The sequence below is a fragment of the Sparus aurata genome, chromosome 6 (assembly GCF_900880675.1).
Source record: "Sparus aurata chromosome 6, fSpaAur1.1, whole genome shotgun sequence".
NCBI lineage: Eukaryota > Metazoa > Chordata > Actinopteri > Spariformes > Sparidae > Sparus > Sparus aurata.
The window spans coordinates 28,988,613-29,111,235 of record NC_044192.1 but is presented as its reverse complement, the minus strand read 5'-3'; the positions used below and the strand labels follow the sequence as shown (position 1 = coordinate 29,111,235).

Sequence of the window (122,623 nt, the reverse complement as noted above, 5' to 3'; positions counted from 1 at the left end):
CACAGAGCATCAAATATTTAGTCCTCAAAAGTCTACTTGTATCTAAAGACAGGTTATTTCACAGTTTATTGTGAAATGGACGCTGGTGTGTTTAAGTGATTCACTCAGTGTCTTGAGTAGTTGATATATTATTATTTTTTTTAGCATTGTTACAAATGTATCAAGAAGAGATTGGAGTGTATTCATAAAGTATAAAGTAGTGAGATTAATATTACTCTGCATAATAAGGCCTATTACTTTTGCAAACATTTTTCATATAACACTAGTTTAATAACTACTTCATCAACTACATCATTGTTTAAAAGCAAGAAAACCATTGGAAAAAATATCTGGTGTCACATGTAGAAATAGCACACAGGATGTTCTCTTTCCTGTGTTGTTAGAGAGCCTCGCTGATGCAGTTTCCTGTCTGTCTCACTGAATTCAGTTTCCTTTCTGTTCAGGATTGAAGGTCACTATTCCAAAAATGCACCATTATCACTTAAAATAAGTGTGAAGCTGGCACAGTATAGATCATATGAAAAGCATTTACTGTAAAAGGTTTAAGCAGAGTAAAGTTACATTATAATTTGAAAAGAAAATAACTATTAAGTCGACTTTTTAAAGTGTGGCGCCAACTCTCACAATGTATCTAGGTTTTTCTCATGCTATCATCTCACCACTAGAGTTCAGTGTTGTTCCAGTAAAGGTATTTACCCATGCTTTGTGTGTGTGTGTGTGGGTGTGGGTGTGTGTGTTGTTAGTGTTGGTGTGTATGCATGATGGTAAGTGGAATTAAATCATATGAAAACAAAGAAAAGCAAACCAAAAAACGGAAGCTCTAGGATTAGAGGCTCAATAAAGTAAGTGTAATGAGATTTTTTGTCAAATTCTGGGGCAGTGATTGTATTGAATGCTGATGAGCATATATGGCCGCACTGTCCCGGTGGCACACTTAGCCACTGACCATGATAATCAAACAATAGCGTGATGATGACTGTGGGGCTCTCAGCCATCTGTACTCTACATGTGATCAACTTCGACCTACAATCATTTATCTCTTGATTTGTTTTTCAGCAGAAATCACGAACACACACATACACACACACGCAAAGGGGTAGACGAGGATGGTTAGGAGCCTGCTCATCTGCCTCCAGATAAAGAGATATTTGTTCATGTGGTTACATAATGACCACAGAGCTGTGAGCTAACACAGAGGTGAGGACAAGCAAATACAACATGGGCCTCCTCCAATCGCTGCCTTTCACACAGTTTTGAATAGAGTACTTTAATGATCTGAAAAGGATGAAACAGACTAATAATGTGCTTTGTTTTAGTTGCACGTGCAAGTTTCTGCAAAAAAGGGAAACTTCAACCTCCTCTCGATGCTTGAATTAGGGTTTGAATTGAACTGAACACTGAGTGCAATCAGTGCTTCAGTGCCAGATAATGTAAAAAATAATCTGTGGCAATGCTCCGACAAATATCTATTATCTTTTTATACAAAAGGAAAACCCACGCAAATAAAATGCTGATCCAATGTTTCCCCTCCAGTATGTCTGTTCCTGTGTGTACCTGTGGAGGACATTGTGTCTGTCTGCAACCTTCAGTTATGTAAACTCACAAATGAATCAGTATACACCTAATACATGGACCCGCAGGCCATGGAAACAGACCCAGGACCACACTATTTACATTCTGAATATGCATAGAGTATGAGGACATGTTGTGCCTCAGGTGCGGCTGCTTTAAGACAGAACTTTACTCTGAACTCATGAGTCAGCACTTTGTCCTTCAAATTGAATAAAAATAAAGTTTCCCCTTAAGCCAACTCAAAGGATTCCATTTAAATCATGCTAGAAAAATATTCTTGATATGATCACAATCATGCTGATGAGATCAATGAACATTTTTTACGGTGATTATTCAGTAAAGAAAATGCGGCATAATGTCAGTACAGAACTGACATACACAACTCAACATGTCAATTGAATTAAAGAGTAACTCCGCCACTTTACACATTAAGGGATGTTTACAGGTCTTGGGGAGTAGTACTACTGCATAGGTTAAAAAAACAAAACATTTTGTGGCTCCAGATGAAGCTGCACTTAATCTGATAAATTGCCTCCAGTGATGTCACTCGGTGCTAAATTGCATTCTGGGTAATGTAGACACCAGGTAATGAAAAGCAGCCCCCTCTTCTAGCATTGCACTCATAAAACACTTTTGGACTCATTATGGACAGTTTAAAAACAAATGATCAAAACTGGCACAGCAGAACCAGAGATATAGTTAGTTTGTTTTGTTTATTAGAAGCAAAAGTGAACTGAAGTATCTAGTTTGTTCTGTTACACACATCAAATCTTAAGGTGTCTTTATTATTATTTTTTTAATATATAGAACATGTATGTAAATCCTAGAAATAATCAGGACAAGCCTCATATTGCACAAGATCTTAAATTATGTTCAGGCCTTTTTTTTAACAACATATACAGGAAATGACAATTTAACTGATTTCATCAAATAATCTATTGATTATTTTAATATTGAATATCAAAAATATGAAAAAATGTAACAATTTCCAAATTTCTTTCAAAGATTAGGTTTTTGGAATCATTGACCAGCGGCTCAAACCAGAGACATTCAGTTTACGATCATATAAATTAAATGAAAGCAGCAAATTCTTACATTTAAGAATCTGTGAGTCACCACATTTGGCATTTTTCCTTAAAAATATAATATAATAAAATATAATATAATATAATATAATGAAATACATTTTCTGTTGAATTTGGCTTATTGTTATTTGCTCACCACTATTTGTAATTAGCTATTTATTTCTTTAGATTGTTTAAGACCAAACTGCAAAGTAATTTGTTATTTTGTAATGTAATGAAACAAACTGTTAGACTGCAGCAACTGTGTTTTTGGTGTCTTGTCAACCCCTTAGGTTTGGACACTCTATGTGCATGACATGAAAAAAAAAAAATCCAAAATCAAATCTTTAGTTACTTGGCCAAAAGATGCTAAAGTTTATAAAGAAAAGCAAAACAGTGGTTGAGATATTTGAACTACTCATCTTACTGAGACCTTTAGATGTAGAGATTTAAACAACTATGAGCCACCAAAAGATGACTGAGAAACTGGAAATATGATTGAAACATATTAAACTCAGTGACACTCCCCTTTGACACCGCTACTTTCTTTCCATTGTGGCTGACACTCAGCAGAGTATTTAAAAGGCTACCAAGTCAATAACTTCTTTCTCAATGAAAGCAAAGGCACGGCCCACTTAAATCACCCGCTACATTTGCAAAAAGAATTTAGGAAGCAGGACTCATTTGATGTGTTAATGAACTTGTGCCACTGTTATCCACAAACTGCTGCTGCGGTCATGAAACACATCACATGTCACTACATCCAGTCATATGTGTTCTGACCTCATTTTCAAAAAAACAAAAACAAAACTGACCTCCATCTACCAGACACACATGGCTCCACACAGTGATTTCTTTTGACATGCAGTCAGCCTGAGGTGTGGGAAGCTGATGTCGGTGATGTCGGTGGACTGCTAGTCGGCTAATGTGCGTCTGTTCCGGATGAGTCAGACTTCTCCTTTCTTATTTTTAGAGATGAATAAATGTTAACACTGAAATACTCCTGCGGTTTCGGAGGCATGAGGGAGTTTAAGTCAGTCAGTGGACAGGTGTATCAGCAGAATATGGTTAGATTATCATGAACAGAATCACACATCTGTGTTCTGCACCCGTTATTTTTCCTTTCTTTTACATTTTTTTTTACCTTGTTTAAAAATGGCTAATCAGTCGACACCAATCTGCTAATAGCGAGTATTTACAGATGTCTGTGTAGTGAAGATAATCATGCCACAGTCCTGCCCATCTCCAGGTTACATCAGTCCTGAGCCATTCAGCAGCTGGGGTGAGCATTAACGCACATGTAGGTTAAAACACACACACACACACACACACAATACTATCTATTTATATGAACTGCTTATGTAAACCCAATGATGATGATAGAGGCATGTCCACAAGTAGTATGGGACGGGTCAGAGTTCTCAGTTGGTGGGATGGAGGGAGCTACGGTTATTACTTGGCTGGACTATTTGGATTCATAATATATTTCTCACCATGTCTGGCGCCTGTCTATCACTGACACCATGTGTACAGCAGATGATCCGCTTGGAAGACACACAGCCAAACCTTTTCACAATGGCTTTACGTATTCACTATATTTATCTGTTTTTTCAACCCTATACCCAAACTGCTGTAATCCCAACTAATCCAATCGGGGCCGGGCAGTGTAATGTAACACCCGTGGCCCAATTCAAGAGGTCAGAAAGTCTTTCTTCATTTGAACTCCATGGCTGAGCTTGAATAAAGTGTGTATCTGGTGTTAATCTGCGCCTCTAATGGTTCATTAAAGTAATTAAGAGGTCAGTGTAAATGATTTTGACAGACTGGGTTGGCAATCCGTGGGTACGACAGAGGCCTCAGGCCAGCTTGAGGCCCAACGCATGGTCAACAGCGTCACTGCCACCCTTATGTAACATTCTAATTACATCTTGGCTCCATTTTGCTTTTCCTCTCTTGCCCTTGACGTCCATTTTTCAGCCTTTCTGTGACTGAACAAGCAGACAGAGCCTCTGTGCACTGTGTCATCATTTGCTGTTCTTATTTACAGTCAATTTGATTATATTTACTGGACGGAGGTCCAGTTAGTATTGACATGGTTTAACTGCAGAGGCTGCAGCTTCAAAGAGGGCAAGGATCAAGTGAAGGGATTTTATCAACTGGGTGATTTAGTTTGGAATCGGATAATGGCATGATTTTATCATCTGGTGATAAATAAACATTGGTTTCTGTTACATCATGTTCTAATATTTGCTTAATGATTAATTCCCAGTAGCAGTGTAAATCAAATATCATTCAGATTTTTTAAAGTGCATTTAAAAAAAATCTTTATGTAATTTTTATTAAATCTGGCCTGATGCCTCAGCTTGAGAGTCAAATCTCATCCACTGAAACTGAAAAGAGCCTTTTTTCTCAGTTTTTCCAGTCCACTGATCCACTATCCAGCTTATACACACCATATGCAGCCTCATTGTAGTCTGCACAGAATGGATTCAGTGTATTTGTCTCAGTTCTGGTTTAATATGTTATTTATATCACTGCACTGACTCTCTGTGTGTCAAAAGATAGACTTTAAAATCATATTACTCGTGTATAAAGCACTAAATGTTCTCAGGACTTAATACATTTGGTTTACATTTGGTTTACCTTTAAAAAAAACACATTTTATTAAATCAGATTATACCATTTTGTACAGTGCAGAGTGATGTGAGACTCCTGAAGTGATGTCATGCACATGGTTACAGACTGCTATATCATTCTTTATTATGAAGTGATAATCCTGTAAGAAATCCCCTTTTTGGCAGATGTGTCTGTAATCTGATTACATCTTCTTTTTTTCTGTCACGATCAGAATACACACACACACACACACGCACACACACACACATCTGAATGTAGTCATTATGTTATACTTAAGTACTTCCTCCTCTCTCCAGGTGAACTGTTCTCCATCTGTCGGCTGTTCTCACCTCCACTGTCCTGGGAGCTGCATCCTTCCTCCTCCCCCGCTGATGGAGTCACAAGTCCTGGTGATTGTTGCCATGGAGGTGTTGGAGCAAGGGTGCTGTCTTGTGATCTAGGATAAAGTCAAACGCAACTGTAAAGAAATGTCACAAAAGTGAACAATTTGTGCAGTGCCACCACCTGACACATCTTATTGTCATCACCTCAGCAGTGACTGGGAAAAAAAGACCTGATGCACAAAGTGCGACATGGTTGAAGCTTCTGGCCTGAGACTGATGAGGAGGCAACAACAGGGTTGTTGCCGGGGGTCTGGAGGTTTTACTGGGATCAGTTGATGCAGCTTCCTGAAGAAGGATCTGATAGTAACTGACCACTGTGCAACCTCCCAGGCTTGTAGCTTTGGAGAGAATCATCTGACTGGCGATAAAGTGAGGCGTGTCTTTGCTGCTGGAGCCATTCCCAACAGGCTCTCTTGGCCAAGGCCCACATTCTGTTTTCCACTTTTTTTTTTTCGAATGTCCCTTTTTTCCATAAATCCAAGGTGGCAACCCTATAGCATGTTAAGATGCTAAACTAAGGTGGCACAGTAGTTGCCAAACATCAGCATGTTAGCATCGTCACTGTGAGCATGTTAGCAAAGACATTAGCATTTAGCTCAAGGCACTGATTTGTCTAAGTAGAGCGTCACAGATTAGCATGACTGTAGCCTCTTTTCACTGTTTCATAATCATGTGTCTTTGTGAGGTGTGACATGTTGGCCTGATTAGAAGACCCTCGGTGGCAGTTTAATCAGGGCAGCAAATGAGAGCTGAACTTAAAAATAGATAATTTGTGCAAAATTAGTCTGTTTAATGTCTTTGTTAAACACTTTTCATCATACTGTATGTGTATGGGAGAGGACGGAAAAGCTCAGAGCTTACTGGGTGTCTTACGGCTGAAGATGAAGTGATAAACATTTTTTTTTACAGTTTATTTTGAGTTCTTTATTTGTATCTGATAGGTCAAACTTTTAGAAAGGCAGAAAACCTACAACACAAAATCATAGGTACACCAAAAAGGGTGATTGAAAAGCGCAGGTGAGGGGATCGATGCGAGAGAATTTATAAGACACTGACCGTTTGGCACAGCTGTGTGACATCGAGGGGGCTTTTCCTGTTGATCAGTGCCCGAGAAGCCACATTATATTCCCCTATGTTTCAGTGTTAAAAGACAGAAAGTCACCAAAACAGCAGTATTTGCACGTTTCACACAAACGCACTGCAGCGGAGTGTTGTGGATGGATCTGTCTGATCATCACATCACACCAAAGCCCAGCTGCTGATAATCTCCCACAAACTGACCTACAAACCAACTTGCCCGAGCAGGTGCACTCTGAACTCTGATCAAATCATATCCAGATTTTATAAGCAGGTCAGGAGATTGACCCACTCAGCCATCACCGTCTCAATAACATGCAAATTCTTTTTCTTCCCTCGTTTTTTCTTTTGTAATCTTTATGAGCTCGAGCTGCGTTCTCTACATTCAGTCTTTCATCTCTCCCTCATTACATTATCAACCGGTTTATGTAACTGCCTTTGTAGAGCTTGTCACCACTGTAAGATCAATTTAGCACCTGTCAAACTATGCATGGCCGTAATTCTGATTCATGCAGTTGTTGCCATCTGTCTGTTTACGTTGCCAAGTTTCCTCCTTATGACTAAATATAAACACTATGTACAACATTGTCTCTTTGCCTACAGTACGCTGCTCATTTCGCCACTCATAAATAATTCTTTTTTCTTATTCCAAGTGTAAAAACTGGAGGCACACGTGTCTTGATTGGAAGAGGCCAAATTTAATCCTCGCGGCCGATATTTAAAGGTAGACTTTCAGCAGTAATGAGACTCATAAAAAACCTTTTCTGGTTTTTTTATGTTCCAGTGAAGTGTTTTTTGTTATGCCTGCCTGGTGCTGTCTTCTATAAATAGGGAAAACTGAATAGCACCATACCTTGGCCACACTAGTGCTGACTGGTTTCAATTCCCACTTTGTCTTCAAGCCTGAGGCAGCGGCATCCACTGCATGCTTGTACGCTGGCAAGTTGTGTGATGGGACAAAGGAGCATTTCTCAGACGGCAGTGAGAGGACGCCGTGAGACTCAGCACTGTGGATCACATGTAGGAGGCACGGGGCAGTTAAAGTGCACACCGTGTAGGTTGGTTGTTTCACTTTTTCTTGCTGATCCAATACACCCTTAAAAGAGGACCTGTGTGATATTTTTGGGCTGTGTGTGAGCATATGAAAACCAGAGAGAATGTGGGCGAGTTTATGCAAGGAAGGAATTAGTCTTAAATTATGTAGCATCTATCAGGAATCATGCAAACATTCACAGTGTGTGAAAATGAAAAAAATAGATTTACACAGGGTATGAAACACAAACAAAGCGCAAACACCCAGGAATAAAAACGGAAAGCTCAGCCGTGTGTGCTGTTGTGTGTTTGAGAGGCTGTCAAGGGAAAGTCCTATAAACGTGAAATATCCAGAGGAAAGTGGAGCTGAGGCAGTGAAGCACAAATTAGGTTCTCCACATGCAGAGACAGTCATCCTCCTGTCAGCGGTGTAATAAGTGCAAGTGCTTGACAGTTATTAGATAATCCTGAGTCTGTTGATAATAAGTCAACTGCTGAGAGACGAGGAAATGAGTCGGTCGCGAACAAACAAGCAAAACTCATTCTGGGTCTCGCATGACCTTGAACCTGACGTAGGAGGACTTTTGCAATGCAAATTAATAGAATTATTGACTTGGAGGTGACAAATACATCAGTCATATAGTGCTGTGGATGAAAAAGTGCACCACTGGTATTTCCATATGTACGTAGGTGTGTGTGATGTACAGTGAGTGACTGCTGCGTTGGAGTGGATATGATGAATGAGCAGAGTAGTGACAGAGTGTATTCATATTTTGATGTACAGGGATGTGACTCCCGTCGCCCAAAAAGCTATGACACTACTTCACTCCCAGTAAAAGGCTGCTGTTGCCATAGTGATATTAACCGCTGTTATGCAACTGCTCCACTTGCAGTGGCAACCTTCACAAAGCAACGGGCGACGAGGACGCACACACACACACACACACACACACACACACATATTTCACACAGTGGTATGCGAGCACTATGGTAAAGAATAACTGAATCTACAGTGTGCATTTGGTTTAATATGTATGTACATGCACACAAGATGATGACAGAATGGGATCTTTCTGATGGTTAAAAGCAGCCTACTGACCCTGAGGCTGTTACGTAATATCAGCCGCCAAACCATCCCCCACCCCCACCCTGCTCTTCCCAGCAGAGTGGCGCTGGGTGAGCTTATCGTCTCTGTCTCACCTCCTCTCATCTATCAGTTTTTCCATCAATCACTCATAGAAACATCACACTCATGTCCTGCTTCAGGACCGACTGCAGCTCTGCAGCTGGTCACTGGCAGATTATTAAATGTGGTCTGAAAGAGGCGTGTTAATACAGTATGTGCTCATAAAGTTAACCCTGCCCTGACCCATCCTCTTAAAGATTAAAGTGTCTGGGTTAGAGTAAAGGGTTTGACCCTTGATCTTACCGCCCTAAACCACCGCAGGATTACAGAATGAGCAAGCTGAGAAGGACATACATTATATAAAGAGCATATGTTTTCACAGTCAGCCGATACGATTAGTGAGCAAACAGGAGCCAACATGTTACAGTTGAGCATCAGGACCAGTCATGGTTGGAACAGACGTATTGTAACTCAATTATTTGGAATAATCAAGCCAAATAAAAACCTTTTTTCATAATTTATGAACAGATATCATACATACCATATTCAGTATACATACAGTACACGAAACTGTTCTGATTACCCATATTTAACGGGTTGTTTCTGGGCCTTAACACTGATTCGATAAAATATGGACCAAGCTTTCGGGTCTGAAAAAGTAAAGCCAACACACAAGGGCCTCAAACCTGCACTGTTTTTAATGACCCGGAAGCGGTGACTCCACTGCTTGCAAAATGAAGTCTGATTGTATGTAAGATTATGAGAAAATGACTCTTCTTTTCATTTGAATTATTACCTCAGCCAACAGGTTCCAAATTAGTTTATGGTCTCATTTGTTATTTTCAAGTCTTCTTCAGTACAGCACGATGTTCATGGCACCATGTTGGTGACCCCTGCTTTAGGGTGTGGCTATGTTGAGATTGACAGGTCGCCACCAGGGCATTCACTCAGTTTTCAATCAGATCCAATCAGGATATCCTACCTAGCTCCAACGTCTCGTCTAAATATGGTTACGTCTGGCTCCAGAGAACAAGTATATTTATGTCCGTAATGCCAAAGTAGTCAGCAAACCACTGGGTGACGTCATGCTGGGTTTACACCTGCTTTATCAGAGTCTTTATGGCATGGCACCCACGGGACCCCACCCCCCCCAACCCCAGTTCCCAAACCACTGCTTCATGGGCAGTATGATTCTGTATATGTCAGACCACATGGGACAATCTACCCAAGAGCTCACTGGCTCCATAATATGAAGAACTCTAACCAATGTGTGAGAACAGAATCAAGATGAAAAAGCAGTGAAACGTGTTTTAACTGTGTCAGGATAAGATTTAGGCACTAATTTAACAAAATAATCAAGTTAGTAGCTGTAAATTAGAACATCAAACATTAGAACATTACTTTATTAACATATATAATATAAACTATGCTTTATATTTCAGACGCTGATTTGAATTCCATGTGTCAGATGGATTGTCTGTGCCAGTGGTTTGGTACATTCCAGAAAGAGACAGACACTGAAGTGGTAATGTCCGTGCTCTCTGTTGACACAAGGTACTCTTCACATCACCCACAGCTTGTGACTCTGAGAGCAGACTGTTCAGCCTTACTCAGTCTGCCTCAGACTAGTTTGAGTTGACCAGGACTGGCTGAGGCAGCTCAGGGTGGCGTCATCCTCCTCCTGCAAGAACATCCCCCCTGCTCCATTTTAACATCCCCGCAACTAGTATGAGCGAAACTCATCTATAGATTTGTTTGAGTAAAACTTGTGTCTTGGCTGCACTCAACGACACCAAGTGATGTGTCTTCAGCAGGACTCACATCCCAGATATTTACATGAAATTTGATTGCTGCGACATTTAAATTTCAAGTCTTTGATTTATTTCCTCAAGCATATGATTAAAAACCAAATCAGAAAGAGGACGCAGATGCTAGCACAAACCCACCTCTTTAATTTCCCCCAACAGACTGTGGACAACACAAACATACAAGATAGAGGTATCCAAACATGTCAAATAACAATATTAATCCATATCATTATTGTAACATTAATAACATGGAATGTAGTACTCTCCATTCACATTCGTTTTTGAACTTTTAGTTTATTTTATGAAACGTGTCAAATAAAGAAATAGCTCTATAACATCTGTCTCTGATAGCCTTATGAATATAGTCTCTTTGAGTGAAGATAAACAAGGAGAGAATGATGGCAGAATGAACAGTCAGAAGAAAAGAATGGAGGGTGTGAGCTCACTATCTCTCCTCCAATCGACTCTGTCCTAAGACACATGCGACGCCCTCTCTCAGTGTCAACACACGCTCAACAGAATGTGTTTCAGTGCATGTTTATGCGTGCAAAATGCTGATACTTTCTTTGGAATCGGACACAAGGAAAACATTTCTACTGTCTCAAGGCTTCAAACTGCTTTTATTTGCTGCCTACCCTTTTTGTCCTAACTGGGTTAAACGATGGCAATGGGTAAATCACTGCATCAGTCACACGAATGGCTCTTCTATGTTACATGAAGATCTGTTTCATATTCCGAAGATGGAAACACGCGACAAGAACATCGAGAAGCACCAATGGCAGAAACAGGGATGGGTCCAATGAAAGGCCAGCTACAACAAGGTCAAATTTTGAAGAGGAGAGGAAAAATATCTCTCCCCTTCTGTAGTCCAGTCCTGCTCTTTTCTTCCAATGGTTTTCAGTCTGTGCTGTGGTTCTCCAGCTCAGAGATGATGGTGATCAGGTTCTGGAGACCAAAGAGGTAGCCACTGTCCAGGCCCTCGTACACCACAGTGTCTCCTTGGAAATGTCTGCAGGTGGTGTGGGCAAAATCTATCATCCTCACATCCACCACGGGTCCGCAGGTCTCTGAGCGCGACAAGCGCGCCTGGCCGACACCCGAGCTCCCGCCACTGCTGCTGCTGCCCTCGCTAGACATGGAGGGGCTGTGAGGAAAACCAAGTGCACCTGCTACCTCACCCACCTCCTCCTCCTCCTCCTCTTCCTCTTCCATTTCTGGTTCAGCCTCCGGCTCATCATCCTCATACTCTTCCTCCTCCTCTTCATCTTCTTCAGAGTGACCGTCCTCGGTGTGTTGGCGAGCGTGTTTCCTGTGAGTCGCTCCATCATAGATGATGAGCAGGGAGCTGGAGTAGAAGCGGTACGATTCACAGCCTTCCAGGGCACTTTGCATGTCTCTGAGCCTTTGCAGCACCGGGGAGAGAAGTTCACGTCGTAGACGGCGTCCGCTGTGGAAGAACTGGAACAAAGCCTCCTTGAAGTCCGGCAGTGTCAGCCGGCGGCCATGGAACTTGCTCATGAACATCACCTGGCCCGTGTCAGACTGGTATACCTGAAGGGATGGAGAAACATGGATATATTATGTCAATTAATTACCACTTATTTCACTGCCATTTGTTACAAAGTAGATTCCTGAACAACACTTGGTTGTCAGGTATTTAAAGGGATAGTTCCAAAACAAGACAGACAAAAATTAATGTGTTAATTAAATAGCGTTAGATGTACTGGTCTGTCGATTTGTTAACTCTTGAACAGACCCAAGCGAGTTTTTTTCCCCCATTCCCAGTATTTGTGCTAAGCTACTCTAACCAGCTGCTAGTAGTGGCCTTATATTTAACAGACAGATATGTGAGTGATATAGATCTCCTTATCTAGCTCTCCCAAAAAGCAAATAACCATGTTTCCGATGCCGAACTACTCCTTTAAGACAAACCCATTAACACTGATGCGAGGCTTGGCTTGAATCTCACCTGCATGCCAGCAAGGCAGACTCCTAACGAGGATGCCGTGCTGCTCTGACACTTTCGGATCTTCACTGCCTTTTTTTCCTCTGTGGCATCGTCTCCATGCTGCTGTGTGCCCATCTTCAAGTCCAACACACATGGCATCGTATGCTGCCACGTTAGGTTCTCCAGCAAAATGAATTCTGGAAACTGAGTCAAGGAAGCCAGAGTCGAAAAACCATGACCCTAATATAGACTAACCAGCTTACAACTGACAAAGTTTCATTTAGGAAACTCTATATAGTAATAAGCTTTTTCTTCCACAAGTTCCAATGCATGCACATGAAAAGAAGGCTATTTTCATTGTAATAGGTACAAGCAAGTCACAGCGATATCGAGTAACTAATGGGAGTGCTTCTGAAGCACGACTCCACCAGACAAAGACATTGAGAACTAGACATTGTATCAGCTACATGCTGGAACCTCTGATAATCATGTATAGGTTTCAGCTGCATGTAGTTAGGCAGGTGTCCATGTGTCCCGGTGGCTCAGTTTGCTGGGACACACGCCATGTCCTCTGGCAGGGAACAACTAATCCTGCCTCTCTACACTGTGATACTGAATGTTGGCAAGAAATAAATAAAAAAAAAATAAAGGACAGTCCTCAAGCAGTGAAAGGATACTGTACTGGTTGTGATGCTTGGCGTTCTCCTTCATCTTCTGCAGGTGATGCTGTTGACACTTGAGACTCCAGGGGTTGTGTCTGAGCTGCACAGCGTTACTGTGACTGTGCTCCAGTCTGTAGTATAGCACCTCAGTCTGCCGCAGCCACTCCAGCTCCACGTCCTCCTGCAGCTTGTGAAGACTGGACGACAGAGGGAGGAAGAGACACATCAGTTGAAGGCACATAAAAACAAACTCAGTATCTGCTTGTGTACATGTTTACAGTATGTATGTGGGTAGTAGGGCAGTGATAAACTGTTACATTGGATATAAAGAGGCAGCCAATGGAGTGAAGTCTTACACTTTCTATCATCCAACAAAAACAAAAAAATCTACTTCCTCAAATTTTCATCCTTGCAGTTGTTAGCTACTCCAGGCCAGGCAACGACCAAGTTTTATGTTTGTATGTATGCACAGAACTGCATCTACTGCAGTTATGTAACCCCGAGGCTGTGACCCTCCTTCTGGCTGCCAAGGCCAATGATCAGCCTCTCACAGCATTTAGAGCCAGTTTTGCCTGAGGTTGAATGTGTAAGTCAATGCGTGCATCATCAGTTGTTTCATATCAGTCTTCAGACTACAGCTTCACCATTCATGGAAAACTAAACATCGCTTTACATACATCCTGATTCTGTAATCGTTCTGAAGCGATCAATGCATCATGTTCAATTCAATTTACACGAGCCTCGATGGAAGTGTGAAAGTGACTCACTTTGCCCCCGCCTGCTGATGCATCGACTACACCTTCTGCTTTATCATGAGTAACAGGTCCCTCAGTGTACTGCTGTCTCTTTTGGGACATTTTCCCAAATCTCACCCCTTCTCTTTGTCTTTAGTGCTGTAGCGGCTTCGTCCATCTTTGCTGTAATTCTTGCTGTCCACAAGCAGAGAGGATGACATCGTCTTCCCCCACTTGAGCATCTCGCTTTTGGCCTCGCAGTCGACCAAGGGGTCCTTGTTCTCCAGATCTGCGGCTGGGTCACTCTGGAGGGGGTAAGCGATGAGGCAAAGGTTCCCTTCCTCATCCTCCTCAAAGCTCACTGACACCACACCTGCGAGGAAGAGGGAGATAGAGAGAGACAGAAAGACATCTGTTAGACATTTGTGTCAAAGAACAGTGAAAAGAAATGTCCCAAAATAAAGCTGACAAGATAAAGCAAGTGCTCAAGTGCTAAGAATCTCTTATCCCCATCTTGCTACTTTTGCAGCAGTTAGACTTACAGTTAGACAAAACTATGACAGATGAGAGAGGATGGGGCAGAGATACTGAGCTCTCAACGCAACACAGAAAAGGACAGAATGAAAGAACAATCAATAAATAAATCAATATCAATATGCGGGCATTGTTTTCCCATTCACACAAAAACAAATCATGCAACATTGAGAAAATCTAGCAGCCCAAACACAAATGACACAAGGCTCCAAATTTAAGTCAGTTCAGTTTATTACCAAACATTTTTCGTCACACAAAATGATGATCATTATACATACGTAGCACACAAACCACTACACACATGCACAGAAAAATAGATATGATGCTAGTCGACAGGCTTCGGAACATAATAAATAATAACCTGTGGAAAATAAGGTCCAGAAGATTCCCAAAGCCTGTATTTACCATAAACAGCCTGGTGTCCCATAATATGGCTGAGGGACAAGGCCAAAATGAGGAGGAGATCAGTACTGCGCTGGTAGTAAAAATAAAACTGAAGAGGTGACAAGGGGAAAAAAAGCACTGTTGGCGGAAAATATTCATGGCACAGCGAAGGAATGGGAAGATGGAGAACCTGAGACTGATTTAACTATATCCCAAGAGGAGTTGTTGAGGCTTTGAAAAGGTGGATGTTATGAGTTAATCCCTACCACAGACGACAAAAAACCCTGAAGAGCTTACTGTGATATGTGTTAGAAGATATAGAGGTGGAATGATAAACCAGTCCAAAAGCCTCTGTTTGCTGATGTCCCTTACTGAGCTTAATTTTTCGATGATGATGATATAAAGGGTGTGCGGGTGATTTTGTCAAGTTCTGCTTGTGTTGACCTTTTCAGGTGACCTCATGGTCTCAATCCAGCAACTTGTTGGCTTTCTGGATTTGAGCAAGAAATAATCTAATTTCATAGCCTTATCACGCTGCTTGTCAGGTTTGAGAAAATCAAATTGGTGGTGGTGGTGGTGGTACAAAGAGCACATCACAACTGAGTGGCCTGCTTGTAGGAGGCTCGCTTGCAGGCTCAGCTGCAGCACCCTCCTGTGGCAGAATTTGGACATGCTGCTGGCAAACAATAACACTTGAGCAGTTTCCAAAATATCTCATAAGTCACTGTGTGCAAGAATGCAAGGCAGGTCTGCAAGAAATCAATGGTCATCTGACTTGCACACATGCACAGAAATTAAATAAAGAAAGAGAAATGCATAAGAACACACCAAAACACAACAGCCAGACACAGGTTAGAAGACGTTAGTGTGCATTACCTCTGTACTGGGGGGTGAACTTCCTCATTGCAGCAGGAAGACTCTTGTAGAACTGATGTTCTCGGGGTATGAGGGGCTTGCAGACGGTCTGCTCCCCGAAGCGCAGGACGCAGCAATGTCCCCCCACCTGGTGTACGAAGGGCTCAAGCATCACCCCTTTCTCCATGTAGCACTGCTGGTGCTGTAGCTGGTGCTTTTGCTTTTGCTCTGCATCCATGGCCTTCTGCGCCTGACCCTCCACAGCCGGACCCATCCTCCTCTGGCCCTGACCACACTGCCGTGGGCATTAGCCTCCTCACACACGCACAGACAATGTGGTGGGGGCCTGATCTGGCAAGGATGCGCACACACTGATTCGCACACTGCAGATCCACAGAGGACTAGTTGTTGTATCTCGCATTAAGTATTCCCACGATGTCTTCAGAAGGTGATGTTGTGATGATGATCTGCGTCGCTTTTGCTGTGAGGGATTCTGCTGGTTGAAAACAAAGGACAGGAAGGAGGAAATAGAAGCGAAAGAGGACAAAAAGCCAAGATTTAGTGGATATTTAATTCCCTTTAAGTCCTTGTCTGGCAGTTGTTGTGGCTGAGCAGAAACAGAGAGCCACAGAAAGTCCTTTAAATGCTGATATTTGGACAGGTGCTGCAGCGGCAGATAATGCAAACAGAGACAGATCCTGCTTGTGCCTCCACTGCAGACTGGGTGCTCTCTGACAGCTGAGAGCTGGCTCACCACTGGTAAAGCTCTCACAAGCCCGACACTCAGACCGCCCCCATCACAAGCAGCCCACCAATCAGGAGCACCAGAAGCAGGTTGTTGGGTGGTAACCCTTCGAGGGAAAGGAGCGAGCAAACAAAGACAGGGTGGGAGGGGGGAGTCTGGTGGAAGAGAGAGAGAGAGGGGAAAGAAGAATAAAAACAAGAAGGGAGACCAAAGCTGAACCTAGCGATTTTTTTCTCAGTGTGTTTCAGCAGGGTTTGAACAACCTAACAGAACAGGCAGCATAAGTTCCTCATTTAGAGAGAGGTGTAGGAACAAGTGAGGGTTAGAGACACAGAAACTGACATGCCCTGTAGTCAAATCTAAACAAACACAAAGTTGTCACTTAAGTCACTGACTGACTAAAGAGCAAATTAAAAATGGCCTCATCTTAATGTTGTCTCACAGTATGTTGAGGCACTTTTGCAATATTGAAGATCCCCTGCACACATTTGTAAAAACAAATACATAAAAATTCTCCAATGTGTGACTGACAACACCACTTTAAAGTCCTTAAAATAAAATTCCAGAAATTATGATTATGCTAATCATTTTCATTTCAAAGGTTTAACTGCTGGACTCAAGACGTCTCCTACTTCACTATTAAATCCATTCTCATTGTATGTGTGCTGGAGGCTTTAAGTTTCTACATCACAATATATGCTTAACATTGGACCAGGATTGGCTTCCAAACTATTTGTGATGTCATAAATCCTGCTTATAGGCACGCGATCCAAAATCAGATTTTCAATTAGCACAGACACAGATTGACACTATGAGCAAAAAACAGCCTTCTACTGTCTAACCCTGCTCATACATTAATCTATAGTGAAGCTGAAGCATCCAACCGAAGGAACAAGAAGAATTTTTTTTTTTGACTGGATAAGTTGTTACACATTATGCATTTTACATTGCATGACAGGGTTAGACAGGGTCAAAACTGTTCTTATATTTTTATCTGACTGGAGTAAATATGTAAAATATTATCATCTATTAAAACAGTTGACCAAACTTAAAATGTCAAACAACTGACTGAAAAAAAGACCTAAACATGTCGAGTGAGGGGGATGTCAATTGCGTGATTGTCTTTTAAGGTGGCAGGACATCTTCAAACATGACAGAAATATTGAAAGTATTGTAATAAAATCCAGAGCAAGCTGTGGTTATTAAGGAAAAAACAACCAGGAGTTCATCTTTCTTGAAAACTGGAAAATAAAACAAATCTCTCCAGTCACAACAGAGCAGCACTACAACCTGTTTGAAAAGGTTACACCACTTATAAAACACTAAAATACCAATTATAGGGACTGCATCTTTCTAAAGGAGCTCTCTTGCTGAGAGCTCGTGCTGCAGCCAGTGTGGAAACTATAATCCTCATCTTGCACCCTTCAAGCCCTTCTTGACACAGATTATCGTAGCAGCCAAAATAACATCTGATTAAGCCAGTCACTCACTGCAGGCTCCATTCATGTGAGTTTACTGTTAATGGGAAAACACACCAATGAGTGCACGCTGCGTTACAATAAAACATATGTATATGTTCATCAGTGAATGGCTGCATGTTTGTGGGTGTTAAAATATCATCACATGTTTTTTGTGAACATGCAAATGTGTGTTTGCTTGCTTGTGCGCATGTTTCTGTACATTACAGTTGGATGATGGCTGGTTGTGCAGGGAACAGAGTCAGAGAGCCAAGCACTAATCTGCCTCTAATCCTGCCTCTTGGAACACAAGTGGAAAATAGGCCATGACAACAAGTAGAAAATAGACATAGTTACACTTAAACACACGCATGTTGTGTATATAGATACAAACACCTCTGAAGCTTTCTATGTGATGGGCACCATATCAGACAGATCACTCTGACAAACAAGGTCTGCTTGGTGTCAGCAAGATAACATGGATGAGATTGTCACACTGACTTCCTGTAATACCTCATTTTGTGTTTCAAGAAAGGTCAACGCTGGAGCTGCAACAGTAAATCAATTAGTTGTCTACTACTAAATGAACCACCAACTATTTTGATTTTTATTGGGTTGTAGTCATTTTGTAAGAAATCAAATTCTATGACTCTAGCCTCTAGAACGTGAATACTTTCTGGTTTCTTTACTTTTTTATGACAGTAAATTGAAAATCTCTGAGTTGTGGACGAAACAGGATGTTTGAGGATGTCATTTTAGGCTTTTCAGCATCTGTTTTTTACATGTTGCAGACCAAACAACTAATCAGTGAATCAAGAAAATAATCAACAGATTCATCTGTTTGTGTTGTCAGAAGGCAGCAAGTATAATATTGTGATTTAACTGTGGAATATTAAAACCTATTAACCCAGGTTAAAAGTAATCCCAGATCTTAAGATCATGTGCCTGTCTTGCAGCGTAAACATACAGCTATGTCAATGTCACCACCTGTATTGCATGCTATATTCTTGTTGGAAATGACTGACAGTTAGCAATGTCAAGAGGCTTACATTGAAATCAGGATTACCTTGCAGACAGCTGAGTGATATAGCAACAACCACTGTGGGTGTCATTTACATCCACATTTAAAGCAATACCACACGTACTATTTGAAGCTCAGAAAGGTCTGACCCTGATCTGATTGACATAAACAAGCTCACAGACCAGCTGGCACAAACACAAACAATCATGAATGTATGTATATCAAACATTGAAGTGATTTACAGCGTACGCAATAAACCCTCAAATGTGTGAAAGGGTATTTAACAGGCACATGATGGAAAATGAAGCCCAAACTGGAAAGTAACTGAGAACCGTGCAGGGGAAATGACATACTGTAGTGGAGGAGAGACAGGGAAGTGAAAGCCATGACCTTGAAAGAAATGGGCTGAGAGCAGCACGGGGTAGTTAGCAGGGGTTCTTCACAGTGCTGGTGAGGAGTGTGCCAGTCATAAACAACAATGCTGGGATATAGCCTACAGGAAGTTGGAATCCAGCCCCTCATTTTCACACAGAGCAAAGCAGGCTTGCCGTTAGAACACCTCCTGACAAGATGAGAGTTTTTCCAGCCTTGACAAAAGTGTGGGGACAGATTTGACGCTGTCTAACGAGTTCAAAGCACGACTTCTCAAACGGATTTCAAAGTCCTTGGTTCATGTCCTCTCTTCTTCAGTCTGGTTATTGTAGGTGAGTCAATTACAAATTTAGTTGCTTCTGTGATACCTAGGAAGTGAGTCTGTGGTATCTGACACTAAAAAAATTAAACCACTCAATCTGAATCCCCACAAAACACACAAGATATAGTGCACGTCCATATAGTACTCATAAACATACAGTATGTAATGATATAGAGGGTCACAGATGGAAGAATTAACGGTTCACCACTGTAAAGGTCACCAAACAGTTAATAACGACAACAGACCATCACAATTTGATTAAAAGTCATTTGCAAGGCTGAGGTTCAAAGCTCAGCATCTCAGTTACCACTCTCCTATAGTGGTTGCCATGGAAATTATACAAACTATCAAAGAAACAGCAGCTATAGCTAAATGACAAACCCACAAACATGTTTACAATATCACTCATTCTTATGAATTTGCTTTGAGACACTGTTTTTTGCTGCTTACTTCCACAATATGCTTAATGCTGGGACACAAACTATAGTAGAGTTGGTTCATTGATGATGCGTGTTTGCACACAGTCTAAACTAGAAATGGTGCCTCAATTTGCAGTTATGTTGCAGTTCGGATCCGTATCTTTCCACACTCACATATGTAGTGAAGACTTTGAAGAAAAAACAAATGTATGTATGAAAGTGTATTTTTTGGCAGAATCAAAATGATCACTTTTGAAAACTTTATCATCATATTATGATTCTATTGATTTCACTGAAACATGCTGTATTCACAGTATTTTTACAGAGGAGCACAGTGAACTCAATATAGAATAGAATATACATAATAGCGTATACTATATACATTATACATATAGATGCTCAATATACGTATGCAAAACCAACAAGCTTGTAGCTACAATGCCTCAAATATGGATCTCCTATGAAGAATCTACGAATTCTAAAATATGGATGATTACACATGTTCCACCTGGCAGCACAGTGGATCTCAAGAAACACCACAGTTTTACAGTGGGTACCCAAGATTAAATACAAGATTATTAAAGTATGGTCACAATCTTCTCTTCTGTTCCTGAGTTATGATGTTGAATAATGGCCTGAAGAGTGTTTTTGTGATACATTATGATGTCATTGTGAAGTTGGCTGTTGGCCTTTTGGATATTAAATATCATCACTTCATCATTTGAAGCTCAACTGAATAAAACGGGACTGTTGGGCTGTTGCAGTTAGTGTTTGAACACTTGACAAAAACATGTTTTGTGAGGTCACAGCGACCTTGGACGATCCAAATGTAATCTGTTCATCGTTGAATCCAAGTAGATGTTTGTTTCAAGTTTGAAGAAACTCCATCCTGAGATATTGTATTCACAAGAATAGAAAGGACGAATGGACATCCCAAAAACATAATGTCGCCTATGCGGCTGTTACCGGTGTGGAGGGATAAAATTGAAAGGTCTCATGCATAGTTTACTACCCATGTATGCCCCATTGGGGACAACAGCAGTAATGCAAGATTTTATTGCAAAAAACACACAAAAAGGTCCGGAAATCAAACCTGAATCCTTCTTCCTTGCTGTAAAGGTGAAGCGACTGTGGCACATGAAGCTTCCACTGGAATATTTTACCTTAAACGTCTTTGACCTGGGCATTACCTTCTGCTCCACATTCACAGTTATTCAGAGTCATGGAGACAACTGTTCTGCCATCCTCTCCACGATCAACATGTTAATGGAGATCAAAGTGCTCACTTAGCAATCTTAATCTGGGAGCTTTCATCCATCAACAGCAAACGGGGAAGCAAAGCGGGACAGAGAGGGGAGGTATGTCACTGAGGTTATCAAGTGGGTCAATCTTTCATTGAATCAAGGCTGCAACATCTCCAGAAGGCTTTACAGCACGTTCAGGCATCCTAGAAATGTGATCGGCACTTATGACTGTATTAAGAGAACCCGTGAATGGAAGGACTGCTGGTGGGGGTGAGGGGACGGGAGTGGGTTTTGCCCTTGTGTGGCAATGCACCTTGGAGGAGGACACTTATATGGTGGTGCTAAGTGAATGTAGATAGAAAACGAATGCAGGTATAAAGGTATTAGTGGAGGACATGAAGGCACACACACAAATTTGGATAGTGCTTCAAGTCAAACACAACACAATAACTAATAATTTATACATAAATGTGTCTAAAAGATATTATGTGTATCTTTCTTTCATGTTTTTTTAGATATGTAGTAGTTTGTTGTGTGTTTTTGTACTGCTGACCTTCTCTACCTCAAGAGACTTAAAAGATTTAGGGTGAGACGAATAATCTGAATGAGGTGGCATCGGTCTGGATTTACCTCGACTTATTTACGCCGAGGGGAAACGCGCACGACACATCGACTCATATTCATGCACGCTGAACACTCAGAGGACATGATGATCACAAGTGCAGACAGGCAGAAACAGAGCAAAACAATACACACAAATCACATACAACAACACACATACAAACAGTAAACACCCCACACAAACACACACACACACTCCACCTCTGCTGTTTTTCCAAGCCTAACACCTGGCATGGGTGCAGTGGAAAAAGGCTGATCTTATTGATCTGCAGACTGATCAACTCACATGACATCAAACCAGATAAACCTGCTAACCAAATCCCCTTGGGTCACCAAACACCTAAGCCCCCCTAAAAATACCACATGCTGTCATCAATTCAGGGTGCAGGGTGGCTATTAATACACTACGGCTCTCCATGCCAGACTCAGAGACAAATAAACACAGGGATCACACAGGAGGAAAACAATTCACCGGCGGCCAAGAGGGCAGACATAGACATCATAGCTGAACACACAGGTCAAGTCTTGGTGACAGATCCTGGCTACAACTGCAACAACTCCATGACTGTCCAGACATGTTGTCTCTCTTATGCATGTGAATAAACGTCACGCAACAACGCTGAAAGAAGATGATATTACATAAAAGTAGTCACAAAGAGTACAAAAGTCTCATCTGTCAAAACAAGATTGCCTTCAAAGACTGAGCTATTCAGAGCCAGTAATTTCATAATTACTTCAAATACAGTTAGGCTAAGATTATTTTGATTATTTCCTGTCAAGTGAGTCTATTGCTGAGGACTATATGTATAATAAAGCCTAGATCAGTAACATATAAGGGAAAGACACGAACTTTGACAGCTAGAGAAGGGCATAGACTTCCTTACGGTCAACAAGAATGTGTGTGTACGTGTTTAATATGGGTGGGGGGTGTCAGTAATGAGGTCATCCCACCCTCACCCATCCTGGACCGGTTTCCTGTCTAACATCTCTAGTCTCTTCCTGAGCAGGAAGGTAGAAGATGCTAAAAAAACCAGACTGAGTGAGATTATGATGAAATGAATACCCAGGGCTTTTGCCTTGACGATTGGCCTAATTAACTCATAAATGAGAAGCACAGCACCAAAAATATCCTATTGCCCTCAATTAATCTTTCAGTCCTGTGTTCTTCTCCATAAAATATGGTGAGTGACAACTATCACTGTTAATGATTTGGTTAAAAGGTGCACTATGTAGTTTTGGGGAAGACATTTTTATCAGAAGAGAAACATCTTCATTGACTGACTTTTTATGCCTAAACAAACTAAATAAACAAACTTTGTTTTCATGTATGAATAAACAAATTGACCTTAAAAGGACAACACAATTTCACATTTCACACTCTCTTTTCAGTAAACTCTGTGTTCAATGCTCGTGTTCATGTGTAGAGACCCTGGTGATACTACGAGCAGTGGTAGTATTAATAAGTTCTATGTTGTGTCGAGCCTTTTTAGTGTTTTAAAAATAGCGATTTTGATGCTACTGCTAATTTTCCCCCAGCACTCCCACTGAAAATGAGTTTGACCCGAAAACGAAAATACGGTAAATCTTAAAAGTGCCTCTTTCGTCATAATTATGCTTTTACACGAAGGTTTGACTCATATACATTCACAAAAAAAAGCCTAGGTTGCATTTTGGCACGAGTTTCACATTAAGGAGTAAAATATTTCAATGTATATCAGCAGATATACACACATTTTTTGCAATGATCCCTCAAATGTATATCTTTCGAGCTCTAATATTAATATAGCTGATAAAGCTTGTCTTATCTTAGGAGCTGTATTCATGTATTACTCCACTTGATGTTGATGTTTTGACAAGAGATGAGAGAGGTAGTTAAATTTAATTTACAGGCTAGCCATGGGACGATTTGAAAATTTAATGACACGATAATTCTGTCCAACAAAATTGCTGACATCTGACAACTTTAAGATATCTTATTAGGAAACAAATATTGTTATAGCATCACATGTAGGACACATGTTTTTTTGTGAAAGAATCACTAGACTACTAAAAGTAGTCAGAAATCATAAGGTCTTCCTGTACAAATAAAGGACAAATAAATGGTGACAACCTCATCTCCCTGTCATTTTGTAGGTTTGGAATCTGAAGTATTAACACATATCAAATGTAACTTTTTTTTACAGGAGATACAATGTGCAAGCCTGGCCTTCAGCCATGGTGACTAAGCCAGGAGGCTTAGGCAATTCAAAATAAATCAGGAAACCAATATAGAACTGTATTTCAGTGAGCTAGACAGCCTTTTCATATCATTCATGCGAGGATATTCATGATCACGACTGCAATCTGCCATAAAATATTTTATTGTCCCATCCCAATTCAACAGAGCTGAATTGTTACATCATATCTGCTAATGATATTACACAGAACGGTCATTACTAAAGATGATGATAGTCACCTGCTCAAAGAAGTAGCATACTGAAATAAAATGGATGACTATGAACAGGTGGATGTGTTACGTGTGTATACACCACACATTTAATGGGGACATTGAGCAAAAGACAATCTTGGAGCAGACGCTGTGACTTGCCAAACACAGGTATATTTAGCTAATAGCATTAATAATGGCTGTATCCAATTTGGGTCTGCCAGCTCCATGGCCCCAGTACTGTGCATGCCAACTCACTGCTGGCATGGTTTAAAGGCACACTGAAATCAAATGGGGCCATCAATAATGGTGTTATACCTGAGCTACCCTTGCCACCACAGCTACATTTCAACACATGAACTAATATAGGTACTGAGGATGCATGGTACAGAAGAGGGAGTTTGGAATGGCAAGCCAGTTGGGACCACGATTGTTGATAAGGAAGATAGGTGTGAAATTGAGAGAAGTATAACTCGAGCAAGCACGATGTGGGAGGCAGGAAGGGTGAAAGCTGTGGAGGGCCCTGAGGAAAGGGGGACGGATATTTGTTATAGAAGCCACCAACCTGCTGACAATGGTAAGATATCTTACATAAATTATTAGTTGCACAACTCTGCAAAGGGAGCAAAGGATGTGCTAGTCTTTAGAGTGTTGCAAAGGAGATGGATGTTAGAAAACCCCTCTGTGTTTAAAACACTCTAGTCTTAATAAAAGGAAAAAAAAAGATTGACATTGCATCTCTTGTAAACCTTATAAGGAAGTTTTCCTAGTATGTGATGATTCAGTCGTACTGCCTAAGTTTGTGACTGATGGTGAGTCATTCAATTAAGGGACTGCTTATGAAGCTGTAAAGCTCAGTGACACTGGATAGAAAATAAGGATATGAATGTCACACACTTCCTGGATTCAGGCTTCAACTGTCCACGCTTCTCAGAATCATTAGACAGAGACTAAGCTGGCTTCAGTCCATTGACACAATTCAGTTGCACCAGCTCCAGTCTGGCAGACAACTGCTAACTAGCTCTTACACTATGGCTGGATTCCTCACCCACACTGTAGTTTTAATACTGGAACAAGCTTCAACATTCATTGACAGCAACGCAAGGTGCAACATGACTGATGAATTTGTCAGCAAGCAGTAATACATTTAAAAAAAAAAACGAATTCCTTAAAGATTTGCTTCTTATGTTGTTCTTCTGTGTTTAATGGCAATTGTTTTCATGTTGGGACCCTGCTCCAACAAGCCTGGACTGGACTATTTCCATGTCCTTTTGGCTGGGTTGCTCCTCTGCAGCTGAGGAAGGTCAGAGGGCATTGGCTCACCCACACTTTCTTGTTCAGTTTCTAGGAAGCTTCATAAATAGGACAGCAGAGCAGTGTTTTCTGTCCCCTAACAGCACTATAGCTTATTTGGAAGAAAACCTCTGGATGACTTCCTCTCATACCCACGCTCACACAAAAATCTGTGATTCTGTTCAGAGGAAAAACAACAACTTATTCTCATTACAACATTACAGCAAACTAATATTAGAGTGAGTGGTCCTTTCAGCGAAAACGGAGACAACAACAGATGTCTCAGTCACAACTCAGTTAAGTGAGTAAGGTGGTTTCTGTGATGTCAAGGCGAATTTGGACTAAGCAAGGCTTTGGGCAGGTAAATGTTAGGTCAACCCAAGATATCCATTATAGTCGCTCTGAGTTTGGCAGGGACCTTCGAGTTGGGTTACATCGCGTGAGCAAGTGATACCTGTCGACATATCAGTATCACAAGCACCTAGCCAAGGCCTGTGTTCAGTTAATCCTGTAGAGAGGACCATTCATAAATTTGTATCTCAACAACTCACCCACGGCCTTTACAATCAACACCATGACAGAATGAACATCTGAAGGCCTGTCAGGAACGACAAAACACAACATACAGCAGATGCTGCAGTTGCAACAACACAAGCCCAAAGTAAATCTGCTGACGTTTCGAAGGCAGTGTTTCATCCAACAGTAATTCATCGCTAAAGGTATGTATGTATGAAAGAGCTGACTTGAGTTGTCTTTAGACATGAATTCCATATCTTTACCATAAATCTCAAATGCCTAATACACACAAGGAGCACTTACTTTATCTAATTCTAATGACAAGGTCTCCGTGTTTTAAATTGTTAAATGCACAGTATCTGTTCAAAAACACAAACACATCTGCACAGATAGCTAAAATATAGAATTTTTGACTTTGACAGCACTTTTTATCATAAGTGAAAGTACTGGCCTGTTATCCATTCTCGATTTAAAAATGTGACAGACAAAAGTTTGTATTAAAATCAGAAAATATCAGTGACTAGAACTAGATGTTTTCTAGAGTTTGTCAATATGTTACAGTACCTATCAATTAAGATGTGCGTGATAGCAGATTCAGATATTGTCTTATGATATGATCACTTGTTAGTGATATTTGTAGCTATATTTAATATGTGTTTTGTCAATCTTGAATAGAGCTACAATGATTAGTGGATTAATCGATCGAAAAAAATCACTAACTATTTTGCTAATTCAAACATTGTAACCAATTTTTCAAGCAAAACAGTAAAATATTTGGAGTTCAAGCATCTTAACTGAAAGGGTGTGCTGCTTTTCTTTGTCATTTTTAATAGTAAATGAAGAGTCTTCAGGTTTTGGACTGTTGATTGGACAAAGACAGCAATTTGAAGATGTCACTTTGGGCTCTGGAACATTAGCTTTAGCTTGTCTTAGCTAGCCTTAACTTATAACTCTTGTAAAGAGTACATTAAGATGTACTACTGTGGAGGAGAAGCGGTCAAGGATGCTGAATAATCAACACAGGTGACTTCTACTTCTTTTTGAAGCGGTGACAGGAAACAGGACAAGAGAAAGGGGGAGTCATGCGCAGCAAGTTGAACCCGGGGCCTGCAGCGAGGACAAAGCCTCTGTACATGGGACGCCCGCTCTACCCACTGAGCTAAATGGCACCCCGCAAATTTCCTCAACTCCAACGTGTGTCAACTCCTACCATCCATCACCTCACGTGAGGTGACGGATGGACGACTGTATTTTTCCTCTGGCACATTGGCACATCTCTAACACTAAATATAAACACACACATCTCCCTTACCATAAATAACAGCACTTATACACCTTATCATCTACTATTAAAAGCTGGGCACTGACATAAACACAATGGCATGCCCTCAGTGCCACTCTCCAGACCAAAGCCTTTGCCAGACACTCACATTGTTGTGAGAGGCCAAATAGAAATTGGATGAGGCTATTTTTCACCCAAAAAGGGCAGGCTTTTGCAGTGGTGACAGCACACCGTCAAACCATGTGCATCTATTATGCTTTAAAAGGACGGGCTGGGTCATTGCCATACTTATAATAGCAAAGCATTTCAGATAACAAACACATACAAAGGAAAAGCAAATCGTCTGAGTCAGACTGGGTCACTGATGAAGGAACAAGGACAAACAGGACTGCAATTGTGGGAGAATGAGTGAAGCCTACTACAGCATAGACTGAAGAAAATGTGAAACCATGGCTTGAAACCTAATATCATCATATTAAAAGAAATGGGATCAATGCCGTGAGAAGACAAGCAATTGCTTCGTCCAGGACACGTAACACTTTAAATCAACTCAGCCTGCAGAAGGGACACAGTTTGAGCTCCTGCTGACTGCTACCCAGATGAATATTAATCCATGGAAAAAGCCCACACGTGCAGAAAAACATAATACGGTAATACAAGGCTCGAAGACGGAGTACAGTTACAGCAACTTACAGGCTTGGTGCAGACTGACCTCAAGTACATGTTCACACACACCACATCACTTAACTGATACACACCTGAAAGTTAATGAGTCTATTTATAATGACGGAAATTAGAGAAGCTTCGGGCTATCAGGCATGAGTCTTGTGTGCTGCTATGTTACTCTGCCGGACAGCCTAACTCTGCTATGCAGTCTGCTTGCAGTGTAGCATAGAACCACAACTTCCAAATTCAGTTTTTTCTCTTTTAACATAGGGTAACGTGAAGATATCCCAGCTCTACACAAGGTTTTCACCCATTGCTGATGCTTGACTCCCTCTCTCTCTGCTTTATGCTCTCCTGCCATTTCTTCCCATCCCTAGTTGCTACAGCAAAGATTAACAAGTCCAGTACAGTGAGCAGCAGTAAGTGATGATGCGGTTTTGGAGCTGCCTCTGAATTCTTGCCATTTCTTACAAACAACACCTTAAAACCACCAAATTATGTATGCACTTTAACACATCAGTAGTAAGATACCTAAAATATATCCATTTTTTATATTCAAAGCAAGCATTAGTGATTTTAATGATGTTATTCCACACAACTTCATTGGAACCCAAATCTGACACATTTTGTACTGAAATTGTAAGTAGGTCATGAAGAAACCATGATTCCTATCATTACTATGGTCACCCACTGCTATCGTAACGTAGGAAGAATCTCAATTTAATGTTGCCTTATGGTGGAGGTTTTCTGAGGTATCTAAAGTAGGGCAAAAGAGGGTGACTGGGAACAGCCATGAAGCTCAACTATAGCACAGGTGAGAAAACAGTAGAGTGATTTATAGTGCTGTCTGTGATGAAATGCATAGTGTGTTTACAGACTGTGTGGGCAGGGACGTTGGCTGACGATACAAAGCTGAGTGGGCTGCGTTGGCAGCAGTGCAGCAGTGTGTTTCTGTGCCATAGACAGCTCTGCACTGCAGTGCTAGTGTGTGCACGTGAGGAGGAGTGCACATGTCAGAGGATTACAGAAGAGCCCATCCATATCCCCCTCTGAAGGCACCCCCGCCCACTCTTCAGACAAAATCTACACCCTTTGCTGCACTAATGCAGACCTCATTTCAACCCCTTTGTCATGTGAACATCCATTCCTCAACCTCCCTGGAATAGCAGCATTTATCCACAATAATAAGCGTTTTATATCCTCAAACCAGCTGCCTACCCCACCATCTAACATAATGTAGACAACAATCGATTTACTACAACGGACAAAAAAAGGACACTTACTTTCCCAGACAATATTTGGTCTCCACCCTTTTGTCCCCACATCTCTCCTAATCACCTGCAGTCCACTGCACTATTCCCCAATACCATCTCATCAATCAATTATGTTAAAATTCAGAAACCTTTTTGACTCCCCCCATCACTCCATCTCCTTTCCCTTTAGCTAAAGTTCTGTACCTGGATAATGTGCAGTGCAGGTGACTCAAAAAGCAAGGTGGCGAAGAGGGCGCTGGGACTCCTGGGGTTCGGGGTGCTGGGCCTGATGATGGTTTCTGAGTGGGTGCTGATTGGAAATGCTTGGCCTTGTTCCAACAGGCTGACTGGAGAACACCTGAGCCCCACAAAGAGATAGAAACAAAAGAGAGCTAAATGATGCACAGTGGAAAAATACTGCTGACTCTTCTCCACAACACTGCTGCAAGAAAGAAAAAAGTACACACCTGCATGCAGAACACATATACACACTCCATCCACTACAGCAACAAAGACAAAAAAGTGCTTCGGAGTAGAAGGTCGCTCAAATATGTTTAACCTGTTAAGGTTACCGACTTAAATCTGCTGTGTTGAACGTTTATCTCCCCCGTCATGTAGTGAGAACAATATTTCTGGTATACTACAAAAACAGAGATGCATCTGCTGGTAAAAGGCTAAATCAGTATTGTGTGAATTTGTTCGGCTAGGACTTAAATGTCCTAGACTGCACGTTCCAGTTTGACGCATAAAAAACAATCATCATTTAGTAGTTAACTGTAGTAATTGGAGACCAGGGGTCCGTTTCACAAAGCAGGTTCAACAAACTCTGAGTCTAACCCTGAACTCTGAGTTGATCTACTCTGAGATAGGAAACTCTGAGTTTTCGGTTCCAGAACAGCAGATTTGAGTTAGTTTGATCAACTCGGAGTAGTTTAACCTGGAGTTAAGCACGTGCACCACAAGTATAAAAAGACAGCATCAATGGAGCCCTGATTCGACGAGTCACCATGGCAACGGGGAAGAGGAGGGCTACGTTTTTCACCCCACTGGAATTGGAAATATTAATGCGCTCATACGGTGAGTTTGAGCACGTTTTTAGAAGGAAGTGTAAAACTGCTGCAGCAGCAAAAGAGAGGGAGAAGGCGTGGGAGGACATTGGCGCTCGGGTCAATGCGTAAGTTTAAATGTAGTCATTTGCAATCACAATAATATTACAGGGGGAAACTGCTTGAGTGGTAGCCTATTAATTTATTTAATTTAGGTGCAAACCCGCGGGGGAGAAGCGCACTTGGCTGCAGCTTAAGTTGAAACATAAAAACATTGTTCAAACAGGTAAGACCTCGGCATAATCTCATGGGGGTAACTCATTTTGATCATGTTTTACATTGTAAATATTAAGTGGCTGTTTGACTGTACAGTTGTTTTATCCCCAACATAATGCTGTTTTCACACACATAAATGTCTTCTCATCTATATCATGTTCTGTTAAATAATTAAGCCTATTTAAACTAACACAGACTTCTACTCAGCCAACAGAAAGAAAGCAGATGCCCGTAAAACGGGTGGTGGCCCAGCACCGCCACCTCTAACGGAGGCAGAGGAGCTGAAAATGATAAAAATGGGTAGTAGCCGTTTCAGGGCGAGGCACACTTTTCTGACCGCTCTGCATACAGTTGCCTTGCTCAAGTGCTCTGCATCTCCGACGTTGTATAAAAAACTCCCATTTGCAAAAAAAACGCAGCGCAACACACAATATCTGCTGGGATGTGAGAGCATGACTTCGGTTGGTAATGTTGGAAATGTAAGGACGGATTAGGTTGTGTATGTAAATGATGGACTGTTACGTGAAACGGTACCGCTCAAAAAGATAACTGTCTGGAAATGCAAGAACATTTATGTACGGTCTGATAATCATCTCCCGACGAATATTTAATTCTCTGCGCAGTAATGCTGCACCTTCATCCACGGGATCATTATCAAAAGGACATGCCATGGTAGTGAAAATAGTCGCCACCTAATATAACTTCTAATGTAGCCCTACTGACTGATTTTTGCAATGATTTTCTCAAAAAACAGACGGCAGAACTATACTACGCCAAAACTCGCCTGCTGACTGAATGAATGAGGAAATCAAATACCGTGTGTGGCTGAAAGAGGGCGGAGACAGAGAGAAACTCGAGGTTTGTTGAGAAAAACCTGGTCCCGACCAGGTTAGGTTCAGAGAGTATGTTACCATGGTAACTGACCGAGAGCTTAAGTTACCTCTCTCTGTGAAACAGGCTAGAGTTACCCCTCTTTCTCTGGTTTGAGTTACCTCCCTTTGTGAAACGGAAAACTCAGAGTTTCCCTCATTTCAGGGTTAACAGACTCAGAGTTTTCACTAAACCTGCTTTGTGAAACGGACCCCAGGAGACAGAATTAAGCCCTGTCAGATCACCTCTGATGATATAACACATTTCTTGTAAGTAATATAATACTTATATGTATTCTATAGATAACTCATTTCTCATTTTTGGCCTGCACTATCTGGTCAATTTCCCTGTTTGTGGGACAATAAAGGAATACTGATTCTGATTCTGACTGATAAGACATGGATGCTAGTTAAAAGCTAACAGAAGGTCACATGGCTATAATTTATGACCCAGAATCTATCCTTGATAACTTCCTTGTGAGGCAAATTTACATTGGTCACAAAAGAGGGCATTCCAATTTTAGGTCCTAATCCATTCATCATGCCCAACCCTTACTTATGCCTACTCAGAGCCAGCATAATACTTGGCATCTACATGGACTTTCCCAGCGGGCTGGTGTTTAGTTACAATGTAGTCGACCATAAAGGTCCAGCTCATTCTATCCCCTGGTAAGAAGGATGTCTGCATTCCCAGCTATGTAAAGGATACAGTAGCCTATAAACCCGTTCTGGAATGTATGCTCCTCAAAGTCCAAACTTACGTAACACCAACATGACCTGGCCTAGTAACACCACACCTGAGACACACTCAGGGTCAGATGGTGAGGAGAAACCCACAGGGAGGAGATGGGGAATAAAGTAAAACACAAGTAAAGCAGAGGGAGGTTAGTTGCAGACATTTGATAGTCAAGGGAGGTCTTTGCCTACCTGAAGTCCAAATACCTTTGGCGTGGCTTGGTGCACTCGAAGGACGGCCCCTGCTTGGCTCTCTCCTCCTTCAAAACGCACAGAAACACACAAAAACCACATATGTGCATACGTTAAACTAAAGGTCAAACAGTTTTGACACACAAAGACACAACAACAACATAACCAAACCCAAATATAGAAACTGTTGTTTCCAAGCCACTGACCTCTTCTTCCCTCACAGTGTTTTCGCCATCAAGGACTTTCTTATGTGCATTTCTCCAGCAGCCAAACCCCACAACCCAACTCTTAACAAGTCGGTGACAAATCAGAATTCACTCTCCCTAACTCTCTCATGCCCAGTAGGAAGGGAACAGTATGTTCCTCAAAAACAGTGCGCACACATACACACTCAAACACTGAGTGCAGTCGAGCAAATACATTTCAGAAAAAAATGATGTCTAAGGAGTCAAATGCAGGACAATGATGGAAAGACTGAGGCGGTAATACGCTGAATGTTCAGGTCCTGCACGTGAACCACAGCTAGTGACTCCACGGGGAGAATCTAGGTCCTGTATTGACAAAAATAGCACAAAAGAGTGAATAGTAATATCAAGAGGGGGACATGTCTGTGGAACAGAGAGCTGTGAGACAGAGAGGCTGAAAATGTGGAGGGACAGTGAAGGCAGACAGATGCCAGACAGACACAGATATGGATTCTAAACTAGCTGGCAGTGCCAACAACTGCTATGACAGTCCAGTGATTGTGCAAACAGAGGTTAAAAATAAAGTCAGTAATCCCTCAACAAAAGGGCACTTAATGAGAGTCTCCCTGGATGGTAGGATGAGAGCTGGAGGGAGTGAGGTGGAGGGAGGAATGCAGCTGGCAAAAGCCCAGGATTGTGCCACGGATTCTTGGAGCAGGTCGGCCCCTCATCAAATGGACCAGCTTCATGCTTGGTGCCCTCTCAATGACACATACCACGCTCCACTTCTCTGTCCAACTGGTTTTCCCCAAACTTACAGGAGAACAATTCCGCTCCTTTCAAACTGGGCTCACAGCTACTAATCAGAAAAATTAAGCCACTGATGAGATTATCATATGCCAGTTCCAGGATTAAAACTCATCCCACTTTGCATGGTGACTAGCTGGTAAATCCCAGCCATGAAGGAGAACGATAGCCCTGAGAGTCACCCTGTTGCATTGGGGTAAGTCCCTAAATTATTCAGAAAGGTCAAAGAAGTGGTGCTGGCTCCAGGCCTCAGCCACACTTTGATACTTGGGCCTCAAATGTGGTGCCGGCACCATGTTACTTTTTCTGGACAACAACACAACCCTGATGTGGTGTCATCATTTTCCATGTCCAGTGTCCAATGTTTATTTCTCCCTAAGTTTTGATCTCAGAGGGAATCTCATCTGTACTGTGTACCAATGGACAAATTATTTATATAACAATCACCTTCCCTCAGGCAAACAGCCTGGGAGAGGCATTAGGGATCTATTTTAAGGTTTTCTGGACACAATGGTTTTGTGTTACTCAATGACTCCCTTCATCAAAGAATGTTTTTGTCATTAAGCCAATGACTGCCGGCCAATTACACATCACACAGTGTGACCTCAACAGCATGAAACTCAAGGTAAAAGTAAGTGACCATGTGTCTGTGACAACTTTAAGTGTATAGACCCACAATAGAAGCACTGACAAATGCCCTAAAAGGTAAATCAGTTCAGATACATACACATAAAAACTCAACTTGTTAAAAGAACCCTGGTTAGTTTCCCAGCTAAAGCCTCTAAATCCAAGTAAGCACAATGTCAGCCGACATGGCAGCATGTATGAGTATGTGTAATATAAGAGCTCTCAGATCAGAGGTTTTGGAGATTAGCAGGGGCTGAATGACTGCAAGAAGATACGTGCCTAAAGGGGGCAGAGAGTCGGTGATAGTATACTGTAGCTCGAGACTTAAGATTAAATGAATGAGAAGCAGCATCACAAAGACAAGACCTGCAGCAATACCTCTGACATTGCGGGGAAGGGACACTTAGATAGGTTGAGCACTGTGGTTTGTTATGCAAACACACTAGAGCCCGACCGATTTATCGGTGGGCAATTATTATGGCCAATACCGGTTTTTAATAATGGCTGATAAATTAATATCTAAAAAAATTTATAAAAACGGACAAAACACCCTTCAACCATGTTATGAGTGTTGGCGTTGCATAGTTTGTTCACCAGAGGACACTCTCCGACAGGGGTGCCCAATACATCTATCGTGATCGACCGATTGCGTGACATTCCATTTTTTTTTTTTAGATTAAGCGGTTGGAAAATTAATGAATGAATGAATCTCCGGAAGGCCAAGTCGAGTCTATGCCACCTGACTGACGTACAGGACGGCCACTCTGAGATCTTTTCATACGGGTCAAGTGTCACAGATCGTGGGTGCGCAAATGCGCTAGCTACTGCAAAACACAAGCGAGATAAGTGACTTGGTTAGTGGCTTCAATTGATAACAAAAGAAGGGATAAAAAAAAAATTTTGCATTTGTCTGATTTGTCAAACTACCATCGCTATTCCGATGCAGGGGAATGTTGAGAGGTACTTTCGAACTGTTCATAAAAAGTACAACACTAACTTCCCTCCGAAAAGCAAGCTGACAAAGAGAAAGGTGAGGGAACTAAAATCCCAGTTACAGTTGTTTTTCACACAGCAGGATTCACAAGCAAAGGCCGCCACTGATGCATTGTTATGGGTGAGTCTATCATGGTGCTGCGGTGACAACGGGGTTGTCTACACTTCTGTTTCCTATGTTTCTCCTGTCCGCCTTCTTCCCCCCTCCCTTTCTCCCTCACCTGCTCTTTCGTGTGTGTTGCTGGAGGTGTGACCTTGATCTATTCATCACCTGCTGACCACATAACCCCAGTCTCCCTACAACTCTGGCGCCATATTATTCTGTAACCAACGATGATCACATTGTGCCATAAGTCTTGTTCGTAAATTCTACTATTACACGTCCTGTGTTTTTGCCTTTCAAGCTAACGCTCATCCTGTTTGGCTCACCCTGCAGAAAACCTCAGCGCAACTCCGATCCGTTTCCTGCCTGCCTGCCGGTCTGGCTGAACCCCAGACTGCCTGCCTGCAAGTCCCTACCGATCTGGACCTCGCACCTGCCTACCACCTCAGCATCACCACGAAAATAAACCTTTTTCAACTTGCAAGCTCTGTCTCCAGTCTCTGCATTTGGGTTCACAAAGACTCAATCCCAACAGTCTATCAGTCAATCTATCATTAAGCATAAGAAGCCCTTCCAAGATGGAGAGATAATAAATGAGGCCTTTGTTGAGGCAGCTAACTACTTGTTACAGGATTTTAAAAACAAACTAGAAATATTATCATCAATCAAAGCTCTTCAGCTATCAAGCTAAAAAAGTGTGGGCATCCCTGCTCTACAACATCCCTGTTGGCCGATATATGTGTGTATATACATGTATATATATTTATATATATTAGTGGTGCAACTGATTATCATTGATCCGTGATCCGTTCAGATCAATATCTTTGGTTCGGCACACACGTGATCCGCGGATTGATTTATGGAAAAAAAAAAAGTTGTGCCCATGTTCAATCCACACACTTGTTAGGTGCAGCTTGGTCATGGCAAGCAGAGGAACGGAGAAGCTTGAACGCCCCGCGTTACTTAAATCCCCTGTATGGGAGCATTTTGGCTTCCCTGTCATATATAATGATGAGGGAAAGAGGTTAGCGGATAAAAATGTGACGGTGTGGCACTGTGGCACAAGAAAGCCATATCACAGTGGAAACACGTCAAGCATGGCCACGCATTTGAAGCGACATCACCCCGGTGTTTGACTGACAGGAGTCAAAACGAAGGCTGCTCAACAACCGCTTATCACCTAGGCGTTTACAAAGTTATGTTTATTTGTCTTTTCTTTTTTTTTTTTTTTTTTTGCTGATCCGAAAAATGATCCGATCCGTGACTCTGATCCGTGAAACGATCCGAACCGTGAGTTTTTGATCCGTTGCACCCCTAATATATACATATATATCGAAATATCGGATTTTTAAATCTCCAAATATTTGTATCGGTATCAGCCTTAAAAAGCCGGGCTCTAAAACATACATATTTGCCATTACTTTAAACATTTTAAAGTATAGCCAGTTCTGATACAAAGAAAAACATGTAACGTTACATGACTGCATCCAAGAAACAAAAGTTTAATATTTATTTGAATAAAAGAAGTATTAGTTTCAGCCATATGCAAGAGAGCAGGCAATTACTCGCACAAACCTATCTATGTTACCGTGTTACATGAGTAATTATTTTGGACAACCATGTTACCTTACTGCCTACAAACGGCTTGCTAGTTAACTCGTACTAACGTCAGTGTTACAAAGTTTATTCTTTGCTCCTCTTCCATACCATGCATACCTCACACACTTCTCATTCCCTTTGAGTAACACTGTAATCAACTAACGTCGCGTCTTTAAAAGCTCGCTGTCAGCTAACAGTTAAATACGTTGAGTTAGCTAACGTTAAATTATCTGTCATCCTCTGTCTGACTAGCGGTAACCTTGGTTACGCAGCAAGTGTTAGCTGAAAACGTGTTGCTTCTGTTGTAAGAAACGTTACTGTGCACGCACTTCCAGTTACTTTGAAACTCAGCTTCGGCAAACTATCCGAAAAGTTCATTTCAAATAGGTTAAAGACTCAAAACTCTGCGAAAATGTAAAATTACCTCTTCATCCACTCTTGCTTTACGCGGACCCCTCCTAAGAATTCAAGAGTGCATTTTCCGGTTTTGGCAGATGAATCTGATTGGCCCAGGACTCCGGAAGTAGCCGTTTGGATGGCATGGCAACAAGAGGGGGCGGGGGCTACGAGGGGGTTTGGATGCCAGTAGTAAAAAGTGCTACAAGAACAGTGAGGAGGCAAATTAGTACAACATGGCCTTCTACGCAAAATTCTTTCACATTCTTCAACATACAAGCATCATTCAAACATCATGATGGACAACATAAGGAGTGGTGTCCTTTCTTCTTTCTCTGTCATATACTTTGAGAAACATTCAACATTGTCCATAAAAACAAATCCTCAATCAAAATAATTTTAACTTTCACGGCTTTTAAAGTCATACTTTCAACTCAAACATTCAAATAATTCACATCTGTCATACATTTTTAGCATTATTCAATCTTCATATCTCACTTTCAAAAATATTCATCATTCTTTTAAGCTTAGTTACAATGGAAGGCATTTAGGAAACCCTTCCAACCCATCCATCTTCATCCTCTTCCCACTCATGCCTGCATTCACATTCACCAAACCTTTCACAGTTCTCTGGGCTTTCTCACATTCTAAATATCCAAACTTTAAATACGATGCATGTTTTTACTTAAATCTCCCCAAAGTTTTGAGCAATCAGATTCAGCACCACAGGGACCATTTCAGTTATTTAAATTCTCTTTACAATTTCACATTAATAAGTAAAGTTATAAATGCAGGCATCTCCATTGTGGTGCTATTCCTTTGTAACATTTGTGTTCACCACAGCATGAAGAAATCTTTACACAGAAAGCACTGGCAAATAAGACGTCACTCCCTCCTTTTGCAATGCGCAAAGTGGTTGATGGAGGTGATAACGGGGGTGATTACATCTTTTATAAGAAAAAGAACAAGAACATCGTTTTTTTTACGTGTAATTATGTTGTCATGTCTTGTACAATGGTTGAGGACCACAGTTACATAACCGGTCGTGAACTTGCATCTGCAGAGAGAGAGAGAGTGGGGAGGAGACAAGCTTCCAGGCTCCAGACAGATATCAATAGACAAATGCTTTAAAGGGACACTCAATCCTGCCAGGAGGGTTTGCAGTTTGTGTGTGCGCCTGTGTGTGTGCTGGTGAGAGAGAGGAGGAGACACCTTCTCTGTCTGAAAGAGTTTGCTTGCTGGACCCAACCCAATCTCAGCGCTCTCCTCGTCGCATTACTCAACTTCTATTTTAAATTTCCTCATTTAATAAGCCTTTGACAGCTTGTAGGAAACCCACAGGTGCACCACCCATGTGAGAAGAAACACACACGTGCTCAAACACACATGGACAATGATTCACACATTCGTGCCACAGAAGGAAAGAACCAGCATAGCAAACGCAGCAATGCTGTCATTGGAAAGTGTGACTGCACTGCCGACACATGTTGGCAGGGTGCATTCAGTAACTAGCATAACCTCAGTGACACTCATTAACCCTTGTGACTTCTGTGAGTCGAAAAGCATAAGAAGGCAATGTGAGAGTGAATGTGATTACGTGTTAGTTTGCAGACTGAGGAAGTTCACAGGCAGAGCTGGAACCTGGGCTGGTGCACCTGGTTGTGTCCGTCTCCAGTAGATGATGTCAGTCATCCTCATTTGGCCTGGAAAATGCAAAGCAGGGGGTCAGTAAACACGTTCATACCCCCTGTGTGCTGTTATCCTGACAGACAATAGGAAGACATACTAAATCTTGAAAATATGTCTAAAATTTGGGGAAACCTTTATTAGGTACTCCCTCATAAAATGCATGTTTCCAAATTAATTTAGCAGTACGATAAGAGTAGAAATCAGACACGAATTGATGAAGGCTTTTATTTTGCAGATTTCTAATACACAAACACTTGAAGTTCAGCCGCAGTGTTGGGGCGAAGAGAACAATGTTTATGAAACTTTCTCAAGTGAAGCTTTGATTCAGTGACGTAGATCAGCACCCAGGCATTCGCAAAGGTCAGTACAGTGCGGAGAAAGAACAACACCAATCTGACCAACAGCATCTGTGCAGATTACACAGAGAAACAAGCCTCCCCACTGTCCTTGGAGCCGGTTCAAGAAGCAGTGAGTGGGTTCGTTACTTTCTACTCAGTCGGTCTGAGAAGACAATGCGTCCTCTCTTTCTCAAGGACAAAAGCGAGGTCATACTCTGTCTCCTCAGACAACCTTCTCTTGTCACACTTGGACTGTGTGCATCATGGTGGGTTATGTCACAAGAGCTCTGCTACAAGACCTTCTTAGAAAATGTGCTGGCATACCTCTCGTCTGTCGGCCAGCTCTCTCCAGTTTAGGGACAAGTTGTTGTGTACTGACCAATAAATATCAATTACTGTGCTTTCTATCATCTTACTTTCTTTTTTTGGACTGTTATGCAACACAACGCCAAGGAATGCTCTTTGTATTTGAAAACCTATTTGGCAACACATCTGTGCCTGATTCTTATTCTAATATGCCAAAAATGTCTTGAGCCATTTAAAGGGTTACATGACACACGTAATCTTGTGTCAACAACTGAGCTCATTCATCAGTATGTTTGGCAATGTAGTGATGATGACAGTGGGTTGAGGCATCCAACAGCGGTGGATTCATGGTGACCTTTCATACTTTTGTGAGGACACTAGAATGTGTAGAGCACCAGATATTTTAGAATTGTTTGCAGGGCCAGGAAAAGTCGGGGACTTCAGTTATAAAACTATTCTTAGATTTATACTTGAATGTAGTCGTAAAATAATTTCAATAGTAACTTACACACCTAGGATCTAATCAACTAAAATTACACTATCTGTACACTACACTGTACACTATCTGCTGAGCAGCAATCAGACAGAATTAGTGATTAATTAATACCCATATTGAAACATATTTCACTGTATATATTGGACTTATATTAACAAAGTGACCAGAAACACAACTCCAAAGGAAACTGTTTACCATCATCTCCACCAACTTTTTAAATGTCAATTTTGTGTTTGCAGCTCGTAAAAAAATTGTTAATACAGCCTTAATTTGTGAGAAGTTGTGTCCGTGGCTGTGGTAATATTATTAGAGGTTTTAGCAGTATGGAAAAAACTGCACACAGCTTTCTAAACCAGTATCATCCATCACACAGCATAAATGCAGATATAAATTTAATAAAACAATAAATGTAAAGGCCTCAACTGAGTAAGACTGTCTGATATCAACAAGGAGATGCGCTCTTGTTCTGTGTTGTTGTGTTTTCTCTCCCTACTGTGGATGAACGGGATCATCCCTCTCAATCTGTGTTGACTGTGCATTTTACAAACTCCCTGTAATAATCTTTATACTTGTACTTTATATTTGTGTAAAAACGTAATAAAAATATCTTTGAGAAAAAAAAAGCCACTGAAGTGAGGCTAAGGTTGGCATAATATGGTCAAACGTTTGAGTTTTAGTCAAGATTCGAGCTGCAGCATTCTACTCTATGAAAGATAATTATATATGAGGAAAGGCTAAAAATGAACAGACGATAATAAGTCATCAACTCTACTACGTAGGGCTCAACCTGTTATGTAAGTGGGACAAAAACAGGGAGAAAGTCTGCTGGGAGGAAGTCACTGCTGCTCCAGTTATGCAAACCTTCAGCCAATGCCAAATAGACTGGGCCGTCTGTGGGAGAAGCTTGAAAGTGGAACTACACTGAATAGGGTTTTGATTAATTAGAGCAAAAACATCCTTTCCTCACAACAGCCCATCCATCCGTCAGCAGTCTGGATGGTTCTCCACCTGCTGGTTTCATTCAACCACCTCACTGAATTGGTTCAGAGCTTAACTGGCATCTTCAGGCATTCTTTGGAGCTCTCTAAGGGCAGTGGGAACAAAGCCACCAGGAAACCAAACGGCTGCAGAGGAAACACACAGCGGAGGGACACTCCAAAGGACGAGAGAGAGAGAGAGAGAGAGAGATCTTGCATAACCAACTGCACAGGACATTACATGGCAACAAATTACATAGCAACAAATGAGAAAGCAGAATGTCCATTAGGAAAAAATTACACATAATTAGTTTGTGATCTCTGCCAAACAGGGTCGAGATGAAGTTGACAAGAGATATACATTATAACCCCAGCATCTTCCCTCTCAATCAGACAAACACAATTATAGGGTCTGTTTCTGAAATACATGCAATATTGTATAACTGTATAGAAAAAAGTTTATTTCCAGGGAGAAAAAGTGTTTATGTTGATGTGGAAGGGTTTTGGAGGAAAGAGACTGAAAATCTTGAATTATAACCAACATAAAGAGCTATATATCTACCACAACCCCAAGATTCTCAAAGAGTTTGATGATGTCACAGAGTAGTGTGGGATCATGGGGGTTGAGGTCTTCCCTGTTTAACAAGTACTATTGCAAAAACCTATCTGACGCTCTCACGCAGAAATTCTCATGGACCAGGTCATGTTTTAAAGTTGTATTCACATTACATTTAGTGATTTGTGTTCTCTTGACTTCCTTTCTCACTCTCTGATAGATCGTATTTCTGATGTTTTCCCAGAAGTTACAGCAACAGGCAACCAAATGAAACGAACTGGTAGCTTGAATAAAACCACTGATTATCTTTGAAAATTGTCGGAAACATTTGTACAAATATGTTACAAAGGTCGAGTGGTTTTTAGATATTTTAATACTTAAAAATGTAACATATCTAAAGAGGCAAACCAAGTCCCCTTTGGCACCTACATTACCCACGATGCAACTTAGTCATTGTATGACATCACTGGAGGCAATCTATCAGACGCAGCTTTTTGTGGAAACAGAAGGCTTTATACTACTTTTACACATGAGCAGTAGTGCTCTGTATCACACTTTAATGTGTAAAATTGTTATGCAGCATAGTTACCCTTTCATTTTCCTCCAGAAAATCAATCAAATGTTATGTTAGGTTGTCTTGTTATGGCATCTTTTTAAAACACTCACTTGCAAAGCAAATGGTTGCAGGAACAAGTTGAACCAAGCGTCTCATTTTGCATCAGGCCCAAACTGTGTGGTCCAATTAGTACCCTTCAAATGTCTCGGTTCCGTCTATATTGTTAATTCTTTTTCTATCATTGTTTGTTTTTTAAATGCGTGTGAGTCTGCAGACATTATATACACACAGTTTCTTCACAACTTTGCAGCACCTCAGAACATTTTGGACCTTTTCTATCCCCTCCTGCGTTGTTAGTTCTCTGAACCACTTTCTGCCCGTTCATTATCAATGCACTGCTGATTAGCACATCGCCACAGAGAGCCGGTTGGCCATTCATTCAGGTTTCAATGGGAATGACGCAAATCCCTGACCTGTTCTGTGCCCCGTGGCCTGGACCTGCTCTCTTGGACTGTGGCTCTCTTGCCTCTACACGCCTCAGCTGGCACTCAGACAGGTCAGAACAGCTGAGAGACGGCCAGGACCTCCAAATGTACCATGGGAGGGCCCATAAACCTGCTGTAGTCCTGCTGAGGCTCGCCTGGCACAATCTGGTGTTGATATGACCTTAAATATGTAACAAAAGCAGTGTTTTTATTACATAATTACCTTTTTTTGCTAGTGCCTCAGCTTGACCTGACAGAAACCTACTGAAACAAACTGTGTCTATAAATGTCCTCTCTGTTACCTCCTCAGTGTTGCTGGTTAGCTGGTATTACATTTACCTACTTTATAGGCCATAAACTACAGGAAAAAACACAGTTTTATTAATTTACTGTCCAATTTTGCATTCTGGGCTTTATTGCTTCCGTAACATCCTCTTCTTTCAGGCTAATGAGAAGAAAACACACTAAAATACACATTTAGGTGTTTGTTTTAGTTTGGATTTAAGTGTCGCAATTCAGATGGAAAAGTACGCAAGTGCATTATTGTCTAGTGTAGTATCATGTGGTATACTATAGTAGATTACAGTAGTGCATCATTTGCTTATTTGAGCACAATTTCAGAAAACTCAAATGATATCATATGTATACACTCATCAACTGTGGTGCCTTACCTAAAATGTAGGTGAAACATTAAAACATTTCTGATGTTTGTATATGTATAAGTTTATATTTATTCATTTCTGTATATGCACATACTGTAAACACACACACACACACACACACACACACACACACACACACACACACACACACCACATAAATTTGTGATATCTTTCTTGTCATTATCCTTCTGTTCCAGCTACTTCTTATTGCAGTATTAACATATCTGTCTGGATATGTCATAGTAAACTAATACCTCTAAGTATTACCATTATTTTTTATTTTTTTTATTTTTACTTTCACTTTACGTCTATGTATATATTGCCTTCTATTTATGTTATGTACAAAGTGTTTTATTTGCGGACCCACTACTGCTGTAACACAATGATTTCCCTGTCTGGGATCATTACAGTAATTCTATCTATCTATCTATCTTTTGTTTCCTTGAGTTGTTATTAATTTTATTCATTAGATCAACTACCTATTTTGTAGGACATTAAAATCAGTGTCATAATTCCTGTGACTTTACACAAATCAGATCTGCACACATCAGTCTTATATATTTATCTGTTTATTTATTTATTTTTAATCCAGCGGTTTTCAAAGTGGGGACCATGGTCAGCGTTCGGATTCCTTGTGTGGGTTCCATAGGGTCCCCATCAAATAAGAGAATACTTTATGATATTATTTTCACTATTCTTCGATCCATATGTATTGCAACGGAAAAACATGTCCCATCACACTACACTGTAAATAATTTTGAGCTGTTTTAAATTAAAAGTGTTAGTTCAATTGCTGGTTTAAATATTTGAGATTAATTAATTAGGTAATTAATTTAGGTTGAATAGTTTGTTAAACATCTTCTTTTAAGTTTTCTTTTTTTGTGAAACACAATTGAAAGTTTTATGAACTTGAGAATACTTGTTCAACAAACTTAAGATATTAAGTTGAATCTACAACTGTTGACACTGAGAATCATTACAAATAAATGTGATATATTTTTACATTTGATGATTTATTTGAGGAGTCAGATCTTCATTTCACACGAAGTGTAGCGGAAGTAGCTTCTTTTTGAAGTTTACTTTCAAAGGGTCAGCATAGAGACATAAAGCAACTTGCAGTGGTTTGATCAGAAGTGCAAAAGTGTGATCATGTTTCTTCAGAAACATATTTCTATGAGTTGATTGAACTCTGTAAGTTACAGTCACCCAACTCATCATTTCAAGGCAAAAGACTTTAAGTTAAAAGGGCTCAATTTTATAAGTTTGGATATTGTCTAATATATATATATATATATATATATATATATATATATATATATATATATATATATATATATATATATATATATATATATATGTATGTATATGTATGTATGTATATACATTTTAAGTTCAACTTGAAACAATTAAAAACTAAACTAAAGGATGTTACAGCAACATAGCTACTTAGACCGCACACATTGAAGACTGTTTGGGCTTGCACAGTGTCTGCAGGTGCAATAATCCATCTGTACCTCAATACTAGTGCACCTGATGGTGTGGCTGTGGTGCTAGGAGCTCTGTAGTGAGACTTGAACTCTGCGTGAGTCCTGCCATCTACTGGCTGTTAAATGTACTACTGCTGTATGTCGTCCCCTGAAAAATAATGCCTACAGTGATACCTCAATAACCACTTTTACAGTTAAGCCTACAGTATTTTTGAATAATGCTTAATTGAATTAGTGTTTCATGCAAATCATTCAGGCTTCATTCACAAAAAATATACAGTGTTCCTTGGATGGATAATGCAAATTATGGCACACCTTGTGCTCTGTAAGTGTGAGGTTAGAGCTGCTCTGTAAGTGTGAGGTTAGAGCTGCTCTGTATGACCTACTAATAAAGAGAGTGACAAATACTTCAGTCCCATAAAACTGACAAGACGTACAAGAAACAACCGAAATTATGTCGTTTCGTCCTCAAAATGTGCACTCTCCTTAGCACCTCGTCTGCCGAAACCCGGGATCGAACCAGGGACCTTTAGATCTTCAGTCTAACGCTCTCCCAACTGAGCTATTTCGGCGTCTCTTTGGTACACTGACCACTGCCCAGCAGAGGTCGTTCTAAGACAGCATATTGTTTACTATAGGCACTACTGACATATTTAAAATGTGAATATTATATATAATAATATGTATGTGGACAGACTCCTGTTGCTCTTGTGTGATGTGTTATGCTGTAGCACAGTCCCTCAGGGAAAAATCAAGGTTTTTACAAAACACAATGACATCATTTCACACATAAGCCTTACCTTTTTGTCCTGTTTTGGCTTTCAGGAGGAGTGTTATAGCATAGTCACATGTGATGATGTTGAAATCTCTCTTTTTAAGGTTTAAGTTTATGTTACTGTCATGTCTTCCATTTAACCTTAAAGACATTCAAATCAAGACAGGCAGTAATAAAAAGTCCTCTTGAGCCCAGACTGAAGTTAATTCGAAACACTTGCGGATTTTTGGGACATTTACGGTAAATTGTCTTAAAAACAATGCATAAATAGCATGTTTCTTGCTATTAAAATGACATCATATGTCTTAAATTTAAGGAACGATTTGGGAAGATATGCTTATTTTGGCCTCCTAGCTGAGAGTTAACGTTAAAGGAGAGTATTGATAGGCCTCATGTAAGTGAGTCAGATTTAATACCAATAATGTTTTTAAGCTAGCACCAGCTGTGGGTTAGCTTAACTTGATAGCCTGAAAAAACTGGAAACAGAGAAGCAACTAGCCTGCCTTTGTTAAAAGTTTGTACTCTTAGATATTGGAATGGATTAATCAAAAAGATAGAACATGTTCATTGAGCTAATTTTGTTACCTTTGACTGTTTCCCATGTTTCCAGAATTGATTCTAAACTAAGCTAACTGGCTAACGTTACTGGCATTAGCTAACATTGATGTAGATTGATGATTACAATTCTAATGTGACACAAAAGCTAAAAGTTAGAGGAAGGGTCATCTGTCCATCATTTGTGTGATGCTCACAGACATCATGTGCTGAGATCCTGGGACACAATCCCTGCTGAAAAAGACAGCATGGACCAGCACCAAAACACAACATATGCTGGTCTTGCTAGTGACTGGTCCCCAACAAGACCAGCATATGTTGTGTTTTGTTGCTGGTTTTAGTGCTGGTCTATGCTGGTTCTTTCAGCAGGGATGACAACACTAAAAGCAACAGAGTCCAACTCGGCAAGAAACAGCAGCACTGGTTTAAAACAGACGTAAGTGTAATATAATGACAGTACTTAAATAAAAGTGAAAATGAAGGTAAACCATGTTAGTGATGACCCAGAACATCCATTAGATCTAATGTAAACATCCATCGTGTTCTGCTGGGCTTACTCATCGTTGACCTTGAGCTGTACTCTGACAAGTTAGGATGTTCAAATCTCATGGTGTAAACAGAAAGGGCACAAACTGGACAGAGTATGGCCCAGATGCTGCCATACATTTTCCCAGATGTTTACGGAGCATGCAGTCCATGATAGAGGAGGTCATGATGCAGATACAGCATGTGTGGCAGATGCTGAAGAGAGGGCTGAGAGAATCTACTTTCATTTGTAGGCATTTCCGCTACCTACCAAAAGGTCGAGCAGTCTGGCAACAAAGTTTAACATTCTAATTTGACAGTATCTGTCGCTCTAACAATATGTAATTGTTTGGAAGAGCAGTGAGAATTCGGATCAGCAGCAGGATGTGCTCAGCTAGTGCATCATCACATGAGATTCTATTGTAAGTACTTTACTCTACATTATCTTCATGCTGTTTGCGTCACAGTGGGGTTTCCCCCGGATTCCTTTCAGTACTACATGTACCCTTTTACCTTTCCACTTTAAAATGCTTTGCAGTTATATAATCAGCAACCTATTCTATACACAAGTGAGCCATGCAAAGAATGAAAACCAAATATTTGTCCCTTGCAGACATCTTCAGAGTTTATGAAGATGTTTATTGCATATTTTTATGAATGCATTTTGATTATATGAATATTTAACTTACTACTAATAGAATGTAAAATTATCTAGGTCATAGATTCATTATCAGAATGTCATGTGAATTAAATTAACCGAAAAGGTGTGTCTTCATCTTCTTCTTGAATGATTATTCAGTTTTTTTCAACCACCATTGTGGAGATGTGTCAACAACCAATTCCTTTGCAAGATTTCAGATCTGAGGTTACTTACAAGCAGACCAATGGATGTGTTTTTCTGGTGGCTGGTCTGGACTGACTTCCAGTTTAGGTCCGGTTTTATTTTATTTTTAACCAACAGCTGAGAGTCGGGAGTTGTGACTTTTTGCTGAAGTGAGTGTCAGCCTTTCAGCATTTGTGCTTAGTGCATCGGTTCTGTAAACTCGTGCAAAACCAGTTTCCCTCAGCAAATACCTCCCATGAACTCATCCAGTACATCTTGTGCTTATCTCATAATGCTTGTGACAGGATGCTGGTTCCAGACATTTGTCAGTAAGACTGACTCTGCATGTGTCCTCACAGCTTAATACTCCATTCGCTTTTGGTTAATATCACTTTATGTCAATTTCTTTTTTTTTAAAGATTTTTTCTGGCATAGACACCTTTATTAAGCAGTAGAAAGATAGGAAATATGGGAGAGAGAGAGGGGGATGTTACATGCAGCAAAGGACCCCCGGCCCAGGAGCGGTTCTAGGGGGGGGGCCAGCAGGGGCCAGTGCCCCCGTAACTCTGAGTCTGGACCCCCCTGTGGCCCCCCTGACAGGGAGTCTGCATCAATAACACCATGACAGATTTCTTGCAATGATTTTGTTCTGAAGGTAAAGGCAGAAATAAACTGCTTTGTCTGAATGAGGGATTTGTCCTTTTTTCCGGGTTGTATGTGCCCCCTAACAAAAAAGCCGGCCCCAACCTGGCCCCCCTATTAAAACTGGTCTCCACTGCCCCGGCCGGAACTGAACCGGGATCGGCTGCGTACGCGGAATGCGCTCCAACCATCCGACCACCCGCACGCCCAACTTTATGTCAATTTCAATCTGTCTGTACTCAGAAACGTTTTCATATTAATCGATTTTCACATTGTAGAGCACAAAATACATTGATGTTCTCTATTCATGCTGTGGAGAGCTCATGACAACAATTCTTTTCAGCATTAAGCGTCATCTCTGATTATCATAGTGAGCTCCCACCAGATCCATAAAGAAGCTGGAGTTAGAAGTCACGTCTTGTTTTTAAGGTTGTGTTTGCTTATACATATATGGCCATGACAGTAAGTTCTCAGACTTAAAGGTTGCCCAGAAATGTCCCAAACAAAGCAAAAATAATTAATGAGAAAATAACATAATTTTAGAATAAACATGAATACAAAATAAAACTATTTTAATGAAAAGTTAGTGGTTTCTGGATGGTTTCTGCTTCATCTTATTTAGTTGTTTTAATTCTAAACTAGTTTCTGTCCAACTTCTGAACACTTCAGTTTAGTGGCCTGCTGAGGGGAAGTTGGACAGAAACAAGTTTAAGGTAGAAGTTTCCAGGAAAATGCAAGCTATTTATTAACTGCTTATTGGAATTTTGTTGGCGTCATTTTAAATGAATGTTGCTAAATTATTTTGATAATTTGGGGTCATTTGTTACTTTGGAATGGACACCTGCTTACCATGAAATTTGCAGACATATAAAGCGTTCCTCACCTTTTTATTGTTATATATATATATTTATTCTTTCATACAAATGATTTACTCTGTATCTTTATTGCTTTTAAATTCTCTATTACCATTACATTGTGGTTCTATTCATTTCAATACATTTTATTGAATGAGACCACAACGGTATTTTACATCCTATGTTACATCTTATCGATAACGATATAAATGTAGATTTTTTTTAAAAAGTGAAACCCGTTTCTGCCGAAACCCGGGATCGAACCAGGGACCTTTAGATCTTCAGTCTAACGCTCTCCCAACTGAGCTATTTCGGCGCGTGTAAAAAGTGGCTGCAATGTGGGATTATAACGGCAGAGGTCCCCATCGAGTTGTCCTGAATTGTTTAAATTCCATTTGATCACAGCAAGAATTAACAAATAAACACTAAAAGCATTAGAAGTAGTAGAAGTTGTCTCATTGTTTTCGCTCGGTTAAAGTGATGCAGAATTACTTTTGTCCTACAGGCTTCATCCCACATAGATGACCTTCTTTTTCCCACACTGCAGAGGTCTGTAGCGCCTCCCTCCCACGCAACACGAAGCCCACGCAAAGTTTGCAAAAGGCATGCTGTTGGCAGCTTTCCGACTGGGAGGAGCGTGACATGAACACTGGCAGGTACTGTGGGTCCTCAGTGCTTACTGAGGGCACCCCAACTGGACAATGGGCGCACCCACGGACCAAACAGCAGAGGATGGTTTCTCACAGTCAAGCAGAGAAGTTTGACTCTTACCATGCCAACAGCGACAAGACAGTGCTAAAATTAACACATACAAATTGCACCACCTACTCACTATATTACTGGCTGCTTTGTGCTTGTTGTAAGTGCGCAAACAGTATATCACACGCAAAAGCTGTCGCTGTTCAACACGGACAACAATAAAGAATTTGGAAATAGATGTCCAACACCAGTGTTTATTTATTGCAACAATGTGTGGTTGTGTCAGTGAGGACTTGGTGTTCTTTAGCTCAGCAGTAGATAACGTTTGTCCCCTCAGGTACAGAGGGAATCATCATGTGAGCTATGCTGTTCATTGTGCTCTTGCTGCTCCCATCACCGCAGGCTTCCTTGTAAAAATGCATTCATCACAGCTACACTGGAGGACAGGGTTGTTGCCCGCATAAAGCCTGGTAAACCCAGGCCCCAGGCCCCAGGCGTTTTTCTCAGAAATATTTCTATTGTATAGTCTGTTGTACTCAGTAACTTCAGCAGACAGCTCACATGAACAGACCTCAGTATTTCATATTTATTGATATAATTCAACAATGCATGGTGATACATTCACATAAAAACAACACCATGGAGAAAACCTATAAAGATAGCATATTCTTGGTGTACACACAGTATAATATATCTTTGTTATGTGTTTACATTCAAGAACGCATCACTTTTGTGTGTGTGTGTGTGTGTGTGTGTGTGTGTGTGTGTGTGTATGAGAAAAATCCCTTGACCTAGTCAGTGTGAGTCCCAGTGTGAGTACAGCATTCGAGCAGTGATCACTGGTCCTTTTTGTGATCCCACCAGTGTGACAGTGCTTGAGTTGACCCTTGGGACCAGACGTCCGGCGGCTGACACCGAGACGAGCCAGCTGCAAATACGACGCTCCTCCAAAAGTCAGTCTATAATCACATAAAGACCAAGTGACTTGAACCGTAGATTCACATGTAATAAATTTAAATCGGGACAGTATTTACAGCATGTACAAAAGATAACTGCGTGCCAACAACCATAAATTGAACCACAGAGACACCTTGAATATAATGCATCCTAAAGTACAGGCCTGCAATGACTTCAATCTGTCATAAGGCTGTCAGTTTTTGTTGAGATTGGGTTGGAGGGGTGTAAATTGAACCTTTTTTGTTGGTTTGGTTTTTTAAGATTGTCGTCTTTGGTGTCACACTGGACTGCATTTTACTGAAAGGTTAACCTTCCAGCTTTTGATTCCAGCTAGCTACTTCAACAAAGCCAGCTGGCTTTACCCATAATTATGTTAACATTGAATTAATTGAATAAACCATAGAATAGATTAGAACAGTACCTACTTGTTTTCTTGGTAAGAGTTCAATCAAAACATTGAATTCTCCACTTGCACAATGTAGTTTGACTTAAACCCCTTTTACAAGCTGCATGTTCTTTTATTTTCCGAGTGTCAACTCTTCAGTACATCTATAGTTATCTCAGCACTTTGTCATCCGTTACTTAGTTAAAATACTTAACTTCTCACAATAATTTACTGTATGAAAGATAAAACATTGGCGACATAGCAAGCCACATGCTGGTTCTACTAGCATGTGTAAATGCAGAGCCAGCTAGGCTAGCTGACAAGCTAACCTCGCTGGTATAAAACATCTGTGATTATTAAAATGATCAAAATATTTAAAAACACTCCATACAAAAACGAACATTAATATACACACAGCAAGCTGTAAAAAGTGAAGCATTCTAACTAAGAGACAGACTAACTACAGACATTTACTGCAGAGTTGGCACCGGAAGTGAAAGGACATGCAGTTCCTAAAGTGGTTACTGTAAATCAAGATGAGAATAGCACTCCTATGTCTGTATGGTAGCTAAAAATGATTCTAAAGTCAGCAGCTAGATGGCTTAGCTTAGTATAAATAATTGGGGTACAGCTAGCCCTGCTCATTCTTAGGCTAACATGTTATATATTATGTTTCTTAATCTGTAAAAAAGTGTAAAAATGAGTGGTTATTTTTGGACAGGGTTTGTCTTTGTGCTTAGTTAAGCTAACCAGCTGCTCGCTGTAGCTTCATATTTACCGTACAAACAGTAGATATTATCAATCTTTTTAATCTAATTTTGTACAGGACAGCAAATTGCCTATTTCTCAAAATGTCAAACTACTGGGCTACTTTGAACAACCTGCTTACCTTCTCCCTGAAGTATATGCAAAACATTGATGGGATATTACAAGATATTATCAGAAAATCTGTTTCATTTATATGAGGGAGGTCAGCAAGATTTTGTATAAACACTGAAACATTGACCATTTAAAAACTACTCAAGCTCAAGCAAAACTGGATTTAATATTTCACATTAGCCTTTAACAGCTCTTTGACTTGTTCCTTGCCTTGTCTCTGTGGACTTCCCCTCCCCAACCCTGACACATTTACATGTCATCGCCATATTACATGCATACTCTGTGTTTAGTTCAGAATACACAACGTCCCATTCAGCTAAACATTCTGAGCAGAATGAAGGCAGAGACCAAAATTAAATACACTCAAGGAGCTTTTTGACAAAGTGTATTGACATTTCTTTAAAGCTGCCTTGGACCATTTGAGTGGGTGGGAGATCTGAAGATCTTCAGTCTGCACACATTCTTTGGAGCCATTAGGTAAACACCGCTATATAACGCCCTATCATACAACTCCACATGTAAACAGACTTCATTATTTCACAGAGTGAAGATGCAAATTATATACAACTGTGTGTTAGTTGTTGTATGATTTCCTTCAGCTGCAGAGGCTGTGCGCACCACCACCAGAGACAACAGCCCCCTGCTCCCACTGCTGCCTGAGGTGAATGTTGGCTGTGTTTCACATGGGCTTGCTGCTGGTGGTTACATTAAAACATCTCCCAGGGGTGGAAATGTGTTTTTCACATCTCTTACACTGGCTTCACGCGCCAGTGAGTTTCATAATGGAACACACCTGTGACTGTATTCTGGGTTTTAATTATACAAGGTGGGCCCTCGTGTGTCAGTCTCACAGGACCTCTGCCAGGCAGCGGTCAGTACCTTCGCTGGCTTCCAGCCGCACCTGCCGACTGGTTTTTCTGTTCTCCACCCAGGAGTTGTGTATGACAGTGCCCCCTGGAGAAGGGTCTACCTGGAGCAGGGACACTACCCTCTTCTTAACCTTGGCACGGAGGGCACGGCGCAGCTTCTGTCGGGTGAAGGCGTAGAGCAGTGGGTGGGAGACGGTGGTGCCATAGGCCAGGGCCAAGAACCATAGGCGTACGCTGACCAAGGTGTCACTGGGGCCGATGCCAAGGATTAGCACATTGGTCACAGAGAGGGGAGCCCAACATCCCAGGAAGGTGGTGATAATGATGAGGGACATCCTGAACACCCGCCTTTGTCGCTCACGTCGATCCCTGTGTCGCCGCACTGCCCGCCTCAGGGCAATGATGGCCGACACAGAGGCCTGGACACCCATGGTGGAGGGCATGTGGGTGGCAGCACCCGTGTCAGGGATGACGAGGGGTGCTGAAGAGGACAGGGCTGGGGGGGAGGTAGCTGTGGGCGTGGGGGTAGGGGAGGGGATGAGGGGAGGGTGGCTGTGCTGTTTTGTGCCATCCGTGGTGCACTGTTCCCCTCCCCCTCCTCCCTCTACACCGTCATTCATTTTGACCCCCGCCTTCTTTTTTTTCTGTTTCGAGTGGCGCCCCCCGCAAGAGGGACCCCTGAACCGCTGGCCCTTCTTCATGTGGGAGCCAATGCGGATGTTTAAAGCCCTCAGTATTCTGGAGTAGGTGAACAGCATGACAGCCACGGTGACGAAGAAGATGGGCACCTGCAGGATAAGATGGTAATACATACCCTGGCCCGTGTGGAAGCCCTGCCCACCAATACACAGCAGCGTCCGGTTGCGCCATGCTGGCACCACTGTGGCACTGATGCCACGTGAGGACAAGGACAAAGGTGTCCCCTGTCCTGTCACCTCTGCTCCATCCCCACTGGACCACTGCTCCTCCAAGAACGGGATGAAAAACACAGCCACCGAGGTGACCCAAACAGCAGCCAGGAGCAGTGCTGCTCTACGTGTCGTCAGCAACCTGTTGGCCGGCCGTACTGAAATGTCATATCGGTCCATGCTGATAACCAGGATGTTGATGGCTGTGGCTATGCTGGCAAAGGTGACGCAGGCCTCGTGGAAGCAGCAGAGCAGGGCCAGGTTTGGTCCTGGAGGCAGCAGAACAACCACCAGAGTGAGCGGCAGACACAGCACGCACACCGCCACATCCAGCACGTGCAGATTGACGGTCACCATATTGCTCACCGAGTCCACTAAATTGGATTGAGAGCAGTAGAGCACCAGTACCGTCAGGTTGCTGCTGAAACCCAGCACCAGCTCCAGCATGAGGAAGGCGGTGAGCGGCACCTGGAAGCCCAGCGAGTACGGCATTAACCATGACGCAGGGCTGCTGGACAAGCCCCCTCCTTCCTGCTCCTGAAGGACTCCCGTTCCCTCCAGGCCTGCCACCATCCCAGCCCAGTCAGTGGTGGCTGGGCCCGAGGTGTAGCTGTCAGACTCCATGACCACCTCTCAGCCCTCACATACTGTGTCTGTCACGCTGTTGAGGAGCTCCCATGATGCACCAGGCTGATCCTCCATGATGCAGGGATGAATAACAGCTTGGTGACAGCGCTGGGGAGACAAGAAGACAATCCAGACAGATGAGAAATGATGTATGGAGGAGGGAATCAAAATACATTTTCTCTCTCGCCTCATGTCAGACATCTCAACATAAGTTGTCATAATACAGTGATCATTACACAAATCTATCCATCTATCTGTCTGTCTGTCTGTCTCTCTGTATGCCTGTCTGTATGTCTGTCTGTATGCCTGTCTGTCCCTCAGTCGATCCGTCTGTTAGTCCGTCCATCTGTCTTTATAAAATATGCATATATCAAACCCCAGTGTCTGCAGATTGAACAGGTGCTGCATAATGCATCGATCCAGCGTCCAATCTGTCTCTTTTCAGTGTCTCTGATTACGATTTTGGCTCAGCCAAGGTCTGAGACCTGCACACAAGCTGTCAGAACCGCAGGCCGTCACAACAGGCAATCACTAATGTGCTCTGCAGCTCAGGGGAATGAGCAAATTGAATGGAGCAAAGTAATCAGACCTGCAGGTAATCAACTGCCCTCTCATTGGATCAGTGAAAACAACACATTCAGCAACTTACACACAATTGGTTATGATCTCTGCTCTGCCAGCTGTAGCAGACCACATGATTTATTTATAATACTTCAACTGCCAAAGGAGCATAATTGTTGGATGCTTAAAGCCAAACTGATGACGACTGAAGTTAAATCAGTTCACATCAGAAGAGTGTTTTTCATTCAAATATTCTGCGAAAGGACCTCAAGGAATATCTGCAGAATGAACCAAAAGTTAAAAAAAAAAAAACAATCTCAAAGAGGATTTGGGGGAGATTTGTATGATTAAATTGCAATGTTATCTACAGTTAAACCTACAAAACCTAAACCTTACAACATTCACTTTTAACTCCCTGTTAAGGCACAACTTGTTATTTTCATATTTCCAACTGTGTGCAGATAAAACAAACAACATAAAATGTTGTAGAGTGATGTTTAGAGGTGTTGTAGGCATATTTTTCCCTGAAAGAGCTAAGCTAACTAACAACTGCTAAGCTAATCACGTTCTTGCTTCTAGCTTTATATGTCACACGTAAACATAACCAAACATAACTTTCATCTCGGGCTTTTTTGTGTTTGCAATCACAATCAGCTTTGGCAGTGCAAAGGACAGCATGCAGCAATGATGTCCTTGCAAATTAGTGTAGGGGTGAGCGCTTGCATTAAAATGGCAAAACCTCTCTAAAGAAAAGATAAAAGCTGCTAGCTTTATCATTCTTTGTACTATTAGTAACCAGATTAAGGTAATTTGTTATTATCAACGTGTAGTAAGGGTGGGTGGTTTACCGGTTTGGTCACCATCACAGCTGTCATGCTTGGTCATAACATGTATTTTGCAACAGAGTCATCGATGCCATGAATGTTTTAGTGGGTTCAAAACAACGTGCTTTACTGTGGCTGCGAAAACATGCAGCTAGAGGTCAAAGCACATAATCATAGAACTAAAGTTACATCCAGTAACTACTGTTTTCTGTGCAAACAGCGATTCAATATCACAAACACATGGAAGATAACAAAGCACCTCCACTTTTCCGTTGTTGTCCGCAAGATCCAGTGAAGTGAAATGAAGATCCAGTGGATTAACTTCAGTTTTGTAAAACTCCCTATGTAAATGTCCCTACAACACCTAGGAAACTCGTACAGGCTATGTGTGTGCTAACCATTTTACCTTGGACTGCTCTTTCAACGTAAACAACAGGATGCGCTTCAAAACTCAGCTCAACAAAGGATCATTACCAAGTAAAAACTTAAACTTGTTAGTTTTGCCAGGGCTTCAGGTTACTTTTCATTTTGCAGATTAACCTGTTGAGCTTAGCATTAGCACATCCTTGCTCTTAAGTGACTCATGTCTATTGTAGCACGACTAGAGTATCTAGTACTCAGCTTTTGTTGAAGTGACTATAGTAGTAGGTTAGATGTGGGAAACTGTTTTGTCACATTGCTTTTTGTGTAACTTAATGCTGCAACAAATGCTCAGCTGGCTCTGTTGTTAACATTACACGAGAGCTCTGCCTGCTTCCTGATCCTCGACAGTGTGTGTGTGTCTGTCGCTGCTGTATTGTACTTGGGTTTTCTCCAATGGGTTTTCTCCACATTAACGCTGTTGAGATGCCTAATCCTACCGCTTGACTAACTGTGAGAATGAATCACATTATCTGGCAGGCTGCTCCTCCTCATACCTCATACCTCATTTTTATTCCAATTTCAAGAGACTAAATGTTTTGTTTTTGTTTTTTTCATTTGTAAAGATACACTGCCAGTAGAGTGAAAAAAAAAAGCTAGAATCATGTTTGAGTGGAGTATCCCTTTTATTTTTGTAACAGTGTGATTTGTCGCTGCAAAAATACAAAATAAACACAGTGAAATTTTAGGTCATATCGCCCACCCCTAGCGTGTAGGTTGTTGTTGTTTCTTCTTTTATGTATCCACCTGGATACTGAAAACGGTAACATGCAGATAGCTGAAGGGGAGGAGAATGTCGCCTGAAATAGGTTGCCAAGTGGCAGGCTCATACCCACAGTGTACATCCGGTGAGTCAGACTAGTTGTATTTAGAACAAATACTGACGTGCGATACTGATGATAATGTCAACAGCATCAGAAGACGATTACTTACATTAAGTCTCCGTCCAGTCTTAACCTGTGTTGTAAAAGGAATTTAGAGAGGAGGATGACGATGATGATCCAATCCATTGTTTTGAATTGCCTTTAACTCCCTCTGCAGCAACACCACGAAAGGCATTACATGGAAGACAAAAAACCCTCACTCTGTCGAATTTGCAAGTACTGACTACACTTCAACATCTGGATCCGAAACAGTGTTATCTGCTGTTATTCAACGCTGTAGCTCGCGGGTCATTGAGGACTTTTGTTGCAGTTTACTGTAGTATCAGTGAAACGCAGCGTGTGGGTACTTGTATGCACTCAGACAGTGGCTCACTGTTGTATCGACAACTGCGAGATTAAAGGCACTGTCTATTACACAGTCGCTCGTCATTGATTGGAAGATGGCTGCCTATTGCACCTGCGGGAAATCAATGGAACGATTAAAAATCACCGCTTCTCTCCTCCGAAATTCATCAAGAGGTCAAAAATCTCAGCGTCAGCGTGGCGCTGGAAACACGTGACAGTGAGCCCCCCCTCCCGAGTCAAAAGAGCACACGGAACAAACAGAGAACGGCACAACAAATCAACCTCCCAACCTCCGCACAACTCCACTCTGGCAACGAGACATCCAGTTGAGTGATGGAGTCATTTTCTCCGTGTTTCTGTTGCTACGGCAACCACGCTACAAGAGTCTAGATTAATGAGGACACAGGTGCCATAGTATTGAAGTGTGCGTCACCGGGCTCTTTGGTGACACCACGCTAGTGACAGTGAGGAGGTAGAGTAGTGGAGTTAAAACATCTCTCGACTGCAGAACGGAGAGCTTGAAACATGTCGCATTCCCACAGGAGTGGATAACAACACAACGTACTGTTGCTGGTCTGTTGAGTTGTGAGTCAAAATGTCAACAGCAAGTGCAACAATAAAACCTTCTGCTGCTGATATATTGAACATTGCCTCTAATAATTCACACCACAGTGTCTGCGTGTTTGTCTACTTGCATGCGTTCCTGCTCTCCCTGGGCATGTCGACAACAGGATGTGGGAGGAAACAGAAGTCCCTGGAGATCAACAGCACTCTTCTTTAAACTGTTCCCAGTAACATAAGCAAATGAATCAATTCTTTGTGGAATCAAGAGGCAAGTTAAGTTTCTGCAACGCTGCCTAAGTTAGAGAGGATGCAGTTGGCAGATGTAGATTGATGGTTTAGTTTAAATCTGTAGGAGCCGCCTAGTGGTGACTTAAGGAGACACCGGGGAACGTAAGGGTGTCGGAAAAAAGGCCGGTGAAGAACTGACAGCGTGCATGAGCGCAGCCCTGCAGCCACTTTGCTCTTCTCGCGTTGGAGGTTTCCAGCTGGTCCGATCGTGAGCAGACTGTCTGATTGGCATCAGAGGCTGGAAATGGGAGAGAGTGAAGATAAGGGGGCGAAGAGGGGGAGTTTGGATGGAATCTGGGAAGAAATGGAAATGTAGAGAAGTATGGATTCTTGTTTATTAAGGTGCACCTGAAAGTAGGACATGTGAAAAATGCCTGCTAGAGAGCTGAGACAGATTACAGAAATGACGTGGGAAGGAAGTAGAAAAGACAGGCGAGCCAGCGGCACTGGTAAACAAGATGTCCCAGGGAGCAGAGGTGGCAGATTTTTTTTTTTTTTTTCAGCCTTACATCAGCTTGCCCCTAACTGCCGCTGGTTTCCTGGTTTCCTCCAGTTCCCAAAAGACCTCTTCAGTCCCGAAAGACTCAGCTCATGATTGCCTGTGTGAAAAGCTGCATGATGAACACGCAGGTTAGGTGGACAGATATCGGCAATCTTGAAATCATAGCTGAATAGCAATCTGGCTTTTGCCCGGCAGCTGATGGAGAATGCAGCTCTATATGTTATATATGTTTTTTCCCGTAATATAGGCACCAATGGTTTGGCTGTGCGAACTCTGTATGCTCCACTTTAAGCGAGGTTGTGTGATTTTAACACACTAAGGGGGAGCTCTCTGTCTGAAACAATGTCGTAGCATTGGCTTTCTGCATATTAAATAAAAAGACCGAGTTGCAAAGGGCGTTCACGTGAAGCAGAAGTATGAAAAACAATCAATGTGACCCTGATTTGACTCACAGTGTGTCACCCTCAACCACTTCTTTAGCCACAGGATGGTTATTAAGAATTTTCTCGCTCTTTAAACAGCCGGAATCCAAGTGACCTCTGGGTTAGACTTTGTACAGCACTGTTCATTTCTGAATCCAGATAAAACCTTGTCAGACGGCAGCAGCCCCACTCCTGATAACTAGCTGTGCGTCAGAGGCAGGCAAGTGTAAAGCCAGGTGCATTTCTTAAAGGGGGCTTCCTAATTAAGTCGCCTGCGAGCAGAAGGCGCTCACCAGGGAGTGCTCCAAGTGACTGTGTGTGTGGCCATTTCCTAGCTTTGCTGAAGGCAATAATCTCACTTAGACCCTGACATCCAGAGGACCAGGCGAGAAGTCACATCAAGGTGATGCATTTAATCTTCGGGAACACTATCTCAGCAACACCTTCTTCTTTTAGCCTCCGACGGTGTAATGTGGTCGAATGTGAGCGCAAGAACACATTTTCAGAGAAAGCTAAGTATCAGGTGTTGATGCTGAGAACCTTGTGCACTGTACCTGTTGACACCAGGGTCTGACCTGATTTTCCTTTTCCCTGCTAGCCTGAAGCTAAGTAAATAGTTTGGCAGTTAAATACACTTATTTGATTTATTTCACAGAGTTAGATGAGAGGATCGTCCACACTCTCGTATGTAGCCTGCATGAAGTTCCAGCAAGCAGCCAGTTAGCACAAAGACTGGAAACAGGTGAAAACAGCCAGTCTCACACTTTGTGGGTCTTGTATGAATTACACACATACAATATAACGCAGCAATTAGTTAGCTGTACACCTAACTGTTTCATCCTGCTTCTAGTCCTTGTGCTAAGGGAAGCAAACAGGCATTGGTGTCATTTACACTGGGGGCAGGGACACTTTTTGAAAAACCCAATTTTGTCTCCATTTCATTTTAAAAGCAAAATTTGTTAAAAATGACTCAGAATAGCCTGCAAAGACAGTGACTTATAGTGAACTGCTGCATGCTAAAGCAGTTTCTCATTTTTCCTCCCTTTGTCCTCTTGTACATCGTGCACTTTGGGTCGCTGTAAATTATAACTGCACCTTCTAAAAAATGTGGCGCTAGCTACTGTAGCTCCTTCTGAGATTCATGATCCTGTGGCGGCCCCGAGTGGAGGAGATTGACAGGCGTGGTATTTGAGTTTAATTGTGTCACATGAATGAATTACTGTGTGGAGGTCTCATTGCATTGCTCAAAATGTTGACGACGGTTTGAAAAGCCCTCGTGTCCTGACCGCTTTTCAACACGGAGCGACACCCTTGCTAACAGGCTGCTGGCTCCGGCTTCATATTGACTGTAGAGAGACAAGAGTGGTGTCAGGTTTGTCATCTACCTCTTGGCAAGAAAGAGAAGAAGCAATAAGAACGTTTCCCAAATACGCTCAGTTTGTACTTTAACCAGATGTGTACTGACTCACAAGTCAGAAATGCACCCTGAAACTCTTCTATGTACTGTAACTTCTGCATCTTCTTCTTTTGTTGTTTGATGATGAACCATTGTTATTCTTCATCATATTCATTTAGACTTATAGTTGTTGCCTGAAATTCTCACTATAAAAATGCAAAATTGTACACATACCCATACATTTATTTGATTCTGCACTGCACCTGACATCACATCCAGGTCCTAATCTTAATCCTTTGTTTTTCATTCAGCTGAGAGGAGTGTTTTGTTTAATCTCATTTAGCTCTATTTATATGTAAAGATTTACAACGTTTAAAAGGTTATTTCCTATGCCATGGATTTTGTTGCTTTGTGATCTTGTTGAATGCCAATTTTCTTCAGGATAATCAAGGTTCAGTGAAGCTAATTATCATACATCAGGTTTTATAGGACTTAGAAAGCAATAACTTTCAGTATCTATCGTTGTTCAACAACAACACACAGAGAAATCCTTTACAAAGTGGAACACCAAGTTCAAAATTTGCTAACCCTCACCCTTAACAGTCAGACTTGAATGCAACAATGCAGACCTGGTCCCTGGAGGGTAAAGAACGTTCGTTCAAACATAAGAAATCAATGCAGGTTGATGAAAAGTGCAATAAAAACATTAATTACAACACTTCATAACAACATCTCCTGAACACCAGTGACTGATCTGATGATATAATGGATAATTTTTCACTTTAACGGCGCATCAAAGCCTCAGCAGGGAGGTTAATTCACAATCTGGAAAAGCACATCCAGAGCCACCACTTTCCACGCACAAAGAACCCAGTGATGCTCCACAACCTTTTCCCCTCCGGTGTAGGAAGCCAGAAAATATGTGACAAGAGACTGTATAGCATGTATAATTGAACAGCTATGGTCACATCAGCATTTCCCAGAAGCAGCAGCACAAAGATTAAAAAGATGAATGGCAGAGAAGATAATATCGCTATTCCTGTGAGACAAGCTGATGTAACAGGTTGTCAAAATGACACATGGTGAGAAGACAGGAATGCTGAATAGTGAGAGGGAATACATTTCAATGTACAATTTTTTATGGGAATACTGTGGGAAATCACATTGTTAAACACTGGAAAAAAATGATCATGACCAGTGTTTGATTTGTTCATTTTGAACAGGGGCATGGACATAACCCGAACTCTGATGTAACTCTATAGAAAAACTATATCTGTAGTCATGCCAGCAGCACAGAAACTACTGAATGATCATGGAAATGTTCGAGGGATACAGGCAGCAGTGTGTCTCTGTGATCCTCTTGCTCCTCTGAGCCGACACGTTGCTTCGTGTCACCTTGATCATGAAGGTGACATCACCCTAAAGAATATATAGGATACATTATAGTACAGAACTGAGTATTAATAGTGTATGGTTCGGGTAATAATATAGATCCAAGACGAAACTGACAGAAGGGAGGGACAGAGAGAGGAATGCGCAATAACAAATCTGCCTGCTACCTCAGCACCATGGACAGCACCATGGATTTATCAATGCACAGTCACACTACTGATATTTCAAAACCATGATCAGGGCTGTAGATTATAATTTACATAAGTCAGTCAGATAGAGGATCAGCGAGTAAAACAGACGAGACTAACAAATTCAGCAAAACATACCCCCATTAGAACTGTGGTTTTCTGTTCATGAAGTAAATGGGTTTTTTAATTGGCTTTCAGTTAAATTTGAATTTCAACGCGGACACTCATCTACTCAACCAGCGTTAGCAAAGCAGCAAGTAAAGTTAGGTTTAGATAATTATGCTTTCAAAATACACTTTTATTTGCACTTTCCATTTTTTTTAAATCTACATCTCCATTCATCAAGAGCTCAGGATGTTAACAAATAAAAACTTCCATTATCAATAACAAATCTATTACAATATTATTACAACACCTTTATCAGCGAGCATATCCACATTTTTCGTCTCCACACAACACATGGGTTTTGACATGACCCCCATATTTTATAGCATCACAGGATTATTGCGGTTAGAAGTAAATCATTTTTGCCTCAACAAGATGAATAAGTTATGCATTAAGGTACCTGAAAATCTAATCAGAGCGTGAACTCAAGCGGGAGAAGCTGTGGGGACGAGGTATGAAGTACTGTCAGTAAGTTTTTGCCAGTAGCCGTGGTGGGAGGACAGAAAGAAGCGATGAACAGGGCGGGTATTTAATGGCCATATTTTTATTCTAATATATACCGTGTGTAACGAGATTGTAATGCCGTTATGGATACCTCAAGTTTCTTTTTTTTGTAAGCTGTACAATAGGAGAATTTTGAAAAAATGTCTTGTCTCCAAAGAATCTGATCATTCACTCTTTTGTGTCAAAAGGGAAGCTTCAATCACCTCTCACGACAATGTCCCCACAACGTTTTGGTGTCGACACATTGTTACTCACCATGCACTGTAACGACAAGAGAGAAAGTCTGGAGCCAACATGAGGATACGGACCAACGTACACTCCCCTATACAATAAACGGCCATCAGAAGTGTGTGAGGGTGCGCACGAGTAAAAAAAGACTCCCCATTGAGACATCAAGCTGTGATTTGAATGCTCTCTCCAGTCACTGCACCATGATGGAGACAGAATGTCATGTCAGAGCAAAATACTTGCAGGCCACTGCTCATCCCCGGCGCAGTCGGCCTAGGAGTGCAAGGCACACACATTAATATTGCTACACAAACACACACACAGTTATACAACAGGACACCTGCTGAGTCTAAGTGGTCTTGTAGCCGTAGATGAATACAAAAAGGATGAAAGTCTCATCCGAGGCAGCGCTGGAGTACATTACAGGACTGCACATGTCAGGGATTATTTTCTCTGACAGCAATTGAAAATACAAATTGAACACAGAATTCTCTCCTGACTGCAGACTTCCAGCTGCTTGTCTGCCTTTAGCACCGCAACTCTCTGGGGCCTGACTCTGACCTCTAGATGTGAAGACAACTACTACAAGGATATTATGTTGACCATTTTCAAGATCAGTATCATCATGTAGCCTAAAGTATTACGAACATTCGGAATGTAAATCAGTAGTTACAAACTGCCAATATGACAAAAACAGTGACATATAATTTCATACACCTAATTGTACAGCCTCACTAGTACATACTGCATGCCTTGTTTTTTTTTAAAACAAAACAAAACATCTGTGGTCAATCTCCATCCACTGATGAAGACCAGGTGATGTGGTTTAAAGAGACTGCTTTGTCAAACACAAGGATCTGAGTTGAAATGTGTCTTTTGAAGTGACAAACATCGTGTGTGTGAATCATGGCACAATTCGAATGGGAGTTTTAAAGAAAAACATGTGTCTCCTGTCATAAACTACTGCACATGCATTTTCTGAAATAAGTCCTCACGGTGGTCCAGATGAAGATGAGGGACTCTGCCTGTCTATAGAGGGAAACAATGCTAATGTTAGCAAGCTAAGCTAAAAGGCTCTTGTTTTCTGAGTGAAGGATACTTATCGCAGCTTGCATGCCTCCACTTCATGAGTGAAATACAAAGACACAAGGTGGGTCCTCCTCCAAATGTGTTGTAAAAGTACAGAGGTCTTGAATTACCACTGTTTTTTTAAACACTTCTTAAACACTAGCTTGTCTTTGATTGCTTATGGCCTCCAAAATATTCAAAACTGCGCACACTTCCTAGTGTATGTCATATGATCTACACAAAGACATACAGAACATTATACATCCATACACTGTCTCATCCCTCACGGCTGTATTAACACAGCGAGGTCACAAGCAGGGTCAGGGGCCTCTCGGGTCAAACTGATTGGTTTATTGACCCTCTGTCTGCGGCTTTTACAGCCCTCAGCTGTGGCTTTTGTTAGAGCTGCACGCATGCGCTCTCTAATCAGAAATCGAATTATTACTTCTGTTTAAGTCATAAATATTTCGGCTCATGGAGTCGAGGGGCAGCTTGGAGAAGTGAGCAGGACGGCATGAAATATAGTGAAATACAGAGAGTGCTTTAAAGGAAAGTATGAGGGAGCGTAAAATGAAGCAAAAACTCTTCAAGAGACTCATCTTTAATGTATGTATATCTTTAAACGACGGTCGAGGAGAAATGTGAGAGATAGCGTGCACACACTGTGAGTGCGCCTATTGCCATTTCACTCAGTGATCAGAATACAGACTCTCCAACGTTAGACGGGCAAGTCAGGTTTAAACGCAGCATCCAGTCTCTCACTCAGGGCCTTTGTGTTGTCCTGTTACCTGAATTATTTAGCACCAAGCAAAAACGTGGACCCGAAATAGCCAGGCATTGGTAAAACCCAAGCTTGGGTAAGAAAAGAGGGAGAAAAGAAGAAATAGAGTCAAGAGAGAAGGCGTGTGTTGCAATTGACAGACGACGGACGCAAGATGAGGTTATTTAACTTCAGATGGAGGCAATTAGAACACAACGCATCCATTTTTGTGTGAGCTAGACAGATGATGTTTTAGTGCACACACAGGCACACACACACGCTCACACACACACACACACACACACACACACACACACACACACACACACACACACACACACACACTTCCTGTCTTCATGTGTCCAGCAGCATTTGGTTCCCCCCTCCCCTTCATGTTCACAATCAAAGCTGTCCACAGCAGAACACGGGGACGGCACGGCGGAGACACAGCTCAGACCCAAACGCTTTCATCAAGACTTTCTCTTTGCTTTCCTCCACCTCCACACTTTCGCAACCAAGCCCTCCCTTCTCCGCTGCTCCTCATCTCGCCTGCTGTGTCTTGCTGCATTTAGTTTCACTTTTACAGTCTTTATTTGTCCCTCTGTGCAGTCTCTCTTCTCATCTCTCTTTCTAGCTGTCTTGTTCTTCATCTATACTCGCATTAACAGCACAGTTTTTTCATGATTTACTATATAACGGCAGTAGTGGGAAGTACCTATGGCATGATGGTGTATTATTTATGGCGTATAGTATTTGTGCTTTGGTTTAGAATAGTGTTAGTCCCCTTTTCAAATGTTGCTCTTTTACTTGTTTATGTTGCACCATATGGTCTTCTCATCATGTGCTGTGCGCTGCACTGTACATGGTCACGATGACAATAAAGCTCTACTTGACTTGACTTTAACATTTAAAAAAAACTGGTGCTTGTGATGAAGAGCTGAGAGAGAAATGGCGTGCCACAGGATGTAGATTGCACGACACAAGTCTGTCTATCGATCGATTGATTTACCTGCCAATTATATTCAAGGTGAATCATTTTGTCTAAAACATGAATGATGACTTAATGCTGTGTTTCTGCCATGCAACAGTCCAAAACAGGAAAATAAAAGTTATTAAAATAGCTTCATAGAAGACTGAGAAAAACTGTAAATAATCACAGCTGAGAGACTAAACCCAAATATGTATTTTCTTGCCTAAAATAAATATTTAAAACATCCCATGCTCTACAAAGTATAAATAAAAATTGTCATATTAAGATGTGAATGTGCATAAAACAATAAGCTGGTTGTTTAACAGACCAATAAAATGTCCTAAATGTAGCTCGTTCTGCCCTTAAATTCAAGATTTATGTCTTTAACGCTAAGTTTAAGTATTCTGTTTACTTCTCACTTAAACTGCTATGGAAGAAGATATATGATCATAATCCAGCAACTAATGGAGCCTGGCGGGCAGAGAGAACAGAGCACGACAGGATTTATGCAGTTTAAAGATATTTTAAGGCATGTTTGGCCCCTTGGCTGTTGGCACACGCAATCAAACACAAATGCAAAAAAAAAAAAAAAACAACAAAACATCGCAAACACACGCAGCATCCAAACAGACAAGCGCACTTTGATGCGGGCTGAGATGTTTCCAGCGGACTGCAGTGAGGACTCCCTCAGGAGCGTGGGAGAAACACACTGCCTCGAAGCCCGTAACTGTGTCAAGCACCTACTCCCACATGCAGCCCGTTGTTTCTAATAAAACCCAGGTTCCTCTGCTAAATCGATATTTCCAAACAGCGCGGGGCGGTGCGCCCTGCTCTGCTCGGAGGGAAGCCAATGCAATTATTTCATATCAATCCTCGCATCAAATAAACACGTACAGTTGGATATAATATGCATGATCAAAACAGTGTTGCCATTTATTTTTTAAGATTTTGTTAAATATCCACACTAATACGCTGTGTAAAAGTTGATTTTTTACCATTTCCAAAGTTTAAGGGGCGCGCAAAAAGTGCACGTGCTGATTACAGAATACTTAAGAACTGTGTTATTTTAATTGCCAGTTGAAGTTATTGTTGGACTGGACTGATGGAGGACATCTGCGTGCCGCTGCTTGCCGAGCGGCTGCGCAATTATACACCAAAATGTCTATCAGATAAACGGCTGCACACACAGAAAAAAATGATCACAGATTGGTAAACACATGCTTTCATTAACAAAACTGCGCGCTTACCTCTTGTGTCGGAGCCGCGCGCTCAGAGCTCCATGTCCACAACCTGTGTGCTGGTGGGAAGCGTCCCTTTCTGTCCTGTGGAGGAGCCGAGCACATGCTCAGCAGCAGCAGCTCCACCAGGGGCCACTGAACACGACACAGCTCTGAGGGAAGGACCGACCGACGGATGGATGGATGGATGGACGGACGGCTGCACTGCCCGCGAACAGAGCTCCTCAGGCTCCTGCTGGATGACTTCAAGGTACTGACTGGAGGAGGAGGAGGGAGGTGCCAGGTCTGCTATCAAGGTCACTCACATCAAAGGTTTTTAGACTCCAGACCGCATGCAATGCTGGTCTTTGTCTCTGAGGTTCAATTTTAAAGCTGCTGTCTATTTGTCTTTATGGGATGCATTAATATTGAATGACTTCTTTGGGAGCGCCACTGATAATGAAAGAAGCTGAATACAGCCTTCTGCGGCTCCAGGAGGAGATGTGCAAAATCTAATGAAGTGCCTCGTGTGATGTCACTTGAGTCAGTGTAAGTGAGTCAAGAGAGAAGAAGTGGTGCTTACAAGAACTCTGTAGCCCACTCCTCATCTGTTTGAAGCTACACATTAGCCACCACTTAGCATAACACCGTCTGACCAAACGGTCTGTGGTGCAGTTGCATTGTGGGAGATGTAGGCCCCAGGTTTAAACAAGGAGGAATTATGTATGATATAAAAAGACAATATCTCTGATGCTGTGGCACCAATTTTGATCCTTTAAAAAAAAACAATAAAACCCCAAAATGTACACCACCAATTCAGCACTCTTATAACAAAATTTATATTTTGAGTATTAAATTTTTTTTTATCATGATTACAAGTTGTTTTGTTTTTCGATGAGTATGGTGACCCTTTTTCCTATATTTAGATCAGAGGTTGTGCCTTTTTATAACATAATATAGCCTACAGAAAAAATGAGATGAAAGCAGTCATTGATTGGATATTTTCAGCTGAAGCATCTGCACACCCGCTGTGATGGGAAAGGAAAATTAAACCACTTGCCAAACAAACCTGTTCAACAGACTGACAATGAGCAGAAACAAATGTAGACAATTATATGGCTACATACACTTGATACACAAGTGTCATTTTGGAATACTGTGAACAACAAATGTAGATTAACACACAAGATTGTCAGCCTGCGCCTCGTGACTCATTTCAGTGCTGACAAAGAAATGGCACATGACCAGTGTTCACTATTTCGTGTTTGAATGTGGGTGTTCAACTGGAGTTCATGCATTCATACGAGATGGGATTTAACTGATTAGATGCCAAGACAGAACAATAGGAAAATGTGGTAAACATTTATTACATTTAGACAACACCCATATCCCTAAATACATTTGCAAACAAACAGATTAGTTTTGGGCGAGCGTTGCATTTCATGTAAACATGGAGTGAATTAAAAAATTAACTCGGACAATCATTTGTTTCTTCTCGTCATTATTTTCTGTAGAAGAAAATCGAGAGCAGAAACCAGTCGAGGATACCTCAGGAGAGTGAACCAAAGTCTACTCTACACCCAGTGAGTCCGTACCTCGGACATTTATCTTCTTCACCATTTATCAGACAGCCAATTTGGTTCCAATCTGTCTGCAGTTTTTTGATGTCACCTTCCAAGACAAGACTGCAAAAGTGGCACTTCTGCCAGCAGCTGATGCCTTCATCTCTCTTTCTCTCTCTCTGTATAATGGTTTGCTTCCGTCCCCTCGCCTCCCTGCAGCTGCCTGCTCTTCTTTCGTTCCCTTCCTCTGGTTTTCTAAGGCAGAGGCAGGCTGCAGCTGACAGGGCAGCGCAGGCCAGGGGACAATTAAGGAAGCGTGGGAGAGACAGCTGGACCTGTTGCCAATTACACTGACTAGACCAGGAACCAACCTCCTCCCACCCCTGATATATCTAAACCAACTTCTGGACTTAATGTACGAAGACTTACAACCCTGACTCCAAAAAGGATTGGGCGTTTCGTATTTCAAGAGTGGGGAAAAAAAAAAAGTGTTAGCTTTATTTATTCATCAACATCGGAAAAAGTTACATGGGAGTAAAAGTGCTTTCTGAGGAATAACTTTTTGTGTCCGCTTACAAATGGCGCAAAGAAATGTAACAGAGCAAGACTATAAGTGACTATGAGAAGAGACTGTCTGAAATGTCTGCACAGCAAACTGTGACATAAACAGGCATTGACCTCCTGTTTCTTCTGTGTGTGTTTTCGGTCCTCCATCGTAAGCCTGTAGTCCATCATCAATAGGATATCTTGCCCAGCAGCATGCTCTGCAGCTGCCTGATCCTGCTCTCCTGTGGCAGTGTCAGGCTCTTCTCTGCTCCCTCCTCCTCCTCCTCGTCCAGCAGCTGCTCAATGTAGCAGGAGGAGCCCAGCAGGATGTGGCCTGTAGCCTGCATAGAGAAGACGGTCCATCGCAGAGCCTCTCTGGAAGCACAACATAGAGAAGGCAAATTAAACAGACACATAAAAACACAGAATTCGAGCAACTTGGGAAATAAATATGCATGGGAATTAAAAAAAAAAAAAAAAAAAAAAAAAAGCACATGTCATTTCCTGAGTAATTGTCACAGAAAATGAAATAGACAAGCGTGACAGACCAGTGCAGGCTGACGAAAATGACTGACGGGAAATATTCACAACCTCAGATGATTGTTTGTCACATTAACTGCATCTCATAAAACTTATAAAATCTTAGAAACAAACCTCTCATAGTGAAATGTGAGCTCAAAAGCCTTATATTTGAGTGAGCCTGCAAATTTCCATCCTCTCCAACTGAAGCTTTGTGCCAAAGCTGAGAACCAGTAGATCTCAGCAGCGATGACATAACTCCTCCCAGAATTAATCTGGGTAAAATCTAGCCTTTGTTCTTCTGCAATCTGACCATTTCAACTCTCCCAACCACATGGGTATACACAGTGAAATATGAATTTAGAAATTACATGTTGGGGGTTGTGTGCAGGCTACTGTAACTGGTATTAATATGTTTGAAAAGCAGCTGATGTACTGTAGAAAATGTATCAGAAAACAATTAGTCTGTGGCCGCATCACAAAAACAAAGATCCACTTGGATTAGAAATTCATTAAATAGGCTGAATTTTACTTTCCAACGGGATTAAACACAATTTTTTTTAAATCCAAACAGTGCTTCTTTTAAAGTCACCAGAGCCATGTTTTGACATGAAGATAAAACATTATGCAATAGATCAAACACAAAAGCACACAAATATCAGAAGCTTTCAGGTATTTGGCAGGCTCTTTTACTCACTTCAGCATATTTTTGGCAGCGTAACAGCGCAGGTCATAGGACATAGTATAAGCACCGTACAGGGTCGCTTTCACATTCAGGCAGCCAATGAAATCCTTGGGGCTATTCTTGTAGAGGTCTAAAGTCAGCTTGGCCACATCTGTCCGTTGTCGTGGCCTGTACTCGCTGAGTTGATCTCTGGAGGGGCTGTTCTGTTAGGTGACACGAAGAGGAACATAAGTCAGGTCAAAAGGGTACAGACACATTTCACTGGTGTGATTGCAGTGAGCAAACTGGGTCAAATGGCAGCACCCAGCTCCACCAGCACACCGAGGAGGTTACAGACTGAAGCAATGGTGACGACAATGGCAAATAACAATGAAACAAGGTCGGTGTGAGGTCCCTTCAATAAACATTTAGGGTGCAAATCAGTGCATGCATCCATTTCTGTGGAAATTAATACATTTTGGGTGAACACAATTCAAATTTGATGATACCTCTGGGTCTGAATAATATTAAAACCCAGATTCTGATTTGAAGGAAGAAATGATGAGGGAAGAAACTAATCTCTGGTGTTCGCCCCATGTTCTGCCTTTGCACAATGACTTATCACTCTCCTATTCAATTTGAAGGATCACTCATCAGTCAGTGTATTATTCCTCACTTTACAGACCCAAGCTCAATCCATTTTCATGTCTGCCACATTAGAGAAACAGATATTTCCCTGTCTGCTCATTCACTGCATCCAAGAATTACTGGCATAACACACCCTGAATACAAGTAGAAGATCAATATGTTCAGCATCAGTGTGTGATTTCAAAGCAGAAGCAGCTGATCAACACTGTCACCTAGTGGTAGATTTGAAAAGGGTAAGAAAAAATTAATAACTTACAGGATGTGGGGTCCACTTCTGGGCCTTCTCTAGGACCATGAGGACAGCATTTTCAGGCAGCGTCTGGAAGAACTCCTCTGTGTCCACTCCTGTGCCATCTTCATCCAACACCAGGGCGCTGACACACGGTACACTCAACGAGTCACTGACCTGAGAGACCAAATGCACATTACTCATTAAGAAAACAATTCAGATACACCTCAGTCTTCAGAACTTTTACCAGTGTGAGTTTAAATCATACTTGAGCCTTGCAGATGGAGAAGTAGTAGCTGAGTCACAGGTCAGACTGATACACGACAGGATACTTCCACACTATATTTTTTGTTTTAAAAAGGAACAGTTGGCCCAAAAATGAAAGTTTAGTCATTATCTTCTCACCCCCATACTAATAAAAAGATGGGTTAAGTTGTGTAGTCCACAAAATATTTCTGGAACTTCACAGCAAAAAAAGCGTTCGCATCATTCTCCTAAACAGCTGAAGTAGATGAGGACCAAAAAACAAACAAAAAAAAAAACACTTGACTACAATTTCATTTTTGGGTGAATTTATCTTCTAATGTTTTTAAAAGCCGCATGTGCCTGGCGAAACACGGGATCAAACCGGAGACCTTTAGATCTTCAGTCTAACAATCTACCACATACATCAGGGGATCTCACAACCACAGACATTTCATCATCAGACGGTCCAACAAGGACCAGTCATTTTATTTGGTGAACTTATCCTTTAATGTCACTGTGTGATCATCATCCACCCTCAGCTACATAACATTTCCTTCCTCAGCTCTTTAAACACTATACCCCAACCCCCTTCTTACCTTGTTTATCAGGTCTTGGAGCGTCTCTGCCATGATGCCCTTCTTCACACTGCGGTCAGCGTTCATGACCCTGAAGGGTCTAGGTCGTGGAGCCCGAACCGACAGAAGCTGCTGGGTCACTGAGGCGCTGGCTGAGGTCACACACCTGAGAAAAGATATTTCAGAGTTTATAACATCATCCTATCTAATCAACTAACAGTTGGTGACAGTGTGGATTATCACATCCACCTCACGGAACAGTCTTCTTACTTGGAGAGGGAAGACGGAGTCAAAAGGCTGAGGGACTTCATCGCGTAATCCATCTGAGAGCGCCTCCACCTGGAATAAGCCAAAAGAAATATTACTCACAGTATCCAGGCCTCGAAGTGAACATCATAACTACATCGATTGTGTAGAACAAACTCTTTTCTCCTTTAAAACTACACATATTTCAAAATAATGTCCACATAAAACACATACACAAACCTGAAACATAAATATTCTTACAGTTATAGAAAAGGTGACACTTCACCCTCTGTTGTTCCGACCATGTACGTAGAAAACGCCTTCAGTGGTTCCTGATCCACGGCTCCTTATTCTGTTTTCACCACTGAACCTTTCTGATATCGTGTGGTCTTTTCTGTTGTTGCTTTTTCTTGCATCACTTGGTCTCTGAACTTTGTGCTGATGACTGTTGAGCCAGTTGCAAGCTGTCAGCTTTATTGAGTAACTCCCTATGAACACTCCCTCTGACCCTCCCTTGTGGGAGCCCCAAGATTCCAGTTCGTTATATACACAATTACATAAACCTCAATGGTCAGTTCACCCACATAGCTAAAACACATTTTCTCACCCACCGGTGTCGTTATGGGCATGCAAATAGTTTTAGTTTAATTTGTATAAGTGTTGCGATACCAGCCTCTGTGGACAGATTTCATTGGAACTACCTTCTATTAAAGAAAAAGTCATGCTGACAGTGTCTTATGCTGATTACAAAATACATTATTGTGCAAGGATGTTAAAGTATAAGGTTGGCTCTTAATGTCTCTTCTGATTTCACACCAGATAGACAAGAAACTGACCATAATTGCCATGATTTCTCATTTTAATGCCGTCAGAAAAGAAGTTGTTTATGATACAAAAAACCCCCCCCCCAAAATACAGGTATTTAGATCACTAGTTTAAAAAAACTCCCCCCCGTCTCTGTCAGAGGTCGAGGACAATATGTGACAGTGACATGAACCACAGTTATTGGGAATTTCCCAAATGAGGTCATGGTTCAATGTTCACACCACATGTTATCTTACATATTGGTGTCAGCTGATGCGGACAAGGAGTGTCCAGACCTTGTAATATCAAGTCATGTTTCACAACAAAAGCTACAGGTAGTCTGAGATCACCTGTGTACACTAGACACAAGATATAAAACCAAGAAGACGAAATGGAAATGATGCAACAGAGATCTTAGCTAGGTGCAATATTAAATCTGACGTTTTTATAGGAGTGTGGAAAAGTTGCTCCTTCCATGTTCCTCAAATGGTTTGAAAGTAAGACGTCTTAATGTTTGTTTCTCTGACTCTGTGGATCAGAAGTGACCTCACCAACACTCACACTTGCTGTACAACAAAGGGATAGTGCACAGCTCCTAAAACTTTGATCAAGATGAAATGCCAGAGAATTAAAAACTTGCACTGTTCTCTCACACTTTTCATAGCAAAAAACAGCACATTATTCACGCTCTGCGGCCTCCTAACACAGAGGAAGCTGGAGTAAAACACACACACTGCCCTGACATCATGGATAAGCATACTGTTTGCCTACTGGGCAGGCTGTAATCCTCTATTCATGTTCAGTGTCACACTACTTAAATGGCACAGACCTTCTGTAAAGTAGAAAAGGAAACAAGTAGTGTGTCTGAATAAAAATAGGGGATTTTGAGGGGAGGTCTGAAGTTGTGTGAGAAAAATCGTTCAATCAACTCAAGGAAGGTGAGGACAAACGTGTGCCTTGCTTTCTAAGATAACAATTGTACAGAATTTAGATTTAGATTAATAAAAACAAGTCACTGTGAGTTAATATAGCTAACAACAACGACTGTTGTACTGTCGATATGGAGGGACTGAGGCTGTTTAATGGAAAAAACGAATTGTACGAGAAGGCTTTATACAGAAAATGGGTAAGACTGGTCAACTTAAGCACAAAGCGAATACAATAACCACGTAGCATACTGCTAATTTAGTAGTAAGTTAATAGAAAATAAATGGTTTCAGCACCAGCCTGTTTATTATTTTACCAAATAAACTACGTTAAGCAAAAAAAAGAAGAAAAAAAAAGACAGTGTGACAAACAGTAGAACAAGGCAACAGTAATGTATTGAGACTTACTTTTCCCCCGTGTGTCCCTGTTGTGAAGGGCCTCCACATGAGCCGGCACTGCTGCAGCGCTAATTAACAACACCTGGAGCAGGCTGATTAACGCGCCGGCGCCATTTTGACTCCTGTCTCTCTGTCTGAGTGCTCGCTCTGAAGATTGTCCGTGAACAAACAGGGTGCCCGGTGAAAAAGTTGCCCTAATGGATACATTTGACGATACGAAGAGAGTTTTTCGTCAAACTGCAGCTGTTATTGAAGAGCTGTACTCTGCAGTCTGCGGGTGGAAGATAAAAAATGGCGACATCGTGTGGACAAACGACGAAGTGCTCCAGGTTAAAGCAGGTAGGAAACACCTGGTCTGTTTCACCGCCCTGTACATCCTCAACTCTGTGAACGTAGTAGTAGAAGAGTGTAAAACAGCTACTTCAGTCCTGTATTTAAAAATGTACTGGCCAAATAAAAGTAATGAGGTATCAGACTGTTGGCAACAAAATGTAGGTTACTTTAACCATCAATGAGACCAGGGGCAAATGTAACAGATTTAATACCTCATTATCAATTAAAAAATATTAAAAAAAAAACATCTAGTTTATGTCGACAGTGTAAGCAGACATATTGTGCTAATTTTCAAGTTCATAGTATTATTATGGCTTTTTCTCATACTGTCCAGTGCAGCAGCACTGTATTCCCCCTTCGTCTAAAATGCTCTGCTTTAGCTTGCTCTCTTTAAGGCCTCTCTTCCCGAATATCCAGTTTCCTCTTATTGGTCATCATGCACACGCCTGACCCAGCATTCGTTAACAACCATGGAGCAGCTGTGCTAAATCAATTATTTCAATTCAAACCATCCTCAAGGCATAAATTATGAAAATGTGTGACTCCATGACATAGTGTGGTGATGTCACAAAATCCCCAAATTAAAGGCTGGACTACTGACGACGTGTTTCAGGAGCTTCTGTTGGTGTGGACTTTGACCTTTTTTTTTTTTCTTTTTTTTACTTTTTACTTTTAAGACATTTTACTTTCACAAGAACATATATGAAACACTAAAGGAAAAATAAAAAGACGAAAAAGCCTAATAGGTCTCCTTTAAGTAGGCCACAGTACTTGAGTAATTGGACACCATCAGCAGTGGAAACGTCTTGGGTCCAAGTTTATTTCCTGTAATAACGCAGCTGTAGCAGAAGTCCACTTGTCAAGGCAAATCTGTGAAACTACTTTAAACACAATCCGAAGAGGCTGAATACAGACTGTTCTCAGAGGACTGCGCTCATTACATAAAACAGAGTAGCCTCCAGTTAGATGTTTATTATGGTAACTGCCTAATGATGATGACTGGAGTTTTGTTCTTTTTTCTTTTTTTTTTGTTCAAACTACAACATTTCTTCTCTATACTTCCCCAGACTATACACAGCTGTACTGTGGGTTTACTGCTGTATTTCAGGTATATAGCATGATTCCCTGTGTGGTTCACTGCCAGAGATAACTGCTGTAACAGAAGCCTGAGAAAACCTTTTCAGATACCTAAAATAGATCATTGTTACAATACTCCTGTGGCAATATGAAAAACCATGTGCTCACTGATGCCAGCCAGGGCAATAATCAAACGCTAATGTCTGTATAATTGCTGGATAAATGTGGTTGGAGAGTTTCCTGTGATGCCCAGTAGTGACTCCACAGTGACTGCATTATATTATAGGACTGAAGCTACCACAGCTTGAAGTGATGACATGACCGGCGTAAAACAGAACAAACTCAAATTTAAATCAGATGAGCATTTATTTCACTCTGTTGCTTCACATTTCATGCTCAGTGCAGGAGCGTGGATGAATCATGCTACAGATATTGTCTAATGGAGAGCAGATAATGCACAGGACTTAAAATAGCTGCGACTTGTTTGCCAAATGTATCAAGTATTTAAGGTCTGAAGAAAGGGTCTGTTCTTCTTTCAGAGGTCAATATCCTGCCCATGTCTTTGTCCTGTTATCACATATCAGAGTGCGCTGTGGGTGACGCACGCTCACTTGGCTCAGACCCATTCATTTGTGCTTTATGGGTTGCTGATGCTTGTAATTATACTAAGCGTGCCTGATATCAGTGCAGAGTGGAATGAATTAGACTAGAGAAAAAAAATGTGAGTATCATATTGGATTTAATTGAACAACCTTTGCTTTGAACTCAAGACTACACATACAAACACAAGAAACAGATTTGAGAACCTGATCACAGTGTGTGACCCGTGGGTGAGACAAAAGACCTGCTTCATCTTGCATCATTTGACATTGTTTGCATTGTCTGTTTGTTTTACATCATTCTTTTTAATTACTTCTATTTCAAGTCAGTCCATGTAGTGGTGTAGGTGCGGAATGAGGTAAGTAATATAATCATGTAATACAAGTATAAAAGTAAAGCAGATCTAAGCTCTAAACGACTGCTGAACTAACACTGTTTCTAACCAAGTGCTAGTGCCACAATGTAAGAAGTTAGCTCCTCTGTGAGGTGAGATTATGTCCATCGAGCCCCTGACGGCTCCCTGGGGCCCTGCTTCTTATTTCCTCTTGCCTATTCGTGCCATCAGTTCTGCATTGGCTGCTGCCTTGGTCCTCATGTCCTGGTTCTTGGCCAGGTCTATGAGGACACTGAGGATGCTGGTGGGAACATCGAGGGACAGGGCGAATCGGGACCCCTGCTGGGCTCTCTTTGGCACCTGGGAAGCCGGACGTGGGGCTCGTGCTCTCCGGAGCACAGTGTGATGCTCTGATCGGAGCAATGAGTTCAACAGACCACTGCGATTCAGGATGTCGACAGCCAGCAAGTCCCTCTGTGTGTCTTCATCAAGTTTGGCAAGAATGGGACTGCTCCTCTGGCTCTGGACACACCAAGGCAGCAGCAGAGCCAGGCAGAAACAGACACGCACACTTTTCATGGTCAGGACTCTGTCTGCAAGAAGAGATGAAGGAGAACAGAACATTTCCCAACTGTGACATTGAAGGGTTTCTCACTCTAATGGCATGATAGTAATATTCTTCTTTGTATTACTGGGACCAAAGAAACCATCTGAAAACTACAAACCACTGAAGTCATAAAGTAAGACAACTGATGTACAACAGGAGGCTTCTAGCTAGGAAGTGTGCAGACTTAATCGATTGCAACAGTAAAATTAAAAACCTTTTATTTTGCAACCAAGACCAGATTGCAAACCAAGATGTCATGTGAATTATCAGGAACATTCAATTAAGATTTAGATTCAGTGGTCCATGCCAGTGCGCAAATGAAAAGAAATGATCTATCCTCTGTGCAATTATTGGTAGATTTGAAATACAGTTTAAAAAAAGACATAAAAAAAATAAATTTTTCTGCAGATAATTTTACATTTTCCCAAATTTTAGACTGTTTGTCCTATAATTCATTGAGATTTTTGTCCAATTTTGTATTAGATCAGTTCTGACATATACATATAATCTGGGGTGAGCTTGATCAAGTGTAATAATCCCAATCAGTACTTACTGTGTGTCACCAATGATTGAAAAGCTGGTAACTTGACAAAAAGGCACTTCTTCTTCTGGTAAATAGCAGGGCTTTTCTAATGATCTCTTGTCTTTGACTCCTGGTATCCTGTCTTGCTCTATCTTTTATCTCCTGGCTTCTTCTTGAGCTACTGGAGGAGCGACCAATGCGGCATGCAGTCGGATGCTCAACTGGACTTTTGCCTGCTCGTCCACGACTTCGCCTTCATCCACGTCGGTCTTCACCGTGACACTGCCCCTTTCCCGCTCTGTTTATCTTTTACATCTCTACACCCCATCACCCTCCCCTCATTTCATCTCATTTCCTTTACACTCGTAGACGTCTTTCTCTTTCTAAAAATAACACAATGGTGATCACAATAGTTTGTTCTTAATGAATTGGATGGTTGCCCCAGTCAAAGCACAACTGAGACCCACTGTCTCCATTCAAAAGTAAAGTACCAACATGTTGTATTTAACAACAAAATTCCCTTTTTTTTAGTGTTGAGTTTATATGTTGTCAGTCATCAGTGCAGACTGGGTGACCATAGCCTCACCATAACAGCAGAGCATATGATGTGTTAAAGGCAAGTAATAGACAAAATTGTTTTCCATTATTTTTGATAAAGATTAACATTTTTTTCACAAGTCCAAACCTTATTAATTTAATGCAGAATTACCAATAGCTTTAAATCAACTAATTTGTGTCATGACTGTCATGACTTTGTTGACACAATCTCCAGTAACGTGAAAGTGTGACAATACAAAGCCATGTGATACATGTATGCATGGTATACATCTTGTTTAAAGAAAAACATTTCTTATTAACTAGTCAGACAAATTTCCAGAACCGAACCAAGCAGCCTACGTCACAAACTAAAAAAAAAAGAAAAGGCAATTCAACATGAGAGAGCAGGCCGAATTCTTTCACATTCACATGACAGTGATTTAAGTCTACGGGGAACATTTAGTCAGAAAGAACACCACTGAATGTTGTGTCACCGCTTAGAGTTGGTAGCTGATTGCATAATGGGATTTATGTGTTTTAAATTAAAGCAAGTGCAAATTTGAAATCATATGCTTGATTGAAGATCTTTTTTACTGCTGCTGTCTGATTTTGTGCAATGACAGCCATCATCAGTATGCTGAAATGATAACCAGGTATGAGAAAGAAAAATGTAATCACAACACTGGACACATTGTTGCCACTTAAGGGAACATAATGTATGAGTATAAGAATCATTCTATTTACAGAACATGGAGGAGAGGAGGGGACTGCTGGGAGGTTACAAAGGGGCGCAGTCATAGAGGAAGATCTCAGAGAACAACAAGGAGGAAGAGGCTGTCAGGCCCAGGAGGGAGACTGAACAAGACAAAGCGTACCTCGTTTTCTGAGTCACCTCCAGTCCGGCCCATCAAGGGATGTATCCTCATCTGACTAATGATATGAATATTACAAGTACAGCCTGATGACAACAGTTGGGCCCTCAGGGGTCCTCAGGATTATGAGCTGTCTCAGTTAACCTCAGATAAACAAACACGGGTCACACAGATGTCATCCAGCAGCAAACATATGTCGTTGGCCGTATACCAGTAGCATTATTTTCATAGATGCAGCATGATGCAGGACTATTCATGGATCTGAGATGAGGTCATTGCTATGATTCATGATACATATATATGATCACAGCAGGTCCTGGTTAATCCTTCATGTGGCCTACTGACGTATGTTCTTGATACGAAATGAAACTAAATTTATCAGAGAATTTCATCACAATTACCTTGATCAGTGAATTCAGTCTGATTGGTTTAGACACCGTTTCAATACAGTTCTACTCTACTCCCAAATAATCACATTGTAGTAAATGATAGTGAGCACAGAATACCAAAGGACAAAAGCAAATACTGAGAAGACATTACCTTGACCTATAATTGGCCCACAAAAACAAGATTCACCACACACAATAGATTACTGATAAATCAAAAGACAGAACACAAGGACAATGCTCATGTATATTAACTTGTATTCTCTTTTATAGAAAACCAGAATTTTAGAGTAACACTGAAAGTCTTGCGGCTTGTAGCCCCGGCAATAACTGTACAATTAAATGTAAAGAATGCAAAATGTGTCAGTGCTTTTACAGCTTTTATACAATCTACATTTGATTTTGTAATGTGACTGATAGTGTATCAGTTATACAGAATGGGGTCAGTGAGATGAACCTGAACAGAAAAACAAGGCTTAGCCTTGTGCTTACATACTGTATTTTAGATTTTTATTTGAACTTGCACTTAAGTGTGTTGGCCTCTATGGAGTTTGTTTGTCTCCATGCTTAAATAGGCTTCCCCCTTTATCAAAAAACATGTTAATTCTCCTGTCAGTGCCCTTGAACAAGGCACTGGCTTAGAGCTAGAGTTAGTCCCTGGGTGTCCACAACAGCAGCCCACTGCTCCTCAGGGATGGGTTGAATGCAGGGATCGAATTTGCTTCCATTGTACTGTGTATATGAATTAACAATTAACTTCATTTTATCGATAAAACTTTCCAAGAGGGCAACTGGGTAGCTGCTTGATTCGATTCTGACCCACAGCCTTTCCTGCATATTGTCCTCTCTTCAGTCTTCTGCTGTACTATCTCATAAGGGATATAATGAAAAAAGTCCCTTTCCCTACTATATTAAAAGTAAACTGAATTGTGTACTAACTACTTTGAGAGGTCAAAAAAGTATCCAAGTTCTAAAAGTAGAAATACATATGAATAAGACAAACCACACTGGGCTTATGTTTTACAGTATTTTTATTCTGTCGGAATGAGAGCTTCTGTTATGTACAATAAAGGACAGAAACAAGTCTTACAGAATTTATAAATATACTCTTGCTCCTTACTGGTTGTATTCATTACCGGCGATGTGTGTCAAGTAGATGATTATTTGTAAAGTCCGCCCTCTCTCCCCTCCACTCTCAAACAGTACCAGGTGGACATTTGTAGTACAATCAAGAGGTAACCAATGCATAACTTCAACACTCACAATGTGCAGACATGCTTCCCCCCTCACGGCTAACTAAAGAGTGACCATCGGGCAGGATAAGAGAGGGAGGCGGGGAGTAGAGAGAGGACGGAAGGCTGCATGTGCCGTCAAGAAAACGTGTAGATGGTCCTCTGGTGTTCACTCTGGCAGTGAAGACAGTGAGGTTGAGGACGAAGATGAGGAGCAAACATGGGACACTCGAAGCAACACAACAACTTATCTTAAAACCTCAGCCAGTACATGGCACTGCGCACTCTGTTGTAGTCGGGTAGCTGCTCACAGGGGCCTGATGGAGAGAGGCAGGAGGGACAGATTAGATTGATTAAAGCGTGGACCCTGATGTTGCTGCAGATAGAATATAACCACAATGAACTCACCAACAGCAACCACAGCAGGACACTTGTCGTAGATATATTTGGAGCAGATGTCACGCACAAGCCTGGGGGTCACAGCCTATAAGACGAGATATGGAGGCAAGTCAGAACACTTATCCTAAATATAGACTGGAAGACTTCGAGCATACACGAAGAGGCCCTGCTTTGCGTAATTGATCGTTGCCTATTAATTGTACAAACAGTCCAGACAAGACCTCTACTTCAGAGTGACCACTCACGTCAATCCGAGCGTCCCACTCAGCCAGAGGAATACGCCGCCCGTAGTTCAGGATGTGTCTGCCGATGTCATCACAGATTGGTGTTGTTCCTAAAAGTCAAACAGGTTGGTTAACTCAGGTGTGATTTAGTGGAGTTTGTTTTGTATACGTGTTTGTGTTAATGTGCGATAGACATCTAGTGTACCATTGAGCTGTCCAACCAGACTGGCCTTCAGAGCTTGCTTGCCTCTGGCTACATCACTCTCTGTCGCTGTGGTGCACAGGTTCATCCTGATGGGAGCAGAAAGTGGAGGAATTAAGACAAAATGTGTCCATTCTCATATGATAAAACAACATACAGTTTTGGTGCTCTCTCTGCGTGTCCTGTCATTACTGACCAGGCATTCTGGGACCAGTGCATCATGTCTTCAATGTAGTGCTTATCAGCCACAAAGTGAATTCCAAACAAGCCGGTGTCGCTGTAGGAGGAGTGGAAGGCCTGGAAGCTGTGACACAGTTTCTCCTCCACCGCCAGGCGAGCCAGACGGCTGCTCAGATTCTGTAGGTGATTAAAAGGAATTTATCAGTTCACAGTCAAAGTTATGTTATTAGTGGGACAGCAATACCATAAACAGAAAAACATAATCAAGATGATGAAACAAGAACTGAACTTTCTTCCATAATTCCACATACAGAAGGGATAATAATAATAAAAATAGATAGGGTGTTATATATAATTAGAGTCCAGATGCCATGGTGAACAGCTGGCTTTTAAAATGTTTTATTTATTGCAATGCTAGTTTTCTTCAAAAATAATACATTTTAGCTTTAATAAATTTAACAAACTCGATGCCTAAGCCTATTTTGTAGCAGCTGCTATGCATTTCAGGTCTTGTTCCTCTCGACAGGTCCAGAGGCAGGGGTAAGACCCCTGACCCAGGGTTTCAGAGAGATCATATTTTACCCCTCAATAATGGCCACTCAAGACATCAACAACCTCAAGTGGGCAAAGCGTAAAGGGGATACTGGTGAACCAATGACATTAACTGACTTTAGGAAATATAACAGTTGCCAATTGCATCCTTGTTGTCTTATATTAACTGCACAAAGTAAATTACACCTGTGCTCATGCATATTTCACCAACCTTTCCGCCTCCAAAGGTAAGGTCAAAGCTACCGATGATGGAGTTGGCCACCATGAGTGGCACGATGTCTGGGCTGGCAGCACTGGCCCCCTCCACAGCGATGGCAACATGTGCCAGAGGCAAACCATCATCACGCATACGGATCTGAAGAGAGGCAGGAGAGGAAGCAAACAACAAAACAATTTACAATGACAAAATATCCCTACCCATGCTCTATTCTCTACTGCCACAGGACAGAATCACGTGTAATGCATAAAAAAAACATCAATCTCAATAGAATAGAAGTCAGGGTTCTCCCCGTCCGTCCCCCGGTTGACGGCGATGAACGTCCGTCCGTCTGGCCCGTCTGGCCCGTCTGGCCCCCCCCGGACTGATGTTGACGAGCTTCCACAACCACCCCCCCCCCCCCCCCCGGTGCGCCACTACACTAAAAATTTCTGGGGAGAATCCTGGAAGTTAATTAACTTGAAATGAGTCTGTAACCGCTACATTATACTTGATAGATGCAAGGTCACATTTAGTGTATTTATAACATTTTGGCTAATAAGGGATTTTAAAAAATGAATGGTTTTGCGGTGGAATAAGTGGAATAAAACCCACAAAATAAGGGAAAAATACCCCTGCAGAGAATTTACAGCTCATCTCACCTCACTGCCTGTAAATCTGCAGGGTGACAGGACAGGGACGGCATCTCCCTCATACTCAAAAGACACTCCGCTGAAGTGAGTTTTGGCCAAATCAACCAGCTCATCATGGTTCACACCTGTGGATGAAACGCATTAGATTAACTACAGAGTAATTCCAGGAAAAGTGAGACACATGTAACCAGCTTTAATCCTCAGTGTGTGTGTATGGAGGAAGAGGATGTACCTCCAGCAGCAGCCAGCACCATGCGAGGGGCTTTGTAATGGCTGTTGATGTAATCCACCAGGTCTTGACGGGTCAAAGTCCTGAAATAATTTAATACAACACTGATGCCAATATACACTATGGTGCAGAAGGATAATATGCAAGAGTGATAGTGAAAAAAATGATTAAAAATATAATCTGACAAATTCAGAGTGTTGGGATTTGTTTTATGCTACTTTTGAAATCATAATTCATTCCATTATTACAACAAGGCAACGTTTTAACAGCCGTACGTTTTTGACTAAAGCAATTCTGTGATTGTGGCTAATATTTCAGAGGATGTGTGGGAGCATGTAGTTCCACTTGCCTGGCATTGCTAGAGGGTCCCAGCACGCTGTGTCCTAGAGGTGTGCCCTGGAAGGCAGTAGCATGCAGCAGGTCCAGGCAAACTTCCTGGAGGTTACCCCCAATCTCCTCAAGCTCCCTCAGTACTACACCCCTCTGCTGCTCGATCTCTGCCTCACTCAGCGAGCAGTTTTGCACCACCTCGGACAGCAGCTCCACAGCTGGTACAACACAGAGACAAAGATTTTTGTTCACATATAAGTCAGGATACGCTCTCACTTAAGGCTAGAAAACAGACGATCTTATTTGCTGCTCCAAACAATATAACGCCAAGTAACTGGGATTCTGTACATGTAAACATGTTAATCAATATGATCTGTTAAATTTCATCCTAGTTTTCTTTCCCTTAAAACTAAGAGAAGGCTTACCTTTGGGCAAGTCTTTGGACAGGGTCTTCATGTAGTACGCAGTGTGTTCCCTGGAGGTGTAGGCACTCAGGTGAGCACCCATGGACTCCACCTGCTGCTCCAGGGCTGTTTGAGGGTGTTTCTTGGTTCCCTGGGGGTTGGAATGAACTGTAAGAACTGTTGGAATGAACTGTCTTTCTAACAGGTAGATATAAAAGTTCCATCCACTCTCCGTGGAGTTTTTGATCTACACTACTGTGGCACTGGGGAGCAGTAGGTCCTTCTTGTTTTCCCATGCATGTTAACAATGCACATTTCAAACTTTTAAAAACTAAACTTGTACAATGACAAAATAAATGCATTTAAAATGTTTGTTAGGTTTCAAGGATGCATGCAGTGTGTCAAAAGTGAGTAAGAATGAATCTATTATTATTATTCAATTTGTTTATAGGAAAACACCTCTGGGTGTCTTCATTGTCATGAAGTCTGCTAAAGTCTACCTTGAAAGCCAAGTGCTCCAGGAAGAAGCCTGCTCCATTGTTCTTCTCACTCTCGTAGCGGCTGCCAGTACTGATCCACAGTCCAACCTATGATAGGGAAGAGAAATGCAAAGAATGTGTGAATTGGCACTATAACAACCTCCCACATAGATGTAAACAGAGCCCCTATATTACTGGATTCTTACAGTGCATGTGGCATGTCCAGTCTCCTCGGATGCAACCCTCAAACCATTGTCCAGGGCAGTGAGGCGAGTTTCAGGGGCTCCCACCAGACTCTGGGCATAGCTGACTGAGGCCTGTCCACGCCTCAGAGACAGCAGGATGGGCTAGAGAGCCGAGATACAAAGAGTCTGTTTAATATCCAGTACATGTAAAATTCTGTAAGATTAAAAGGAATTTGAAAGTATTCTGGCTGGTTCAGCTGCTTGTTATTAATCTTACCAAGCAAAAGAGGTTATGTCTGATAGTTAACTTGTTTTTTTTAATAGTACAATGCAGAGTATTTTCTATGCTTTCGCCCCCTTTCTACTGCATGTAATTTGGCACATACATGCCCTGATTGAATACTTTTGAATGGGTGAGATGCAAATCTAAATTCCAACACATTTTCAATTGTAAAAATAACACTGCACACCCTGAATGCAGTAATTGGGTAATAGGACTCTTGTAGGGTCCACTGTCTGTAGATCTTAATCAGACTGTATAAAACACTTGTTTGAGCTGACTTGTGTTAAATACATGCAAAGCATGAGTGGAATTGTTGGGCTTAGGACAACATTTTAGTCTATGGCTGGCAGCTGACATTGACACTTCTGCCATGTTCTGCTATTAGTCAAGTATTAAAAATAGACCAGTAGATAATGTCATCACACATCAGTTCTATTGGATATAAAGATGTGAAACTGTATAATTCAACACATATATAGCAATGCACTGCAGGGTTATGGGACGGTATTCTGGAGCAATTTTAAATCTCAGAGTATTTTCAATACTTTGAATCGTAGCACTTTCTGAAAACAAGATGACGATCACTGTTTAGTAGAAAATAAATGAAAGGGGACACTGCAATAATTCAGGATTATTACAAAATCTGGAAACAAGGCTAAGGCTAGTGTAAAAGTGGACGTTGCTCAACCATGTTTTACACATAATCTGACATCATTATTGCCAAGCAGTTGTTACGTCATTCTTCGTGATGGTGTACAAGTATGTATTCAACAATCAAACGTTTCGACGATCATTAAGTACAGGATTGACAGGATCTGTCTTGACAAAGTCACCGTGCTAACGCTGCTAGCACCAAAGCTTAGCCGCAGTATAAGGGCAACCGAGGACAAGTGACAAACATCGCAGCTGGTGACCTTGTGTATGACCAGAGGCGACTGAAATGATCACCAGCTGGTCTTAGGAAGGCGTAAACAGAAGTGGATGTTACACATGAAGTTTCTGTGACAAGACGTACTTCCTTATTTAACAGGTGACCTTGCTTTCAGTGGTAGCTAACTAATGCTAACCGGTTAGCTAACCCCTTCCCCACGTAAAGCCCAGTTAGCAATTTAGCAAGTAGGCTATCTTCTTCGATTACCTCCATCGTTACGCTAGAACAAGAGCAGTGTGGCTAACCCGCTAAGGTATATTATTTCTTAGAACGCGTTTTAACGAACCCTTTAAATGTGTACTTACACTGCGGTTTTTGGCGAGGACTCGACCCACAGTGCTCCCGACTCGGCACACAGACGCCGCCATTTTTCTCAGTGCGGTTACAAAAGGGAGGAGTCTCAGCTGTGCTCGTGACGTGTTTCTTCTTCGTCGTCTTGACAACATGAGTATGATCGCCACCTAGTGTTAGTTTTGTGTTGTTGATGGAGAGGTCTGACAGTGAGAGTCTCTTGATTTCAACTCTGTTCTAGTTTTTACTGTATTTAACACTTTACAGTCATAACAGTAATATATCAAGCTCCTTTCCTGCATTACTAAATTTGTAATTCATATTCCAGAGAAAAAGTGATTGGAGCACTGTCATTTTCTCAATGCAAATTTTTGCATTCCTTTTTCTAATAAACCTTCCCTCGTTACATCTTAAATTGTGAGAGCATAATAATAAGACCAAAAGACAGAACATAATATTTACTGTTTACCTTTTCCCAAGTCATCCAGCATCATATAGTGGGCTGTTAAGCTCTTAAAGCTCCTGTTTGTAAGATGGTAAAACTGACGCTTTGGATTTCCCAACTCGTCAGATACTGACGCTTTCTGGTGGTGGCCGACCCCACCTACAATCCTAAAGCGTCAGTATCTGACGAGTTGGGAAACCCAAAGCGTCAGTTTTACCATCTTACAAACAGGAGCTTTAAAATATTGACAATCTTGCTTTTTGTGAAAGAAGTATGAAACTTTCAGGGTTTGTTCTTGATGACCTAAGCTTTAATTTAAAATGTGGAGGCATTCTCAATATGACCCCTGAGGTCAGCTAGAGGTCATTGACCTCTGTAATATGTCATTTCCATGCACAAAATTGTAAATGTGTGTATCTTAGGATCTAAATGTGATAGAAATGTAAACCAAATATGTAATTCCAAGCCTCCGTAGGGAACTCATTTATGCCATTGACAGCACTCTAAGAGGTCAACATCATTAAGTGCAGTGAAGGTTACTAAAAATGTGAGTGGCTTAAGGCGAGACACTATAGGTGAATAGGGTGAAAAAATTAAATAATAGACATCACCATGAAACTTTCTCAGCTGATTACTCATGTTAAGCTAAGAAAAAAATGTATTGCAAGTTTTTTGTATTTTAATGTTTAAATATGCAAATGAGGCCTTATCTTGTTAAAAATGCGCTAATTTGCATACCTTTTTAAAAAACTAGATCAGATCGTGTGATAAAGCTAGGCAAAAAATATTTTTCTCATTTCGTTGTCATATTAGATGGGAGAATAATTACAGAGGGGTTTATGGACATCTTCTGTTATCCTGTAAATACTGTCAAAAGCCATAGTTTTTAGAAATAATCGTTTTCCGTGATAAAATCGGGGTTTTCGTGTAAATGAGAGGCCAAACCATGTAGAAATATCTGCACTTTCCCTTCATGTAAACAGGATATTATTTTCCCACAGTATGTATGTTACGTGTGTGATAGGGCTAGAGTGTGAGGTGTGTGTTGTAGCCTGTAAACAGCAGACTCAGTAGTATAATTGTGCCATTGAATCTTTTCTTGAAGCCCATTTAAAATACATTTGCTAACCTCAACTAAAAATCATCTGATAACCTTTCTTTCTTGGAGTGTTAACTATGTGTGAGCAGTGTGTCAGCGGTGTTACGTGTGTGTGTTACAGGTGTGATAGGTTGTGTGTTAGGGTTAGCTGGAGTGTGAGGTGTGTGTTGTAGCCTGTAGTGTTGAGGTACTAATCATGGCTAAATGCCATGCGCTAGTAGATTTAGACAAATGTCCTATGCCCAAGAAACCCAAATCACAAAGGAATTGGGATTTTTGAGCTTTGTGTCATTTGGACACCAATGACCAATGTACTACTAGTCTGCTGTTTATTGCTCTGTACTGTTGGACAGTCAAAGGAGAAAGTGAGAGAGAGAGAGATCAGCACACAGCTTTTTAGGTTCCCAAGTGCCTTCTGAAACCACACCATGCCACACCCTGTGCCCCACCCTGTACTGCAAAACTGTGGGAAAATAAGATCCTGTTTACACGAAGGAAAAACGCAGATATTTCCACATGGTTTGGCCTCTCATTTACACGAAAACCCTGATTTTATCACGGAAAACGATTATTTCTAAAAACTATGGCTATTGACAGTATATTTGGATTTACAGGATAACAGAAGTAGATTTCCATAAACCCCTCTGTAATTATTTTCCCATCTAATATGACAACAAAAAAAAAAAAAATATTTTGAGCCTGTCTTTATTACACAATGTGATTTCGTTTTTTAAAATGTATGCAAATTAGCGCATTTTTAATGAGATAAGGCCTCATTTGCATATTTAAACATTAAAATACAAAAAACTTGCAGTACATTTTTTTCTTAGCTTAACATGAGTAATCAGCTGAGAAAGTTTCATGGTGATATCTATTATTAAATTTTTTTACCCTATTCACCTATAGTGTCTCGCCTTAAGCCACTCACATTCCTAGTAACCTTCACTGCACTTAATGATGTTGACCTCCTAGAGTGCTATCAATGGCATAAATGAGTTCCTCATGCCCAGAAGCTTGGAATTACATATTTGGTTTATATTTCTATCACATTTAGATCCTAGGATACACACATTTACAATTTTGTGCATGAAAATGACATATTACAGAGGTCAATGACCTCTAGCTGACCTCAGGGGTCATATTGAGAATGCCTCCATATCTTAAATTAAAGCTTAGGTCATCAAGAACAAACCCTGAAAGTTTCATACTTCTTTCACTAAAAGCAAGATTATTGAGCCTAACAGCTCCACTAATAGGTGCTTTAAGCAACTTGCTGTAGTAAAGGGTTGATCAATCCAATGACAACAAAAAGTACTGCCTCACTTACTTCAATGGTATCACGCAATGTAGTTCTCCTTTTTGCCCAGATTTTTGACAGTGCAATGAATAGCATTTTGTTTCTCATGCTCACAGCGCTGAAAATGGAATTTAAGAATTTCAACAGCAACATTCCTGAAACAGCTTCCCTGTTATTCTGGATAATTCACATGTAAACATGTAACAGAACGACTTTCTATCAAATAAATAGTCCCTATTTAAACAGTTAACCCTGTTGTGTGGAAAGCTGAAAGTTAAAGTCGCATTGTTGTGTTGAATCAAGTGTTTTAATCTGGAACTCTGAAATCTTTGAAATAAAGAAAGAGAGACAGAAGTGAGTGACAAAAGACATGGCAATCTATCAGATTCTATTATGATCTGTTATGAAGCACAACCCCTGCAAAAAGTTCAAATTGAAGAAACATGTGAACGATTTGGTCAACAAACCTTCTTTTGCAAGTTTTTTAGGCACTCATGGTGCTGGTGGCTGCTGGTCTGGACTGTTTAGGTACAACAATCTCTACAGTCAACGCAGGACATTGGTCTTTCTCTGAGCAGACTTCAGATACCTCTGATTTCCTCTTCTGTACAAATTCAGGGTAAGGCTGTGCACTTAAGGGCAGGTGAGTGGATTTCACGGTCATTGGCAGGCGAAGTGTGAAGGTTTCAACAGGGATGGGCACAGGCAGCTCAAGATGTAGAAGAGAAGGAGGTGGAACCACGCTGCCGGTGGTTTTGAGCTGAGTCTTTATCTTGGGCAGACGCTTTGTTTCATCTGCAGCAGGCCTCTTCTCCTTGATGGAGCCTCTGCGTTTCGGTGCTGAACGGGTGAAGGACCTCAGTGGAGGAAGTGGGCAGGGGCATTTGATCTTGAATCCCTCGACAAGTAGGCTGACTCCGACATACTGTGGCACTTCTACTGCTGCCTGGAGACCACAAACAGCATCTGAAATACTGGATATCACCTTCACAAGTATGGGTCACTTAAAAATACATCATAACCTGAAGAAGAGGCAAAACTTTTTTTTCCCTTACCTGCTTAAATATGAGCTGAAAGTCTCCAGTGTTTGCAGTGCGGTTTGCTCTCCGATCCAGGATGACTCTTAATGTGTCTTCCTGCACAGCAGTGCAGAGACGGGCTGTCACAGGGGTGGAGGGAGCCATAGTGGGACTGGCATTGATTTCTATCAGCCATGGACGCAGGTCACGTCCTAAGAAACACAGATACCAAATGTTTTCACATTAAAGAAAAAACAATGTCACAAGAAACAGACATTTCCAGCTGCTGCAAGAGCTGTTGCAATGTTTGCATCCTACCTAACATGAAGTCAGCACCATAGAGCTCAAATGTGTTTTTGCGCGAGTCCATCAGATCCTGTGTTGTCTGTAATGCGTGAATGACGGCCTTCTTCATCCCCGGGACAACCTCATCCTGCCACTGACCTTCCCGACCCTGGCTCGACAGAAAGGTCTTGAACTGGTCATCCGACCACATGTTGTCTGCTGGGATACCTCCATGGCGCAGTTGGGAGGGCCTCAGGTGCTTCTGGATGGAGTTATTGCACAGGTGGACAGAGCTGAAAGGATGGGGTAAAGAGAGGACAAGAATGGACAGAGGAATTAGAGGAACTGAGTGAGACAGTGTAATGACGTAATGAGAGAAATGATTCAAGCCTGGCACTACTTCTACACTTAAGTTTGCTTTCAAACTACTTCTCAGCGATCTTCTTGCTTTTATAACAGCTTGAAAACTAGGTACATGTTCTTTCGGTAATTCTGCCGGGCTATAACAAGTGAACTGTAAAAAAAAGAGGGGACCGCGAGTGGGTAAAGGGCTTACAGAGAGTATTTTTGGAGTATTTCCTGCCTTATCTCTGCCATTTCTTGCTTATGCAAATCGGTGGAGGTTGAAGCAACCTTGCGTGCACTGTAAGTGGGCAGATGTTGACTAGAGTTTTTGGTATGACTTGAATGTTGCTAATGTTAACGACATATTTGAATACACCCAGAGCATAACAGTTATTTACATGCCACACACTGACACAAATCAAATCTCCCGCCACAAACGACAGGCATAAACACACCCTGCGTCTTTCTCACACTTCCCCTTTTTCAAATTTGACGTTCATCTGGTTTCACATTTGCTTCTGCCTTTTATTATTCATTCATTCCTTCATCAGTATCACTGTCGTACCTGTTCAGTGTATCCAATGAGTATGGCTGCGTAGAAAAGCGCATATAACACTTCTTATAGAACCACACGGTCAAAGGGTTCCAGTCAGTGACCAGGAACCACTGCCGCAAGTCAAATTTGGTGCCATGGACCAGAAAGGGGCGCTCCAGGTACTTCTGTATCACCCACTTGCTTTCCTTGATTAGGGTTGGATCAACGTCCACCAGCCTGAGGATCTGATCCAGATGCTTGGCACATTTGATACCTAGAATGCATGTTAGCAAGTCAGCTGGCTTGCTATAGCAGATGTTATGTGTAGAGTCTGACTTCTCACCTCTGCCTCTGGACTTAGCTCCTGGTTTGATGATCCATATGTTGTGTAAGCCGTCTATGTCCAGCTGTGGACAGACCGCCACCAGCCTCTCTAGCATGGCTTTGCAGCAGGCCACAAAGTGATCACTGTTGTCTATCTCTGCTCTGCCACTGAGTGAGGAAACAGACGGGAGGGAGAAACTGTAGCAAGTGACAAGGACCCTTCACTGCTCATTCACCCACACGCTGTACTCACTGAACAACAAGGTGGTAACTGTCAATGAACTCTGCCCACTCCTCCTTTGTGAGTGTTGGTGGTGTCTCCAAGCTTTTGTCTATGTCGCGATGCTCAAGACTCTCCATGAAGTCCTGGCATACTTTGAGTGCGCTGTCAATCATTTTGGAAAGGACCACAGGCTTGGATCGCTGTTTGCTTAGTTTCCTCTGATCTGAAAGTGGAGCGAGAAAGTGATGTCTGTCTTTTTTTTTTAGCTACACTGAGTACAAACACAATAATGTAAAAGGTGCTCATACCCTGAATGCTGTGGCTCGTTTCCTCTCCCTGAACACCCCGCTCCTTCTCCGCAATGTACTTCAGAAGACTGACGCAGGCTGTTCTCCTGTAGTCCTCTACACAAACGACACAGAGGGAAATATATGATGAAAGTATGAATGAAATCATAGGGACGGTGGAAATACATGTGTTTCATATAGTATGATGTGCAGTAGAGTAAGATCTGACCAATGAAAGCATGCTTCTCATCCTGTGCACAAAGTCTGTAGCAGCGAGGAAAGAAGGTGTCTGGGTCAGCTGAATCAAACCAGTGCAGGTTCCTCAGGTTCACGCACAACCCCACCTGACAAGGCAAACAGTGTTATGGCAGGAGAGCACTGTTAATGAGAGACGGGATAAAAGCATATACTGTAAACGTGCAGTACCTTGGTGGCAAAGCTGCCTGCTCTTGCAAAATGATTGATAATCTGTTCTTTCTGCAAGCTGTTGCTGTTGATGGCGTCTCTACGGTTTGTCCAGTAGAAATTAACTGTTGCATTCCGCACCAGACGAGACTGTATGAAAGCAGGGGGAAAGATGAAGGCTGTTACTGGCAGTCTAACAAGGTTTGCTATTAAGAACTTTAAATGTTTCCAGCATGATTATCAGGCACTTTTACCATGAGACCATAGAGTTCATCTGGATCCTCTTCTTTTTCAACACTGTCTGAGTTGTCTGGGAAGAAGCAGCGTTGTTAATAAATGAACGGATGTAGACAGACATCTGAATTCTATAACAGTCACACTTTCATCATCTGGCTAACCGTCATCATCATCGCTGTCACCAGCATCATTTGAGCTAGCTCTGCCCTCCTCGCTGTGACGCCGCCGAGCACGGCAGTTTGGGAGGTGCATACGCTGCTCCACCCAGCCTCGGGCCCTCAATGCTGCCCTGATGACAGGGTAAGGGCCCTGGACAGAGAATACCTTACGCATCTGAGTGTACAGAGAGGAGTCGCGGAAATGATGGACAACTTTTAAAACAATTTGATCTTGGAAATAAGTTTTGAATTCTTCCAGTAATGTAACTCACCTTGACAGCTTCGTCCACAAATTCTTTGGCTGCCCTCAGTCTCTCTGGGTGATGAACTTTGCCCTCAGGAGGTGTAGCTGTCAGACACACACACACAGTTACAAACTGCACTTAGGAGTAAATGCTGCGAGGGTATCAGTTGTTGACTTGCAAAGTATACCTACCTGTTTGCAGGCTTTTGCTTTTATCTTGCCTGCACTGCTGGACCACAGGTGTGACCTTCTGATCATTAGATCGGCCCTCTGTTTCTCCTGCAGTAACAGTTACATCAGGAACACTTTGTCATTGAACTTACATCAGTAAAATGAGCCATCATTCATTCAGAAAGATCCAAATCTACCAAAACATGTCTGTAGCCAATGACAGAAAGAACATCTTTTAAGAGGAAGGGAATATTCACAAATGCATGGATATAGTTTTATTGTATAACATGGGACAAAACGTTTGGAACTGTAATTGATACATCAAAAATGCCTACAAAATGGATGTGAAAACATATTGCAAATATAACTGCTGTAAGTATTTACATATACAATGATACAGCACAATGTCACTAAAGCTTAAGTCTTCAGCTTGAAGCCAAAAAGAGCAAAGTCATGCAACTTTAATACATGGCCTCTGGGTTCAAACATTTGGCCACCTGTCCGGAGTGTGACCTCATGATTAATTCAGCACTCTTGATCTATAAGCCGACGCTATGAATACCAAGGCCAAGTCCTCAAGGTGTGAAGTGATACAGCAGAGACCTTTCACGTTTCAGTCCATAATTTATTGACAATATGAAGTCATAAAATAACAGAAACGTATAGATGAAAATGAGGGATTGTGTGAGTTTCTTATCAGGTCACAACTGACAATATGACAAGTGTGTTACACATACAAGAATTGTAAAACCATTTGAAAACAGATGGTTCCAATGCTGTGCAGGCCACCCTTGATTAAAAGTTCAAGAAAATGTTTAGTGATTTCCAGCATTACTTTTCTGGTGTTCAGACAGGGACAGTGTTTCCTGTGCTACTTTCTGTCTCTCACCACTCTCTGGGCATGGTGTGCAGCATCTGTCAGAAGCCTGGTGTCCCTCCTGGTCCCGCTGGACCGACTGACAGGACCTGGTCCTCTCCATATTAACATTAGCTCTCATTCTTCAGGGGAACCTCTTCTCTCACTCTGATTCATGGTTTGGTCAGACACAAACTGCTGCAGAGGACACAGCATTTCAATCATTGCAACATTTAATCATCCAGCATTTATGATTTGAAAATCACACAGTTTAAATGTATACACAAATGTTACAGAAGTAATAAACAGCCATTAAAAACTGTAAACAACTGCAAGTGTCACACAGACACCTGTGGGTATTTTAGATCAGCCTCTCTCCAAGTGCAGTGGACTATAAAGTGGGTCAAGTTGCTGTGCAGGAGACCGCTTGGCTACACCTGTCAGGTTTGTATCTAACAACCCAGGTAGGTTGTGATACTCAGTCTGATTTCCTTCAGCTACCTGTTGAAAAGATGCCTGCAACTGGACACACAACCCAAGAACAGAAATGCTCATTCAAATGTGAGCACTGTACACACAAAATATTTCTGACATTTTTTGCTATAAAGCCACCACGTCATTTTTCTTTTGTAAAACAAGCATCATATATTCTCTAAAACACATCACACTCTTAATGTCTCCCTTTAAAACATATTGTAGACGTAGCTCACTATAGGTGTCTCCTCAACCTATCACCCATCTGTTACAGTAAGCCTATAAGTACGCCTGTTTCTTACCTGCTGAGGTCTGCAGGTGTACTGACGGTGGAGCCGGTTGAGTTTCAGTGGAGGAGCGCGCGGTGCGCCGGACATTCTCCTTGTTTATTGTTACCATGGCAACCTCCGAGCAGCCGCACATGCGAGCACTGACCAGACAGTGAGTTCTTTTTTCAACCTTTTCTGTGTACGCCGAGGTTACAATAAAAAAGAATAAATTAAAAAAACTAATAATAATGATAAATAAAATTATACGCACACGTGTTGTTTATTTTTACGTATAGCATTTCAGACAAATTCAACAAACTATTTGTTTATCCTGTAAATACATATGAGTTACAATATTTGACGCCTTATTTCTGACTCCTAACATTGATTTATGAAGAAGCCCTAACCCACGAACTTGTGGAAGTTTAATTGCTACTTGCACTGGTGTTTAAAAAGAAGCTCGAAATTGCCTTGACTTGGTTAACTCTTATAGAATATGTATTAAAATATATATTTTATAATAAAACATAATATATGCATTATAATTATGTTGTTTTCGGTTAGGTTTGGGGATATTTGTCTGTGTTCTGTCGCCATCTTGACTCCCGCAAACGCGGGGAGGGGCGGGGCTGCTGTATGTCAAGATGTCACGTGCTCTTGCTCTGCAGCCCGTGTCCAGGCAAATCTCCTCTCAACTGTACGTGCACATATGTAGCTGTCGTGGTCTACACAAAGTCACATAATTCACATCGAAAGTGCAACGGTAGGCCTCTTATTTATCATCACTCGAAACAGGTGAGCTGAGCAGTGTTTCATGTGGCTCATTTACAGCCAGTGGGGAAAGAAATGTTTTGTTTCCTGAAACCAACTTAAGCTAACATGCTAACACTGTAGAAGTGTAAACGTAGCTAACTAGCTAGTTGTTACTCAGCTTAACTTCTTTTTCAGGCAGCCGTGTCAGCTGTAAAATGTGTGGAAGAACCGCTTGTACGCTTGCTCCTGACGAGGTGAGCCGAGCTTGCTCCTACAGAAACCGAGGAGGGCGGCGGAGACAGCCCCGCTGGAGGGATGGAGACGAGGATAAATACCGACCCTCTTACAACAAGAGCCCCCAGACTATGAGTCCCGTTCTGCTGTCCCAGAGGCATTTTGATAAGGTAAGAACAAATGTACAGTTGTGTATGCACATTATAAACAAGCAAAACACCACGACTTAGTAGCTGAAAGAATGACCCAGCAAACATATGTCATTAACACTTACCTGTCCGAACAAGATGCAGCATTGTAAGCCCTAATGTAGAATTGATAACACGATGAATGCATTAGACAGCATGATAAAGTGCAGGTGCTCATGCCGTCTGTGTCTGCAGACTGCCCCTGTGGATGAGTGTGTGCTGGCCTCGATGCGTTGGGGTCTGGTGCCTTCCTGGTTCAAGGAGAAAGACCCGAGCATGATGCATTACAGCACCACCAACTGCCGCAGTGAGAACATACTGGAGAAGAAATCGTACAAGGTGCAAGCACTTCTACTGCTGTGCTATGTTCCTAATGTTTTGTGTCTGTCTCTCGCTGATGTGTATATCACTCTGTAATCACTTTTTTGTCTCCACTAAGGACCCCCTGGCTAAAGGACAGCGCTGTGTCATCCTGGCTGATGGTTTTTATGAGTGGAAGAGGCAGGACAAAGTCAAGCAGCCTTTCTTCATATACTTCCCTCAGACTCTGGAGAAAACAGAGGATCAGGATGACCCCACGACCTCAGCTCGCAATAAGGAGAATTCAAAGTCAGCCTGCCCTCCAGTGGAGGCCTCCCCCGACTTAACAGAGGTTTGTATTGGTTTTTTCTATTACAATATAAGCACCATGAACATGTGCTTTCATCCAGAACAGAAGTAGAGAGAGTGCAGCTGTGGCGGAAATTACCACTGCTGAAAATATCCTGAGTGGGAGAGGAGCCAAAGTAAAAATGTGCATGTGTCCACCAGCTGTTTTTTTTTTTTTGAAATTTCATACAAACTTGATTTCGTTTTGATGTTAGTGCCAGGCTGAGGAAGGTCAAAAAATTGAAAACCATACCAACAAATTCTTTCTTCTTTTTTTTCACAAGATATGCTACTATTTACTACTTAAAAGACACTTTTCCCCTCTGCTCTACGTGTTTGCCAGGAAGAAGAAGAAGCAGCAGGTGAGTGGACTGGATGGAAGTTGCTGACTATGGCTGGACTGTTTGACTGCTGGACACCTCCAGGTGGTGGAGAACCCCTTTACACATATAGTATAATCACTGTCAACGCTTCCCCTAACCTGGAAAACATCCATCATAGGTGAGGGTAGTTAACTGAAAAACAGGCTCTTTTTTTCCCACGTTTGTATTGTAATGCTAAATTACTGTGTGGCTGTGTTTTAGGATGCCAGCAATCCTGGTTGGGGAGGAAGAAGTGAGGAGATGGCTTGATTTTGGGGAGGTGAAGTCCCTGGATGCCTTGAAACTACTCCAGTCTAAAGATATTTTGACTTTTCACCCGGTCTCTTCACTAGTAAACAACTCACGCAACAACTCTCCAGAGTGCCTTCAGCCAGTGGATCTCAACAGCAAAAAGGTATCAGATTTACTGTGATGTTTTATTTGCTATGTTTGGATTTTAGCAGTGTAGTGTTGGCTATTAGGCAAATAGAGATGTCTGAGCTGACAAATCTGACCCATTACCCCCAGGAGTCCAAGCCCACAGCCAGCAGTAAAATGATGAAGAGCTGGCTGACGAGCAGTGCATCTGCAAAGCGGAAGGAGCCCAGCACAAGTGAAAGTAAAGACGAGCAAGAGCGCAAGGCTCAGCGCAAATCCACGGGAGAGCTCCAGCGGTGGCTTCAGGGAGCCAACAAGAAACCAAGAACCAAGTGAAGATAACAAGTGTGACAGAACACACCATTTAGGCCTCAATTATTCCACAATACTGTTTGAATGGCTATGTGAAAGATTTATATTCTTGTATAAACTTTTTTGTGATAAAAAATATTCTACACAGATACCATTTTCAAAATGTTCTCAATAAATATCAAACACAGAACGCTTTATTCAAGATCTTTATTACCCTTATTACTTGAAACGCAAAGACATTTTGAAACAATGCAGATGCTATGCATTTATCATATTAATAATATAATAATGATGAATGCCAATACTTCCCCCACATTTTTTTTCTTCTTTCAGAGTTACAGTATGTATGCTATCTTGTAATCTATAATGCATTTCAGAGTTTAAACATAATACGAACAGACAGATCTGATCGGTTAAAAGAAAAGTCAAGCACTTAAACTGTTTGCCAACACGAGCAACTGGCAGAGTCAGATATGGAGATTTACAGCACAACTTTTTGCCTTCCCCACACAATGACTGAGAGGTTTGCAAATATACAAAGTCTTGCAATAATTGACAGTAAAAAGAAATGTACTAGCTAATAGTACTCAGTTATGAATGACATTTATACTTGAGAAAAAAAATCCCCAGGACCTCCAGGTATAATGACGTGTGGTCTTGATTTCATTCATTCTCACGTCAAACGTTGTACCAAGAATAAGTGATTAAAAGACAAACCTTATTTTCCCCGATACAGGAACAGCAAATACCATGTTAGGGACAGCACTTACATCATGGAGCTGAGCCTGGATTCTCAGATCTCCTTAACCTGAGCTACAATTGCATTTATTGTGGCTCCAAAATGAGATGTCTGAACAAGTCTTTCATTACTGTAGATGACAAAAAAGGGCCCAAAAAAGGAGAAAAAGATCTGTACACACTGTCTGATAGACTCATCAAACTGGATGTTCAATTCTGTGCCAATTAGCAAGAATCAGCAGGCAGCATATTCATGTGATCCTCACATGTAACTTCACACATTCTGATCCTTCATTTCTGACCCTTGTTTGGGTGTCAGGTATTGTTTTTTTTAGGTTGCACGAGGTAAAGTGAAACCATTAAGTGTTTTTGGAGAGTGGAACAAATTTAAGCCACAACACAAATGAGTCAAATGGGGGAGCAGTGTTTCCTCTATTCATGCAGCAGTGGCGGGCTATGAAAGTAAGAAAACAACCACCACTGCTAAAGAAACTTTATGATTAAAAAAAGAACAAACATTAGTTTTCTAACTTTACTCAATCACACATACATGTAAAGAGATAATGCTTCGATTTATCACCAAGTATCCAAATAAAAGCAGTTAGAACCAAAACTGGGTGTGAAACTAGCGATTTACATGGAACAGAAAATGAGATTAGCCCAAACCACCACCACCATGAAAAAGTACGAGGGGAAACACTGGGAAGTAATAAGCATCATACAAGTAAATTCCATAATGTTTCCTTAAGGTTTTCTTTGGGCTAGGAGACTCATTTTTTTTTTATAGAAAATGTGTTTTTTGTATATATAAGGAGGTGAGTGCAGCATGTCTGTGTGTAGTAGTATACTCTATGAGTGGGATGCTGCTTGTATGTTGGGCATCAGGGATTAACACAGTGGACCATGGGAAAGGGGATATATAGACAAGGCAAGACAGGGTAGTGAGAGCGGTGACGACCCCCCCGGAAGATCTTCAGCGTCCTCAGCAGCTGCAGGTCTCCGCTGACGGCTTGGCTCGCTCGTTCCGGTCCAGCTTTATCGGCTCTGGGAACTCGTTGTACAACTCCACCTCGGTCTCCTGAAATCAGAGCGCACATTCGTGTGAGAGCCTGGCTCCTCATCTCCCAGCTTTCCCAGAATCAGAAAAAATCTTTTTCGCGGCATTGAAAAGGCTGAGCTAAAGTGCAGGCAAGACTTTCTCGCTGCAGTCCGTTACCTGTTTAAGGGCGTTGCGTGCGATAGTCTGGAAGGCCTGCTCCACGTTGATTGCCTCCTTGGCGCTGGTCTCAAAATATGGGATGTTGTTCTTGCTCTGACACCAAGCCTGTGCTCGCTTGGTTGTTACCTGAAACACAAAGCAGCTGCTGTCAGACTTAGAGAAGCACAAGATAATGACTGTCTAATCCAAGCCATTTTTAAATAGTTTCATCGGTTAAAACCAGAATGAAAAATGAAAAGAAATTTAGATCCGCTAGATCCAGAGTTATATTGGGATTCTCATCAAATTGTACTCACAGACACCAGCCACCTTAATACACTTTTTTTTTTTTTTTTAATTCAAGATCTGTGCATCATTCCGAGAAATTAACGAAATGCCCTATCTTGCAATGGTAAACAAAAGGAAAAAAATTCCTACATCCACCCCAAAATTTACGGGGTCTATTCTGGGCTGAGACCCGTCCTCCATTTAAATGCAAATCTGTGCAGTAGTTTTTATGTAATCCGGCTGACAAACCAATCAACAAATGGACACAGGTGAAAACAACCTCCTTGGCTGAGGTAAATATTTAGGCTTCAAATATTTCCAACCACAACTGTACATGTAGTTTCAATAGAGAAAAACAAACACAATGATCCCCCCATAGTACAGTGTGATTATGTGGACCCTACCTGTCTGTTCTCCAAGTCGATCTTGTTGCCCAGGACCACGAAGGGGAAATTCTCCGGGTCTCGGGGGCTGGCCTGGATCAAGAACTCGTCCCTCCAGCTGTCTAGAGTCTTGAAGGTGTTGGGTGCCGTCACGTCAAACACCAGGACGCAGCAGTCTGCTCCGCGGTAGAACGCTACGCCTAAAGACTGGAACCTCTCCTGACCTGCTGTGTCCCAAATCTGAGAGTAGAGAAGGCACGGTGTGTTAACTTGCGTAAAATATTCAGATTACTGTAGATAAAGAGATTAAGGCGATACTTTGACTGTAGTGTTTACATGGATCACATTAACCACATCCCCTTCATTGTGTTTGTGCTATCAGCTGGATGATGTTGTTGCTTGCCTTTGTAAAATTTGGTTTTAATGCAGCACAACAGCTATAACGCTGTTTGCAGTCAGTTTGTTCTGTCTCTCTGTGGACCACGTGTAGCGTAAAATACTGAACAGGACAATATCAAAAGCAAAAGTAAACTATATTATACAGCTCTGGTAACAAAGTTACACTTTAGACTGAACTCAACTAGAGTGAATTAAATATGACTTTATGGTTTGTGGTTATGAAGGTTAGACATCATGGTGATGAACAGCGAACATGATACAATATTTCCATAAACTCAAAGAAATTATTAATTTCTCCAGTGTTAGCCCATTCAAACAACTGTTACTTTTGCCAGTAACAATTAGCAGATTTTGTATAATATCAAGGCAGTTTTATCAGTTTCGTATTTATTTAGATATCTGTGTTTCAATGAGAGAGAAGTCAATGTCACATTCATGTGAGTGTAATTTCTTCGTTACCTGCATCGTGACAAGTCTGTCATCCACCATGACTTCTTTCGTCAGGAAATCAGCACCTATTGTGGCTTTGTACTGGTTACTGAACTTTTTATTCACATACTGGTTCATCAATGAGGTCTTGCCAACTCTGGGGGGGGGGGGAATCACAAGACAACATTCAGAGAGCATGAAAGGCAGAAACAAGTGAAACAGGAAAAGTCACAGTGATGAATTGATTGGCGAAGCACATACGCTTCCTCCCCTCTTTGTATTAGAGCAATCGTCTTATCATTAGACTTGATTCAATACACAAATCTAGTGTTTTCTTCCCCATCAGACTCATCAACACTCACCCGGAGTCTCCGAGGATGATGACTTTGAGTAGCACTTTCTTCCTTGACGTCATTGTCCCACAGCTGTAAAGACAAAAAGGTAGATCAGAGGGGAGAGCAGATAGAAGCACATTCACACAGGAATTGCTGAGACAACGTGGACAGAGCCATGCCATAGGGATGACCCTTTTGATATGGGCCAACAGGTTTCACTGAAAGATGATAAGCTCAGTGTGTGTCTCTAAATACACTCCGAAGAAATGGACCAGTTCTCGGAATGAAACCCACTGTAATGTCTCCCATTTCGAGTTTCCTTCGCTTCATAAACAAATACAAAGCTGTTATATGGGCTTAACAATATGCCACACTGCGCTGTGGCATAAGGCTCTCAAAACAATAAATGGAACAAACAATTCACATTTTAACAAAATACAGTAGGGTCAAAGAGTCCAAGACCACTAGAAAAATGTGCACTAATTTCAGAACGTCTTAGTATATTACCCCTTTTGCTTCAATAAAAGGATGCAGTCGAACAAGTGTTGACTCCACAAGTTTAAGTAAAACCTAATGACTCATACTATCCCAGCATGATTTGACAGTGTTTCACAAAACATCTTGTGATGTCACAGAGATCTTGGCAGTCTCAGTTTTCAAATGCCCCCCATAAATGTTTAATGGGCAGAGGTCAGGCGATCATGAAGGAAAGTCAATGACAGGACTTTGTGGTGTTCTTCGACCTTCGAGTAGTTCTTGCAATATCCTGCTGCTGCATTAACCCTATCCACAAATACCAAACCAGCGGGTGTAGCGTGTCTCTGAAGAATGAAGTGGTACTTTAGAAAGAAAAAAAAACAGCTCCAGACTTTAATGTGGAATTCTCTCTCCTGTGCATCTTTTTACACACAGCATTCGTTTAATGCCTTGAATCTCAAACTTGAATTCATCAGTTGACAGGACTGTTTACAGTCAGCCACTGTGAAATTTAGCCCAAATTTAGTGTTTGGCCTTGTTTCATCTCCTGAGAGTGGTTTCAAAACTGATACACGTCCTCTTAGACCTGTAGTAAACAGCCTTCTTTTGACAGATCTTCTGCTGATTGGAGTCTTGCATCATTCATCTGTGATGACGATGCTTTTTTATCTATCAGGAAACTAAGCTTGATATACTGATCTGATGGTGGGGTCATTTTCAGTCTGCTTGATCTTGCTCTGGATGCAACTGATCCAATTTCTGCAAAGCATTTTAAAGTTCCATGCACTGCCCTCTAGAAACTGTTACTCTAGCCACGATTTGGAGCTGAGAAAGGCCCTCTTTGCTTAGAATAACAATTGGACTTCTGACGCTTTTGCTTAGTTCTGACGCCATGTTTCCCTGCAAGTGAACAAGCCTGGGATGAGTAAACCTAATCCACCCGAGTGCTTTTTTAACATATGCTTCATTGGAAGGGATACAATTCTTGGAAATCTGACCTTTTGTACAAAGAGTTAAGCTGGCCAAACCACAAATGTGCTTAAATTTGTTACTGAGCTAGAAATAATGCGGGATTTAAAATATGTCTTCTTCATTTTGCATGTCAAAACATAACTGTGTATCCAAATGTTTCTAAATCCTCAAATTGTCATCATTTCCGTGTTTTCAATTTTCCATGAAAATTATAAACAGATCTACAATGTGGTTTCAGAATAGGGTTGTTGAGCTACAATAACTGAAATCTTCTATTGTTGTCACCACAGCTGGCTGTTTTGATTGTACTGTAAAATGCTGATTTTGGGATATGAGTGCTTCGGACAAACCATTCAATGGAAAATAAAGCTTCATTGTGTCAGTCCAGACATCACAATAAACTGAGAACAAAAATGGAACACAGTTAGTCTCCCTTAAAACATTCAGGATGGAACCAGAAACTGTTAATAATTACATGTTTCTACTGGAGTGTATCGTTATGATTTAGGCTATGTTTATTAATGATCCACATCATCTGAAGTACAGAGTGTTTTATACTAAAATCCATGTCTGATCAAACATCCTCAACTTTGTGCCTGCTCTAGACATCACCAAGCATTTTGAGCCTTGGCTGACTGTGCTATGTAATAATAAACGACCTCATACAGTTGTTATGACCAAAGTCCAAACGCTGTTACCGGTGGGCTTTAAAACCACCAGTTCACTTGAGACAGACCTTGGAGAGCGCATTATTGGATACAAAGATTAATCATAGGTTTAATCCACTCATCGTCCCACCTTCACAGACGCTTGTGAGAAAGAAAACACACGGCTTGGATCCATATCAGTGCTGTTCTGTGGCGAAATTAGCATAGAGCTATCGGTGCGGCTCTCATAATCTGCACCCCATGACACTGTGTCAGGGACTGATCACATGGTTTTAAAACACAGGACTAACGGAACCATGACTTGGCAGGCATGATTAGCACAGCAACTGCTGTAGTTTCAAGTCAATACACAGACCGGTATAATCCACAGCTGTAATAAGCTTGTCATGTGAATACTTCCACTTTATAAACCGACACAGAGACATTTTATATGACGATGATAAAGATATCACACACTTGCAAAGGGTTAGCAAGGTAGAATAAACATTACATTTGGACATCAATTGCTAATTAGCTAGGCAATAAAATGCAAGAAAACGATATGGAATAGGTTGGGGGAAAGAAACGTTATCAAATGGAGGACCTTTTCAAAAGAACTACCGTTATAGCCAGTCGTTTTAGATACCGTGTCCACTAACAGTTACCATATCAGTGACACTTCTTATTTTAAGCTAACGTTTAGTTAGCTAACAGGGCTTATTAACAAATGTTAAACCCAGTTAACGATAGCTATATTGTTAACAAATGTGATTAGTGAAACCAATAACTTAAGTCAACCCATACCGACCTGGGCGATGATCCTGCGGTAAAAAATATCAAAAGTGGACTTTTCCTCCTCCTAGGTTGGAAGCGTTAGCTAACGCTCAGGCTAGCTAACGGGCTAACAGCTCCTTTAAATGTCTGCTGTAAAAAAATTAACTCGTTTCGAGCGTCGACAGCTAAATAATCTCCGATAGCTAGCCTCGCAGCTACCTCTGCTTGTCAAAATCAACACTGCCACTACCGATGTATAGCTCTCTTCGCGATTTGGTACAATAGTCTGTCGCCCTATTCCCGTTGACGCTGGCTTTTCCTGTCAAGCTAACGCGCTAGCTGCTAGCCGAGCTGTGTGCACTTCCTCCAAAACAAGCTCTGTCCGTGAGGGCTGACGTCACGCGCTGGGCACGCCTTGTTCCACAGGACCTGAGATGTCACAACAACACGAACGACAGCGTTTATGATATTCCCGAGATATTTAATGACATCTATCCAGCAGATCATATGACTGCTTACAGTCACAGCCCATACAGTTAAAATTGTCAATACACATGGGATCAAATTTATAAATGTATGGAGGACTAAGACTGCCAGAATGTAAAGAAAGAAAGAAAGAAAGAAAGAAAGATAATATTGGGATACATTAATCAATAAAATATGACATTCTGATTTAATGCACTTCTGTTTTGTTTGTCTGTATTATCTACTTCCTTATTTATTTTTCAGTTTTGTTCATTCATTTACCATTGTCAAGTTTATCATTTACATATTTATTTGGGTATATTTCCCTTTGCATTTTACAAGATAATAAATAAATACATCAGTTAAAAATGAATTAATTGGAATATCCAATGGTAAAACAAATGAAAATAAAAAGCAGGATTAACACAAATGTAATTTAATACAGAAGTGATTTAAAACAGAAATGTAAGTTAATTGATGCCTACATTTATTTCAGTGCTGTATTTTTGTACATTTAATGGTAAATTTACTATTTATTGAGACATTTATTCATTTCTTTGTTGACTTTTTATTTTGGCAGTTTCAGCTCTGATACTGCTATAATTAAGAAAAAATAAAAGCTACACATCTGATCTCATTATAGCAGATGAGATACAAAAAGTAAGGACAGATTCAATAAATCTGCCGTTATTGTGGACGCATTCAATAGACCTGTTGTTATTGCGTAGGAGAACAGAAAACTAAAACGTGAGAACTGAACTACATGCACAGTTACAGTCTCGCTTAAGACTTGTGCCTATTCTTTAAGATAAAGAAAAAAAACAACAGATACTCTCATCTACGGTCATTCTGCACACGGGAGAGGGTTTTCTGTTTCAGTAATGTATGATTGATCAGGATAAGGAGAGAGCCTTGGGCAGGTTGTGGCCCTCTCCCCAATGTTTCCTCATTGCTCTCTTTCACACCAGCCTTTCCTAGCCACAGACAGGATGTCCGGATGTCACCTATCTTCACTCTCTGTAGACGGTGCCAAGGAGGGTCTTGGCTTGCCAGGGCCCATTTGCAGAATATCTGAATTCACACACCATGTCTGCAGATGTATTTTCTTTCCACTTTAGTTCAAGACCCAGTTGACTGAAACTGACAAATCCTTTGATGTTTCTCTTTATCATGAACGACACTCACTCAGTCCCAACTCCTTTCCAGCCAGCGTACTCTGTATGGGTGCTGGACTGAATGTAATAATAATTATTTTCCAGGTCTCTATCAGCTTCTATTAGCAGATTACATGTAGAGGACATTGGCCAGCTAACTAGACTAACCTGATTCCTGATAATGATGGTAACTTTGATTTTGTTCTTGACATTGAACAAACAATTTATGATTTTTCCTATCAAATATGTAATTTCATGCTGCGCTCTTTATTAATGCTCCCTTGTGATGCTTTCTATGGAACGTTTGTCAGACTTTTGTTGGGTTTAGCTTTCACACATGATTGGGACAAAGTCATTAATCTGTATTGGACATTACCTTTTGATGTGGTTCAGTCTGCCAAGTACATAATGCATTACCATCTGACTATATACAACAAATTAGCTACAGCATTATCCAGATGCACTGAAAGGACAAGTTTAACCAAAACTGAAAATTCAGTCATCTACTCACTCCCATACAGCTGGAAAGTCAGGTTAAGTTGTGTAGTCCTCAACACGTTTCTTGAGCTTCACAGCAAAAGCAGTGTTTTGGCATTCCCCTAAATAACTTAAAGTGAAACTCTCGCCAGAAAGCAACCAAGGCTTTATTTGTGATTGAATATGAGTCAAACCTTTGTGTAAAAGCATAATTACGATGAATGAGGCACTTTTAAGATTTACTGTAGTTTTGTTTTCGGGCATCTAATTTTCATTGGAGTGTGGGGGCACATCAAAATCGCTACTTTTAAAACACTAAGAAGGCTCGACACAACATGAAACTTTGCTCGTAGTTTCACCAGGGTCTCTACACATGAACACGAGCATTGAGAACATTGTTTGTGTACAAAGAGTTTACTAAAAAGAAGGTTTTTGAACAACTCACATTAGCAGTTGTATCTCTGGCGTGCCGCCATCATGGCAGACAAAAAGTGTCGATCCCCGAGTGTGACCTAACAGGAAGGCTTGAGGAGCGGACCACCATTACTCTCCTGCCTGTTAGGTCGCACTCGGGGATTGACAGCGATTTTGATGCTAGTGTACGAGTGCCCCCGCACTCCATTGAAAATAAGCTTGCACAAAAACGTAACTACGGTAAATCTTAAAAGTGCATTTTTTTTTCGTCGTAATTATGCTTTTACACGAAGGTCTGACTCATATACAATCACAAATAAAGCCTTGGTTGCTTTTTGGCGAGAGTTTCACTTTAAGTAGTTCATAAAATGATAGAAAATAAAAAGCCTTTGGAGACTAAGTGATCCTAAATTGACTTGAAAAGACGTTTACACTGAAATCTTCACTGTAGCTGCTTAACTAAAAGCATCAGCATGGTCCCTTTCTTTTTTTTTTCTTTAATTTTATTGGATACTGTTCAGTTTACATTTCCAGTATTGCACACTAAAAGTTAACATTTTACATTTTTAACCCAAACATTTCCAAACACATGTACTCCAATGTTTCCCTCCCCCCTAGCAGCCAGATAGACATAGAGGATATGAAAATTGTATATATATATAAAAATACCTATACACATGTACACATACATATATATGCATACATACATACATACATACATATACATGATACACGTAGTAATCAAGTAAGATAATACATAAAATGATTATACAGAAACAGAAATAGAACAAAATAAACCAAATAAAACCAAAATAAATATGAAATAGAATAAATGAACAGAATAAATAGGAGGACTGAGTGTTATGTTGTAAAAGGTTCATAGTTGGGGACACCTAGAATGACGCGCCAGATTACCAAGACTTGTCAACCAGTGGGATTTATGAGGGCCAGAGCCCCACCGCACCTGCAATGCATCTGATTGTGTGGTTGTGTGTGGTGGGCAGACAGCGAGGCACACCGATGTGAGAACCCATGCCAGCAAGCACGAAACAAGCGACTATAATGACATTTCACTAAAAGAAAGCTGGTTTACATAGTTAATCAGTGGTTTTGCAGTGACAGTAAAATTTATCAGAGGAGCCTCTGAGAGTGAACTTTATCTTTTCAGGTTTTAGAGAAGACAAAGTGTCATACAGCCATATATTAAAGGATGGTGGTAAGGGTGATTTCCAGAGGCTCAGAAAGAGGCAATTAAAGAGGTAAAAGCAATGATATTAGCTTGAGTCGCCGTCGCCTTTATTTTGTCCGCAGGCCTGCCGAAAATTGCTATATCAGGGGATGGACAGACCTCCAACCCCATGACCTTCGAAATGATGTCAAAATATACCTGCCAGAAATTGAGCAGTTTGGGGCATGACCATAACATATGTGTTAAATCACCAGGGGTCTGAGAGCATCTGCTGCATCCCACATCCTGGATAAATCTTGGCAACAGATGCGCAGCTTGTGAACAGGCAAGGCAGGAAACTGCTTGGGGCCCCTGGCCGATAGGGGGCCCCCAAGGTCTGACAAACTGTACCCCACAACAATGTCTAAAGTTGTAGCCTTATATGCAGTCTATGGTTGTAGACTGCCACACCCCCCCTCCCACTCCCAAAACACGATCTACAATAACATGTCAGTAGGAAACCTCCCTAAAGGAGCCCCATGTCATCCCCGTCGAATTTGGACGTTAACATTAACGTTAGCTATCAAGTTGGTGTTGAAAGTCAATGAAGAAAGATGAAGAGGAGTTATCTCTAAGGAAATGAAAAAAGAAAGAGAAAAAAGGAGAATGAAGAAAAAAGAAAGCGGTAAGTGGAGCGGATAATGATGATTAAAGGGATATTTCGGGGGGTGGGGTCGTATAAAGTACATATCTATAGTCAGCCTGTTCCCTACCGTAATTGCCGATCAGCCTAGGGAACAGACCGACTATAGATATGTGCTTTATATGACCCCACTTCAAGAAACCCGAACTATCCCTATAAGTGTCCGAAGTTAAATAACTGAATGCTGGTAACTTCTGCTAAACTAGCGTGAGACTAAATGTTAATGGCCTTTATTCTTTAAAGCTTACGTAGCCTAGCTAGCACACAACTGAAAGTATTTAAGAAAATTGGAGCTGCTGAAGTTTGAGGTTGTGCGTATTTGTCCGAAGCTTGCATGGGCCCTGTTCGAGGTGGATGCACAAGATCGACCTCTCGTCAAGGATGTTAATATCCTCTTTTCAAATCTATTTGGGATCTCAGGGCTTCCAGAGACTTGGATTACACCAAATGAGCTGCAGGAGCCATTCCATGTATCCTTAAAAAAGTCGCAATTAAAAACCATGCCATTTATTTAGGAGAATAATGGTTTGCTGCGACAGCCTCGAACTCCTTTGATGGCCTAGAAAACTTCTGAAAGGTTTTTACTAACATAACACCATATAGATTCGTGTCTTTGATGTCCCATAACAAATTTAAAAGCCACTTTCGTCTGCAGAAACCCGGGATCGAACCAGGGACCTTTAGATCTTCAGTCTAACGCTCTCCCAACTGAGCTATTTCGGCCCGTTGACATAAGAGATGTGTTACAAAAAACCTTTTGTACAACATCCGATGACTGTTTCACGATGTACACATTTGTTTTTGATATACTAACAGTAGACGGACACAAGGACCATCAACAGGCCAAGAGAGGTGACTACAACAGACATTTAATGTTCAGACAGTCTGAAGTGGACCAAAACTCTTAAGTAAGAAGTTGTGTCGGTTTAAACCCTCGTGTATGTTTGTTTTTACGTCTGTGCCACATTTCACAATCGCCCGCTTTCGACGCACAGCTCGTTGTGAAGAGCGCGCCGTGACGTCATCACGCTGGACTGAATGAGGCGTCATCCTTTCTGATGTAGAGCGGCACGGCGGCCTTTCTTTGCTGCTCTACATTTCCCCCAATCTCTCCGCTCTTATCCCGGTATTTCAGCTCTTTAGTTTCTTTAACCATGACTCGACAGTCGCCACTCCTGGCCACTTGCCTGCTGCTTGTGGCGGCTCTGAACTTGGAGGTTTCAGCGAACGGTCTGGTGAACGAGGAGGTGAAGAGGACAGTGGACCTGAGCACTCATCTGGCCAAGATCACCGCGGAGATCGTGCTGTCCAACCAGGGACACTCTGCCGTCCAGAGCTTCATATTGGCGGTAGAGGAGGACCTGACCCCGCACCTGGCATATATCGGAGCTTCGGTGAGCCGAACATTAGTGAATGAAACCCCGCCAGCACCCCTGCCTGTAACCGGTCTGCTAGCTTTAGCTTGTTAGCCACTTCATAGTAACTTGGGCTACACATATCGTGGCGGTGCAAAATCTGGCTCCTCTCATGTGTAGCGTTTTTCTTTGTTAAAATGACAGCAGCAGCAGTGCACAGGCTAATAGCACGCTACTATATGATGCTACTGTTTGTTCACTGAATGCATGAAATCACAGCTGTTAGCTAGGCTTGGTTGTGTGATGTGATTCAGTGTGGTCCTGCGGACAGTGAGCTCTGCAAGCTGGGAAGTCAAACAGCCAGTTAGCCAACGCTAGCTACCACTTCAAGATGGATATTGCTTAGTACAAGCTATTAGCATCCGCTCCGTTAGTGTGAGCAGAAACGAACGGGGCAGCTTAACTTGGATCAGATCAATTACATTTGTATTGTAAAGGATGTGGATAGCAACATGTTAACTTCCGCAGCGCTGCACGCTCTGTCAGTGGCTGAATGACACGTATGCGCTGGGCAGCTCACTTCCGTGTGTGACTGCGCAGACATGCCCCTTCCACAATGAATGGAGCTGTATCCGTGATCTGTTTTAAGATATACATGGCTCCTTCAAGAATGGCGTTATGAACCCCTCACTTGTCCTGTATTTGGTTTGCATGTGTTTTATTCCAAAGAGAGTTTGCTTAAACCACCATGTTTCCACAGGTGAAGGGTGATGAGGAGGAAGATGGCACACTTGAATTACAACAGACAACAATCCCAGGACAAAGGTAAGAGAACAGACTCTTACAATGACATCAACAAGGATTCCAAAGCCTAGTAGAACAACTACACTGATGGAAACGCACTGCATAAGTAATGCATTAATGAACTTTTTCATTCAGTGGCAAAGTTGAATTGTGGGTCGAATAGAATAGCATATTAGTTAATTGTCACTATACACATGTACAATTAAATTGTGAATTTTGTAATGTAGCTGCCAGCATTTGAAAGCAGTCCACTGGTATAGCATTGCAATCCTACAACACTGCTGGAGTCATTATGGTCATTATGATCAAAATTGACACAACAGAACCAGAAATATCACCTTTTGTATTACACACATGCTTCTTCATTTCAAAAACCTGGCGCATACATTACCCACAATGCACCTTAGCGACAAATTGCTGTCACTGGAGGAGACAATTCAATTATAATACATACAGCTTTCTCTGGAGCCACAAACTACTGTATGCTACTTTTTTCATATATTGAGTAGTGCTTCCCAAGACCTATGAATGCACTTAAATGTGTAAAATTGGTGGAGTTACATTACATGATCATGTTAAAGGGGAGCTTAACCTTTCTCCTCTCTGTCATGTCTCATCTGCCCCCACACAGTGGTCATTTCTACAAAGTACAGCTGCCCTCCAGCCTAGCAGCAGGTGCTCAGCTGAAAGCAAAGGTGGAGATGACATTTAGCCATGTCCTGAGGCCCTTCCCCACACACGTCACCCAGGCCGAGCGCCAGCTGGTGGTCTTTCAGGGGAACCACTACCTGTACTCCCCATACCCCACCCGCAGCCAGACCACACGTGTCCGCCTGGCTTCCAAGACTGTGGAGAGCTACACCAAGCTGGGTAACCCCAGCAAGAATGATGAGATCATTGAGTACGGACCCTTCCGCGACGTTGCTCCGTTCAGCGAGGTTCGGCTTTGATGTGATTTTAACAAGCTTCCAGTAAAGCTGCAAGAAAGTTGCTTAAGCATTCTGTGGTTTGTCTGTCCTCTGCTATCCAGGATACAATGAAAATCCATTATGAGAACAACACACCCTTCCTCACCATCAGCAGCATCACTCGGACCATCGAGGTCTCTCACTGGGGAAACATCGCTGTGGAAGAGACCATCGACCTGAGACACACAGGAGCCGTCCTGAAGGGGCCTTTTTCACGTTACGATTATCAGCGCCAGTCCGACAGCGGCATCTCCTCAGTGAAATCCTTTAAGGTGTTGTATTTAACAAAAACCACGGTTGTCTGACCTGTGTGTACTTTTCAGCTGAGGATAATGACTATATATATGCATTCTCCTCAACAGACTATCCTTCCTGCCTCGGCCCAGGACGTCTACTACAGAGATGAGATTGGCAACATCTCCACCTCCCATCTGCAGGTTCTGGATGACTCAGTGGAGGTGGAGGTCAGGCCTCGCTTCCCCTTGTTCGGAGGCTGGAAGACCCACTACATTATTGGCTACAATCTACCCAGCTACGAGTACCTCTACACTCTGGGTGAGTTGATTTCTGATGACACTAAATAATCCAAACACAGGAGAAAACTGCGATTCCTCCCGACAAAACCAGTGTCTCACTCATGTGCCACTTCAGAGGGGTGGATGCTTGTGGCTGTTGCTAACATGTAGGGCCCTATGATTTCCGCGATCACGGAATTGCGGACGGAATCGCGGAATTGGCCGATTAAAACGGAATCTACTTTTTAACACGGAATATCGCGGAATTTGACATAATTTCACTGAAATGTTGTTCTCGTGTGGAAGAGGAACTTTTGTCTGGGGAAAACTGCACGGGGGGAACCAAATCTGGGTGGCACAACAAGTCGCCGCCGCTCCCCCTCCCCACAGACTGAGCTCTCCTGTCAAAACAATGCAAGCATGCCGAAGTGGCTGCCCACGGCTCCGTCTTCGTCGGCGAAAAAGCTGAGAAACTTGACATTTACCCCTCAGTACAGAGCCGAGCAGTTCCCGAACGACTTGTGTGTCAGGTGAACTGTTGTTTTGCAAAGAAGCAGACCTGAGAAATCATAATTAAAGGTGTAATGCGTCAGAGTTAGCCACTGTCCGATTCATATTATTTGCATATAATACCAGAGTGACTGTTAACTGCTGGCAACAGTAGCTGCTGTTAGCTAGCTAGCCCCGTTAGCCACAGCCTTCTTAGCTGACTCTGCCTGGGCTAGGAGGCTTTTCTGGATCTGCCTGAGAGCTGACCATGTTTTTATTCAATGAAACCCATAAAAACACAAAATATACTACTGTATGAAGACATGATGAAGTCAAAATATTTTTGATGCACTTTACTGTACTGTACGGTACAGTATTGAGGAAATATGTTTGTCCCCTCAATTAATTTAAGGTAATTTCTATTTAATTTGTGTACATTTGAGTTATTTACATTGAAAACACACTGTTTTTAGTAGTTTAATAAGAGTAAATCAGGATTCACAAAAATTAAAACGGAAAAAACGGAATTCCCAAAAATTAAAACGGAAAAAACGGAATTTGGGAAAAAATAAAACGGAATTTGGGAAAAAATAAAACGGATTTCATAGGGCCCTAAACATGCCACTTCATTTTATCGTCTAGGTGACCAGTATGCACTGAAGATGAGGCTGGTTGACCATGTGTATGACGACCAGGTCATTGATTTCCTCACTGTGAAAATCATCCTGCCAGAGGGAGCCAGGTCAGTGTCTGTAAATAAATCAAAAGTTTGTTGTTGTGTAGTTTTGCAATACTTGATGTTGATTACTCATAGTTTGCCTCTCATGTCCCATCAGAAACATCCACGTGGATACACCTTACAAAATTGATCGCATGCCAAACCAGCTGCACTATACGTATCTGGATACCTTTGGCCGACCAGTGCTGGTCGCCACCAAGAACAACCTGGTGGAGCATCACATTCAGGATGTTGTGGTAAGATGATTTAACAGTGTATTTATAGCTACCTCAGTGTTATTGTTTCCACATATGTTGGAGCTGGATAACCCGCAGAGCTGTAGACAATTTTTGGGGGGAATGTCAACTCTTGATCAAGATGAAATGGTTAACTTGCTTTTTGGAACAAGGCTCAGAGAAGCTTCTATGTAGCTTAATGCCAATAGGATTTAGATGTTTCGTGCCATTAATGTTATTAATATCTTCATGGCTACACTTTACTTTCAAAGTTCACTCTTTACAATACTGTAACCTCACAGAACAACATGCTTAATGTACAATATTTAAGAAATATCATGCAGTATCTCATATTTGACAAGCTTTAAGCACTACATGTTCTGTATTTTGACCTAATTAAAACAATTGATTCAGTGGTAATTGATACTATTTCTTATATCAACTAACTAATGAACCTCATGATTTTTAAGCACTAGAAACAGGGTAATTTACTGGCTCCACGGTCAGGTTTCAGTTTGGGGAAAAAATATTTCTCACAGAGGCCCCATGGCTTATAAGTTAAGACACAGACCACTGACCCCAACATTCCTGCCTCTAGTAAGGCTGTAGACCTCTGCAATGTGTCGTTCCTCATTTTCTCTCATCTCACTGACATTGATCTGATAAAGTCATTAAATGCCAAAGAAAACCGAAAAGGGTACCATTTAAAATGATCCTTTAGTCGGAAACATGTCAGCCTAATGTTTGTATTAAAACATTAATTTATTATTGTTTACTGTGATGGAGGGGAAAGCCTTGTGTGAATTGGATGAGCTGTGAAATTGTATTAAAATCTGTCTTAATAAACCTATTTTGTGTTTAACAGGTTCATTATAACTTCAATAAGATCCTGATGCTGCAGGAGCCTCTCCTAGTTGTGGGAGCTTTCTACATCCTTTTCTTCACTGTCATCATCTATGTCCGCCTGGACTTTGCCATCACAAAGGTATGACAACCTTCAGGAATGTCTAAACCCTCGTTTATCCTTTGTTCCTCCTTTGGCGGAAATTTTGGGCGTTTCTGTCTCCAGTCAGTTCTTCTCACTTCATTCACATGCGTTTGAAATATGTTTTCGTCTTTCTTCTTTGTCTAGGACCCTGCGGCTGAGGTCCGTATGAAGGTGGCCTCCATCACAGAGCAGGTTCTGACTCTGGTCAACAAGCGTCTGGGTCTGTACAGACACATGGACGAGGTGGTCAACCGCTACAAGCAGTCCCGCGACACCGGGGCGCTCAATAGTGGCCGGAAGACTCTGGAGGCCGACCACCGCGCCCTCACTAACGAGATCAGCTCCCTGCAGGCCCGCCTCAAAGCTGAGGGCTCCGACTTGGCTGATAAGGTGAGTGATGCACGTTTTTGAATCGCTGTTACCTCACCTGGATGTGCAAGCGAGGCTCACTCCCCTCTCTGTGCTCTCAGGTCGGGGAGGTACAGAAGCTGGACGGCCAGGTGAAGGAGTTGGTCTGTCGCTCCTGCCAGGAGGCGGAGCGGCTGGTGGCGGGTAAGGTCAAGAAGGAGGCTTACATCGAGAGTGAGAAGACTCTGACCGGCAAGAGGCAGGAGCTCGTCAGCCGCATCGACAGTCTGCTGGACGCCCTCTAAACAACTCCTGCCACACAAGCACACACAAACAGAAACCACCTGCGCAACAACATACATCCGACTGCTTGTATGTATGAGAATTACATTAAATGTGACACAAATGCTTACATATTTTTTTTACCATCTTTGAAGTCAGATATGGACTGTTAACATGTCATCTTATGGTATTGATGGGTTTATCTTGCGCCTCTGTGCCTTGTGATAAACTCACTGTGTGCTCAGCTCTCCAGCAGCTACATCACAAGTTTTTGATTTTCTTGTTTGTCTGTTTTCGAGTTTGTTGATCTACACTTAAACTTTGTCACACCATGCTCAGACTTGTCAGACTTGACTCTTCATTTTTATGTTCAAATCTGGACTTTGTTTTATCCCCCCCCCCGCCCCCTTCTCTAATGTATGTATGGTTATGGGACTTTTTTTGAAACCAATAGCTGAAGGGCCCAAGTGTTTTCAGTCTCATGTCTTTGCTCACATCTGCCGTATTCTAAGATGGCATCATCTAGTTCTTAAATTTGAAGATGAAAGTCTCTTCCAATCTTTTCTCTTTTGCACTTACAACCTTTTCTACTTGCCCCTGACTGACATTTATATTTGAATGAATTTAAAGCTCTGATTCTGTGTCATCACAAATGCTCTTTTTTGATGTTCATCAGTCGCATTTTCTACATTTTGTATGATTTTTTTTTTTTTTTCTCTTCTTTTTGGTTTTGTAAGTGTTGTCTTTTTTGACCATGAGATTAGTGAATTCATGAGATTAGGTTGTATGCGAGAAAAGACATGGGAGATGGGACACGGATTGTTTGTGAAATGGGCAATGACATGAAAAGCTGTCAAATTTGAAATAAAGTTTTGAGAAACTCAAATCATTTAGCATATTTTTTAGATTGTGAAGCTAGAAGATGGAGTTGATTTAGTTATGGTTGAAATTTCCAGCACGCAGTACCCATAGTTTATCAAAGGAGGGCGCAATTGTGTCAACTATACCACTTAACCATATTGGACACTTTTTTCCCCCCTCAAATAAAACTCTGCTACTTTTTGACCCTGTCAGTACCTTTGAATAATCTGCACACGTATAGATAAAAGTGTCATCCTAACATCCCAAAATAAAAATCAGCTGCATTTAGTCTGTGACTGGTGCCCCCTTTTAAACTGGCACCTCAGAGGGACTTTCCAGCACATTGTTGCACTCCTTGTTTCAGAGAAACCCCACCTATCAGCCTCTCCTCTCCAGCAGTCGACCTGCCTCGATCACGGTCTGAGCCCAGGACAAACATCAGGGTCAGACTGAGGTCATTGCTTTCCCTGTGAGGTCACCAGGGGTCCTGGCAGGTCATTTCCTGCTCCATAATAACAGGTCCCGCTCCCCTCACAATGATAATGTTAACATATTGTATGTGCCATACAATTATCATTCTGAAAATACACAGCAGGGGGAAAGCAAAGACAATGTCTGTTAGCACTGATGCTCAATGCTGGTGAAAGGCCACACAATGGCATTTTTGTTAGCGTGTTTGGACTTGAGTGGAGATTTGGAGCAATGAGAGCTCGGAGAGCCACAGAGTCTCATTCTCACAGCAGAGCACAGCAGGCAGACTGCTGCCGCTCACACACGTCGACACCAAACCACTGAGCTCACGTCTGCTCGCCACTCAGTAATGATGCTATCAGGTCAGTCTGTGGGTTAGAATGTTGGACTGACTGGTTAAAGGCTTCCTTTAGGGACTGGAAACTCATTTAAAATATGTGGATTTGAGAGATTTTATAGACTGAATCAGTGGCTTTGAAAGTACATTCTTTAAGATAATGGAGATATTGAATTCTTATGCTTAAGCTCTCTGGCCTTCTGTCCAAATGAGGAACAACGCTGTGATGGAGACTCATAGTGACACCGCAGCAGCTTGAAAAAGGGTGATGTCACCAGGTTCTCTGGAGAGTACTTGCATTTATCAAATTACAAAAAATGACATTTTTGGACTAAGATAAAAGTAAAATCTTCCCTTTTTTCTTCTACTCACAGTCTAAATACGTAGAAAGATTAAAGTAAAAGCTATTGATGAAATTTCTTTCTAAATTAAATTTAAGAGAGGGTTAAGCTGGTTAAGAGAAGGTGGCTGCAGTCCAGAGACAGAAATGAGCATTCAGCTTCTGAGAAATGTTTTGGAATGACTGTATAATGTAACATTGATCATGATGACCAAAATGTTAAATGCAAAAAAAGGTTTGAACCCTTTGAATGAATATTACTCTTGTTTTACCCATATATTTTCTTAGGTGCCACTTCTACAAAAAGCATCCCCCCGCTTGAGTTCTTGTACTAAAAATATTTATATTTAAAATAATGACATTGCCCATAGACAGCAGTAATTTCAGAAACAGTGAATTTAAGAGACAGGGCTGACGTTTTAAGGTAAATTGAGTAACAGATATTAAATATAAAGATAAACAGATAGGATTTAAATAACTCTGCTCATTAGCACTGACACAGTCCTCACATATGACCTCAAAAGCTTTGAGCGTTTTATCTCAACAATATAGCATAGGAAAAATACTAATTGTGTTTGATTGATTTCATCAACTCTCTCATCCATATGAGCTGATGACCTAGTTAAATACATTTTATTTATTTATTTAAAACAGGCAGTGTGCAGCTAAAACATAAATATCACCATTTGGTGCACTTTCCAGGATTAGTTTAAGGTAATTCACATCTGTTCTGTAGTCCACTGGCAGGCCAGGGTAGAGAGAGACTGCCCCAAAGAACAGTAGAGACGAAGCATAACATATAAAGTTATACAAAAAGGAACAAACAAGACACACAGTACAAAAACTACACACAAGATAAATCACTTTTTAATTAAATATATCAAAAAATGTGATTTGCAGGGAGCTTAATGAAATCAGATAAATTCCATCCAGACTGCAGTTAGCCTACTGCTACTCTGCTGAGCTAGGTGTGCTAGCTTTTAGAGGGACTGGTTTCTCTGGTATTAGTATTGTTTATCTATAATGATTAGATTAGTTTGCTGTTTAATCTATATGGTACACTAAAGTGACTAACTAAGATGTTGGAGCATAAAAAATTCACAATTCAGTTACAGGAAAATGTGGGTAAATCAGCCTCTCAGCCAAGGTTGTCTCACCAGCTAACTTTTATATGTGTGTTCAAGTTCAAGTTCAAGTTACTTTATTAGTACCGATAGGTAGATTCTGTTTTCAGTAAAGTCCTCGTACACACATATGGGAAAAACATAGAGGCACATATCACACATCATCCAACTTAGGACAGTGGAAATTAAAAAAACATTGTAGCTATCACAGTAGCAGTTTTGAGGAGGAGTTTAAAAGTGTTTATATTTATCTTTGTCATGGCAATAGAATCACAGACGTGCAAGATGAGGTTATGAAAACTGACAGTTGAGTAGTTGAAGCCAGGGCACCGGAACTATAGTCATATGAATTGCCCCCCACCGTGCTTGTTTCGAGTTGTGGATCATCATTTCTGAGTTTCAATCATCTCTGTCCACTCTAAATTACTGGGAAGCATCTTGAAGAGAAGTGTGCTGTGTGAGGCGTGGACATGTTTAATTTTGCAAATCCTTTATCAAATAAGGAAACATTTCAGCAAAAACAGGTCAAATTCTACGCTATCAGGCATATGGGGGAATGAAAAGAAGGTAACGCCTGCACGCTTACTCCATGCCACAGACGATCAATAAAAACAACATCAACAACAGCTTGACCTGATGAAGATCCAGGTGGAATTTAGACCTTGTCTTTCTCAAATGATCAAGTCACTAAACTCAGTTCTCTCTTGTCATGTGTTCCACAGCACCACGCACACTGATTTTGGCTTCGCGAATGGTGTGATCACATCACAAGATGGTCTCCCATAAATCAAGTGATTATCTTCAAATAGGAGAGAGTGATTTTATGAATATGTCTTTCAGTGAGAAACTTATTTGTACTCCTTAGCTCTGTCTTGAGTGTATTCTTCAGGTTGCCTCTTAACGGTTAAATAAGCCAGAGAAAGGTCTGAGCCCTTCAACTTCGTGAAGCCACTGTGAAATGAATTTGGTGTCAGAATGTTAGCGACTATCACGATGCTGGACCTGCTTCACAAAGGGGCATCACTGGATATGGCTTGACCTAAGTTCTTGTGTCATCACATATGGTAAGTTAATGCACTTGCTTCCCCGCTCGGCTGTTATATAACTGTCTTGTGTGGTACTTGTGTTTGGTTGATTGGCCTTTCAGTCTCTTCAGTTCCAGCCCTGCCCTCTGCCCCAGGATGTGATTACCCGTCGCAGAAGAACTGCGGTTTATCTGTTGGCGTAAGCCGAGCAGAATACTGTTTAAACCGGAATTCATGTGCAGCACTGTATCCTGATGTGGCAAACCGTGTGTGCGAGTGTGTGTTTGAGGTGGATGAGGGGGTTTGTGCAGGGGTGCTGGACTGGTTGGGCCATGTGGTTGAGCTGTCATGGTCCCCACTCAGGCATGGAGTTGATTATTATCTTCCTTTCCTGAAGTATAGCAAAGATGCAGAGTGTGTTCTTTCTTTATCTGCCAGGAAAATAATGAATATGCAAAAAAATGTGGAGTCAAACCAGGTATCAGTTGAAGGGGTAATCCACAAGCCCTGGGTCTTGTGACGTGGTGGTGATTGATTACATTGAGGGCTCACCTGCGGTACTCTCCCTCTTAATCTTTCTCGCTCTAAAATACACACACACATACACACAAAGGGAGAGGCAGAAGTCACCAGTCAGGGAACAATATCCTGCTCAGAAGACCCTTCACGGCACACTCTCATAAATCACCGAGACAGAGCCACCACCCTCACTGTCAGCATGTTATTATGCACGCACACACACTCGCGGCAGACGTTCGTTCACTCCCGCTTCCGTAAAAAGGATGTCATCGAAAAAGAAGAAATCTAAACTCAAAACTCTTAAACACACCTCACCTGTGCTGATTCCCCCTGGCTCTGCTTAAAACACACACATCCTCACAACAAGCCGCTCTGTGTCCCGCTCTGTCCTGACCCTCCGCACCGGGCCATTCCTCAGTGACAGGGTGCCAGGATGAGGGGATGAGAGGCTCTGAAGGGCGAGGTGAGGGATGGATGAAAGCCTCGCCGGGTAAGGTCCCGGGGCTGCGTCCTGTGCAGGTGGCAGGTGTGATCTGGCCGGGTGCAGGGGCGTGAGGGTGAGGAAGAGGAGGACAATGAGGGCGTCTGTGGCCCTCGTTGCAGCTGCAGGAGGCGGAGAGGAGCGGGGCTGACAGATAAGACGGAGGAAGGGAAGGACAGCGCAGGGAGCAAAATAAAAGATGGAGATGGGACATCAAACAGAGGATTGGGCCACGGGTGCAGAGAGACACATTCTTGTCTGGCACGGATGAGGTGGGGACGGAGGGAGAGCAGGAAAGATGGATGGCACAAGAAAGGCGAGCATCAAAGTCCCCGCTCGTGCTCCTCTCATGCAGATGTTTACACCACGCACTCTTTTGCTGTGTGTGCTCTGCCTATATCTGTGTGCATATTGATGTCAACCTCCCTCTCTGTGTGGATTTGTATCGATGAGACAGTAATCCTCTTCCCTTGCCGCCCCTGTGTGCAACTGTCCACAGCTCCCACTAAGACCCACTGATCTCTGCCACATGGCGCTCCATCAAAGCACTGATGGTCATGCCTCTCAGGACAAGTTTTTGCCAAAAAACGCACCAGCGTGGCTCGTACACGTCCCTCACTGCAGAGGATCAGCGGCAGATGAAGGACTGACGCTACTTCAGACTTTGTATCATCTTGGATCACGTGAAGGCGAGCGAAACAAAGCTGCCCTCTGTTAGAAAGCTCTCCCGTCTGAGCGCGTGCACCCACACGCACACACATTTCCTACTTTCTCTATCGGACCTGATTAGAGTGACAGGGGCACTTCCCATTGGCTGTGAGAGTGGCCCTCTCCTTCCCAGGGCAGCCAATTTCCCCTGCTCCAAAGCTGATAGGAAACTTTGATTGTCCACTGAGCTCAGGAGAGACAAAGAGATTTTTCCTCCTGCAATCCACATATCACTCCATCACATCTCCACCTACAATCTCCCTCCCCACTTGCTCCTCTCCTCTCTGCCGTCTCTGCCTCTTCAATTCTCTTCCCTTTATTTCCATGCGTTCACTTTTCGTTGCGGGCTGTTAAATGCGAGTCCATTAAACTGGCACTGACTGCTTTGATGGGCAGGAAGTCTCACTTCATGTGGTGACATCTGCATCCTGTGACACAATCCTACCGAGCACACATCATCTACTGTCTTGGCTTACCACTGTCTTCTAATAGCATTCCTATAGTTTAACACTGTGAGCGCAGGCGGATGCTGCGACAAGCATTTTGCATACTGTTATTGGGTGTGAAGTGAACCGAGAAAAGAGGGAGGGCGGACAGAATGAGCCAGGCGTCTAAACATGTGGAGAGAGCCAACAGGAAACATCGCCCTCTCTCTCTCCCTCTCTCTCTCCCTCCCTGAGAACACACTTCCTGTCAGAGCTCCTCTTACTTCCTGTCCAGCCACTGGGAATCCCAGCTGGAACATTCCAGCTGTGCGCTGGTCTCCCTCCCTCTCTGGGCAGCTTGATTAGCACAATTACTAACTTGCTCAATCCCTCACTCATGCACATATAAGCAGCACACACACACACACACACACACACACACACACACACAGGGCTGCTACTGTAGCGCTATTGCATTTTCTAGTCGCCAGGGGTCGCTACATAACAGCACATTTCCTCCTCGACTGTGTCTCTCCTGCAGTGAGAAGCCTCTCTGCTGAGAATACTGGGCTCCCCCATCTCCTCAGGAGCCTCTCATTTATATTACTAGTGTGTGTGTGTGTGTGTGT

The 122,623-nt window shown here is 41.8% G+C and overlaps 9 protein-coding genes, 1 long non-coding RNA gene and 4 other non-coding genes across 30 annotated transcripts; 3 read left to right on the top strand and 11 right to left on the bottom strand.

Annotated features, from left to right (window-relative positions):
• Positions 1 to 10,820: 10,820 nt before the first annotated feature.
• Positions 10,821 to 37,433, bottom strand: LOC115583647 (inositol hexakisphosphate kinase 2-like). Of its 3 annotated transcripts, XM_030420730.1 has the most exons (9): positions 37,309 to 37,433; positions 32,571 to 32,638; positions 29,657 to 29,810; positions 16,571 to 16,716; positions 15,838 to 16,309; positions 14,182 to 14,416; positions 13,325 to 13,506; positions 12,669 to 12,844; positions 10,821 to 12,250 (listed from the first exon to the last, which is right to left on the bottom strand). In XM_030420730.1, the coding sequence occupies exons 5-9, from the start codon at positions 16,088 to 16,090 to the stop codon at positions 11,597 to 11,599; spliced, it is 1,500 nt and encodes a 499-aa protein (XP_030276590.1). In that variant the 5' UTR covers positions 16,091 to 16,309; positions 16,571 to 16,716; positions 29,657 to 29,810; positions 32,571 to 32,638; positions 37,309 to 37,433; the 3' UTR covers positions 10,821 to 11,596. The 3 variants fall into 3 exon arrangements, with proteins under 3 accessions (XP_030276590.1, XP_030276589.1, XP_030276591.1); XM_030420729.1 differs by lacking the exon at positions 16,571 to 16,716; XM_030420731.1 differs by lacking the exon at positions 16,571 to 16,716 and having other exon boundaries at positions 32,586 to 32,638.
• A 7,898-nt stretch (positions 37,434 to 45,331) lies between these two features.
• trnaf-gaa (transfer RNA phenylalanine (anticodon GAA)) lies at positions 45,332 to 45,404 on the bottom strand. The gene has a single exon. It is a non-coding gene; the product is annotated as a tRNA-Phe (tRNA).
• A 3,845-nt stretch (positions 45,405 to 49,249) lies between these two features.
• On the bottom strand, positions 49,250 to 49,322 carry trnaf-gaa (transfer RNA phenylalanine (anticodon GAA)). The gene has a single exon. It is a non-coding gene; the product is annotated as a tRNA-Phe (tRNA).
• Positions 49,323 to 50,262: 940 nt separating this feature from the next.
• On the bottom strand, positions 50,263 to 67,606 carry LOC115582538 (G-protein coupled receptor 22-like). The gene is made up of 2 exons (XM_030418522.1): positions 67,059 to 67,606; positions 50,263 to 54,438 (listed from the first exon to the last, which is right to left on the bottom strand). Exon 2 carries the CDS (start codon positions 54,325 to 54,327, stop codon positions 52,774 to 52,776), a length of 1,554 nt encoding a protein of 517 aa, XP_030274382.1. The 5' UTR covers positions 54,328 to 54,438; positions 67,059 to 67,606; the 3' UTR covers positions 50,263 to 52,773.
• Positions 67,607 to 68,371: 765 nt separating this feature from the next.
• Positions 68,372 to 74,486, bottom strand: cidec (cell death inducing DFFA like effector c). Of its 2 annotated transcripts, none has more exons than XM_030421584.1 (6): positions 74,402 to 74,486; positions 72,288 to 72,356; positions 72,039 to 72,183; positions 71,224 to 71,373; positions 70,353 to 70,543; positions 68,372 to 69,511 (listed from the first exon to the last, which is right to left on the bottom strand). In XM_030421584.1, the coding sequence occupies exons 2-6, from the start codon at positions 72,338 to 72,340 to the stop codon at positions 69,325 to 69,327; spliced, it is 726 nt and encodes a 241-aa protein (XP_030277444.1). In that variant the 5' UTR covers positions 72,341 to 72,356; positions 74,402 to 74,486; the 3' UTR covers positions 68,372 to 69,324. The 2 variants fall into 2 exon arrangements, with proteins under 2 accessions (XP_030277444.1, XP_030277446.1); XM_030421586.1 differs by lacking the exon at positions 74,402 to 74,486 and adding an exon at positions 72,525 to 72,721.
• A 2-nt stretch (positions 74,487 to 74,488) lies between these two features.
• On the top strand, positions 74,489 to 77,575 carry LOC115584151 (uncharacterized). The gene is made up of 2 exons (XR_003984490.1): positions 74,489 to 74,731; positions 77,016 to 77,575. It is a non-coding gene; the product is annotated as an uncharacterized LOC115584151 (long non-coding RNA).
• LOC115584150 (urocortin-3-like) lies at positions 76,361 to 78,189 on the bottom strand. The gene is made up of 2 exons (XM_030421587.1): positions 77,897 to 78,189; positions 76,361 to 77,329 (listed from the first exon to the last, which is right to left on the bottom strand). Exon 2 carries the CDS (start codon positions 77,313 to 77,315, stop codon positions 76,938 to 76,940), a length of 378 nt encoding a protein of 125 aa, XP_030277447.1. The 5' UTR covers positions 77,316 to 77,329; positions 77,897 to 78,189; the 3' UTR covers positions 76,361 to 76,937.
• Positions 78,190 to 80,674: 2,485 nt separating this feature from the next.
• Positions 80,675 to 86,593, bottom strand: uqcrc1 (ubiquinol-cytochrome c reductase core protein 1). The gene is made up of 13 exons (XM_030418964.1): positions 86,446 to 86,593; positions 84,948 to 85,088; positions 84,763 to 84,849; positions 84,284 to 84,413; positions 83,878 to 84,076; positions 83,532 to 83,611; positions 83,309 to 83,424; positions 82,662 to 82,805; positions 81,915 to 82,075; positions 81,722 to 81,807; positions 81,538 to 81,626; positions 81,302 to 81,377; positions 80,675 to 81,210 (listed from the first exon to the last, which is right to left on the bottom strand). Exons 1-13 carry the CDS (start codon positions 86,584 to 86,586, stop codon positions 81,146 to 81,148), a joined length of 1,515 nt encoding a protein of 504 aa, XP_030274824.1. The 5' UTR covers positions 86,587 to 86,593; the 3' UTR covers positions 80,675 to 81,145.
• On the bottom strand, positions 82,407 to 82,526 carry LOC115584192 (small nucleolar RNA SNORA26). The gene has a single exon (XR_003984513.1). It is a non-coding gene; the product is annotated as a small nucleolar RNA SNORA26 (small nucleolar RNA).
• A 2,964-nt stretch (positions 86,594 to 89,557) lies between the features above and the next one.
• On the bottom strand, positions 89,558 to 96,500 carry LOC115582766 (tubulin monoglycylase TTLL3-like). 10 transcript variants are annotated; one of them, XM_030418955.1, is made up of 17 exons: positions 95,138 to 95,275; positions 94,712 to 94,883; positions 94,395 to 94,559; positions 93,527 to 93,613; positions 93,363 to 93,439; positions 93,094 to 93,265; positions 92,950 to 93,005; positions 92,717 to 92,845; positions 92,520 to 92,634; positions 92,312 to 92,407; positions 92,034 to 92,226; positions 91,800 to 91,948; positions 91,487 to 91,730; positions 90,610 to 90,869; positions 90,328 to 90,503; positions 89,740 to 90,218; positions 89,561 to 89,599 (listed from the first exon to the last, which is right to left on the bottom strand). In XM_030418955.1, exons 3-16 carry the CDS (start codon positions 94,501 to 94,503, stop codon positions 89,757 to 89,759), a joined length of 2,325 nt encoding a protein of 774 aa, XP_030274815.1. In that variant the 5' UTR covers positions 94,504 to 94,559; positions 94,712 to 94,883; positions 95,138 to 95,275; the 3' UTR covers positions 89,561 to 89,599; positions 89,740 to 89,756. The 10 variants fall into 10 exon arrangements, with proteins under 10 accessions (XP_030274818.1, XP_030274822.1, XP_030274813.1 ...); XM_030418958.1 differs by lacking the exon at positions 94,712 to 94,883 and adding an exon at positions 96,366 to 96,498 and having other exon boundaries at positions 89,558 to 90,218; positions 95,138 to 95,299; XM_030418962.1 differs by having other exon boundaries at positions 89,558 to 90,218; positions 93,094 to 93,241; positions 95,138 to 95,276.
• hmces (5-hydroxymethylcytosine binding, ES cell specific) lies at positions 95,708 to 98,176 on the top strand. Of its 5 annotated transcripts, none has more exons than XM_030418965.1 (7): positions 95,708 to 95,867; positions 96,053 to 96,261; positions 96,475 to 96,618; positions 96,719 to 96,931; positions 97,271 to 97,428; positions 97,512 to 97,704; positions 97,818 to 98,176. In XM_030418965.1, the coding sequence occupies exons 1-7, from the start codon at positions 95,741 to 95,743 to the stop codon at positions 98,001 to 98,003; spliced, it is 1,230 nt and encodes a 409-aa protein (XP_030274825.1). In that variant the 5' UTR covers positions 95,708 to 95,740; the 3' UTR covers positions 98,004 to 98,176. The 5 variants fall into 5 exon arrangements, with proteins under 5 accessions (XP_030274825.1, XP_030274826.1, XP_030274830.1 ...); XM_030418966.1 differs by having other exon boundaries at positions 95,745 to 95,899; XM_030418970.1 differs by having other exon boundaries at positions 95,757 to 95,867; positions 96,057 to 96,261.
• Positions 98,172 to 105,027, bottom strand: LOC115582770 (ras-related protein rab7). The gene is made up of 6 exons (XM_030418971.1): positions 104,654 to 105,027; positions 101,777 to 101,839; positions 101,445 to 101,571; positions 100,608 to 100,826; positions 99,934 to 100,062; positions 98,172 to 99,795 (listed from the first exon to the last, which is right to left on the bottom strand). Exons 2-6 carry the CDS (start codon positions 101,827 to 101,829, stop codon positions 99,700 to 99,702), a joined length of 624 nt encoding a protein of 207 aa, XP_030274831.1. The 5' UTR covers positions 101,830 to 101,839; positions 104,654 to 105,027; the 3' UTR covers positions 98,172 to 99,699.
• Positions 105,028 to 109,650: 4,623 nt separating this feature from the next.
• Positions 109,651 to 109,723, bottom strand: trnaf-gaa (transfer RNA phenylalanine (anticodon GAA)). The gene has a single exon. It is a non-coding gene; the product is annotated as a tRNA-Phe (tRNA).
• Positions 109,724 to 110,026: 303 nt separating this feature from the next.
• Positions 110,027 to 116,589, top strand: rpn1 (ribophorin I). Its single transcript, XM_030420862.1, has 10 exons — positions 110,027 to 110,394; positions 111,116 to 111,180; positions 111,791 to 112,097; positions 112,190 to 112,399; positions 112,490 to 112,682; positions 113,774 to 113,873; positions 113,968 to 114,106; positions 114,951 to 115,070; positions 115,218 to 115,463; positions 115,544 to 116,589. The coding sequence occupies exons 1-10, from the start codon at positions 110,155 to 110,157 to the stop codon at positions 115,724 to 115,726; spliced, it is 1,803 nt and encodes a 600-aa protein (XP_030276722.1). The 5' UTR covers positions 110,027 to 110,154; the 3' UTR covers positions 115,727 to 116,589.
• The last annotated feature ends 6,034 nt before the right edge of the window (positions 116,590 to 122,623 follow it).

What these genes read in the sequence shown, in the direction of transcription:
- LOC115583647 (XM_030420730.1), bottom strand. Translation starts at nt 16,090, where the DNA reads ATGGGTCCGGCTGTGGAGGGTCAGGCGCAGAAGGCCATGGATGCAGAG. An exon ending in GTTCACCCCCCAGTACAGAG is followed by an intron (nt 14,417 to 15,837) that starts GTAATGCACACT and finishes TCTTCCTCGCAG; the next exon opens with GTGTGGTGTCAGTGAGCTTT. An exon ending in CAAGCATCACAACCAGTACA is followed by an intron (nt 12,845 to 13,324) that starts GTATCCTTTCAC and finishes CTCAGTTTCCAG; the next exon opens with AATTCATTTTGCTGGAGAAC.
- LOC115582538 (XM_030418522.1), bottom strand. Translation starts at nt 54,327, where the DNA reads ATGGAGTCTGACAGCTACACCTCGGGCCCAGCCACCACTGACTGGGCT.
- cidec (XM_030421584.1), bottom strand. Translation starts at nt 72,340, where the DNA reads ATGGATTACGCGATGAAGTCCCTCAGCCTTTTGACTCCGTCTTCCCTC. An exon ending in TCCAAGACCTGATAAACAAG is followed by an intron (nt 71,374 to 72,038) that starts GTAAGAAGGGGG and finishes TTGGTCTCTCAG; the next exon opens with GTCAGTGACTCGTTGAGTGT. An exon ending in GCTGCCAAAAATATGCTGAA is followed by an intron (nt 69,512 to 70,352) that starts GTGAGTAAAAGA and finishes TTGTGCTTCCAG; the next exon opens with AGAGGCTCTGCGATGGACCG.
- LOC115584150 (XM_030421587.1), bottom strand. Translation starts at nt 77,315, where the DNA reads ATGAAAAGTGTGCGTGTCTGTTTCTGCCTGGCTCTGCTGCTGCCTTGG.
- uqcrc1 (XM_030418964.1), bottom strand. Translation starts at nt 86,586, where the DNA reads ATGTTGTCAAGACGACGAAGAAGAAACACGTCACGAGCACAGCTGAGA. An exon ending in GGACCCTCTAGCAATGCCAG is followed by an intron (nt 83,612 to 83,877) that starts GCAAGTGGAACT and finishes AAATTATTTCAG; the next exon opens with GACTTTGACCCGTCAAGACC. An exon ending in TCCTGCTGTGGTTGCTGTTG is followed by an intron (nt 81,211 to 81,301) that starts GTGAGTTCATTG and finishes TCTCTCCATCAG; the next exon opens with GCCCCTGTGAGCAGCTACCC.
- LOC115582766 (XM_030418959.1), bottom strand. Translation starts at nt 94,503, where the DNA reads ATGAGAGCTAATGTTAATATGGAGAGGACCAGGTCCTGTCAGTCGGTC. An exon ending in CACACCATGCCCAGAGAGTG is followed by an intron (nt 93,614 to 94,394) that starts GTGAGAGACAGA and finishes CTGTTACTGCAG; the next exon opens with GAGAAACAGAGGGCCGATCT. An exon ending in TGACAGCGATGATGATGACG is followed by an intron (nt 93,006 to 93,093) that starts GTTAGCCAGATG and finishes GCTTCTTCCCAG; the next exon opens with ACAACTCAGACAGTGTTGAA.
- hmces (XM_030418965.1), top strand. Translation starts at nt 95,741, where the DNA reads ATGTCAAGATGTCACGTGCTCTTGCTCTGCAGCCCGTGTCCAGGCAAA. An exon ending in TTCACATCGAAAGTGCAACG is followed by an intron (nt 95,868 to 96,052) that starts GTAGGCCTCTTA and finishes CTTCTTTTTCAG; the next exon opens with GCAGCCGTGTCAGCTGTAAA. An exon ending in TGGATCTCAACAGCAAAAAG is followed by an intron (nt 97,705 to 97,817) that starts GTATCAGATTTA and finishes CATTACCCCCAG; the next exon opens with GAGTCCAAGCCCACAGCCAG.
- LOC115582770 (XM_030418971.1), bottom strand. Translation starts at nt 101,829, where the DNA reads ATGACGTCAAGGAAGAAAGTGCTACTCAAAGTCATCATCCTCGGAGAC. An exon ending in ATCATCCTCGGAGACTCCGG is followed by an intron (nt 101,572 to 101,776) that starts GTGAGTGTTGAT and finishes CCCCCCCCCCAG; the next exon opens with AGTTGGCAAGACCTCATTGA. An exon ending in ACAGACTTGTCACGATGCAG is followed by an intron (nt 100,827 to 101,444) that starts GTAACGAAGAAA and finishes CTCTACTCTCAG; the next exon opens with ATTTGGGACACAGCAGGTCA.
- rpn1 (XM_030420862.1), top strand. Translation starts at nt 110,155, where the DNA reads ATGACTCGACAGTCGCCACTCCTGGCCACTTGCCTGCTGCTTGTGGCG. An exon ending in ACGTTGCTCCGTTCAGCGAG is followed by an intron (nt 112,098 to 112,189) that starts GTTCGGCTTTGA and finishes TCTGCTATCCAG; the next exon opens with GATACAATGAAAATCCATTA. An exon ending in CGAGTACCTCTACACTCTGG is followed by an intron (nt 112,683 to 113,773) that starts GTGAGTTGATTT and finishes TTTATCGTCTAG; the next exon opens with GTGACCAGTATGCACTGAAG.